This window comes from Microcaecilia unicolor, chromosome 1 (assembly GCF_901765095.1).
Source record: "Microcaecilia unicolor chromosome 1, aMicUni1.1, whole genome shotgun sequence".
Lineage (NCBI taxonomy): Eukaryota > Metazoa > Chordata > Amphibia > Gymnophiona > Siphonopidae > Microcaecilia > Microcaecilia unicolor.
This window is the reverse complement of record NC_044031.1, coordinates 386,402,992-386,547,170: the sequence shown is the minus strand read 5'-3', so window position 1 is coordinate 386,547,170 and position 144,179 is coordinate 386,402,992. Positions and strand designations below refer to the sequence as shown.

General features: G+C 45.4%; 1 protein-coding gene across 4 annotated transcripts; it reads left to right on the top strand.

The window, feature by feature from the left end:
- Positions 1-60,433: 60,433 nt before the first annotated feature.
- KCNJ4 (potassium inwardly rectifying channel subfamily J member 4) lies at positions 60,434-123,301 on the top strand. Of its 4 annotated transcripts, none has more exons than XM_030210637.1 (4): positions 60,434-60,496; positions 91,465-91,594; positions 116,702-116,860; positions 121,602-123,301. In XM_030210637.1, the coding sequence occupies exons 3-4, from the start codon at positions 116,823-116,825 to the stop codon at positions 122,863-122,865; spliced, it is 1,302 nt and encodes a 433-aa protein (XP_030066497.1). In that variant the 5' UTR covers positions 60,434-60,496; positions 91,465-91,594; positions 116,702-116,822; the 3' UTR covers positions 122,866-123,301. The 4 variants fall into 4 exon arrangements, with proteins under 4 accessions (XP_030066497.1, XP_030066512.1, XP_030066504.1 ...); XM_030210652.1 differs by lacking the exon at positions 60,434-60,496 and adding an exon at positions 104,431-104,433 and having other exon boundaries at positions 91,077-91,594; positions 116,707-116,860; XM_030210644.1 differs by lacking the exon at positions 60,434-60,496 and having other exon boundaries at positions 91,077-91,594; positions 116,705-116,860.
- The last annotated feature ends 20,878 nt before the right edge of the window (positions 123,302-144,179 follow it).

Here is a 144,179-nt window from a genome sequence, read left to right as displayed (position 1 = left end):
CTGCTAACAATGTCACAGTTGGGAAGGTGAGCCCTTGGGCTGTGACAAGATTGGTTCTACCTGTTTGGCATAAACACTGCAGAGGCCCTTGTCGACTGCTGCTGATGGGACTGCCTGGCAGAGTCTGGAAACTACAGAAGGCAGGACCTAACTTGGACTGGCTAGAATGTAGGACTAGGCCGAGCCTAGCAGATTGGCTGGAATAACACCAGAGCGGTCTAGAGGATGGCTCTTAAAAGAGCCCTTGGGTGTGGCTCTGAAAAGAGCCCTTTGGGGCTGACCTGACAGTTGAGGCCAGGGAGCAGCTAGAACAGCAAGGTTGGAGACAGGAACAAGCAGGGCTCAAACAAACAGGACTGGAGGCGGGAACAAACAGGACTGGAAGCAGGAACTGGCCGGGCAACGAACACTTCAGCAGCACAACTCTGGAAGCCTGTTGCCGATGTACTGGAAGAGCACAGAGCACTTCCTTATATATCCCTAGGACAAGAGTGGTGACAGGGAGTCTTCCCAGAATATTCCTCACTGGATCCTGATATTAGGCATGACATACTGTCCATTTGGATATGTAGATGGAGTCTAATTTGCCACATTTTCATGGAGAGGTTAATGTACTCAATTTAGAGTCTATTTTGTACATTTCAAAGCAATTATCTAGGAGTGTGGGATGCTGTTGAAGGCTTCTTATAATCAAGTCATGCTACACTGAGATTTCTGCTTTTCTTAGCAAGAGCTGGTCTTTCAAGTTTCATATTTCAAGCTTATTTAGGGCTTGATAACTTTCTGAGTGGTTTACAATTGATAACATTCTAATATAGAAAGGTACTACAAATACTTGACAAGTGAGAGAGAGAGCCAAGTAGATAGTATTGAATTATGAAATTATAGGGATGGAGAAAGAAAAAAAAACCCACACACACTCTCCAGCAGTGGGTTGATGCCCTGGTCCTGAAGAGGGGTGAAGGTAGGAGTATTTGAAGGGGGCAGGAAAGTTATCAAAGTATATATTTGTTCCATAGGTTCCTCTCTTAATTGCTCTTCTGCTCTATTGCCATGATGTTATTAGAGTCAGCATGGCCATATGTTCTGTCAGCACCTACTGCAAATAACAACTTATAGATTATAGCTAGACAAGTTATTGGTCTTTAATTTGGGGGAAGGTTATTTGTGTCTCCCTTTGGAAACAGAAGTGTTCTTCCTGTTATTAGCCAATCTGGTGTCATATCTAGCTGCTGATCAATTTCTGCCCAATATTCAAAGTGATTTAAACTGCCCAGAGAGGTGCCTGGCCATTTAAATTGCTTGTCCATAGTTAACCACAAATATTCAGCGGCTCTTAACCGGTTAGTGCCACTGAATAATCACAGTTAGAGCCTGAGCCAAAACTGGCTAACTTGTGGGTGTTCCGGGGGCAGAGTTGGCAATTATGCAGTTAAGTGCCTATATTCAGCCCTTAACCAAATAAGATAGTTGCAGGGGTGGCCCAAGACAAGATGCCACCTGGTGCAGGGCTGAGATGCTGCCGCTCCCAGGCCGCGATGTCACCCTCCCCCCCCCGGGCCAAGTTCTGGCATCTCCCCCTTTCCTTCCTCCACCCCGTTCCTGAGTTTACCTTCTTTCTTCATGTTCCAAGAGCCAGCAGTGGCAGCAGGCATGATTCCCATATGCAGCCTCCTCTGAGGAAACAGTGTAATTCTGGTGGCCGTCCTCGTCCAGGGAGAAGAGGGGTTAGTTGGATCTGGCTCTTTTTTTTCTCTCTCTCTGGCCAAGTTAACCCCTCATTCCCTCCCCCCCACCCCCCCACCCCCGGCTCTTCCAGGGGTAAATCTCAAGGTTTAAGTCCAGACCCCAGTCCTCGCTTCCCCACCCCCCCAGGCATTCGCCTAGAGCAGTCCTGGCCTTACCCCAATACAGTGTCCTTTCACTGGGGTTTCCCCATCAGTCACCTACTAGTCCAGGCACACGTAAGGGTAGTAATGGTTCTCCAACCGTTCAAGGCCCTCTTCGGCCCTTCACCAGGTCCACAATAAATCCCAAATGGTAACAGTCTCAAGTCAGAACTGGGCCCCAGCCTCCCCTTCCCCTTCTTCACCCCAGCGGGGAAGGGTGCCTATATGCACCTGGCCAGGCCCTTTTACTCCCTTGCCGATATCAAAATCCGGTCATGCCATAAATATAGGTGGCATAGTTTTCCTGTTTTCCTTATCAAACACAGTCCATGTATACACAGAGCAGTTATTTCTTCAGCTACAAACACTTTCCTTCACCCAATATCTTCACAGAGGCTGAAGGGACCCCCATCCATTCCTTACCAGCTCTAACACCTGTCAACCTCCCACACGGTTCAGAGTTGAGCCCATTATCTGATGTTATCCTGCTGCTCTAAAAACCTCCTCCCCCCCCTTCACCTAGCTGAAGGACCAGGTAGCAGGAGCCCTTTCAATTGTTCACCTTTTACCTTAGCCAGGGCACAGATGTCCATAGGTTCCTCCTCCACTGCCTCCTCTCTCTCTAACTTCCCTTTCTTCCTCCATTTGCCAGTCCATGGGTTCCACCTCAGGCCCTCTTCCAGCTGTTTCATATCCTCATGATCAGGCTTTCCCAGCCCATTCCCCTCTTTTCCCTCGGGATTCTGGGGATTGTAGTGTGGGAAACGCCTCCTGGCCCTATCAGGTGATCTCCCCAAGGGCTGCTGAGAATCGTAGTTTTTTGACCTCTCAGGAGAAGAAGAAAAACTGAGAGGTGCGAACCTTTTGTGCTTGGGCCTTCTGCTTCTGGTGAGGTTTCAGGGTAAAAATCTGCCACCCTTCTCTCCCACAGGTTCTGCCCTTTCTCCTGGACCCTTCACAACAGGAAGTTATATCAGAGAGGCAGCTGCAGTAAAGAGAAAAGGTGGGCGCCACTGGCAGGGCAGCGTATGGGAATCATGCCTGCTGCCGCTGGCTTTTGGAGCATGAAGAAAGAAGGTAAACTCAGGGAACTGGGTGGAGGAAGGAAGGGGGAGATGCTGCTCCCAGAAGAGTGCCGCCTGAGGCCCCTGCCTCATATGGCCTAATGGTCGGGCCTTCCCTGGATAACTGCATACATTAGGCTGCATACAAAGCAGTCCTATTGAAGATATTCAAACAGAGTTTGCCATCAGTTGAAAAACTGGTAGAACAATGATTCCAAATTTGTGAAAGTCTTTTCTGTAACTGACCAGCATGATGATGAAAAAGATGAAGATGCAAGTGATGAATTAGCACCACTTCTAATGCCGATGATAATGACAACAATGATGATAAAATACTCTGCTATATAGAAGCCAAGTGTTGCAGAGATTCCTTTGATCATAACCTGCAGACCCAGTCAGAAGAAATCAGTTATACTGCAACCTGTCCTGAATTGAAGGAACTTTTTATCAGATTGAACATTCCACTTCTTGCCAGTGCAGTTGTTGAACCTTTTTAGCTGTGTTGGATTAATGACTCACAAGTGCACTGAATTACAGATTAGTAAAATTATTGAGATAAAAACATTAGCAATCATTGCATTCATTGTAGTTGCGTTACTTTTACTCAAAAAGTATTAGGCAATAACTTTTTTTTACTTTCACTTAATTTTTTAAATATGTTCTTCATTGTACTTTTTACTTTTACTTAAGTATTAAAATATAGAATTATTGTTACTTTTTCTTAAGTACTTTGATATAGTATTTGAGCAACACTGCTGCCTGGGCACATTCCCCTGGAGACAATCCTCAGGGCATGAGATTATTGTATCACCTAGAGGGTAGATCCTGCCATACCAAAGTGATGTTCTTCATTCTAGGGACCTTTTTCTTCCATAGTAGCCCAGAAGGTGCCTCATATATTGGGCATGAAATTTTATAGCAGTCTTCTTCCATGTGTAAAGCAATGCTTTCTTTATAGAAATCCTTTTCAATGTTATCCTCCCTGTGCACATATATTCTATAGCAAATGCTATTCATTGCATAAAATTACCATATTTTTATGTATATAACCCATGGGATATATAAGATTGCGGGGTATACACATACTTTCATACAAACAGGCCAATTTAAGGCAGCCTATACTTGGGTGTGGGTTAAGAGCGTGAAAATATGGCAGTCTGTCCTAATAATGAACCTTTCATTGGGATCTTTTATCACTTCATTTTCAAAGGGACCCTTTTACTAAACCATGCTAAAAAATGGTCTGCTCTCTTTTTAGCGCATGGGTTTCCCACGCACTGAGGCCACTTTAGCATGGCAGTAAAAAGACCACAATTTCTATTTTCCGCTTAATGGCCACACGCTAATTTCCCAATTAGCACATGGCCATTACCGCTTGGGCCCTGCTGCCACCTATTTACTAGAAAGTAGGGCTTCCACACTAACCCCATGCTAATCAGGCAGTGTGTGGTTATTTACTTGTGCTACCTGATTAGCTCAGAGCATGCCTATTGTCCACTTCCAAATGCCCCTGTGCTAGAAAATATTTTATATTTTTAGCGCAGGTGCATACTGATCCCAGAACTGCGGGGTGCCTGAGCGCATCCCATGGTAGTGCATTTTTAGCGTGTGGTCAGCATGTATTAGTGATTACCACCACTTTGTAAAAGAGCCCCTAAGAATGGCTAATTGTTATAGACTAAAATATCTGCTTCTCCTTTTATTCTAGAAAATCATGCAAAGTTCAATTCAATATTTATTTATTTTATTTCTTTTTGTTTGATATTGTAAACGGGCCTGTACTGCCAATCGCCAAGCCTGTGATGGAAATTTTATTAACCATTTTTTCATCTAAAACTACTTTAGTCACTTAAATTAAGCACCTTTATAAAGAGATTCACCCAAGGTGGTGTACGGCAGATACAGCTTGACATAAACCTTACAATTTTGTGAAACGCATAACAATAGTGAAATGATCAAGCGTAAGCATAAATACAATCAATGAGGTAAACTTGGACGGCAGATTGAATCTCCTTTCTGGGAGTAATGTGATTGGCTCTTATAAATTAGGTCATTCCTAAAAGTGTATGTTGGCAAATGCGTGCAAACTAGGTCAAAGTACTTAATTAAAAGTAAAAATTAAATGTATTATTTTAATACAAGTAAAAGTCAAAGGGGTCCTTTTACTAAGGTGCACTGAAAAATGGCTTACAGTAGTGTAGGCACAGGTTTTGGGCATACGCCGATCCATTTCTCAGCGCACTTGTAAAAAAAAAGGCCTTTTTAAAATTTTTGCCGAAAATGGACGTGCAGCAAAATCAAAATTGCCGCACATCCATTTTGGATCTGCGACCTTAACACCAGCCATTGACCTAGCTGTAAAGACTCACCGGTAACCGGGCAGTAATGACTTATGCGCACCAAATGCCACTTGGCACGCATCCGATACGCGCATCCAAAAATGAAATTACCGCAAGAGCCACTCGGTAGCCGGGCAGTAACTCCATTTTGGTGTGCATTGGGAATGCATAGATGCTTATGCGGCTTAGTAAAAGGGTCCCAAAGTATAATGAAGAACACATTAAAAAATGTACTTAAGCAAAAGTAAAAAAGTTAGGGCCCTGTTTACTAAGGCGCGCTGCTAGCTCTCCAATGTCTCGCAGCACCACCTAAACTGCTTGAGACCGTCTACTGTCTGCTTCTCAGCCACTGCAGCCCCTTCTCCTGGGCTGTTTGCTCCAAGCGCCTTTCAGCTGCAGCTTAAAATCTGGCAGCCCTTGCCTCTGTGAGAGGGGTGTCTTTGTGATGGGCTCCATCCCTGCCAAGTTCAAGGCTCAGTAGTTGTAGTGTTTGTGAATCAAGCTCTTTGCCATTCGAGCTCTGGCAGCCCATGGATTGCAGCTGTGCTTAATCACCCTGGAAAAACCTTATCTGTCTATGCAAAAGACCCAAAACTAAGCAGAGGCTTAAGAAACCAAAACAATCGGCAAGGTTTCATCTACCAATTTTTCTGAACTCTGCTTTCCTCTGAAGCCAGGTCCTGGGGTGAAAACCCACTCTTTTCTGGTTGGGAATGAGAGTCTGCCTTCACTGTGAATACATTCCTTCTCTCTCTTTACAATATATATATATTTGCCCTTCAGCTTTGAATGATATTATTATTTCTCCGTAAATAATTGTGGTACGTGACTTCCATCCATCAGTGAAAGTCAGCAATTTGCATATTCCGCCCCCACAGTTCCCTCTAATCTGGGTACATTGGTTGTCTGGTTACTCACTAACCTCTTCTATTACAGTTTGTAACATTTCCTCTCCTGTGCTGACAATTTGTTCCAGTTTTTTTTTTTAATTTAATATTTATTGAAATTTACATCCCCTTGAATATTCAACCATGAGAAAACAAATTTCTTCAAAAAGAAGTAAGATTTATAGAAGGACTCAGAAACCACAAGATAAAAAAGGCAATTAACATACATCAGGGAAATAAAACTCTTGTACTTTCTATCAACCCTTCATTTTACACAGCAGGTAGATTACATGAAGAAGCTCCTTCTACAGACTTTTCTACTTGTTGTTCCTGACTCTTAACAAAATCTTCCAAGTGAATAGGTTCCAAGAAAATGAACTTCTCCCCATTATAATTCAGATATTTTTTTTAAAAATACCTAATTTCCAGCTTTCAATAATAGCCCTTTCCTTCATCTCCCTAAACCCTACCAGGAGGGGGGGGGGGGGGGGGGGGGGGGAAGGCGGCGTGGCTCACATACGTTTTGAAAATTTGAGTGTATGTGTAAAAATTTACCTAGAATATTTGTACATAGTAAAAAGTGTTTGTAACTATAAGCGCATAAATTAGCTGAAATAATTTTCAAAGTGGGAGCAAACCAATTGTATTTTGAACATTGGCTGAGCCCAAACAGAGAAAGGTATGTGTGGCATTATTACACGGGCATGCAGCTATAAAATTACCCCTGATTTATATATGAGTGTGGTTTCTTTTGCATCCAAATGGCAGATGAAATTTATTGTGGCCGAATGCAAAATGATGCACGTTGGGAAGAATAATCCGAAACATAGTTCCCTGATGCTAGAGTCCACTTTAGTAATCAGCACTCAAGAAAAAGATCTAGATGTCGTTGTAGACAATGCACTGAAATCTTCTGCCCAGTGTGTGGCGGTGGCCAAAAAAGCAAACAGGATGCTAGGAATTATTAGGAAAGGGATGCAAAATAAGACCAAAAATATTATAATGCCCCTGTATGACTCCATGGTGCAACCTCACCTGGAGTATTGCGTTCAGTTCTGGTCGCCGTACCTCAAAAAAGATATCACAGAATTAGAAAAGGTTCCAAGAAGAATGACCAAAATGATAAAAGGGGATGGAACTCCTCCCATATGAGCAGAGGCGTAGCCAGATTTTGACTTCAGGGGGAGCAGACTTTTTAAAATTAGGTGCTGGTCAGTGTCCAATAGGCAGCAGGGCCGGTATTGTTGCTCAGGTGCAGTGACTGTGGCCAGCAATGATTAATACAGGCTGCCTCTGCTGCATCCCACCTACAAGGAAACTGGAAGTTACGTCAGGAGGCGGGAGGTAGCAGAGGTCTCCGGACCGGTCAGAGAAGGCAGCCTGTCTTAATTGCAAGTAAAATTATTCAAATTGTGATTATCACCTCAGGAATACTCCTTTCACTGGTACAAACTTTGTTTAAATCAGATGGGCTTTTATAGCAGTCCTAATCCACTTATGAAAAGCTAGTACTATAAAATTACACTGGGCCCTAGAGCACCTGCTACTGGGAAACTGGAACAAGCTGGACTGTTAACAGATTCTTACACAGACACCACACACTAGCAGAATCCTTCACCTCAGCTGCACGTGTAGAATATGGACAGACCCTCACCTGATACAAAATAGGGGACCACAAGAAACATGCAGACAAAAGCTGAAATGGAGACCCCCCCTCAAAAAATCCAGACTATAAGCAGGTCAATATTGGTAAAAGAGAAACAGAAATGTATTGTCCCTGTACTTTGCAAAATAAAAATAGGAAAAAAATGTACATTTTGCAAAGCAGGTACATCTCAGTCCTTAAAGTATTACTTTAAATGTATCTTCTACCTTTGTTGTCTGGGAATTTCATCTTTCTAATTAGGCTCCACTTCTCTCACCCTCTGGTCTCCTTTTCACTTCTCATCTACCTATTGTATTTTCCTATCTTCTTCTCCTTCTCGTTCCAAAATTCCCCCTTTTTGTGCCTTGTTAATTGGCATAAATCGTGTCCCCTGATTTCGCAGACGCGTTTTTTTCCGTCCATGTCATCGAGGACTCCCAGTGGCTTCAAATGTTGTACTCGGTGCAACCGGCCCATCTTGGGTACCGACCCCCACGCCTGGTATCTCAGTTGCCCTTGGGCCGATCATCTACCAGCTGCTTGTAAGCTGTGTCCTTTGATCAAAAAATGGACCCCAGTGTCTTGGGAGGCTCAACGGGAAAAAACTTTTTGCTGTCATTGATCTCATTCCTGCGCTCGTACTGAGAGCTCCGGGGAGCCGAGGGATTCAGCACCCGAGAAGCGTCGGCACCGGGAGGACCGCTCACCCTCTATACAGGAGGAGCCGATGCATCGGTCTTCTGGCAGCCTGGTACCGGCTCTCAAGCCCCCTCAGATTCTGCCACCGGCTCCTGCACCGGGCCCGCAGCCTTTTTCCGATGGAGGCTCTCGACGAGCGCATCTGGGCTCTTCTTCCAGACTTCTGGAGGGATGCTGCACCAGTCTACTTTGGTGCCAGGGGTGCTTGCGCCTTCTGCACTGTCTGTTGAGGCGGCATCTGGTCCTTCGCCTGTGGTGAGGTCCCCGACCTCGGTACCGCTTGCGGCATTGGCGTCGGCTACCGCCCGGGTCGACTCTCCGACGTCGGTGGAGGAAGCTTCGCTGCAGTCCAGGCAGGGGTCGACTTCTCAACATCCCCCTCGAGGTCGTCGTTCCTCAACATCAAGACAGGCTCGGTTTCAGGCTGCTCTTAGAGAGCTTTTGTCCGATACTGATGATGACTGCTCGTGGGAGGAAGATCCCAAATACTTTTCTGAAGAAGAGTCCTATGGGGTCCCCTCTGATCCTACTCCGCCCATTGAAAGAAGGATTTCTCCGCCTGAGAGTCTTTCTTTTCCTCCTTTGTTCGGGAAATGTCTAAGAATATTCCCTTCCCTATGGAGGTTGTGGATGAGCCCAGGGCCGAGATGCTCGAGGTCTTGGATTATCCTTCTCCACCTACAGAGGTTGCAACGGCTCCCTTGCATAACACACTCAGGGAAGTTCTTATGCGAAACTGGTCGTTCCCTCTCTCCCCAAAAAAGCTGAGTCCCAGTACAGAGTCCACGGAGAGCCGGTAATGGTGAAGTCTCAGCTACCTCATGATTCTATGATGGTGGATTCTGCTCTCAAGAGAGCCAAGAGAACTAGGGACTATGCCTTGGCGCCCCCAGGCAGAGAGTCTAGGACCTTGGATTCTTTTGGGAGGAAGACGTATCAGGCCGCTATGCTCGCAGCCAAGATTCAGACATACCAGCTCTACACGAACATCCACTTGCGGAACTCGGTGAGGTAACTGTTCAGTTTGGTCGAAGCGCTTCCTCCGGAGCTCACCGAACCTTTTCACCAGGTGGTCAGGCAGCAGAAGGCGTGTTGAAAATTCCTGGCCAGGGGTACTTACGACACTTTTGATGTGACATCCAGAATAGCTGCTCAAGGTATAGTGATGCGCAGACTCTAATGGCTGCGTGTCTCTGACCTGGATCATAAGATCTAGCAGTGAATGGCGGATGTTCCTTGCCGGGGGAATAACCTTTTTGGCGAAAAAGTAGAGGATGTGGTCGATCAGATCAAAAAGTATCATGATGCTATGGACTCTCTCTCCCGCCAGGCCTCTTCTGCTACCACCTCCTCATCTAGGAGGTTTTTTGGAGGGAGGAGGAGTGCTCCCTATTTCTATAATAGGCGTAGGTACACTCCTGCTTCTCGGCAGCCTACCCAGGCTCAGTTCCAGCGCGCTCGTTCTCGTCAACAGCGTGCGCCTAAGGCCCATGCGGCTCCCCAGCAAAAGCAAGGGACGGGCTTTTGACTGGCTCCAGTGCAGCATAGCCACAGTGTAAGTGCCCGTTCTGGACGACTTACCAGTTGGAGGGAGGTTAATATTTTTTTCACCAAAGGTGGTCTCTTATAACCTCCGACCGGTGAGTTCTTCAAATAGTCCGGTTAGGATACACCCTCAATCTGGAATCCAAACCTCCAAATTGCCCACCAGGAGCTCATTCTTACAGCTCCCAGCACAGGCAGGTACTTGCAGAGGAACTGTCCGCCCTTCTAAAGGCCAATGTGGTCGAACCTGTTCCACCAGGGGAAGAAGGGCTGGGATTCTATTCCAGGTACTTCCTTGTGCAAAAGAAAACAGGGAGGATGGGTCCCAACCTAGACTTAAGGGCCCTGAACAAATTCCTAGTCTGAGAAAAGTTCAGGATGGTTTCCCTTGGCACCCTTCTTCCCATGATTCAGAACAACGATTGGCTATGCTCTCTGGACTTAAAGGATGCCTATACCCACATCTCGATACAGGAAGTATCTTCGATTTCGGTTGGGAACTCGACACTTTCAGTAGTGTGTACTGCCCTTTGGCCTCGTGTCTGCGCCCAGGGTTTTTACAAAGTGCCTGGCTGTTGTCGCTACGCAGACTGGGAGTGCATGTGTTCCCTTATCTCGACGATTGGCTGGTGAAGAGCAGGCGCTCTACAGTCCATGCGGATGACTATTTGAGTGCTAGAGCTACTGGGGTTCGTGATCAATTATCCCAAGTCCCATCTCGTTCCGGTTCAAACTTTGGAGTTCATTGGAGCTCTGTTGGACACACGGACGTCTCAAGCTTATCTTCCCCAGGCAAGGGCAGACAATCTCCTGGCCCTCGTGTCCATGGCTCGAGCGTCTCAACAGATCACAGCTCGGCAGATGGTGAGATTCTTAGGACACATGGCCTCCACAGTTCATGTAATTCCCATGGCACGTCTACATATGAGATCAGCTCAATGGACCCTAGCTTCCCAGTGGTGCCAGGCTACAGGGGATGTAGAGGATGTGATCCATTTCTCCACCAATTTTTGCAGTTCCCTTCAGTGGTGGACTATTCGATCCAATTTGACATTGGGACATCCATTCCAAATTTCTCAGCCACAAAAAGTGCTGACGACGGATGCATCCCTCCTGGGGTGGGGAGCTCATGTAGACGGACTTCACACTCAAGGAGCTTGGTCCTTTCAGGAAAAGGGTCTTCAGATCAACCTCCTGGAATTACGAATGATCTGGAACGTTCTCAAGGCTTTCAGAGATCGGCTGTCCAACCAAATCATTCTGATTCAGACAGACAATCAGGTTGCTATCTATTACACCAACAAGCAGGGGGGCACCGAATCTTGCCCTCTGTGTCAGGAAGCCATCCGGATATGACTTTGGACGCGCCGTCACGGCATGTTTCTCCAAGCCACGTATCTTGCAGGCGTAAACAACAGTCTGGTCAACAGGTTGAGCAGGATCATGCAACCTCACGAGTGGTCGCTAAACATGGGCATTGTCCACAAGATCTTCCGAGCATGGGGCACCCCCTCGGTGGATCTTTTAGCCACTCAGATCAATCACAAAGTCCCTGAATTCTGTTCCAGACTTCAGGCCTACGACAGACTAGCATCAGATGCCTTTCTCCTGCATTGGGGGACAGGCTTTCTGTATGCATTTCCTCCCATACTTCTAGTAGGGAAGACTTTGCTGAAACTCAAGCAAGACCGGGGAACAATGATCCTGGTTGCTCCCTTCTGTCCTCATCAGATTTGGTTTCCTCTTCTTCCTGAGTTGTCCTCCAAAGGACCGTGGAGATTGGAGTGTTTTCCGACCCTCATCACCCAGAACAAGGGGTCGCTTCTGCATCTCAACCTCCAGTCTCTGGCTCTCACGGCCTGGATGTTGAGAGCTTAGAAGTTGCTTCCTTGGGTCTTTCAGAGGGTGTCTCCCGAGTCTTGCTTGCTTCCAGGAAAGATTCCACGAAAAAGTGTTATTCTTTCAAATGGAGGAGGGTTGCCGCCTGGTGTGACAGTAAGGCCCTAGATCCTTTTTCTTGTCCTACACGGACCCTGCTTGAATACCTTCTACACTTGTCAGAGTCTGGTCTCAAGACCAACTCCGTAAGAGTTCTTCTTAGTGCAATTAGTGCTTATCATCAACAACGTGAAGAGGGTAAGCCTATCTCGGGACAGCCTTTAGTTGTTCGCTTCATGAGAGGTTTGCTTTTGTCAAAGCCCCCTGTCAAACCTCCTACGGTGTCATGGGATCTCAACGTCGTTCTCACCCAGCTGATGAAAGCTCCTTTTGAGCCACTGAATTCCTGCCATCTGAAGTACTTGACCTGGAAGGTCATTTTCTTGGTGGCTGTTACTTCAGCTCGTAGAGTCAGTGAGCTCCAAGCCCTGGTAGTGCATGCACCTTATATCAAGTTTCATCATAACAGAGTAGTCCTCCGCACTCACCCTAAGTTCTTGCCGAAGGTGGTGTCGGAGTTCCATCTGAACCAGTCAATTGTCTTGCCAACATTCTTTCCCCGTCCTCATACCCACCCTGGTGAAGACAAGTTGCACACCTTGGACTGTAAGAGAGCATTGGCCTTTTATGTGGAGCGGACAAAGCCCTACAGACAGTCCGCCCAGTTGTTTGTTTCTTTTGATCCCAACAGGAGGGGAGTCGCCATCCGAAAATGCACAATCTCTAATTGGCTAGGGGATTCCATGTCCTTTACTTATCCCCAAGCTGGGCTGACTCTAGAGGACCAGTCATGGCTCATAATGTCAGAGCCATGGCTGCGTCAGTGGCTCACTTGAAGTCAGCTTCTATTGAAGAGATTTGCAAGGCTGCAACGTGGTCATCAGTTCACACATTCACATCTCACTACTGCCTTCAGCAGGATACCTGATGCGACAGTCAGTTTGGGCAGGTGGTGCCGCAGAATCTGTTCGGTGTTTATTTTTTATTTATTTATTTTTTTTGTTACATTTGTACCCTGCGCTTTCCCACTCTTGGCAGGCTCAATGCGGCGGGCAATGGAGGGTTAAGTGACTTGCTCAGAGTCACAAGGAGGTGTCTGTGCCGGGAATCAAACTCAGTTCCTCAGTTCCCCAGGACCAAAGTCCACCACCCTAACCACTAGGCCAACTCCACCCTCCTAGACCCATTTCTATTCTGTTCCAGACTGCACTCTCACTTAGTTGTGTTTCTTTTCAGGTCAGTCTTTGCGATGTCTTCGCCGTTGCGAGGCCCAATTGACGAATGTTCATTGTTTTGAGTGAGCCTGGGTGCTAGGGATACCCCAATCGTGAGAATAAGCAGCCTGCTTGTCCTCGGAGAAAGTGAAGATACATACCTGTATCTCACAAACCCGCCCTCCTCCCCTTTTGAAGTTGTTCACTGTTCTCCTCTTGCTTTTGGACTACACTGAAGGACTTACGCGACGGGCAGGAAACTGGTCCGCGCATGCGCAGAGTGCGCCATTCACACGCCAGAAGGTTCTGGATGATTTTTTTAGTTTTTGCTAGCAAAACTTCCAATCCTGGGCCAACGTGGACGTCGACCCAATCGTGAGAACAATCAGCTTCTGTCCTCAGAGAATACCTGCTACAGGTATGTATCTTCACTTTTTCAAGCATATTAGTCCCAGCTTCTTCTTTTGTTTTCCTGTCTGTCTTCTGCTCTCTTTCCAGTGGGTGCGGTCCATTTGTCCTTCCTCCACTTTTCTCTTCCCTTCTATTCCCTCACTTTATGTGTCTCTGACACATCTCCTCTTTCTCTGTTTTCTCTCTCCCCCTCAGATTTCATCTTCTCACTCTTCAGTTCTCCACCTATATTTCACTTACCAGTACCTGTCAACTTTCCATCTTCTCCTCTCACCCTTACTCTCTCCTGTCTCACTCCTTCCCTGGCCTCATATTCCCTTCTCTTTCACCCACTCCCCGTTATACAATTCTACCCTCTGTACTTACCATCCTCCTCTCACTCATCTCTCCTTGAGAACTGCCATGGTCTCTCCCCACATTGTTCCACCATGCCAATATCTCCCCTCCCTCTCCCTTACACCCTTGTAGCCCAGCATCTCGATGTCCTCTCAACCCCTCTCCTGGGTCAGCATTTCCCTGTCCCCTCTCTCCCCCTTTCTTCCTTATTGTGCCAGGAGAAATGGCTACACAAATCCCTAATGCCGTGATCCTTCCAGTTGGTATAAGCAGGAAACTGCACACAGAAGTGAAAGCCTGCTGTGTGGTTTACTGCTATTACAATCTGGGAAGGAGCAAGCCATCAGGATTTGTGTAGCTGAACTGTGGGTCCAGCATGTCTCCCTTCTCTTACTCACTTTCCCTCCTCCTCCTCCTCCTATGATCCACCATCTTCCTTCTCTCTTCCTGCTTTCCATCTTTATAAACACCAAGCTTCCCAAGGCAGATTACAACAGTTAACATGAACCCATCAAGAAACAGGATATCCTCACTGAAATTTGGCCATCTGTATTATATAGGACAGTGTAGAACAATGAGCACAAAATACAGTGTTTATTAGTGCTGTTCCTACCAGCTACAATAATTTTTAAGCTATTTTAGTGATATTCAGTTGTTTTTTTCATTATATTTATATCTACATATGGGAAGCTTTCAAATAAATTGAAAAGCTATAAAAAAATATATATTTTATCATCCACCTTTTAAGGCACTGCCTAACCAACTAGAACAGCTTTAGACTTTTTACAGGTGGACAACACGTTGGCAGTCCTTTATTTCTAATGATCTTTTGGCTATTGTTTTCAATAGCGTTTACTATTGTTTTGAGTTAAAAGTCTAGATAGCCTCCCCCGTTTCCTGCTTTATCTAACTTCGTTCCCTTCAACCCCCCTCCCTGAGTCCAGCACGCTTTCTGATTCCCCTTGCTCCCCCTCCCCCTCCAGCACCGCTGTTTCTCCTCTCTCCCCCCATTCCCCCCCCCCCCGAGTTCAGCGCCACTTTGTCCCCCCCCCCGAGTCCAGTGCCGCTTTGTGTGTCCCCCCCCCAAATCCAGCACCGCTTTCTGTGTTCTGCCCCCCCCCCCCCAGGGACCGTCAAACCTGCTTCGGTTAACAGCCCCTGTAGCAACAGCACGCTCCCAGAGCCGGTGTCAGATCATTCCTTCTCTCTACCACGTCTCGCTCCTCTAGCTCAGACACTTCCTGTTTGTGCGAGGGTGGGACTCGTGATGCAAGCAGAGGGAAAGATCCGACGCCGGGCCCAGGCTTAATCAGGCAGTTTGTTGTTGCTGCTGCTGCAGCGACTGTTAAACAAAGTAGGCTTGATATCCGGGGAGGTGGGGGGGGGGGGGAGAGGGAGAGTGGTGTTGGGCTTGGAGAGGGAAGTGTGTTGTGGAACGGTGGGATGGGAAGGGAGGGGAAAAAGTGCAAATTAAAAAAAAAAAAGTGCCGGCCCCATAAGTACATAAGTAGTGCCATACTGGGAAAGACCAAAGGTCCATCTAGCCCAGCATCCTGTCACCGACAGTGGCCAATCCAGGTCAAGGGCACCTGGCACGCTCCCCTAACGTAAAAACATTCCAGACAAGTTATACCTAAAAATGCGGAATTTTTCCAAGTCCATTTAATAGCGGTCTATGGACTTGTCCTTTAGGAATCTATCTAACCCCTTTTTAAACTCCGTCAAGCTAACCGCCCGTACCACGTTCTCCGGCAACGAATTCCAGAGTCTAATTACACGTTGGGTGAAGAAAAATTTTCTCCGATTCGTTTTAAATTTACCACACTGTAGCTTCAACTCATGCCCTCTAGTCCTAGTATTTTTGGATAGCGTGAACAGTCGCTTCACATCCACCCGATCCATTCCACTCATTATTTTATACACTTCTATCATATCTCCCCTCAGCCGTCTCTTCTCCAAGCTGAAAAGCCCTAGCCTTCTCAGCCTCTCTTCATAGGAAAGTCGTCCCATCCCCACTATCATTTTCGTCGCCCTTCGCTGTACCTTTTCCAATTCTACTATATCTTTTTTGAGATACGGAGACCAGTACTGAACACAATACTCCAGGTGCGGTCGCACCATGGAGCGATACAACGGCATTATAACATCCGCACACCTGGACTCCATACCCTTCCTAATAACACCCAACATTCTATTCGCTTTCCTAGCCGCAGCAGCACACTGAGCAGAAGGTTTCAGCGTATCATCGACGACGACACCCAGATCCCTTTCTTGATCCGTAACTCCTAACGCGGAACCTTGCAAGACGTAGCTATAATTCGGGTTCCTCTTACCCACATGCATCACTTTGCACTTGTCAACATTGAACTTCATCTGCCACTTGCACGCCCATTCTCCCAGTCTCGCAAGGTCCTCCTGTAATCGTTCACATTCCTCCTGCGACTTGACGACCCTGAATAATTTTGTGTCATCGGCGAATTTAATTACCTCACTAGTTATTCCCATCTCTAGGTCATTTATAAATACATTAAAAAGCAACGGACCCAGCACAGACCCCTGCGGGACCCCACTAACTACCCTCCTCCACTGAGAATACTGGCCACGCAATCCTACTCTCTGCTTCCTATCTTTCAACCAGTTCTTAATCCATAATAATACCCTACCTCCGATTCCATGACTCTGCAATTTCTTCAGGAGTCTTTCGTGCGGCACTTTGTCAAACGCCTTCTGAAAATCCAGATATACAATATCAACCGGCTCCCCATTGTCCACATGTTTGCTTACCCCCTCAAAAAAATGCATTAGATTGTTGAGGCAAGACTTCCCTTCACTAAATCCGTGCTGACTTTGTCTCATCAGTCCATGTTTTTGTATATGCCCCACCAGTTCAAAATTACATAGGTGCCATTTTTTTAAAAATCAGTTTGGGGGAGCAACCGCGCCCACCTAGCTACGCCACTGCATATGAGAAAAGGCTAAAGAGGTTAGGGCTCTTCAGCATGGAAAAGAGATGGCTGAGGGGGGATATGATTGAGGTCTACAAAATCTTGAGTGGTATAGAATGGGTAAAAGTGAATCAGTTTTTTATTCTTTCAAAAAGTATAAAGACTTGGGGCACACAATAAAGATACATAGAAATGCTTTTAAAATGAATAGAAGGAAATAATTTTTCACTCAGGGGGTCTTTTACTAAATGACGGTAAGTCCAGTGCATGCTTACTGCTTGCTAAACCAGAAGTACTGCTGGGCTACTGCAGCAGCCTGGCAGTAGTTCCCACCCCCTGCATGCGCCATTTCTGGGGCTACAAAAATATTTTTGTAGCACCGGTGTTTACCTGCTGGTAATCGGGCAGTGCCACACAATGCCTGGTTACTGCCGGGTTAGTGCAGGAACCATTACCACCACCACAATGAGTGGTGGTAGGTGTGTTCCCCCCCCCCCCCCCCCCCCAAATGGCTGCATGGCAAATGGTTCACTTGCTGCATGGTCATTTCTTTTTTTTTTAAATGCCTTTTACCCAATGCAGTAAAAGGGGGCCTCAGTGCGCATTGAAAACATGCACTGATGCCAGCATGGGCCCCCTTTTGCCACAGCTTAGTAAAAGGACCTCTCAATGAATAGTTAAGCTGTGGAATTTGTTGCCAGAGGATGTGGTATCAGCAGTTAGCATATCTGGGTTTAAAAAATGGTTTGTACAAGTTCCTGGAGGAATAGTCCATAGTTTGCTGTAGAGATAGATTTGGGGGTTTTCCTAGACCTTTGAATATATCTCCAGTAGAACTTTTAAAGAAATATTTCTAGGAAGTCCTTAGAATCCCCAAGTATATTATCTGCCAGAGAAAAAAAATGCCTAAACATCAAGCAGGAAGAATTTTCTATGGATAGTTTGAATGTAACCCAAATCTTGGAAACCTTTTTAGAGGAGGAAGTAGTTACCCTCCTGGTAACTTTTATTTCGGTTCCTGATAAAGATTGGATCCTGAAGTTATACTTCTGGAACTGAGAGAACATGCTTTTGGGAGGAAAACTCTTTTTCCAAATATATCTCCTGAGACACAAGATAAAGGGATAAAATTTCTACTGACGCGCTCAGACGTGTTGGCTCTGGACACGCAATATTTTTAAAGATTACCTTGTAAATGTTTGATTCGCTTAGATGGTAATCGATACTTGTTTTAAGATCTGAAGCAGGTTAGAGCTTTCCTTGATAATAGTCAACCTGTTCTGCCTCCCTCTGGCCAGGAGAGATGAAAATGGAAGTAGAGAAATGTTAAGAGTGTGAATCCAAGTCTTTTTTAAATTTAGGAGTCCCTTTACAAAGGCACACTAGTGTTTCTAGTGCACGCTAAAAATATGCACGCATTAAATGTTAGAGATGCCCATATATTTCTGTGGGCATCTCTAGCGCTTTGCATGCACTAATCATTAGTGCACACTAAAAATGCTAGCATGCCTTTGTAAAAGGAGCCCTTAGTTATTTTAGAGAAGTATTTTTTCCTGTGTTATTATCATTAAAGAAAATCAGTCTTAAGGGTCCTTCTACTAAGCTGTGGTAAAAAGTGGCCTGAGCTAGTTTTGACGTGTGAAATTGGCACGTGCTGGGCCACTTTTTGCCTTGGCGGAAAAAAAACCTTTTTCAAATGAGGCAGTAAATGGCCGTGCGCTAATATTAAGATTAGCGTGTGGTTATTTACTGCCAGAGCCCTTACTGTCACCTATTTAGTAGGTGGTAAGGGCTCACGTGCTACTTGTGTGGTAATCGGGTAGCACACAGCAATGCAGCCCCCGCAGTAGGAAATAGAAAACTATTTTCTACCATGGGAAACTGCATGCTCCAACTTCAGAACTACTGCAGGGCTCCTGCACTACCCCAGGTCAGTAGGCCGATTTGGCACGTGCTACCCACTCAGTAGTCCTACCGCACCTTTGTAAAAAGGCCCCTTAATTTCTTAGAGATCATTCCCCCCCCCCCCCCATTATAGTGGACTTATAGAGAGTAGAAGTAAAAGTATGTATTGCCATTTTTCTCTCTGATTTGTATACATTTGTTTCTGAATATGGATCTCTGTTCCTCATGCATGATGAATGTTTGTAAAATTAGAAATGCAAATAAAATTAAAAAAAAGAGATATGGAGGAAGCCACTGCTTGCCCTGGGATTGGTAGCATGGAATGTTGCTACTATTTGGGTTTCTGCCAGATACTTGTGACCTGGATTAGCCATTGTTGGAAACGGAGTATTGGGCTAAATGGTCCATCGGTCTGACCCAGTATGGCTATTCTGATGTTCTTTCTAACAATAATAGCCAAGTTCACACTTTTTACAAGCTCTCATGTCTTTATTAGTGTGGTCAATGATGCTTTCAGGTACCATTCTCTGCATCAGTGGTTCTCAACCCAGTCCTCGGGACACACCCAGGCAGTCAGGTTTTCAGGATACCCACAATGAATAGTCATGAGATAGATGTGTATACAATGGAAGTAGTTCATGCAAATTTATCTCATGCATATTCATTGTGGATATCCTGAAAAACCTGACTGGCTGGGTGTATCCTGAGGACTGGGTTGAGAATTTCTGATCTACATGATAAAGTCGAAAAACAGAACAAAACACAAATTTTGCAACTAAAGAACCGAATTGCTGGGTATTGGAGAGTGTGCTTATCCAGAAGGATAAGATTATACATCTTTTTCTCACACCAACATAAGTATTCTAGAATAAATTCAGCTGATGGTGGTGAGCATCTTTTTAGCCATCACCAACATTATTCCTGGATATTCAGTGCCAGGATGTTTTTCTTGTACACTGCCAATTCCCACTTCTCAGTAGCTCAAAGTGGTTAACAAAAATTAAACTAAAACTAGAAGAAAAAAACACAGATTACGACATAAATCGTTTAAACAAAAAATACTTTAAATTCTTATGAAAAATAAAAAAGAACTTCAGAGTTCGACAGGAAGTGAAAGCCAGAAATTAAGGCCCTGAAAACAAAAAGACTTTTCCAAGATTTATATCTTAAACCTGAAAATGAGGGTAATAACAGGCGAAAAGGATGTCTAACTCTAGAGACTCCATGAGGAAGTGGAAAGGAAACTAAATTAAGAATATAATCAGGAGATGACCCATCAAACATCTTAAAAACTAAACAAGCCAACTTAAGCAAATCCCTAAAATGAATTGGAAGCCAGTGTAAAGATACAAGTGCTGCAGTTGAACTTTCAGATTTTTTAAGACCCAAAATAAGTTTAGCAACTGTGCTCCGTCACAGTTGTAATTTGAGACTTAATTTCAGAGTTAGAGATGAATAAAGAGCATTACAAAAGTCTAAGAGGTCCTTTTACTAAGCTGCAGTAAAAGGGTATCTGCGCTAGCATCAGCACGTGTTTTTGATGTGCACTGAGGCCCCCTTTTACCGCAGTAACCGGACAGTGCGCAGCGCTACCCGATTACCACCGAGTAAGCACCAGCACTAGAAAAATAGAAAATATTTTTTGTAGCACCTGAAATGGCACGCGCTGGGGGTGGGAACTACTGCCAAGCTCCTGTGGGAGTTCCAGATTGGTGCGCAGTAAGCCTGTTGCTGTGAACTGACCCTTTAGTAAAAGGGCCCCCAAATGAGTTAAGATACATGATCATACAAGAATGGCAAAATGAGATCTATCAAAATATCGCCTAATATGGCTCCGCTGACATAGCTTGAAAAGTATGACTTGCGATAAATGATTTACCTGTAGCTCCAAAGAAAGAGAGGAGTCTAATATAATACCAAGAATTTTAGAAGATAAATTGACTTTGAGAGATAGATCATTAAACACTGGAATGGAATCAAGAATAAAAGTCCCCTTGTAGGCTAAGCAGAGTAACTTACTCAGTATTTAATTTAAAACTGTGAATAGAGCTATAATATTTAATTATGACAATACAATTAGTCACTTGAAGAATAAAATCAGACCAGATTTCATTAACTGGGACAAGAAGCAACACATCGTCCGCATATGAATAAAATCTATATTCCAAATGAAGAAAAGCATGCTCCATGTTAAGCATGTAGGCATAAACAAAGTCAGCAACAATGGTGGCACCCAATGAGCAAAAAGCTCACCTTTCATTTAACAGAATAATGTCTATTAATAAGAAATTCTTTAAACCATGAAAGAATCTTGCCAGAAATTTCTAATGAGTTCAATTTAAATAAAAGAATCTTGTGATCTACTATGTCAAACGTAATAGTCAAGTTGAACTGTAATAAAACTAATGTTTCTCTTTTGCCATTAAGTATTTAGCGTTGTAATATCTGTTTTTTTTTTTTAATGTGGCCAGCTATCTCTTATGTGGAAAAAGTGCAATATTCAGCACCTAACTGCCTAAGTGACACCACATAAAGATAGGGGTCCTTTTACTTAGCGGAGGTAAAAAGGGGCCTACGTTGGTGTCAGCGTATGTTTTGATGCATACTGAGGCCCCCTTTTACCACAGCAGGTAAAGGGCTGGCCATTTCGGTGGGGAGCCCTTACCATCACCCATTGAGATGGCGGTAAGGGCTCTCACGCCAACTGATGGAAACCAGGCAACACCATGCTTGTTTAGTTCCAGCACTACAAAAATCAGAAAATTACTGTAGCACTGGAAATGGTTGTGCACTGGGGTGGGAGCTAACGCTGGGCTCCGGTGGTAGTTCTAGATTGGCGCACGGCAAACCTGTTGCCGTGCGCCAACCCTTTAGTAAAAGGGCCCCTTAGGCAGTAAAGTCTCTGAATATTGGCACTGAACTGCATCAAGTGCTGACTCTTGCCCCTGGACTACCACAAAATAGCTGGTTTCAGTTTAGTGATTAGTGCTGATGGTCAGTGGCACTAACCGGTTTAGTGCCATCCGAATATCAATGGATAGCCTTACACAAGCAATTTAACCAGCCAGGAGCCATTCTGACCAAATGCTTACTGCAGGTTACCTCACTACGAGCTATTCACCTCTCCTCAGTACCTGCTAAGATTTTCAGCGTAGCAGGCCCTACACTTTGGAACACCCTCCTCTATCACTCCATACTGAACCCCTTTTATCAACTTTTAAGGACCAACTCAAAGCACACTTGTTTGCTGTATCTTTCACTTTTAGCCACGCACCAACGGCTGCTGAGATGACTGCGGCCCAATGATAGCATCTCCCTCTGTTCCTTTTCTGCACTTAGTAGCCTTCCCTCTTCCTCTTCTTGACTTTCTATCCAAGTCAAGACATAGTTCCCTTCTGCTGTCCATTATTGATTGTGTTTGTAAAAATACACCTGCAAAATTAGTTTCTGCTCCATTTTCAGGTCATGCCCCAGTGAAGATAGGCCTTGAAATAAGGGAGCAGCACTGCCACCTAAATAAGTACCTCTCACCGGGGCCAGCCATGGATTTTCAATGGTATTATACTGCTGAAAATGACCACTAACCACTCCAGCATTATCTAGATAGCAGCAGGTTGGTCCAGGGACAGAACTAAGGTGGAATCAGGAGTTAACCCAATTAGTGGCAATATTTGACTATGCTCATGTAAGTGCCAGTGGCCATTTGTACCAATATATTCAGCACTGATATCAAGTACAGCCTGGTGCTGAGCATCTGGGCATAAAAAACTCACAGCACCTTGTATTTAAAAAATGCTGACCACTGGAGAAAATTTTTATTCAGTGCTGGGGATTTTTGTTCCTTTTTAAGTAGTACAGCAGGGATTATATTCACATAGATTAATTACAGAGATCATATTTACTCTTCAGTGTACTAGGAAATTGCAAAAGAATTACTCAAAAGGGATATAATATCATCTGGGAAAAGAAATAAGGAAGGAAATGGGTAGAGCAGCTTTCTGTGTTTAAGTAGTGGCACTAGATATGTAAATGGCCATTTTGCTATTTACACTTGTAAATGGTCAATTTAGCAAGACTGCACATCCAAGGGAAGCCAATCAAGGAGCCAACCTCCAAAACTCAGGGTTTGGCAAATTGACCCCTACTGGTAGTACCATGACACTACAACTAGGGGTCATAGCCACCATTTTAGACCCCGGTGCTGGAAAGGTCAGGAATGACTAGGGAATGTTCCTTTAGAACCTATACACCAAGGAACACCTCCCCCTATTAGGTAGTAGGGTTCTTTGGAGGATGGGGGACAGAGACCAGGATATTGTTGTACATTTGGAGAATGGAGGTCTGGGGGCATGTTGCTAGGGAGATCAGAGAGATTTATTGTTGCACCTAAGAGGCTGTGGTACCAGCAGCTCTGAAAATGAACCTGCAATAAAGTCTCATGTGCTAGCAGTCAGGGTTAGCCATGCCCCATCTCCACCCATGACCTCCTAGCTCCCACCCATGGGCGTAGTTTTGACTGTTTCATTTGGAGGGGCAAAATGGGGTGGAGCATATTGGCATATTCATTTGCATATATATATATATATATATATTCAAATGAATATGCTAATATGGAGGAAGGAAGGAGGAAGGGAAAAAGAGCTGCCCATCCTGTTTCTTTCCATCCCCTTCTCTTCCCCTCCCCACTCTATCCAGCGTCTCCCTCCCCCTTTAAAGCATCTCCCAAACGACAACGTGGATGCAACAGCAGCAGCTCACACAGGTTTGCTTGCTGTGCTTGTGAACGGCGACGGCTGCGTGGGGGAGTGGAAATGGCTTCCTTACTTCTGTTACAGTGGACGCCTATCTCCTGGCTCACTCCACTCCCGAAGCTGCAGAGGCGAACGGGTGGGTGGGAAAGCAGCAAGCAAGCAGCCACGCTGAACTCCGTCCTTCGCTTCCTGAATCCTGCCCTCTCTCTGCGTCCTGCTTCCTCTGATGTCATTTCCTTTGGGGCGGGCGGGATGCTGAGAGGGCAGGATTCAGGAAGCGAAGGACGGAGTTCAGTGTGGCTGCTTGCTTGCTGCTTTCCCACCCCGCCAGTTCGCCGCTGCGGGAAAGAACTCATCTTGTCGTCTTGGTCATTTGGGGGGGCACTGCCCCCCTCGCCCCCCCCCCCCCAGTCTATGGACCCATGCTCCCAACCCTAGTTGTGCTAAGCAGTTAGTGCAGCATTTTGTACTGCTCGTCTGGTTTTAGTGTACAGGTAGCCGTTAGCACAAGTCTGCACTAATTACTATGCTAACTGCTTAGCACAGTTCAGTAAATACCCCCCTATATCTTGAGCAAATGAATAAAGAAGGGAAGAAGCTTAAGGATACTTAGGAAAGTATGGCGGTTTCTAAGGAATGTTAGAAGGGATTATGGCATAACTTTATCAAGCATTGTTGTGCAAGTGATGCATGGTTTATGTGTTTACTCTTCTGAAACTGCACAGGGCCTGCTTTTATGTGTTTTGCAGGTACACATTCCCAAGGGTATATTTTGGGCAGAGGAGGGGCAGGGTTACAGTGTACATATATACCCTGGGATTCTTTATATCTCGTCGAGATTTCCACTTGGAAATCGATGCGTATTCAGTAAAAATGTGCATAAGCTAATTGGTTAACAAGCTAATAAGCGCAGATGTTGACAACCAATTGCCAGCACTAATTGGCATTAATTAGAATTTACACACTGTAAAGGGGGGTCCGCTTCCTCCTCTTGGGTGGAGCCAGCAAGCCTGCGGGGCTCCCAGGATTCCAGGACAGAATGCTGCTGATACTGGGACTCAGGGCCAAAGTATTTTATTATCAAGGCAATTTCATACCAAAAATCATAATATATTCTTCAAAACAAAAGGTACAGCCCTCTTAATATAGTCTTCAAAAGAAAAAGGTACAGTCCTCATAAGATAATCTTAAAAAGAAAAAAGGTACAGTCCAAGTCCCCAAATCCCTCAGCAAACACTCAGCTCCTCAAGACCTCAGGTCTTCTATTAGGGCATTAGCTTTCCCTTCCCCCTTCTTCAGAAGGGTTTAGTAAGAGTTCAGCACACTTCCAAAATAGCACAACAGTTCAGAACAAATCTTCATGGACAGTCTTTGCACATCAAACCCATACCCAGTACTTTTTTTGTAGAAAAAAAGGTGCCGGTACTCATTATGGGCAGGGTCACCATATATGACTCCACCCCTATTATAGCCACACCCACATTAGCCACACCCCTTATAGCAGCCATGGCGCATATAAACAGACATCATTGAAAATATTATACTAGTATAGGAGAAAAAAATAATGTGATCTTTTTCATTATAAATAATTTCTGTAAGCTGTTACAGCTCCAGTATACCCAGTGCAAAATAAGACAGCAGATGTAAATTCTCAAATAGGACATATTCCAAACACTAAAATGAAAATAAAATGATTTTTTCTACCTTTGTTGTCTGGTGACTTTGTTTTTCTATCCATATTGGTCCCAGTCTCTGATTCTGCTGCTCTATATCTGTTCTCTTAATTCCATTTCCAGGGCTTCCTTTCCATATATTTCTTTACTTTCCTCCTTTCTTCTTCATTTCTTGCCCTACATCCATAAGTAAAAGCTGGGTCCTCCTCCATGGAATTGACTGGAGGAGGTATAATGTGGATCCAGCTTTTGCCTATTTTCTCCATCCATGTGCAGTTTTTCTCTTCTCTTCCCTTTCCCTCATCTCCATCCATGTGCTTCTTCTTCTTTTTTCTTTCCTCCCGTTCATCCATGTCCAGCACTTCTCCTCTCTCCTGCCCTCCATCCATGTCCAGCGATTCTCCTCTGCCTCCTGTCCTCACCTGCCATCCATGTCCAGCGATTCTCTCTTCCCTGCCCTCCCCTCCATGTCCAGCATGTCTCCTCTCTCCTATCCCCTCCCCTGCCCTCCCCTCCTATACATGTCCAGCAATTCTCTCTTCCCTGCCTTCCCCTCAAATCCATGTCCAGCGATTCTCCTTGCTCCCCTCCCCTCCATGTCCTGCAATTCTCTCTCCCCTGCCCTCTGTCCCCTCCATGTCCAGCGATTCGTTCAAACCCCCCCCCCCCCCCCCCCCCCCTCAGCTCCCGGACTTTCCTTGAAATCTTTAATTTATCCGAAGTTTCGGTGAACTGGCAGTAAAAACAACTGGCAGGCAGGCCTCCTCGTCGCTTCCCTTCCCTCTCAGTGTGTCCTGCCCTCACAGAAAGGAAATTGCATCAGAGGAAGGCTTCCGGCCTACACAGGCTTGGCTCAGAGTTTACAAAGTTTTGAAGCACCAAAGTCAGACAACATTGAAGCAAATTGTTTTGAAATTCCTTCCACATCTAATTCAGTGCTCATACAGTAAGTCTCATCCCTATAAAGGGTAAGGATCTCACACTGGCCAGGTCTTACAGTTGTCCCCATCCCCACCCTGTCTCCATGGTTCTGTCTCCATCCCCACCCCATCCCCGCAGGTTCTGTCTTCGTCCCCGCCCTGTGCCCACATGTCTGTCCCGCCCCATCCCCATGAGTTCTGTCTTCATCTGCAGAAGCCTCGAACAATTATGATTTTATATTTAATTCATTTTATTAAAGAATAAAAAGGAACAATATGCTGTACAACTACTGTGTGTAAATTACAAATAGAAAACAATAATAACATCGAGCAACTATAATAACCTTCCTCACCACCATCCTATACCTTCCAACCCCAACAATAGCTGATTTCTACCACCCCAAGGAATCCTAATCCACACTGTTAAAATGTCCAGGAGTACAAAATACAACGCGTTCTGTATGCCCTAGAGGGGAGATATATGCCCTGTGAAGCACTTTTATGATTTTTTAATCTGTGGATGAATAAGAAGTCATCAACAATCTCAGGATTCAGTCTAGCTCTCCTGTCTTCCACAGTCCCTCCTGCAATAGAAGATGTCTTCTTAGAAGTTGTGCTGGTAGAAGGATATACAGGATCCCCCATGCAAATTTTGGTAGCTGTGGCCAGCATGTTTGCTTGTTTTTCCAAAAAATCAAAATACCGTCTGCATCACTCAAACATAAATAACAGTCTAGTTCATTAACAGGCTTCACAGTAGAAAATGACATGGGGTCAAAGTTTGTTCCCTGTCTTTGTGAGCTCTGTCCCCATCCCTGCCCCATCCCCATGGGATTTGTCCCTATCCCCACCCTGTCCCTGTGGGATCTGTCTCCACCCCATCTCTGCAAGCTCTGTCCCTGTCCCCATCCCCTTGATTACTGTGGGTCCCCTTCTCTAGTCATAGGGGTCAATATTCATAACAATGTGATCACACTGAGCAGGTCAGGAGGGGATATTCAGTGGCATGTTCCCCTGCAACACTGGAAGAACAGTAAGGGGCCCTTTACTAAGCTGTGTAGGCACCTATGAGTGGCCAATGCATGTCAATTTTGAGTTACCGCTCAGCTACTGCGTGGCCCTTGTGGTAATTTAATTTTTGACGCACATCCACTTCACGCGCCGAAAAATATTTTTATTTTCCAGCACTCGGGCGGTAATCATTATTTTACAAACATAGACCATTACAGCCCGATTACCACGTGAGACCTTACTGCTAGGTCAATGGCTGGCGGTAAGATCTCAGACCCAAAATGGATGCTCGGCAATTTTCATTTTGCTGCAAGTCCATTTTCAGCAAAAATGTAAAAAATACATTTTTTACAGGTGCGCTGAAAATGATTCTGCACGCACCCAAAACATGCATCTACACTACCCGCAGGCAATTTTTCAGTGTGCCTTAATAAAAGGGCCCCTGGGTTACTGTTTGTAGGCAGTGATAGTCAGTGCCGATGCCCATCAGGCATGTTGGACTGCATAAATGAGAGTCCTACTTTTGCCCCATTAAACAAAATGGTATGGCACTGAATAGTTATTTATATTTTGCTGAGTAGTAGATCAAGGTGAGTTACATTCAGGCATACTGGGTATTTCTCTGTCCCTAGAGGGCTCACAATCTAATTTGTACCCAAGGTAATGGAGGATTAAGTGACTTGCCCAAGATCACAAGGAACAACACTGGGAGTTGAACTGGCCACCTCTAGATAGCAAGACTGATGCTCTAACCACTAGGCCACTCCTCCACTGTACTCAGTTGGTTCCAGGTGTCACTAAACACCAGATGGATATTCAATGTGCTAGTTCTCAGATCTAGCACTGAATATCTGAATCTAATGTATCTGGCAGCGGCCAGCTGAATACTGACCCTCTAGTTCATTAATTAACCTAGACCTGACATTTTTGGCAAAACCTTTAGCAGCTAGATTGAAGGAAACAGTGACACATCTAGTAGAATAAGAAATGGTTTGTGCCAAACATGCATGCAGTTACTAATATTAGAAGACTGTTGGCAGCCTTACAATAAGCAGATAAATCAGAAAAGAGAGCTCTTTGTATTAGCCTGGATGCTGAAAAGGCATTTGATAATGTCTCCTGGAATTACATGTTTTGGATTTTGTATCAGTTTCGCATAAAAGAAAAGACTATGAACTGGACCATGTTACTGTGCCATTACCCCAGGGCGATGGGCCTGGTTAACACAGAAGCTTCTGCATCCTTCAAGACTGGAAATAGGTCTCTACGACAGGGATACCCCTATCACTTTTGTTTTTCATATACTAGAGCTACCAGCTATTAAAGCGGCTGAACAATTTTCAGCAAGTCAAATAAGGATCATCACAATTGAAAGTGAGTGTGTTTGCAGATGATCTGTCATTTACTTGTAACTAATCCTCAGGAGCTTGTGCAGGAGATGTAATGGAAATATTCAGTATGTTTAGCTGTTTAAAACCTTGTCTTCTCTTCAAGGTGTTCAAGGGCATTAGGCCATTTTATCTTCTTCCACAATTGTATGTGTCAGGAAAGCCCATCAAACTTCTTGAAAGTGACCATGACTAAGTTTAGACTAGAGAATGACACAGGGACAAAGGTTGTGTCCGTCCCCACAGGTTCTGTCTTAGTCCCCATCCTGTCCCCGCAGGTTTTGTCCTTATCCCCGCCCTGTCCCCGTGGGCTCTGTCCTCATCTACAGAAGCCTTGAACACTTATGATTTTATATTTAAATCTTTTTATTAACGTATAAAAAGGAACAATATGCTGTGCAACTGTTGTTTATAAATCACAAATAGAAAACAATAATAAAAATGAGCAACTTGTCTTCTTAGAAGATGTGCTGGTAGCAGGAATGTACTGGATCCCCCATGCAAATTTTGCTAGCTGTGGCCAGCATGTTTGATTGTTTTTCCAAAAAATCAGAATATCGTCTGCATCACTCAAACATAAATAACAGTCCAGTTCATTAGCAGGGTTCAAAGTAGAAAATGACATAGGGAAAGGGAAATGGGACTTGATATACTGCCTTTCTGAGGTTTTTGCAACTACATTCAAAGTGGTTTACATATATTCAGGTACTTATTTTGTACCAGGGGCACTGGAGGGTTAGGTGGCTTGCCCAGAGTCACAAGGAGCTATAGTGGGAATTGAACTCAGTTCCTCAGGATCAAAGTCCACTGCACTAACCACTAGGCTACTCCTCCACTCCATAGGGCCAAAGTTTGTCCCCATCCCCCATGGGCTTCGTCCACATCCCTACCCTGTCACAGAGGGATCTGTCCCCGCCCTGTCCCCACCCCATCCCTGCAGGCTCTGTCCCTGTCCCCATCCCCGTGGTTACCGCAGGTCCCCATCCCTGTGTCATTCTCTAGACCAAGGGTAGGCAAACATTTTGGCCTGGGAAGTCACAATGGGAGCTATGACTGGTTGAGGGACTAATGCAGCCTCTGATTTGAGAAGTGGAGATCTAGAACTAAGCATTGGGTATGACATTTCATGTGAGTTGTGCAGGATACTTGGAGCTAAGTATATCATTGTTGTCGTGTAGCTAAGATTTACATTTAAACAGGACCATGTGCTCATTTCTCTTAGAAATAAGATATTTCAAATGTTGCTGTTTCAAGGGACACAGAGGAAGAGAGGGAATGATAGGCCAGAGGTCAGCTGAGTCTAATTGCACATTGCAAAATTAAGCGTTAACTAGATTGTCCACCATTTTTATTCACTCTCATTCTTACATAAGCTTTTTTCCCCAAATTTTATTGAGAATTTGAAATTGTATTAACAGAACAAATATTCAAACAATAAACATTAACAGAGAGCATGCCACCAGGAAAATGAAAATTATTAACAAGCTGCAAACATAAAGTGTGAAATAAACAATAATCAGTAAAACAAAAAGTGCAGATGACAATAGTGGTCTAATATTAATAATAATATATTAGCAAATTATTCAGTTCACATTTCCAACTTTTTTCCAGGGTTTGTTATCTTATATCCCATGACTGGGAACTGCATTGCATATACTCACTTTCACATTGGAAGAGATTTGAATTAAGAACATAAGATTTCCCATGCTGGGTCAAAGCAAAGGACCATCTAGCCCAGCATCCTGCTTCCAACACTAACCAATCCAGGTCACAAATATCTGTGAGAATTCTGAAAAGTATCATGTTTCCAATCCCTAGGGATAAGTAGTGGCTTTCTCTGGGTCTACCTTCATAACAGTTTATGGAATTTATCTCCAGAAATTTATCCGAAACCTTTTTTAAACCCAGCTACGCTAACTGCTTTACCACATCCTATGGCCATGAGTTCCAGAGCTTAACTATGCATTGAGGTCCTTTTACAAAGGAGCACTAGCGTTTTCAGCACGATCTATTGATTAGCACATGCTAAATGCTAGAGACGCCCATTGGAATATATGGTGTCTCTAGCATTTAGAGCACACATATTTAACACATGAGCTAAAAAAGCTAGTGCACTTTTGTAAAAGGACCCTGAGTGAAAAAATGTTTTCTCCTGTTTGTTTCAAAGTATTACTATGTAGCTTCATAGTGTGTCCCCCTACTGTTTATACTTTTTGAAAAACAATCAATTCACGAATTATAGCTACGTCATGCAAGGTTCCACGTTAGAAGCTACGGACCAAGAAAGGGATCTGGGTGTCGTCGTCAATATACACTGAAACCTTCTGCTCAGTGTGCTGCTGCGGCTAGGAAAGCGAATAGAATGTTGGGTATTATTAGGAAAGGTATGGAGAACAGGTGTGAGGATGTTATAATGCCGTTGTATTGCTCCTTGGTGCGACCGCACCTTGAGTATTGTGTTCAATTCTGGTCACTGCATCTCAAGAAAGATATAGTAGAATTGGAAAAGGTGCAGCGAAGGGCGACTAAAATGATAGTGGAGATGGGACGACTTCCGTATGAAGAAAGACTAAAGAGGCTAGGGCTTTTCAGCTTGGAGAAGAGACGGCTGAGGGGAGACATGATAGAGGTATATAAAATAATGAGTGGAGTGGAACAGGTGGATGTGAAGCGTCTGTTCACGCTTTCCAAAAATACTAGGACTAGGGGGCATGCAATGAAACTACAGTGTAGTAAATTTAAAAGAAATCGGAGAAAATGTTTCTTCACCCAACGCATAATTAAACTCTGGAATTCGTTGCTGGAGAACTGGTGAAGGCGGTTAGCTTAGCAGAGTTTAAAAAGGGGTTAGACGGTTTCCTAAAGGACAAGTCCATAAACCACTACTAAATGGACTTGGGAAAAATCCACAATTCCAGGAATAACATGTATAGAATGTTTGTACGTTTGGGAAGCTTGCCAGGTGCCCTTGGCCTGGATTGGCTGCTGTCATGGACAGGATGCTGGGCTCGATGGACCCTTGGACTTTTCCCAGTGTGGCATTATTTACGTACTTATGTACCTGTTCAACTCCATTCAAGATTTTATAGACTTCTATCATATTCCCCTCACCTATCTCATCTCCAGGCTGAAGAACCCTAACCTCTTTAGCCTTTTCTAATATGGCAGATGACATTTAATGTGGACAAATGTACATTGGAAAGAATAATATGAATCATAGTTATCTGATGCTAGGGTCCAGTTGTCAGCACTCAAGAAAAAGATCTAGGTGTTATTGTAGACAATACGCTGAAATCTTCTGCCCAGTGTGCGACGGCGGTCAAAAAGCTCAGTGGTGAGACCTCACCTTGAGTATTGCGTTCCATTCTGGTCATTGTACCTCAAAAAAGATATTGCAGAATTAGAAAACGTTCAAAGAAGAGAACCAGAATGACAAAGGGGATGGAACTCCTCTCATATAAGGAAAGGCTAAAGAGGTTAGTTCTCTTCAGATTGGAAAAGAGATGGATGAAGGGGGATATGATTGTGACCTACAAAATCCTGAGTGGTATAGAACGAGTAGAAGTGAATAGATTTTTCACTCTTTCAAAAAATACAAAGACCAGCAGGGAACACTCAATGAAATTACAAGGAAATACTTTTAAAACAATAGGAGGAAAAAAAATGTTCACTCAAAGAATAGTTAAGCTCTGGAACTCACTGCCAGAGGATATGGTATAGCAGTTAGCGTATATGGGTTTTAAAAAATTTGGAGAACTTCTTGGAGGAAAAGTCCATAGTCTGTTATTGAGATGGATATGGGGGAAGCTACTGCTTGCCCTGGGACTGGTAGCATGGAATGGTGCTACTAATTGGGATTCTGCCAGATACCTGTGACCAGGATTGGCCACTGTTAGAAGCAGGATACTGGGCTAGATGTACTATTGGTCTGACCCAGTATAGCTATTCTTATGTTCTTATATTAGGAAATAGAATTCATTAAAAAGCAGTAACATGTACTACAATAACAAAGGCACCTCGATGCATGTGATCCTTCCTATGTATGGTGCTTCCATGTGAGTACTACTGTGATTCTGGGGGGGGGTAATTCTGCACACTTACCTTCCCAGGGTGCCTCTGATGAATGTTGTGCCATCATGGACAAATTTCCCTGGATTCTGTATATCATGCCTAGTGTTCTGCACTGAAATCCAAGCATATTCTATAACAATGTGTTTAACTTAATTGGCTTAACAAGCTAATCAGTGTTGATAACAGATCTTTACGAGCAATAATGAGCACTAATTGGCAATAATGAGAATTTATGCATACAACTCACTAAGCGTATTCTGTAACACACCACCTAAATTCTAATGCACACAGCCAAAAAGGGGCATGGTTATGGGTGGGGAAATGGGCATTTCATGAGCGTTCCAAAATTTACGTGCACTATTATAGAATATGCAGGTGGTGGTTAAATTTAAAGATATGTCTCCTGTGCCTCTGGTACAGGAGAACTAGCAGTTCAGTCTCAGGGACTGAATAATTAGGTTTCCTTCTAACAGAACTAACCGGCCAGGTGTAGCGCACAAATTGCTGTCTTATCTTTATGCGCAAGCCCATGGCTGCTTAAGTCTGAATATTGACTTAATCAGGCACACACTAGCCAGCTTTAAAAAAATAAAAATAAAAAACAGAAATTCAGTGCTGAAGCCCTCACAGGGCCCTGCATTGAATTTCCGGTTTTAGCGCCGGCAGTGAACAATAAAATGCTGTCCACCACCAACTGAATATCAGGGGGTTTCTGATCCTTGCAGGGAATGGTAAAAGATAGGGACCTCATACCTGTTCTCTCTTGAAGCAGTCCAGCAGCTTTCTTGGCTCCAGGGCTGGCTCAAGGGGTTGTGGTGCCCTGAACCAACTTTGAGAGAGCAATGGAGCACACGGTGAAGAAGTGAGTCAGGCTTTTGGTGTCCTCAGCCAGTGCCTCACTTGTCTCAGGTCTTAAGCTGGCCATGCTTGACTGTGAGGCTGGTTCCCAATCCTTCCACCTCAGGGTCAGAGACTGTGTTAATCAAAGGCCTTTTCTTTAGTAGGCAAAAATATGCTGCAGCTTGGAGGTTAAAAGCTATATTTTGTCCCCTTGCATTCATGGTAAAGAATTGGCCAGGGACCTCTTACGTTAAGGTGCAGTAGCTGAGGATCTGAACAAAAGACAAGAGACCTACCTCTGGGCTGGGTATTTATACAAGCCCTGGTTTTTCCTCTCACCATGTCAGTCAGGAAGGAAGGCACAGTCTCTGATCTGGAAACAATGGGGTGAGAGAGAGGTCAGAACTCCTTTATTCTGGTAGAGCAACTGAAGGTTCCAGCACTACTCAACAGGCCAAACCTACACTCTTTTCTCAGAATTCCCTCTAAAAAGAATTAATAGCTGCACTCACTTGTTGCTGGTGCTGTCACTGCAAAAACTGAGGCAGGAGCATCCTACTTGTTCTGCCATTGTCATTACTCTGAGCCTTGAATGTCTGCCTTTTCGTGATGTGCTGATGCTCACATCGTTCAAGGTGGCCATTCAGGGTGATCATCAATTAGTTGTCCACAGGCTACATTCAGTGTAAAAAGTGAAGATGCGGGACAGCTACAATTTTGGAACCAGTTGGCTGGGTTTGGCACGTGAGTCATAGAGTTACCCATGTCTGCTTTAAATCTAGAAAGTGCATGTCTGCCAGTCTGGTGTGGTGCTCACGGGGTTTTTAGATGCTGTGTAACAGACTGGGGACACCCTTCAGTGAGATAACATGGACTTGCAGGGTTATTCTTACTGGACACTTCAGGTTGGGATCAGTGTAATTGAGGGGCTGTTGACAAATTAATCCACACTCTCCATCTTTCACCAGCATTCAATGAACAGAACTGGAGGTCTGAACCAAGCAGTTTACAAAAAAAAAGAGTATGCAAGGTAAAAAAAAAAAAAAAGACAATAACAGTAAGGAAAGAACAAAAATAACATCAAACACTACATTTATTAAATTCTCCCAGGACTACCCTTTCTCTCTTTTCTCTTCAATACCTCTCAAAGCTGGATTGAATAGGGATGTAGTCACAGATTGCAGTTCCTTCTGGCTGCCTGGCCCTTCTTGCTTACATCTAATGGTTAACTACTGTAGCCTCTCCTTTCCAGGCCCAGGACAGCTCTCTGCTGTTGTCCTGTACTCCAAAGCTGCTTAACTTCTTCTTCAAGGAACTGCAGAAGCCTAAGCAACTCCTTTCGCTTCTCACTACCTCTCTGCTCTTTCTGGTACAATGGCTCAGCTATCCAAAGACCTTGCTTTCTTTACAAAGTGGCCAGAGAACCAGAAACCAAAGCCATAGGATTCAAGGCTGAAGTTTTATACCAGTCCTAGTTTCCCTCCAAAAGAGGTCTCTTCCTACCATTATCTCACTGGTCAGGAGAACCCTTCCCTTGTGCTGAAAACTGCATGGGTACAAACAGATTGAAGTACAATACTTTAGTACAGCCATTAGAGGTCTCTGCCATCCTCCTAAAGCAGACCCTTAGGGGTCTCTACATGTCAATGGGGTCTTCCTTAACATAAGAACAGACATACTGGGTCAGACTAATGGTCCATCTATTCCAGTATCCTGTTTCCAACAGTGGCCAATCCAGGTCACAAGTACCTGGCACAAACCCAAATAGTAGCAACATTCGATGCTACAAATCCTGGGACAAGCAGTGGCTTCCCCATGCCCTTCTCAATAACAGACTATGGACTTTTCCTCCAGGAACTTGTCCAAACCTTTTTTAAACTCAGATATGCTAACCACTGTTACCACATCCTATTTGTTAAGTGAAAAAAATATGTCCTCCTATTTGTTTTAAAAGTATTTCCATATAATTTCCTTGAATGGCCTCTAGTCTTTGTATTTTTTGAAAGAGTGAAAAATTGATTCACTTTACCCATTCTTCACCACTCAGGATTTTATAGACCTCAATCATATCTCCCCTCAGCCATCTCTTTTCCAAGCTAAAGAGGCCTAATTTCTTTAGCCTTTTCTCATATGGGAGGTGTACCATCCCCTTTATCATTTTGTTCGCTCTTCTTTGAACCTTTTCTAATTCTGCTATATCTTTTTCAAGATTGACCAGAACTGAACATAATAAGGTGAGGTCACACCATGGAGCGATTCAGAGGCATTATGGTATTCCTGGTTTTATTCACCATCCCTTTTCTAATAATTCCTTAAGGAACAACATGTCAAAGGATCTTCTTCTTGAGATAGATTGCATATCTTTCCAGTGCCAGGCTAAAAACATGCCACTCTCTCCCACCACCTCGCTCACTCCCACTCCTCAATATTTAGCCTGCAGTGGTCAGTGGTTTTTAAGTTACTAAATTTGTGGACTGAGTTAGACCTCTATAGTCACTGCCGGGCTATGTCTGGGCACCAGCTTTGAATGCCTAGGTCAGTCGCGGACCAGAAGTTATGTAGGTATCGGCCAAAATTCAGTGCTTTTTGTGTGGTCCTATCTGTCTGCTTAGCTATGTGGGCATCAGACTGACTATGACCAGTGCCTGTATAAGTGCCAGCTTCTTTCTGAGTCTGCCCCAGATTACCCTGCCACTAACTGGACAGTGCTGTGGTGGTCAGAAGAGACATTTGGCAGCTCTAAGTGGTTAAGTGCCACTGAATATTCTCTCCCAGCTCACTGATCAGGGCTTAAGCAGACAGGAGCTTCTGCCCTGTGGAGGTTTGAGTCATTATTCAATTCAAAAATTTTTACATGTAATTTGAGTAGGATTTTCTGGGGGAAGAAAGGGATGGAGGAGGTAGCATTTGGTAAGGAGGAGTTTCGAGGGCGGGCGGGGTGTCAGGATATTATGTGTTTATGAGACTTTTTGTAAATGAGATTTTTGTATTTGAAGTTTAATGCTTTCACTTGTTTTTGTCTGGTATATTGAAAACCCAATTTAAAAAAGATTTAAACATAACATTTTTACTGTTATATTTTGACATTTTAGCATGTATATACAACAAATGGCTACAAATTGATGAAGTAGTAAAAACAAGGAGGAGACCGTCAACCTGAAGAAGAATGCGGTTTATTAAAACAGACACCCAGCATGGCCAGGTTTTGCCCAAAGGCTGCATCAGGATTAAAGCTAAAGGGGAATATATAACAGAATAGAGGCTGGTTTGTATTTAGTGGCATTCATGGAGACATGGTTCATAGAGACCCATGACTGGAATATAGTTATACTGGGCTATAATCTGTTCAGGAAAGACAGGGTAGGAGGAAAGGGAGGGGGAGTGGCATTATATGTTAAAGATAATATTAAAGCCACACAGTTGCAGGACCTACAGAGAAAGGAAGAGGCACTGTGAATCAATATGGAAAGAGGGAATGGCAAATGTATTTACATTGATGTGATATACAGGCCTCCTTCACAGAGAGAAGAAGTGGACAGAGATTTAATTGAAAACATTCAAAATATAGGTGTGAAAGGGGAAGTACTAATAGGTGATTTTAATATGCCAGATGTTGATTGGGGGTATCCCTAATGCAGGGTCTTCTAGAAGTAGGGAGATCCAGGGTTCTCTACAAGGAGAACTATTCCAGCAGTTGGTAATGGAACCTATGTGGGATGGGGTCATACTGGATTTAGTGTTTACTAATGGGAAGAGTATTTCTGATGTTATAGTAGGTGATCATCTATCATCCAGTGATCATCGGATGGTGTGGTTTAATATTAAGATAGGTGTGGAGAGGATTCATTCAAAAGTGAAGGTTCTAGACTTCAAATAAACTAACTTTGTTCAGATGGGTGATTACCTCAAGGAGTTGTCTGGATGGGAACATCTGGAAGAAATAGGAAAGCAATGGGCAAAACTGAAAGGAGCTATTGTAAGGGCAACAAACCTTTTGTAAGGAAAGGAAATAAAAGTAAGAGGAAAAGGAGGCTGCTTTGGTCTCAAAAATAGTAGTTGAAAAGGTAAAGAAAAAGAGGTTAGCCTTCATAAACTACAAGAGGTCGCAGAAAGAGGAAGGCAGGCAAAAATATCTAGAAAAACTGTGAGAAGCTGGTGGAAAGCAAAGGTGCAAATGGAAGAAAAAATAGCCAATATGGTAAACTGTGCGTGGGGGGAGGGGGGCACAAGACACTTTTTAGATATGTTAGTGATAGGAAGAAGTGCAAAAGTGGCATTGTGAAACTCAAAGGTGAAGTGTAGGAATATGTAGAAGCTGATAAACATAAGGTGGAATTGCTTAACAAATATTTCCTGTGCTGTGTTTACAGCTGAAGGTCCAGGGCCAGGACTGCAGAAAACAAACACAAATAGGAATGGAGGGGTGGTAGTCCCTGAACTATTTTTAGAAGACTGTGTTTGTGAGGAGCTGGCTAAACTAAAGGTGGACAAAGTGATGGGGCCAGATGGCATAGATCCGAGTGGCTTTAGGGAAGTTCTGGTGGCTCCGCTGTCTGACCTTTTCAATGCTTCTCTAGAGTTAGGAGTAGTCCTGGAGGACTGGAGAAGGGCAAATGTGGTCCCTCTTCACAAAAGCAGAAGTAAGGAAGAGATCGGGAACTACAGGACAGTAAGACTGACTTCTGTGAGAGGTGGTGTACCTAGTAGATGTCGGAGAAACTGGCAGACTTTCCCCTCTGTGGTTTCCATCTTGGAGAGGGTGTGTATCCCTCAGTTGGAGTGTTAGTGTCAAATCCATCAGCACCAGAAAAGACACCTGCTGATGTCATCAGGGGCTTTATTCCATCCATAAGGAGGCCAGTGCCTTTGTGGCAACTTGAACGTGGTGTATGAAGTAGGCATTGGTGAAGATGGCAGACTTCCTTCCACCTCTGTGGTTTCCATCTTGCAGAGGGCATGTAAATCTCCAATTGGGAGTATCGGTGTCAAGTTCATCAGGCACTGGATAGGATGCCTGCTGACATCACCAGGGATTTATTCCATCCATAAGAGGCCAGTGCCTTTGTGGCGCTTGGCCACAAAGGATTGGCTACAGGAGCATGCCCTGTGCCAAGGTGTGCCTTCTTTATAATTGATTACATTTTTTCTTGTTGCTGATGGGGAAGTGCAAATTGAACCTAAGATCTCTACTCCAAATGTTTTGGGATCTATGGATAAGCACTTGGTGCCATCTAGATCATCTGTAATCAGGTACTTTCTCCCTATGGAGCGTCTTTAAGTTCACCAGAACGTACTCCTCCTCTCTCTCCTTCATCCTACAAAGACAGGGAGTCCCAAGTGATCACCCCTACTTCAACTGAGTCTCAGTATAATGGTCCAGCTGTGCAGGGTATATAATTTACTAAGTTGTCAACATCTATGGAAGCTGTCACTTCCATTCAGTTGCCTCAACAATGGAGTGTAAGCAGGAAATTACATAGAGAGATTTATGGGAGTGTAATCAACGTGTGGAGGGAATGCTCAAAGCAGTTGTTCTCAGACTTTAAATTTTTCTCAAGAAGTAGTTGAAAAACTAACTAATATTGACTCCAAGATTATGGTTTTAAATTATCAGCAGTTGAGCAGTAGGCTTCTTTTCCACAAGCTATCTCAGCTTCAATAATTTATGATGCTTATTCTATCCATATGAAGTTGGAAATTATATGAGAATGCAAACAGGGCTCTTTCGCTTCCATAATTTTCCATGTATATATTTACTATCACCTGAGATTCTTCTTAGAGAGTATCTTAAGGAGATTTTGGAATTAGTTGCTGATGATACTGTTTCGGTTCTTAATTGTTATCTGCCTGGAAAGAAGAAGATTCAAAGTGACCAGTTGGTCTCATCTGAAATTGATTTAACAGCTTTTTTAGAGGATATTCAAGATGTGATAAATACTAAATCTGCTCTGTGGCTTCTGATTTAGATAAAAATATGATTTGGAAAAGATATTTTTAGAAAAAAGATATTACAGTAAAAGTACAAACATCTGTATCACGGAAATCCGGATCACCTGAGAATCTGGACCTCCAAAAATTGGAATTTTCGGACTGCCCAGGATTCCAGTCTCCCCCTCACCCTGTGGCTAACTTCCCCCCTTCCTTCTTTCTCTTGCTTTCTCCATACACAGTCTGGCTCTTACTCCCCACATTCGGCCCTTCCTGTGGCTCTGTCACACTCTCACCTTTCCTGAAGTCTTTGGTGCTACGGTGCAGCAGCCTTACTCATAGGTTGCCTCCACATGCACCATGCCTTTCCCCTCTGACCTGTCACACCCTTCTGACAACAGAAAGTTGCTTCAGAAAGGGCAGGACAGGTCAGAGTGGAAAGGCACAGTGCATGCAGAGGCAGCCTATGAGTAAGTCTGCCGCTGCAACACCACAAACTTCAGGAAAGGTAAGAGAGACAGATTTGTGGGCAGGACTGGGTTTGAGGAGAAAGACACCAGATCATACACAGAGGGAAGGAGGGGGAGACGTAACCACAGGGGGGGTCTTGGGAGCCTAAGCCCCTCCTTTGAAAACAGAAGACACTGGAAGGGGAAGGAGATCTGAATGGGGAGCAGAGAGGCTGGAAAGGGAAGACAGACTCTGGAAAGGTAAGAGAGATGCTGTATGGAGGAGGGGAGAAGCTGGAATGGAGAGCAGCTGGAAGGAGAGGGGAGAGGTTGCATGGGGAGAGGAGCCACTGGAGGTGGAAGAGAGACGCTGCATGGGGAGCGGAGAGGCAGGAAAGGGAAGAGAGATGCTGCACATGGACCTGCATGCGCTGTCATGGACCTGAGTTAAACATTTGAGGCTGGCACAACATATTTTGAAATATGTTTTTTGAGGGTGGGAGGGGGTTAGTGACCACTGGGGGAGTAAAGGGAGGTCATCCCCAATTCTCTCCGGTGGTCATCTGGTCATTTCGGGCACCTTTTTGTGCCTTATTCATAAGAAAAATAGGTCCAGGTGAAAACATCCAAGTGTTTGTCAGGGATGTCCTTGTTTTTTTCGATTATGGGTCAAAGACATCCAAGTGTTAGGCACGCCCAAGTCCCGCCTCCGCTATGCCTCCCACACGCCCCCTTGAACTTTGGACGTCCTAGCAACGAACTGCAGTTGAAGACATCCTAAATCAAGCTTGGATTATACTGATTTGGACGTCCTTGGGAGAAGGATGCCCTTCTCTTTCGAAAATGAGCCCAATAGTTATCTTGTCAACCACTGTAAAACAGAGCATCATACAGCCTTGTAAATGTAACTGAATCAATGTATTCTCTAACTGTTAAATGTAAGCCACATTGAACCAAAACTCATTTTTAGATAATTGTGGGATACAAGTACGAATAAATAAATAAAAATAAACACAATTTCATAAAGTAACCATTGCTCAATCAATAGAGAAAGGTACAGCTTGTGTGATGTATTTGAAATAGTTCTTCCAAAACTCATCTGTCTCCTGCAAATGCTGTCTCCTCCCAGAGATGATATAGGAGGAACATTGTCTGGGTAGAAGATTCATGGCACTATTTACCTCAATTAATTGGAGAGACATAAAGCAGGAGAGACATAAAGGTGAGAATTAGTTATTTTTAAAAAAAGGCTCACAGCATAAAGCTAGAGGAGATGGATTTGCCAGGCTTAAGATTCAGGTCATTCAACAGATTGGATAGCAGGTCTTCATAACTTCAATGTCCATAGAAATAATTTTTCAAATTTAATTTCTTATATACTGCCTGCAAGCCTGAAAGCTATCAAAGCAGTGGACGTTCATAGATACTAGGTATTTCCCTGTCCCCAGAGGGTTCAGAATCTGAATTTGTACCTGAGGCAGTGGAGGATTAAGTGACTTGCCCAAGATCATAAAGAGCTTGTATGTTTTCAGTGGTAGTTCTACAGAAGTCTTGTGAGGCCGCCACTTGAACTCTCGATAGCCATTTTGAAGCGGCGCTGGGAGCAAGACAAGTCAGCAGCCATGCTGTGCAGGAGAGGGGGAACTTTCTTGCCCTGAAGAGGCCACTAGACCACCAGGCCATGATAATAAGGTAAAGGAGGGGAGGGGAAGGATAGGACACCCTGAGGCTCACCTGCCCGTCCGCCCACCAGCCTGCCTGTTCATCCGCAAACCCGGACAAATGGGCAGGCTGGCAAAACCCACCTGGATGCCCCAGAGTGTCCTCAAAAAGAGGACATGTCCAGGTAAAACCGGACATATGGTAACCCTATTCAATGCTGGGCTGTTTCTGGTGACCTGTATTGAATACCCAGGCATATATTGGTGGTTTCAACTTAATCAGCCTAGCCGATATTCAGCGCTGGCCAGTTAAGTTTAAACTGGCCAAAGATAGGCCTGCTGTTTCGGCGCCCTAATATGGCCACCAAACTTAGCCAGCAATGCACTGAATATCAGCAGATATCCTGTTATATTGCGTGATATGACCAGCTAACCGCTTGAATATCACCAGATAGCTGGCAAAGTGCCATTTAACCAGCCAGGAGTCGTTCCTGGCTAGTTAAAGGGTTTTAAATATTGGGGTTATATCTTTAACACCAACCCAGATTGGCAGTGTCCAAATAACTTCCAGGTCCACCCTGACTCCCTCCCAGACCGCCCTTGGACCACCCTATCACCAGCTGGATAGTGGTGTGGCAATCATCCCAGATTTTAGTGGCACTATCCAGTTATATGCCACTGAAAATGCCAGGATGAGCCAGTCTGTGTGATTTAACCAGGCAGGAGCCTCTTCTGCCCAGTTAAATTGTTTTAAATATTGAACATCAAGTTTGTACCTGAAACAGTGAAGGGTGAAGTGACTTGCCTAAGGTCACAAGAGTTGAAATTCCACTTCTCCCATTGTGTTTCTTCTGATCTGGGTGGGTCATTCTGTTGCCTAAAGTCTAGTTAGCAATGGAAATAACTACAATACTTGCACTATAACACACCTTGAGCTCAGATTTGGAAAAGGCAAATAATTAATTCTAAATTCAAACCTATGTTCCTCTGGGGTCTATACTGATTAATTTCTGATTCATTCACTCTGTGTCTCTATGCCCCAGTGGCCTTACACTCTGTTTTTTTTAGGACTACAACTCCCAGCAGCCTTCTGTTCCCTAGTTCTTTCTTAAAGCAGCACTACCTCTGAGGTTGTCTTCACAGCAACCTCTGGGTCTCTGGCTGGTTACTTTATTTATATATTGGGATTTATTAACTGACTTTATACAGAGATTCACTCAAAGTGGTGTTCAGCAGATAAAGCATGACATAAAACTTACAATTTTGCTAAGAGCATGGCAATAGTGAAATAATTAAACATAAGCATAAATACAATCAATGAAATAAACATTGAGACAGCAAACTGAATCCTAAAAATAGGAGTAAAATGTTATAATATCAGAAATATAGACATTTAATAGCACTGTAAATCAATCATATGATATATCGTAGCAGAGTACGAATGATATGTCATGATAGGCAGTATGGAAAGCACATTCATATAACATAAATATGATACTGACGATGTCAACACAATACAAATGACACACATCATAATAGGTACGCGTTATTAACATGGGCGGCTAAATGAAGCCAAATTATACGTACAGTTAAATAAGGTATGTGGAACTGATCTTAGTTACAGGATGTGCAGCAAGGTAGTCCAGGTGCAGAGTTAAATGAAATGAAATAATCAGTCACCACATGTATTCTTCCCATCTTTAGACTGCTCCTAACTGGTTCCTCTTCTAAACAGTTTAATGTATATATTTATTTTAAATTATTTCTAGCTCACCTATCCACAGTTCCAGGCAATTGAACATATAAAATAATCCATCAATAATAACATATGTAATTAGAGACAATTAGACTATTGTAATGTACTGCTTCAAGTTCTAGACTAGCCATTTCCAACCCAGTCCTTGGGGCACACCTAGTCCCATCCGGTTTTCAGGATATCTACAATTGAGGCAGTGCATGCAAATCTATCTCATGCATATTGATTGTGGATATCTTGAAAACCCAATGGGACTAGGTGTTCTCTGAGAATTGGGATGGGAATGGCTATCTTAGACTACTGGACATCCAGCATTTACAATTATTCCAAAATATAGTTATTAAACTTCTCTGTGGGACAAGAAAATATGATCATGGGAGGCAGAGAGAAATGTGAGCTTGGTAAGCACTATAGGAGGCACGTGAAAGACCTATTTGCATGGGCTGTGGCTGATTGCTGATCCATCTCATCGGTGACATCATCTGCGTGGGCCAGCATTACTCATAAAATCCAGCAAACCCCTGCAGTACAGCAAAGGGGCAGGTCCTTTGTAAGCCCCTTTGGAGCCCTAGTGGGGCTCCGGTGGACCAGGACATTTGGTCTGGACTCTTATCTCTTCTCCAGGTATATTATTTTGTAGTTTTTTCTTTTTCCAATAGGGAAATGCAAAGGTATGTTGCAACCTTGTTGCTGCAGCTTGGTGGTGAGCCCTTGTGCTGCCTCTAGTGTGAGCGGTTAGAGTCAACATGCCTGAGGGAGCTTTACCTGGACCAACTGTTCCCTGAAGGTTGAACCCTCAGGTTCAGGTGGCCAGCAGGACCTAGGTAGAGACCTGGAAGAGACAAGGGCCAGCATTAGATTGAATCCAAGCAAGGGTCAAGGCAGGCAGAAGGCAAGCAGCATCAGAATCCAGGCAAGGGTCGAGGCAGGCAGATGGTGGGCAGCTTCATAATCCAAGCAAAGGTCAAGGTAGGCAGATGGCAGGCAGCATCAGAATCCAGGCAAGGGTTGAGGCAGACAGGAGGCAGGCAGCATCAGAATCCAGGCAAGGGTTGAGGCAGGCAGTGAAGGGGAAGAGTCAGACTCCATGAAACATCAGCGTGAGTGACCTAGCTGAGGCCCAGAGGGGCGTGAGGGACACGAAGATCAAGGGAGCGCATCTGACATCAGTCCTGCGCCCCAAATCACCCACTGACTGACGTCCACCTCAGACCTGCAGTACCATCGTGAATTGGAAAAATGTAAACGTGGCTTGGGGAAGTACATGACCTGGCGATCCGTGCAGTCATGGTAGGACGCCATGACAGAACACACACATACCCACCCCACTAATCCCTTCCGCCACCTCCGAGGTCCTGGCTTAGCGGGGTAGCAGGAGTGGAATTCACGAATTATGCAGGAGCATGAACATGCACTGCAGGCTCACAGGAATTATCTTCTGGTCCAAAGCCTTTCCATGATAGTAAGTAATATAGGCATCCTGCTTGACATCTAGAGTCCAATATTTCCTCTACTTCATACTGGATCAAGTATGGGAATGCATGCTTTAACCTGCTCTGGGTGCCATCTGGAGGAGATGAAGGATTTAAGGAGAGAGATGTGAAAGGCATTGTATATCTTCATGGTAGATGGAGATGTAAGTCATCATTCCAAGACACTCCCGCACATGGAAAGGTCCAATAAATCATGGGGCAAATTTTTGGGACGGCAGCCAGAGTCGCAGATACGTGGTACTGAGCCAAACTTTCTGTCCAGGATGAAAGATAGGTGCTCTGCTTCTGAGACGATCAGAGTGATGCTTGTAGGCAATAGAGGCTTGCTGGAGTTGTTGTCGCACCTGTCCCCAGACCTCCCAGATGTTGTTGGCTGCCTGTTGAGCTGCCGTAGTGTCAGCGGCCTCTGGAACAGGTAATGCTAAGCATGGATGACAGCCATACACAGCATAGAAAGGAGACATCTGGGAAGAGTCTTGGGTGTTGTTGTATGCAAATTCAGCCCAAGGAAGCAAAGAGGGCCAGTTGTCCTGTCGAGAGTTGACTTACATATGAAGAAATGTTTCCAGTGTCTCATTAACTCGCTCTGTCTGTCCAATGGTTTGCGGATGATAGGCTGAGGAGAATTGTAGTCGAACTCCTAAAGAGGCACATAGTCGCCTCAAAAATAGAGATGTGAATCAAGTTCCTCGTCGCTAAGTACCTGGGAAGGAAGTCCATGTAGTCAAAAGATGTTCTGGAAGAAGGTGTGAGTCAGGGTGATAGCTGACAGAAAGCTAGACATGGGAGTGAAATGAGCCATTTTCGTGAAACGTTTTACCACAACCCAAATAACAGTATGCCCATTGAAGGAAGGAAGATCTCAGATAAAGTCCATGTATCTGGTCCCAAGGTTCCTTAGGAATGTGCAAAGGTTGTAACAAGACCCAAGGGCAAGTATGCAGAACCTTGTTCTGGGCACACTTGGGACAGGTCAGGACAAAGTGTGGAATATCCTGAGCCATCCAGGGCCAACCGTAGCAACAAGAGATCAGACTCTTAGTTTTTCAGATCCCGGGATGTCCTGCTAACTGAGAAGAATGAACCCAATGTGGGACCTTTCTGCATTTTTGGAGGGGAACAGGTGTTCATCCCGAAGGGGAGGTAAGGTCCGTGAGAGCCAAGATCTTAGCGGGATCCAGAATAAACTGTGATTGATCTTGTTGTTCAGCCTGTTCAATATTCTTTTCGGTGGGATAGAACATCAGGCAGAAATCAAATCGGGCAAAAAACAATGACCATCTGGCCTGTCGAGGGTTCAAACATTTTGCCTCTTTCAGAAAAAGGAGATTTTTATGATCCGTAATAACTGAATGGGTGAAGTGCCCCTTCCAGGAGATGTCTCCATTCTTCTAGTGCTAATTTCAAGGCCAGGAGTTCCTGGTGCCCAATCGTATAATTGTGTTCTGTGGGTGTAAACTTCTTAGAGTAGAAAAGCATGGGCACAATCATCCCCCTGAGGAAGTTTGAGAGAGTATGGCTCCTGCTCCCACCGGCAAAGCATCTACCTCGAGGACGTACGGACGTGTAGGGTCAGGTCGTTGCAGAAGAGGAGCAGTGAGAAAGGCCTCTTTTAGTTGCTTGAAGGCTCAGCAGGCCTCAGGGAGCTATGCCTTGGGATTGGTCCCTTTTTCAGTGAGGGCCATAAGGGGCGTTTCAAGTACTAAGTAATGGTCAATAAACTGCAATAGTTTGCGAATCCAAGAAAATACTGCAGAGCTCACAGTCTGGAGGGTTGTGGCCATTCCTTGATAGCCTGGAGCTTATTAGAGTCCATTTGTAAACATGATGCTGATATAAGGTACCCTAAAAAGGGTACGGACTTCTGATGAAAAACACTTTTCTAATTTAGTGTACAAATTGTTGTTCCTTAGTCATTAGAGAATGATTCTGACATGTTTTCGGTGTTCAGATCTCGAAGATGAGTTAATGAGAATATCGTCCAAGAACACAATAACCATAGAATATAGCAGGTCTTGGAACATGTCATTCACAAAATGCTGAAATACAGCAGGGGAATTACATAGTCCAAAAGGCATGACCAAATATTCATAATATCCATCACGGGTATTAAACGCCATCTTCCACTCGTCCCCCTCCTTAATCCAAATTAGATTATATGCCCCTCGGAGATTATCCTACTCACTCCCATACCCAAAGATACAAAGAAAAATACTAATGAACTAACGAACTACAGACCAGTAGCATCCATCCCTCTATTCACCAAATTAACAGAAGGCATGGTGACCAAACAACTCACAGAGTACCTAAACAGGTTCTCGATACTACACGATTCCCAGTCAGGATTCCGCTCTAATCACAGCACGGAAACCGTACTAGTCACGCTTCTGACCAAACTCAAACAACTGATAGCAAACGGCAACAACATTCTACTGCTACAATTTGACATGTCAAGCGCTTTCGATATGGTTGACCATGGAATCTTACTACACATCCTCGAATACTTCGGAATTGGAGGCAACGTTCTCAAATGGTTCAAGGGTTTCCTAACCATCCACTCATTTCAAGTGACATCAAATTCGACTACATCAGCCACATGGATACCTGAATGCGGAGTTCCACAGGGATCCCCCCTCTCACCGACCATATTCAACTTAACGATGACGCCCTTGGCTAAGCTACTATTGAATCAGAATCTAAACCCATATATATATGCTGATGATGTGACAATCTTTATCTCTTTCAAACGCAATCTAAGAGAAATCAACCAAAGCCTACACGTAATGAACTCCTGGGCAGATGCATTCCGACTGAAACTAAATGCTGAAAAAACCCAATGCTTAGTTCTCACCTCGCAATACAACAAAAAGGATTTCACCACCATCAACACACCCAACCTAAGCCTACCAGTCTCAGACACCCTGAAAATCCTTGGAGTCACCATTGATCGACATCTAACACTTGAGAACCACGCAAAAAACATAACTAAAAAGATGTTCCATTCAATGTGGAAACTAAAAAGAGTCAGACCATTTTCCCCAAGGAGTGTCTTCCGCTACTACCTGGTACAATCATTGGTACTTAGTCATCTGGACTATTGCAACTCACTCTACGCCGGCTGCAAAGAGCAAATACTCAAAAAACTCCAGACAGCCCAAAACACGGCAGCCAGACTTATATTCGGCAAACCAAAATATGAAAGCGCAACACCCCTTCGCAAAAAACTACACTGGCTCCCACTCAAAGAATGTATCACGTTCAAACTCTGTACCTTGGTCCATAAAATCATCCATGGCGACGCCCCAGCCTACATGTCAGACCTAATAGAACTACCACCCAGAAATGCAAAAAAGTCCTCCCGCACATTCCTCAACCTTCACCCTCCCAATTGTAAAGGTGTGAAATACAAATCAATGCATGCATCAACCTTCTCTTATACAAGCACACAGCTCTGGAACACACTGCCACAAAATCTAAAAACGGTCTACGAAATGACCAATTTCCGCAAACTCCTGAAAACTTATCTCTTCGACAAAATATATCACAATGGACAACACGCATAACTCTACATTCTTTAAGAGATCCAGGAACGTTCTCTAATGCCTTTTGCTCTCACTATCATGTACCTAATGCCCATAACTTTAACACTATCAAGTATCTCACCATCATACACACAAAACCTCTGCTAACACAAATGTCTATTCTTTTCTACTTCTATTACCATGTATCTCTCCACCATGCACCAATACCTGCTGTAAAACCAAATGTATATTCTTTTCTATGTTCAGCATCCACGATGAATTGTAAGCCACATTGAGCCTGCAAAAAGATGGGATAATGTGGGATACAAATGCTATAAATAAATAAATAAATAAATAAATAAATAAAGATGACGATCCCTTGCAGTCAATCGAAAAGTTCTGGAATTATGAGCAGTGGATAGCGATTCTTTATTATGATACTATTTAGGTCCCTGTAATATATGCAGGGGCAAAGGCCTCCCTCCTTCTTATTGACGAAGAAAAAAAACGGCCCTGGCCGGAGATGTGGAAGGTTGGATGAACCTTCTATGTAGGTTTTCTTCGATGTGTTCTGTCATAACTTAGGTCTCAGGATGGGACAGCTTATAAACCTGACCAAGAGGAGGCATCTTCCCTGGTAACAAATCGATTGCACAGTCGAAGTCTCTGTGTGGCGGGAGCACCTCCACCTGTTTTTTACTGAACACATCATCAAAATCCTGATATATAGCTGGACGTCCGGGAAGGTCAGGACCTTGGCTAGATGACAGGCTATGAGTTGTTGTTCCTATTGGGCTAACCTGGGTGGAAGCAGCCTGGACTCCAGGAAGCTATATCATTGGTACCCCAGTCAATCCAAAGAGAGTGGTGGTGTAACCAACGAAGTCCTAGGACTACTAGATGAATGGATCTAGAGAGGGCACCGAATTTTAGGTCCTCATGATGCAAGACCCCCACACGTAGAGAGAGAAGGGTGGAGGTGAAGTTGATTAAACCTGGCAATAAGTCTCCGTGAATAGAGGAGACGCATAGGGCTGTAGTCAAAGGTTGGATTGTTATTCGGTACTGCTGGATTAATTTTTCATCAATGAAGTTCCCGGTTGCCCCTGAGTTAATCAGAGCTAGAACTTCCATCTGGCTGGAATTCCATTGCGGGTTCACTGGAAAGGTACAAAGAGGGAGTGGGGAAATAGGAAGTAGGCCTAGTGTCATTTTCCCTGAGGACACCAGGCCTGGTTGTTTCCTGACTTATGGGGGCATTTATTGGTGAAGTGCCCTGATTCTCCACAATACAAGCAAAGTTGGTTACATCTTTGATGAGTGTTTTCCTTCTCGTAGAGTCGATATCGACCCACAATCATGGGTTTCTTGGCCCTTTCACTGACAGAAGTCAGAGACTCGGAGGGAATCAGGGGTCATTGGAAGCGGAGCAGCAGGCAGGGAGGTTTATAGGCTGATGCCCGTTCTTGAGCTCACTCCTGAAATCGGATGTCAATCCGGACAGAGTGCAATGAGCTTATCCAAGGTGGTCGACACCTCCCGTCCCGCAAGTTCATCCTTGATTCTCTGTGCTAGCCCTTGCCAAAACATAGCCAACAGAGCCTCTTGGTTCACCAAAGCTCTGATGCCAAGGTACAGAACTGGATAGCATATGCTCTGACAGTGAGAGAACCTTGCTGCAGACAGAAGTTCATTAGCTGCTGAAGACTGCCACCCAGGCTCGTCAGAAACCAGATAAAAATGCCTTAGGAAGGCTTGTAAATCTGAGAGGATTGGGTCCTGCTGTTCCCAAAGCAGCGAGGCTTGTGCCAGGGCTTGTTCAGACAGAAAAGATATAATGTACTTGACCTTGATTCTGTCGGAAAGGAAGCTGGCTGGTTGCAATTCAAAGTGCATGAGAAACTGATTCAGGAATCCTCGACAGGCCTGAGGCTTTCCATCAAAGCGGGGCGGTTCAGGAACCTGGAATGAAATGGCTGCAGGCAAAGGGAGAGTGGGCCGTGCAGGAGCAGGGCCTGGTCATGGGCTGGAACATAGGGTGGAGAGTTGAGAGCAGACGTCCTGGAGGACCCCCAAGAGATGCTGTAGTTGACTGTGCTGCTGTTGAAGGGCCTGAATCAGATCTTAGATTGAGGGCTTGTCCGACGAGCTCATGGCCTCAGCTATCTTGTCGTGACCTCATTGCTGGATGGTGATGAGCCCTTGTGCCACCTCTAGTGTGGGAGGTTGGCGGTCGACAAGCCTGAGGTTGCTTCACCTGGACTGACCACTGTTCCCTGAGGGTTGAGCCCTCAGGTTCAGGCAGCCAACAGAACTTAGGTGGAGGCCCAGGAGAAACAAGGGCCAGCAGTAGAGTGAATCCAGACAAGGGTCAAGGCAGGCAGAAGACAGGCAGCATCAGAATCCAGGCAAGGGTCGAGGAAGGCAGAAGGCAGACATTGTCAGAATCCAGGCAAGGGTTGAGGCAGGCAGGATCAGAATCCAGGCAAGGATTGAGGCATGCAGAAGGCAGGCAGCATTAAAATCCAGGTAAGGGTCAAGGCAGATAGTGAAGGGGAAGAGTCAGACTCTAAGAACCAGCGCGACTTACCTAGCTGAAGCCTCAATGAGTGCGCTGGACACGAAGATCAAGAGAGAGCAACTGACGTCAGTCCTGCACCCCACATCACTCGACTAATGTCCGCCTCAGTCCAGCATTACCATGGTGAACAGGAAGAACGTACACTGCGGTGCAGAGAGGTATGCACTGTGACAAGTTAATCTAAGCATCCTGTTGTGAGTGTGCCGGTTGCTTTGGGCTCAATAGAGAAACATTTGGTTGTGGTGAATAAAGACACTTCTCCTACTCTACCGGTGGGGTTGGATTCAGGATTCAGGAGCCTTATGAGTTCAGGGGAAAGGCTAACCCTGCAATGCCTATTTCTTCCTATCTATCTCCCCAAGGGGATTTGTCCCAAGAAGATTTTTCCCTGTAGGAGGAGGTGTTAGCTTTTCAGCAGCCTTTTACATCTTTACCATCATCTTTTAGAGAGTTGCAACCAGGTATATTTCCTAAAGAAATTCCTATGGGTGAAGTTGAGGCTTCTCAAATTTCTATATTAGTCATTTTGAAGGTGGTGAAAAGGACTGAGGCATTGCTACAGGGTCCAGTACAGCATCTCTGTCATTTTTCTCAACAGGTGGTCTCTAAAATGGATGTAATTGACCAGAAAGCTCAGCAATTAGATAACTCTATTAAGAAATTTGAGTCTCAAATAGGTTCTTTACAGCAGGTTGGAACATTAGGGATTAAAGTTTATTATTGCATCGACAAATTGAGTTGTTGGAAAATCAATGTAGGTCTTAATTTGAGACTCTTACATTTTCCTGTATGTCCTTTATTGTCTGCTGAGATTCTATTGAGAAAATATTTCAAAGAAGTTTTAGCTTTGTCTAATGCGGATACTATTGTTATCATAAGATGTTATCATTTGCCTAAGAAGGTTCTGAAGGCAGGCCAAGATGAGATGGCGCCAGAGGTATTATCTGTTAAAGGAAATGAGATATCTGATTCGACAGCTTTTATGGAAACAACTCAAAATAATTTCTCGCAGCATTCTGCTCTCCTGGTCTCTTTTGCTTTAGAACTTGAAACAGTTTTGGTTTTGAAAAATTACTTCAAGATGAAGGATTATTTATTTTGTGTTGGGAAACTGTAGATATTTCCAGATATTTCTAGGGCTACGCAGGCTAGACATAGACAATTTATTCAAATTAAGAATAGAGTTTTTCTTGAAATTTCTTTCAAAATGCGTTATTACTTTTCCTGATGCTAATTATGTCTTTTTGGAACCAGATCAGCTAGAAAGGTAGATAAGGAAATTAAGTAATGCAATCATAGGTGGACAAATGGTAAATCGTCTTATGTATGTTCCAGGTAGAATGTAATTTTCTTGATTTCTTTGTTAGTTTATTTCCTTGTTAGATCTTCTCTTTCTCCCTTGATGTGGACTATATGGTTTCCTAATAGTACTTATTCTGCTGAATAGCGAAGATACTTACCTGTAGCAGGTATTCTCCGTGGACAGCAGGCTGATTGTTCTCACATGTGGGTCGATGTCCGCATCGGCCCAGGAAATGGCAAATTTTCACCAGCAAAATTTTAAAGTTTGGCAGAGCCTTCTGGCGCGCGAAGCGGACAACTTCCCACCCATCGCGTTGAGCGTGCCACCTCAGTTTAATCAAAAAGAATATAAACAAACAAACAACAACAACTCCAAAGGGGAGGCGGGCGGGTTTGTGAGAACAATCAGCCTGCTGTCCTTGGAGAATACCTGCTACAGGTAAGTATCTTTGCTTTCTCCGAGGACAAGCAGGCTGCTTGTTCTCAGATGTGGGGTATCCCTAGCATCCAGGCTCACTCAAAACAATAAACATTGGTCAATTGGGCCTTGCAATGGCGAGGACATAACCTAGATTGACCTGAAACCATAAACATCTAATTGAGAGTGCAGCCTGGAACAGAACAAAAATGGGTCTAGAGGGGTAGAGTTGGATTCTAAACCCCAAACAGATTCTGCAGCACCGACTGCCCAAACCGACTGTCACTTCGGGCAGTAGCGTACCAAGGGGGGAGCGGGAGGCGGTTTGCCCCGGGTGCACGCCGCTGGGGGGGTGCTGCGCGCCTGTTGGCCGAGCCCGCTCATTCCCTCCCTGTCACTTCCTGTTCCAGGGCAGAGGGAGCAGCAGGGAGGGAACAAGTGGACTCAGCCAACAGGCGCGCGGCACCCCCCCAGCAGGTAAAAATGCACCCGGTGGGGGGGAGGGTGTAATTTTGACGGTGGGGGGGGGGGGGGTAATTTCGCCTGCTTGTCCTCAGAGAATCAATACATCACGCCTTAATTTCAGCGTGGATATTGAAGTGTATTCTATAACAATGCGTGTAACTTCATTGTTTAATGACCTAATCAGCGCTGTCAATTGGATATTAACAAGCAATTATCAGCACTAATTGGCATTAAGACTTATGTGCACAACTCGCTAGGCGTATTCTGTAATGTGGTGTGCGTAAATTCTAAGTCGCATAGTTGAAAAGGGGGCATGGCCATGGATGGGATGTTAGATTTCTAAAATCTATGGGGTCTTTTACTATTATGCGGCAAAAAGTAACCTGCAGTAGTGTGGGTGCGTGTTTTTGGTGCGAACCGGACCAGTTTTTACGCATCTGGGAAAAAGGGTTTTTTTTCAATGGGCTCGGAAAAAGGCCTGTGGTAAAATTGAAACCAGCGTGTGCCTATTTATGGCCTGAGCCCTTAATGCCACCCATTGATCTGGTGGTAAGGGCTCATGCGCTATATGCATAGTGACCTGTCGGCGCACGCTAGCTGCTGATTAATGCCAGAAACATTGCGTGCCGTAGGAAATAAAAAAAAAATAATTTGTCCCGCATTATGGGTGTGCATGAAATCCAAAATTTCCACAAGGGGCGTACTAGCCTGGCGGTAGTCTTGTTTTGGCGCACGCTGCATTCACATAGAGCCTATCATGCCTTTATAAAAGGGCCCCTATGTGCATTGTTATAGAATACACCCATTTTGCAATTAATTTAGGCATCGGGATTTACACCAAGTAAAACATGGCATAAATGGCCACAGCTAAATTTGGTCACATGGACAGGCACTCAGTATATTCTATATACCACGTGGAAATTTAAGCCTATTCTATAAAATTTAGGGGTACTTTAGAGAATACACCTAGGCGTATTTTTTTCCACGTGGAATTTTCAGGCGCCATATATAGAATCTAGCCCATTGTGCTTGTTACCCATTATATTATAAACTGCCTAGGCCCTAGACAGTCTCCAATGGGCAGGATATCTAGTTATAAATACATTTGAAACAATATTAATAAAATAAAACACGTATGAGTCCAGTGAAATCACCTAGAAACAAACTAACATACAGTCATAGTAATCAATAAATTACACAGCAAACCAGCTCTCAGACCAGCTAGAGTAATATAGAAGGAAATTCTATAGCTTGGTGTGTCCTGTTAGGTGCATTGATGCTCTACGCTTAGTCCAATTCTATAATGGTACCTAAGTGCTCTACACAAACCCTTACTAAAGTTGCACATGCAAATCAGGGCATGTAGCCGATTTGTGCATGCAATTTAATTGCTGAACAAGCTCATCTGTGTGGCTAATTGGCCGCAAACGAGCAATTATCTGCACTAATTGGCCCTAATTAGAATTTACATGCGCAACTTTCTAAGCATATTCTGTAAAGTGGTGCATGTAAATTCTAACTCGTGGCTCACAAAAGGGGACATGGCCATAGGAGGGGCATGGGCAGGTTGTGGGCATTACTGAAAATTATGTGAACTGTTATAGAATATGCCCGATCTGCATCTTAAATTAGGCGTGGGCATTTACACTGGGTTTTTAGTTAACATAAATGCTGCACCTAAATTTCAGTGATGGGGAAGGGCACTACACATATTCTATAAACTGCGTCTAACTTTAAATGAGGTTTATAGAATAGCGCTAAGTGTGCATTTCTTCAGCACTGATTTTTCAGGCAAAATTTATAGAATCTAGTCCAAAGCACATGACTTACAGTGAGGTCCTTTTACAAAGCTGCAGCAAAAGAGGGCCTGTGCTGGCATCGGCATGTGCTTTTGATGCGCACTGAGGCCGCCTTTTACCGCAGCGGGTAAAAGGCAGGTCTTTGTCTTTTTCAAGAAATGGCCATGTGGCAAGTGAAGCATTGCTGCGTGGCCATTTTGGGGGGAGCACTTACTGCCAGTGCCGGTGTTAGCATTTGCGGGTCCCTGTGCAGACCAGTTCCCCAAACCACCTGCCCACCTGCACCTGCGCATACCACCATAAGCCATAATTTATCAGAGTTTAAAAGGAGGTTTAGAGCTCTCGGAACCTCACCTCATCCCATACCTTGATATGCATCCACCACGTTTCAGTACAGAGTGGCAGACAGTGGCAGCAATTTTCATATACCGTCAGCTGCCGAGCCCAGAGCCTCCTCGCTGCGCGTCTCACCCTTGCAGAAGCAGAAGAGACATCAAAAGGGGACGGGACGCAGCAGTGAGGATTCTCTGGGCTCTGCAGCTGATGGGATATGAAAATTGCTGCCTCTGCCTGATGATCTCTACTGAAATGCGAATGCACATTAAGGTACGGAGCAGGGAGGTGTTCCAAGACATGAGGACAGACGTGCCAGAGATGTGGGGCCCCTAGGAGCGCGGGGCCCTGTGCGACTGCCCCTGTCGCCCATGCCTAAGCCCGGCCCTGCTTACTCCCACCCATTGAGGTGGCGGTAAGGGCTCATGCGCTAACCCAGCGGTAACCAAGCAGTGATTACTGCTGGTTACACACCAGTGCTACAAAAATGTAAATATTTTTGCAGCACCAGAAATGACACGCACTGGGGGAGGGAACTACCGTTGGGCTGCTGCAGTAGCCCGGCTGTACTTCCCTTTTAGCGAGTGATAAGCTCACGTTGGGCTTACCACCACTTTGTAAAAGGGCCCCTGTATTCTATAAGATTTGTGTGAATGTTGGCGAGACCCCCACACTCCTTCCATGCCTACCCACATGTACCCTTTGCAATGGAGGCAATGCATGCAAATCTCTCTCATGAATATTCATTGTGGATATCCTGAAAACCTAACTGGCTGGGGTGCTCCCAGGACCAGGTTTGGGAACCACTGCTTTATACAATTAATAGATAGGAATAAGATGATTTTCTGCGTACAGTGGCAAACAATCCTTGAGAGCAGTTTGTTGCAGAGAAACCTTTGTTATCTAAAGCTGTGACTGACAGGTTCAAACTAAACATTGCTACTAAGAAGTAGCTGCTTATTCCTCCTCCAAAGTGGGGAAGAGACTTTCAGAATTACCTGATTGCAGCTCGACAGCTGGATCTAGTTCTGAAGTAACTCTTCCTATAAAGTGGGATAATTTTAGACCTGTTACTGAAGCTGAGCTTATGAGAATCACCTCTCGGATGAGCGGTTCCACACGCTCTCTCAATCATTTTCCCACTTGTCCAGAGAGACAGAGGCTGCCTGTGGGTGATGCAGAGGGATTCAGGGCTAGATGCAGAGATTCACTGTGAGGCCACATTTGCATACATCATCCCCAGATTCTATAAAGGTCACCAAAAATTGTACGTGCAATTTGTCCATCCCTGTGGGGGGGAGGGGGGCAATTGAGGACGTCCAAAATGTTTGAAAGAAGGACGTCCATGCCCTCGTTATGCCGCTGACAAACACATACCTCCCCCCCCCCCCCCCCACACACAGGAATGGCCAAATTTCAAGGGCATGAAGTGGAGTGGCCTAGTGGTTAGAGCACTGGTCTTACAATCCAGAGGTGGCTGGTTCAAATCCCACTGCTGCCACTTGTGATCCAAAATCCAAATAAATAAAGGGGGTGTCAGAGGCATAGCAGGCATGGACATCCTTCTCACAGAAATATCCATGCATGGACATCCTTCTCACAAACATCTTCTCACAGAAACATCCAGGCATGGATGTCCTTCTTGCAAACATCCACATTTTGGACGTCCTCAACCATAGCAAAGGACGTCTTCAACTGCCATCGCAGGGATAGAGGCATATCGAAGGACATCCTCAACTGCCGTTGCAGGGACGGAGGCATAGAAATATCCAGTGTACTTGAATGTAACTCACCTTGAGCTACTACTGAAAACGGTGTGAGCAAAATCTAAATAAATAAATAGCAAAGGATGTCCTCAACTGCCGTTGCAGGGATGGAGGCATAGCGAAGGAGGTCCTCACCCATACTCTAAAAAAAAGACAAAAGTTTTTTAAGTTGTGTTTTTCAGGGTGGGAGTGGTTAGTGACCACTGGGGGAGTCAGGGGAGGTCATTCCCAATTCCCTCCGGTGGTCATCTGGTCATTAGGGCACATTTTTGTGGCTTGGTCATAAAAAAAAAGGACCAAGTAAAGTCGGCCAAGTGTTCATCAGGGACGCCCGTCTTTTTTCCATTATTGCTTGAGGACGCCCCTCTGTTAGGCACGCCCCAGTCCCCGCCTTCGCTACACCTCCGACACACCCTCGGGAACTTTGGTCGTCCCCACGACAGGAAGCAGTTGGGGACATCCAAAATCGGCTTTCTATTATGATGATTTGGGCGACCCTGAGAGAAGGACGTCCATCTCCAATGTTGTTGGAAGATGGACGTCCTCCATTTTGAAATAAGCTAGATAGTAACATAGTAGATGACGGCAGAAAAAGACCTGCATGGTCCATCCAGTCTGCCCAACAAGATAACTCAAATGTGCTACTTTATGTGGATACCTGATCTTGATTTGTATCTGCCATTTTCAGGGCACAGATCGTAGAAGTCCTTGCAAACACTCGGACAGGAGGGATTTTGATTTTGAACTTTTTGTGGGAAAGGAGTTTCTAAATTTGCTGTCTTGGGGAGGAGAGCAAATTTCCCCCATTTTGTGCCTCTAGCTAGGTGATAGTTTTCTAATGAAGGTTGGGGCTAATGTGCTAAAACACTGAATTCAAGTATTGACCTAGATGCTGAGATGAGAGACGTTTTTGTGAGTATCTTACAGAACCTATAAAAAGATATCTATGTTAAGTGGGGAAAAAAGGGAGACAAGATAGAGGAGAGGAGTTTATCTAAGATAATTCCACTTCTTATCTAAGGACATTCTTTTTAGGCATTTCTTAATTATCTTTGATTAAAATTGTGGATGGCACCGAAACTATTCAAAGTTGTCAAACACATGCAGATTGTGAAAATTGCAGGAAGACCTTAGGAAACTGGAAGGCTGGGCATCCCGGGCATCCCCAAATGGCAAATTAAATTTAATGTGGACAAATGCAAAGTGATGCACATTGGGAAGAATAATCCAGATCATAGGAGTCAGCACACAAGAAAAAGATCTAGGTGTCATTGTAGACAATACGCTGAATAATCTGCCCAGTGTGCAACGGGGACCAAAAAAGCAAACAGGATGCTAGGAATTATTAGGAAAGGGATGCAAATAAGGCCAAAGACTATTATAATGCCTCTGTATTGCTCCATGGTGTGACCTCACCTTGAGTATTGCATTCAATTCTGGTTGCCATATCTCAAAAAAGATATAGCAAAATTAAGAAAAGGTTCAAAGAGCAACCAAAATGATAGAGGGGATGGAACTGCTCCCATAAGAAGAAAGGCTGAAGAGGTTAGGGCTCTTCAGCTTGGAAAGAGATGGCTAAGAGGGGATATGATGAGGCCTACAAATCCTTAGTGGTGTGGAGATTGATTTTTTCACTCATTCAAAAAGTACAAAGACTAGGGGGTGCTCAATGAAAGTACATGAAAATACTTTTAAAACAAATAGGAAGAAGTATTTTTTTCACTCAAAGAATAGTTACGTTCTGGAACTCACTGCCAGAGGATGTGGTAACGGGTTAGTGTATCTAGGTTAAAAAAAAAAGGATTGGACAAGTTCCTGGAGGAAAAGTCCATAGTCTGTTATTGAGAGGGACATGGGGGAAGCCATTGGTTGCCCTGGGATTGGTAGCATGGAATGGTGCTATTATGTGGGGTTCTGCCAGGTACTTGTGACCTGGATTGGCCACTGCTGGAAGCAGGATACTGGGCTAGATGGACCATTGGTCTGACCCAGTATGGCTATTCTTACGATCTTATGACTCTTTATGTCCTTTCCTGATCCTTGATCCTTTACTTTTGATGCACAGGTCAGTTTTGCTGGGGGGGGGGGGTCTCCCTATTTTCTAAGTGCCAGTTAGCTGCATGAGAACGGGGTTTGCGGGAATCCCGCGGAACCCGCAGGATTCCCGCAGGTACAGAAGCAGTTCTGTGGGTTTCCCGTGGGGACGGAAGCAGTTCTGCAGGGTTCCCACGGGGACGGAAGCAGTTCCTGTGGGGTTCCCGCGGGGATGGAAGCAGTTCTGCGGGGTTCCTGTGGAAGTGTAAGCTACACCTGCACCAGCCTCTCATCTACCGAGTACCAAGTTCTTTGAGTGCTGTCTTCTCCTCTTCCTCGTTGCTTTAACAGCACAAATGTGGAAAATTTTCCATTAAGGAGGTGATGATGGAATTCAAAAAGGCGTGGGATGAACACAGAGGATCTCTAATTAGAAAATGGAAGTTATATAAAACCTAACCTTAAATGGCTGCATGTGTGTGGATATGTGAAGTAATGCTTGGATGGCGACTCTGGCTGTGATTAACTAGGGCCAACACCCGGCAGACTTGTATGGTCTGTGTCTAATATATGGAAGTCTGGTTTAGGATGGGCTGGAAAGGGCTTAGACAGCAACTTCAGTGGCTGGAACATAAGGACAGTTCTGGACAGATTTTTATGATCTTTGTCCCACAAATGAGAAGAGGAATAGACTGGAGTCGGCTTCAACGACAACTCCAGCAGTTGGAACATAAGGATAGGGCCAGATAGACTTCTATGGTCTATGTTCCAGAAACACAAAAGAAAGACCATAATCAAGTATGTAATATCACACTCATTGATTTAATCATGAATTGATAATGAGTGTGACTATTGGGCAGACTGGATGGACCATTCAGGTCTTTATTTGCTGTCACTTACTATGTTACAATTAATCCTCTTTGCTCCCAGGCTGATGAGCAGACCTCAGCTCTGACACAGGCATGAGCATCGGATGTCAGCTGACCTACTGGCGCGTGCATGTGGTGACCTCTGAGCACACAGTGCCAGTAAATCAGAGACAAATCTTACATGTGCACACCAGAGTGTTCCAAGTTTCAGCTTCCATTCCTTCCTTGCCTACAGTGCTGTGGCTCAAATCCAGAGAGAGACTGAGGGAGCTGACAGGAATTTCTTTATGTACCATTAAATTCTACAGTGATGGGTGGGGATGGGTTAAATTCTTGCGGGGACGGGTGGGGATGGGTTAAATTCTTGCGGGGATGGGTGGGGACGGGTTGGGATGGGTTACATTTTTGTGGGGATGGATGGGGATGGGTAAGATTTCAGTGGGGACGGGTAAGATTCCAGCAGGGACGGGCGGGGATGGGTAAGATTTCTGTCCCCGTGCAACTCTGCAGTGCCAGTGCATTCTTTTTCTTTGATGCAGCTCCTGTGGGGACACCTTCATCCCGTTACTGAGAGATGCAGATGAATTCTCCACTATCCTAACTGCAGGAATCTGAGATACAAATTACTCTTCGCCTCCTCCTTCTGCTTTGTGAGTCCTCGTTGCTGGAATGCTCTACCATCTACACTTAAGGAGACTACCGACCACATTCTGTTCAAAAAATCCCTTAAGACTTATCTATGTGGTAAAACATTCACCTCTGTCACTTAACTTCCTGCCGTCCCTCGTTTGTCTCTCCTGTTGTTTGCTCCCCACCCAAGATGTTCCTTCTTTCTGTTCCAACCCTGACTTACTATGTTTTTTTGTTTTTAATCATAAAAGTTGTTAGCCACATAGAGCCCGCCTTGGTGGGAATTTGTGGGATACAAATGTTGTAAATAAATAAATAATAGATGGCCAGTGTTATAGGTTAATGCTAAATGTTGACAAAACTGAGGTTTTAGCAGTTAGTTGACAAACCATTAGTTCTGTATGAATGTGTGAAGTCAAGTAAATGTGTAATTTGTGCTTGAGTACAGGAGAATCCGCCTGAGGCAGAGAACTCTCCAGTCTTTGGTATCCGTGGTCAACCTCCCACTCTTTCTCTTCACACTCTAATTTGTGCATGATACATGATTCACAATTGTCAAAAAAAAACTGACATAATACCTGTTCCTTAAACGTAGGTTTCTCCGTTGTCTCCTGAACATTACCTGTTGCTGATTTCTGTTATTCCCTTTCGCTTCCTGCTTTTGCAGTGAAAGGTCTCCAACTTACCCAGAATGCAGCAGCAAGGGTATTAGAACATATTACACAGAGATTATGCTTATTACCTTAGAATTAAATTAAAATAGTAGTCATGGGTTTTTTCTTATTTTAAGGGAGTCCTTTCCTTGATATTTTAAGTCTTCCATCAGGGGTCATTTTATAAACATTTTTAAATAAACAGATAATCTTGATTTTGACCTACCTGAACTGGAGTTGAGGTTCTGATGGTTATTTGTTAAGTTGCTTTGTATGTCGTATTGTATATTGTTTGGGGGGTAATATTAAGCTTATGATGGTCGGCATTTCTTTAAAATGCTGGCTGCCATGGGTTTTTCTACGCCTGGCTATTCAGTGCTGGTACCTGAAAAGTTATTCGGGCAAGCAAGGACAGATATTTTCTGTGACTGAAGTTGGCCAGATAATTATCCGGATAACTCAGCTCCGCCTTAGCTCCACTCCTGGACCACCTCGACATCACATGGATAGTGCCGAGCCTGTTGACATATTCAATGGCATTGCTCAAATAATACCACTGAATATCACTGCTTGGGCCCGATGAGGTCCAGTTATCCGAGTACAAGGTGCTACTACACTGGGCTTGATGGACCTTCGCTCTGTCCCAGTATGGCAACACCTATGTTCTTACACTGATAACTAACTTTGAATATTGACCTCTTTGGTTTTGTACCAGGAGGGTGATTTATTAAATAAAAAGAATTTAAATAAATGAAATAAGTATTTTTTCCGTGTGTAAGCCATATTTTGCACATAGAAACTGGGTCCTTTAAAACTGCATGGTCGTAGCTGTGTGAGATAAAGCCTGTGCAATCTATGCAGAGGTGTTTCCTGGGATATCGTTTGGGTGGCGTTGCAATATATACACATATTCTGTAAAATCTGTGTGCACATAAATCTCCTGCACGCACATATTTACATCTTTGAGCAGGTGTAAATTCATGTGAGAGCAGTTATGCATTACTGGCAGTCATTGTGCAAGCCTATTTTTCACATAAGTACCCTGTTATAAAACAGCCCCCTTAGTGCACATTCATCTTTGCACACACTTTGAACTGCAGATAAGATGCTAGCAGTTCAATCTGTTAAGCAGTTGGTTTTTTCCTGAGATGCTGGCTTGTGTGTTTTATGCTGCAGCTCCACTCATTCAGAAGTCCCTCCCACTTGATGTTCATTTGGAAGAGAACGTCCTTGGCTTTTGAAAGTATTTGCCTCGGTAATTTAGTTTGGGAACTGTTATGCCCCCTGTTTTAGTTTAGTGTTTTTGTTTTAGTGCTTAATACATATTTTAATATAACGTATGTTTCATTTGCAATCTGCTTAGCATGATCAGGATTGGTGGATATTGGGGTTGATATTCAATGTGGACTCCTGCCAACTTAAACCAGGCTGAAATTCAGGGGCACTTAGCTAGGCAGTGCCACTAAATATCAACTTGGTCATGGCACCACCTCTGTGTTGTTCCACAGTGTGACCTCACCTTGAGTATTGCGTTCAATTCTATTCACCGTATCTCAAAAAAGATATAGTGGAATTAGAAAAGGTTCAAAGACGAGCAAACAAAATGGTAAAGGGGATGGAACTCCTCTTGTATGAGGAAAGGCTAAAGAGGTTAGGGCTCTTCAGTGTGGAAAAGAGACGGCTGAGGGGGGGTTATGATTGAGGTCTATAAAATCTTGAGTGGTAAAGAACGGGTAAAAGTGAATCAAATTTTCACTCCTTCAAAAAGTACAAAGACTAGAGGACATTCAAGGAGGTTACATGAAAATATTTTTAAAACAAATAGAAGGAAATATTTTTTCACTCAAAAAATAGTTAAGCTCTGGAACTTGCTGTCGGAGAACGTGGTAACAGCGATTAGCGTATCTGGATTTCAAAAAGGTTTGGACAAGTTCCTGGAGGAAATGTTGCTTCTATTGGGTTTCTGCCAGGTATTTGTGACCTGGGATGGCCAGTGTTGGAAACAGGATACTGGCTAGATGGACCATTGGTCTGACCCTGTACAGCTATTCTTATGTTCTTATTCCTTAGGCAATTTTTGATACCCTATACCCTGACTCGACTTTTCAGTCCACTCAACAATCATTATTAACTGTTCCATCCTTTTGTCAGATTTCTTTGTGTTCAATGTGCAGCACTGTGTTTAGTGTGGTGGATCCCATGCTCTAAAACCAGCTGCCCACATATTTACGGGCGAGAATCTTCTCAGTTGCATAAGCGTTTATTGAAGGCTTATTTCTTTTAATGAGGCCTTCAAACAGATATCAAGGGTGTGTTTGGTGTCTTTTTGGGGGGGGCAGTGAAGAAGGGGGCCTGTTTGTCAGGTCTTCGGGGATATAGCATGTGCAGTAGTTTTCTTTTCCTATTGTTTATTAGCATTCTTCTTGTATTTCCTTTTTTGATTTTATGTATTTTACTCTGCTTCGGTAGATTTGCCTTTTAAGTGGTTAATCAAATAAACAGAGCTTGAGTTTGAAGGAGTGGCCTAGTGGTTAGGGTGGTGGACTTTGGTCCTGAGGACTGAGTTCAATTCCCACTTCAGGTACGGGCAGCTCCATGTGACTCTGGGCAAGTCACTAACCCTCCATTGCCCCATGTAAGCCACATTGAGCCTGCCATGAGTGGGAAAGTGTGGGGTACAAATGTAACAAAAAAAAAAATGTATGTTCTTATGGGTAATGCTGGGGCGGTTCTAGGGCAGAGTTGGGAAGGTGCCGGCAATTATGTGGGTATCATCCATATTCAGTCCTGTCTTTGCCAGTGTAGCTGTGTGGGTGCCAGTGCTGAATATTGACCAGCACCTGCAAAACTTCTGGATCGCCGCATAACCCCAGATTTTCAATGCCGGTCCCTGCATATGGCATAGCATTGAATATCTGGGCTTAATTTCACCTGCAGCTGTCATTGGCTTAAAAACTGCTGACCCCATGGGCTGTATATTGACTGGTTAATGTTTTAACATACATTTAAAAAAATTAAAACATAAAAATATATTTATTAAGAAAAACGTGTCATTAGTAGCAATGGCATACCGAGGGCAGGGCGGTGGGAGCAGTTCGCCCTGGGTGCACGCTGCAGGGGAGGGTGCAGGGAGCAGCCGTGCAGCTGTTGGCTCCACCAGTTTCCTGCTCCCTGTGATGTTACTTCCTGTTCCAGAGCAGAGGGAGCAGGGAACTGGTAGAGCTGACAACCGCGCGGCTGCTCCCAGCACCCCAGGAGGTAAGAGCAGTGCACCGGAGGGGGGGGGGGGTGTTTGGAGGTGATGCACCGGGGGGGGGGGGACAATGCTGCATTGGGGGGGGGTGCAGTGGCAATCCGCCCCGGGTGGCAGCCGACCAAGAAACACCACTGATTAGTAGAAAAGCAAACTCTTAGGGATCCATTTACTAAGTTGCACTAAAAAGTGGCTGGCGCTGCTGTCAGCATGTGGTTTTCTCATGCGCTGCGGCCACTTTTAGTGCAGCAGTAATATGGCCAGTTTTGGGGGGTTTTGTAATGGCTATGCCCTAATTTCAGTATTAGCACATGGCCATTACCGCTGGGAGTCCTTACTGCCACCTATTTAGGAGGTGGTATGGGCTCCCACGCTACTTCCACGCTAATCAGGTAGCGTGCGGTAATGAGCCCGTGCTACGCAATTAGTGCAGGGCTGCCTACTCTCCACCCCTAGATATGCCCCTAGATATTTTTAATGTGGAAGCCGCGCATGCTAATGGCGAAACTACCGCGGGATGCCTCAGAGTGTTGCACGATAGTGCCCGTTTACCACGCAGTAGGCCTGCGTTAGGCCTATCACACCTTAGTAAAAGGGCCCCTTAGTTCTCTAACTAGGAAAATAAGGTAGAAATAAATAAAGCAAAGAAACATTGGGAGCTAGTAGAAAATTTTATTGCGATGGTGTGTAAATGAAAATCCCTCTGTTGAAGATGTTTGTCTGCTTCTTTAACCAGGCTCATTGCAGGCCAATGGAAGCAAGAACTAAAAAAATGCAAATAAAACAAATATTTATTTATTTATTTATTTTCAATTAACATTTTTATACTGAAGATCCACAGATCTTGTACAGCTGTTGCATAGATCAAATATAAAAGGATTTATAATGGGTCTTCATAGAAGCAAAGAAAAAACTTAAAAGGGCAATTATATACAGGGCACATAAATCTAGGTCCCAATTCCACACAGTAATGTACAGAGTAAGCTGCACTTACGCATGTGAATGAAGTCACAAATTGGCATTCATGCCTGTAGGTGCTGGGTGCTATTCTATTAAATTGGCATGCAGTCACATTGAGCTGGATTCAGTAAATGGTGCTCAAAATTCAGGCCCCCCCAAAAATCGGCACTGAATGGTATTCTATAACAGGCATTTCAGGATCCTTTATACAATAATACATAGCACCGGAATCAACACTCAACTTTGGGCGTAAGGAGTTACACCATCTGAAACCAAGTATAAGTCGCAGTACGCAAGTTGGACACGGAGCTGCACTATTCCATAACATTGTGTGCATTTTAAGGGAATGCCCCTGACCCACCCATGCCCCTCCCCATCTCCACACACCTTTGCAGATCCATGTGGAAACACTTAGGGGCCCTTTTACTAAGCTGTGCTAAAAGGTGGCCTGCGCTGGGCCATTTTTTACCAGGGTGCGTAAAAAGACCATTTAAAAAATGGGGCAGTAAGTGGCTGTGTGCTAAAATTGAAAGTAGCGCATGGCTTTTTACTGCCTGAGCCCTTACCGCCACCTATTTACTTGGCAGTAAGGGCTCACGTGCTACTCATATGGTAATCAGGCAGCACGTGGCAATGTGGTCTTGTTGCTGATTACCGCCGGGAACGCCCCCCCCCCCCCCCCCCCCCCCCCCCCCCCCACCCCCATGGTAGAAAATAGAAAATTATTTTCTACTGCAGGAAACAGTGTGTGTCAAATTTGTAATTACTGCCAGGCGTCCGTGCTAACCCGGTGGTAGTGCCAATTTGAGAGGCATAATCGAATGGGGCGCCCAAGTTTTCCTGAGGGCGTTCCCGCAGGATGGCCCCATGAAGGGGCAGGGAAACCGCTATTATCAAAACAAGATGGGCATCCATCTTTCGTTTCAATAATACGGTCGGGGACTCCCAAATCTCAACATTTAGGTCGACCTGTAGAGATGGTTGTCCCCGGTTTTCGGTGATAATAGAAACCGAGGATGCCCATCTCAAAAACGACCAAGTCCAAGGCATTTGGTTGTGGGAAGAGCCAGCATTCGTAGTGCACTGGTCCCCCTGACATGCCAGGACACCAACCGGGCACCCTAGGGGGCACTGCAGTGGACTTCACAAATTGCTCCCAGGTGCATAGCTCCCTTACCTTCGGTGCTGAGCCCCCCCCCCCCCCCCGCAACCCACTCCCCACAACTGTACACCACTACCATAGCCCTAAGGGGTGAAGGGGGGCACCTACATGTGGATACAGTGGGTTTCTGGTGGGTTTTGAAGGGCTCACATTTACCAGCATGTGTAACAGGTAGGGGGGAGATGGGCCTGTGTCCTCCTGCCTGAAGTGCACTGCACCCACTAAAACTGCTCCAGGGACCTGCATACTTCTGTCATGGAGCTGGGTATGACATTTGAGGCTGGCAAAGCGGCTGGCAAAAAAAAATTTAATTTTTTTTAAGGGTGGGACGGGGTTGGTCACCACTTGGGGAGTAAGGTGAGGTCATCCCTGATTCCCTCCGGTGGTCATCTGGTCAGTTTGGGCACCTTTTTGAGGCTTGATCGTGAAAAAAAATGGACCAAGTAAAGTCGACCAAATGCTCGTCAGGGACACCCTTCTTTTTTCCATTATCGGCCGAGGATGCCCCATCTCTTAAGCACGCCCCAGTCCCGCCTTTGCTATGCCTCAGACACGCCCCCATGAACTTTGGTCATCCCCGCGACGGACTGTAGTTGAGGGCGCCCAAAATCGTCTTTCGATTATGCTGATTTGGGCGACTCTGAGAGAAGGACGCCCATCTCCCGATTTGTGTCGGAAGATGGGCCCTTCTCTTTCGAAAATGCCCCTGTTTGTAACCTAACATAGTAAATGACGGCAGATAAAGACCTGTACGGTCCATCCAGTCTGCCCAAGATAAACTCATTTTACATGGCATGTGATACTTTATACCCGATTTGATTTGTCCTTGCCTTTCTCCGAGGACAAGCAGACTGCTTGTTCTCACATGTGGATCGACGTCTGCATCGGCCCAGGAATCGGCAAATTTTTGCAAGCAAAAAAGTAAGTTTTGCTACAGTCTTCTGGCGCGCATGCGTGGACTGATTTCCCGCCCGTTTCATAAGCACTTCTCAGTTTTTCTTTCTCCGCGTTGAGGTGCGGCAGTGTTCGTTTTCTGCTCTTCTCAGGCTCGGGAAGAGTCTTCTTCGTTTGCGATTTTCTTCGCTTCTGTTTTTTTGTTTTTTCTTCACAAGATTTAAAAAAAATAAGGTTCCTTTAGTTTTTCCCTTTGGTTTTTTCCCTATTTCAAGTTTTTTTTCTTTTTCGTCGCAGCCGGCCTTAGGCCACACGGTCGGTTCTCCCCTTTTCTCTTTTTTTGCCTTTTCTGATTTTAGGCAGAATCACGTCTTTTTTCTTTTAATAGGCAAAATCGTGTCTTTTGATTTCACCAAAGCCAATTTTCCTTCCATGTCATCGAAGACTCTCAGCGGCTTCAAGCATTGTACGCGGTGCAACCGGACTACATCAGGTACCGATACCCACGCCTGGTGTATTCAGTGCCTTGGGCCCGACCATAGCCCAGCCGCTTGTAGTTTGTGTCTTCGTATGAAGAAACGGACCCAAGCGTCTCGAGAGGCCCAACGTGAAAATCTTTTTGGGGCTCAGTCCGGTCCTTCGACATCAACATCAGTACCGAGGTCGGCGGTGGCGGCGCCAACATCGAAGGGAGCATTGACGTCAGGGAGAGAGGTAATGGCTGCTATGAGACCAACTCGTGCTGGGAGCAGTGAGGCGTCGAGTGGGTCTCCACCTGCCTCGAGGCCTCCTGTTATGCAGGCCCCCCAGGACCGGCCTTTGTCGGACCCGGCCCCGAGGAAACGTGAGGATTCCATGTCCTCCTCAGTACCGAGGAGTCTCGATAACGGGCGTTGAGTGAAGGCTAAGAAGCACCGTCATCGCTCTCCTTCGACGAAGAGTACCAAGAGCTCCGGGACGTCAGGAGAGTCTGCACCCGAGAAGCGTCGGCGCCGAGAGGATCACTCACCCTCGATACAGGAGGTGCCGATGCGTCGGTCTCCTAGCAGCCCGATGCCTGCTGCAGAGCCTTCACGGATTCTAACACCGCCTGTCCCACCGACCCCGCAGCCTTCTCCAATGGCAGCTCTCGACAAGTGCATCCGGGCCTTCTTTCTAGAACTTCTGGAGGGACTGCTACGTCGTTTAGCTTCGGTGTCAGGGGTGCTTGCGCCTTCTGTACCATCTGCTGCAGCGGTGTCTGGCCCTTTACCTGTGGTGAGGTTTCCGACTGTGATGCCGCCTGCGTCATCGGCGTCAGCTGCCACCTAGGTTGACTCCCTTTCAACATCAGTGGAGGGAGCTTCATCACAGTCGGACAGGGCATCGACCTCTCGACATCGCCATAGAGGACATCATTCCTCAGCGTCAAGGCAGGTCCAGTGAGAAGCACCTTAACTCAGGTTTTAACCGACACTGAGCAAGAGCGTTCGTGGGAGTCAGATGAGGATCCCAGGTACTTCTCTTCTGATGAGTCCTTTGGGATTCCCTCTGATCCTTTCCCTCTACTAGAAAGGAGACTATCCACCTTATAATTGAAAGAGAAAAACGCCTAGATTTCGACCCAAATCGGGAGATAGACGTTTATCTCACAAAAACGAATAAATTGGTATAATGGAAAGCCGATTTTGGACGTTTTCAACTGCACTCCATCGTGGAAGCGTACAAAGTTGACGTGGGCGTGTCGGAGGTGTGGCAAAGGTGGAACTGGGGTGTGGTTATCGGCCGAGGAGAGATGGGTGCCTTTCGCCGATAATGGAAAAAAAGTATGCGTTTGTAGCTGGAATTTAGGGCACTTTTCCTGGACCCTGTTTTTTCACGAATAAGGCCTCAAAAAGTGCCCTAAATGACCTGATTACCACCAGAGGGAATCGGGAATGACCTCCCCTGACTCCCCCAGTGGTCACTAAGCCCCTCCCACCACAAAACATGATGTTTCACAACTTTTTATTTTCACCCTCAAATGTCATACCCACCTCCCTGGCAGCAGTATGCAGGTCCCTGGAGCAGTTGTTAGGGGGTGCAGTGGACTTCAGGCAGGTGGACCCAGGCCCATCCCCCCTCCCCCACCTGTTACAATTGTGCTGCTTAATGCTTATTAGTCGTCCAACCCCCCAAACCCACTGTACCCACATGTAGGTGCCCCCCTTCACCCCTTAGGGCTATAGTAATGGTGTAGACTTGTGGGCAGTGGGTTTTGAGGGGCTCAACACACAAGGGAAGGGTGCTATGCACCTGGGAGCTCTTTTACCTTTTTTTTTGTTTTTTGTAAAAGTGCCCCCTAGGGTGCCCGGTTGGTGTCCTGGCATGTGAGGGGGACCTGTGAACTACGAATCCTGGCCCCTCCCACGAACAAATGCCTTGGATTTATTCGTTTTTGAGCTGGGCGCTTTCATTTTCCATTATCGCTGAAAAACAAAAACGCCCAGCTCACAAATTGTCGAATAAAACATGGACGTCTATTTTTTGAGAAAATACGGTTCGGTCCGCCCCTTCACGGACCCGTTCTCGGAGATAAACGCCCATGGAGATAGACATTTTCATTCAATTATGCCCCTCCACCTCCACCGGAGAGTCTATCCTTTTCCTCTTTTGTCCGGGAAATGGCTACAGCTATTCCCTTCCCTGTGGAGGTTGAGGATGAGCCCAGGACTGAGATGCTCGAGGTCTTGGATTATTCTTCTCCACCTAAAGAGGCTGTGACAGTTCCTCTGCATAAGGTACTGAAGGAAGTCCTTATGCAAAACTGGTCAGCCTCTCTGTCTGGCCCTGTGATCCCGAAAAAAGCTGAATCCCAGTATCGGATCCACGGTGAACCTGGATTGATGAGGTCTCAGTTACCCCACAATTCCATGGTGGTGGACTCCGCCCTCAAGAGAGCCACGAGTACTAGAGACTATGCTTCGGCGCCCCCAGGCAGAGAAGCTAGGACTCTTAATTCTTTTGGGAGGAAGACGTATCAGGCCGCTATGCTCGTTTCCAAGAACCAGTCATACCAGCTCTTTACGAGCGTACACTTGCGGGACTTGATACGTCAACTGTCCAGCTTGGTTGACACATTCCATACAGAGCTGGCCGAGCCTTTTCGCCAGGTGGTCAGGCAGCAGAAGGTGTGTCGCAAGTTCCTGGCCTGGGGTACTTTTGACACTTTTGATGTGACATCCAGAATCGCTGCTCAAGGTACAGTGATTGTTCAGACTCTCATAGCTGCATGTCTCTAACCTGGATCATTCTGTCCAGCAGCGGATGGCGGATGTTCCTTGCCGGGGGGGGACAATCTTTTTGGAGACAAAGTAGAGGATTTAGTTGATCAAATCAAGAAGCATAATAATGCTATGAATTCTCTCTCCCACCGGGCACCTTCTGCTACTGCCTCCTCATCTAGGAGGGTTTTTGGAGTGAGGAGGAGTGCCCCCTATACCTACTCTACGCGTAGGTACACTTCTGCTTCTCGGCAACCTGCCCAGGCTCTACCCCAGCACACTCGTTCTCATCAACAGTGTGTGACTAAGGCCCATTCTGCTCCCCAGCAAAAGCAAGGGACGGGCTTTTGACTGGCTCCAGTTCAGCATAGCCTCATTAAAGTGTCTATTCCGGATGACTCACCAGTAGGGGGGAGGTTGATGTTTTTTCACCGAAGGTGGCCTCTCATAACCTCCGACCGGTGGGTTCTTCAAATAGTCCAGTTAGGATACACTCTCAATCTGGAATCCGAACCTCCAAATTACCCACCGGGAGCTCAATTTTACAGTTCCCAGTACAAGCAGGTATTTGCAGAGGAACTCTCCGCCCTTCTAGAGGCCCAAGCAGTCGAACCTGTTCCACCAGGGGAAGAAGGGCTGGGATTCTATTCCAGGTATTTCCTTGTGCAAAAGGTTATCAATAGAAATCAAACATAATAAAACATGGAAAACAAAATAAGATGATACCTTTTTTATTGGACATAACTTAATACATTTCTTGATTAGCTTTCGAAGGTTGTCCTTCTTCGTCAGATCTGACAAAGAAGGGCAACCTTCGAAAGCTAATCAAGAAATGTATTAAGTTAGCTTTCGAAGGTTGCCCTTCTTCGTCAAATCTGACGAAGAAGGGCAACCTTCGAAAGCTAATCAAGAAATGTATTAAGTTATATCCAATAAAAAAGGTATCATCTTATTTTCTTTTCCATGTTTTATTTTGTTTGATTTCTATTGATAACCTTTAAGAGTGGACTAACACGGCTACCACACCTCTCTGTGCAAAAGAAAACAGGGGGGATGCGTACCATTCTAGACCTAAGGGCCCTGAACAAATTTCTAGTCCGAGTAAAGTTCAGGATGGTTTCCCTGGGCACCCTTCTTCCCATGATTCAAGAAAATGATTGGCTATGCTCAAAGGATGCTTACACACACATCTCGATACTTCCAGCTCACAGGAAGTATCTTCGATTTCAGCTGGGAACTCAGCACTTTCAGTACTGTGTGCTGTCTTTTGGTCTGGCGCCTGCACCCAGAGTATTCACAAAGTGTCTAGCGGTAGTCGCAGCGTCACTACGCAGACTGGCAGTACATGTGTTCCCTTATCTCGATGATTGGCTGGTGAACAGCACCTTGAAGGCAAGCACTCAGCAGTCCATGCGAATGATTATTCAGGTGCTAGAACTACTGGGGTTTGTAATCAATTACCCCACTCCGGTCCAAATTTGGAATTCATTGGAGCCCTGTTGAACGCAAAGACAGTTTGAGCTTATCTTCCTGAGGCAACTGCAGACAACCTCCTGTCCCTGGTGTCAATAGCTCGAGTGTCTCAACAGGTCACGGCTCAACAGATGTTGAGGCTTCTGGGCCACATGGCCTCCACAGTTCCTGTGACTCCCATGGCACGCCTACACATGAGATTGGCTCAGTGGACCCTAGCTTCCCAGTGGTACCAAGCTACGGGGAGTCTAGAGGATGTAATCCAACTGTCCACCGATTTTCGCAATTCTCTTCAGTGGTGGACGATTCGATCCAATTTGACCTTGGGACGTCCATTCCAAATTCCTCAGCCACAAAAAGTGCTGACAACGGATGCATCCCTCCTGGGGTGGGTAGCTCATATAGATGGGCTTCACACTCAAGTAGCCTGGTCCTTTCAGGAAAAAGGTCTTCAGATCAATCTCCTGGAATTGAGGGCGAACTGGAACACTCTAAAGGCTTTCAGAGATCGGCTGGCCAACAAAATTATATTGATTCAGACAGACAATTGGGTTGCCATATACTACACCAACAAGCAGGGGGGCACCGGATCTCGCCCTCTGTGTCAGGAAGCCATCCAGATGTGGCTTTGGGCTCGCCGTCACGGCATGTTTCTCCAAGCCACTTATCTGGCAGGCGTAAACAACAGTCTGGCCGACAGGTTGAGCAGGATAATGCAACCTCACGAGTGATCACTGAACATGAGCATAGTCCGCAAGATCTTCCAAGTGTGGGGCACCCCCTTGGTGGATCTTTTTGCCACTCAGATCAATCACAAGGTCCCTCAATTCTGTTCCAGGCTTCAGGCCCATGACAGACTAGCGTCAGATGTTTTCTCCTGCTTTGGGAGACAGGCCTTCTGTAATTGTATCCTCCCATACCTCTGGTGGGGAGGACTTTGCTGAAACTCAAGCAAGACTGTGGAACCATGATCCTGATTGCACCCTTCTGGCCGTGACAGATTTGGTTCCATATCATCAAGCTGATCAATCCATAGACTGGTGGGTTGTGTCCATCTACCAGCAGGTGGAGATAGAGAGCAAACGTTTGCCTCCCTATATGTGGTCATGTGCTGCCGGAAACTCCTCAGTATGTTCTCTATCTCAGCAGGTGGTGGTCACACACAGCAGCAGCTCTGGCTAGGCCTCCAAGCCTAATTTTTAGGTTTTGTTGAGTGCCTGGGGTGAGGGCTCTTTTGAGCAAGTGCAAACCTGGTGGTGCCAGGTCCCTCCTTTTCTCCCCCCCTCCCGCTGGCTCCGTTTAAAAAAAAAAAAAAAAAAAAAAAGAATTTTTAAACGTCCTTAAAGGCGTTTATTTCGACGTTTATTTAAACGTTCATTGCAGCTACTCACTGGGACACCAGTTCGTTACAGCTTGGAGCGGACAGCAGGTAATTTTTACCTTTTTATAGCGGGCAGGGGGTTCCCCGATTCTTCTCCTCGTGGCATATGGCGTCGGAGGGCGAGGGCGCAAAGGGTCGCTCCCCGGATCGCTTGAGCGCTTCTAGAGGGGATGCGGGGGTCTTACAGCCTGATTCGCCCTTGTTGGGTGACAGTTTCGTGACCGATGAATGTCCCGGTCCTTCCTCCGGCGTGGCGGTTTTTCCCGCCATAAACGCCCATCCCCCGCTCCTCGCCTCCGCCATCTTGGCCGGCCACGCGGCTCAGACGGCTTCTTCGTGGGCCGCCCTTGAGGTTGGAGACATTAATGTCATGAACGCCCTTAATTTGGGCGACGGCACAAAAGCGGCTAAAGTTAAGCGCCGTTCTTCCCGCGCGGCTCCTTCGCGGAGTGTCGCGCCGGACGCCATTTTGGATGCGCAGCATGTCTCTCCCCCGCTCTTGCGAGCGCCGGTTGAGGGTGCGTCTAGGGCTGTTGCCCAGGCTGCGGAAGTGCACAGTCTGGGGGGTTTTTCCCCCGTGTTTGTTTTGCTGCTGCATCAGGCTTCCTCATGCAAAACGCTGCCCCTGCTCCCTCGTCTGGTAAAGAGGTTGAGGTTCCCAGAGGTAAACGCCCTCGGGTTGATTCCCAGGCCTTGGAGGACTTTGTCTCCTCCGATGTAGATGAGGGCAGCGTGTCTGAGGTCTCCCAACGGTCCTTTGCGGATTCCTTGGAGGAGACGGATCCCCGCTCGCATGGAGCGGATGACCCCTCTGCAGCGGCTCTTTAGCTCAGAGGTTTTGCCCAACCTGTTAGTGCAGGCCATGGGCATTTTGAAGATTTCCTCTCCGGAGGACGTCTCTCCCTCAGCCCCTGTTGGCTCTGCCATTATGCTGGGGACGAAGCGCCCGCCTAGAACCTTCCACATGCATGATGCCATGCACTCCTTAATTTCGGCTCAATGGGATGTCCCGGAAGCGAGCCTTAAAGTGGCTAGGGCTATGTCCCGCCGCTATCCTTTGCCTGAAGGTGAACGTGAGGCCTTTCTGTGGCCTACCGTGGATTCTTTAATCACTGCGGTGACTAAGAAAACGGCGTTACCAGTGGAAGGTGGCACGGCCCTAAAGGACGCCCAAGACAGAGGATTGGAGGCGGCCTTAAGGTCGTCCTTTGAGGCGGCTGCTTTAAGTTTGCAGGCCTCAGTTTGCGGCTCCTATGTGGCCAGGGCGTGCCTGACTATGGTGCAGCGGGCTTCCCCCTCGGATCATTCCTTGAGGGCTGTTTGGCCGGCCCTGGAATCGGGCTTAGCCTATTTGGCAGACTTGCTGTATGATGTCTTGAGAGCCTCAGCTAAAGGCATGGCTCAGACAATCTCTGCGCGGCGGTGGCTTTGGCTGAAACATTGGTCCTGCTGACCATGCCTCTAAATCCCGCCTGGCTAGATTGCCTTTTAAAGGCAAGCTGCTCTTTGGGGTCGAGCTGGACAAAATCGTGACCGATCTCGGCACGTCTAAGGGCAAGAAGTTACCAGAGGTCAGGGCTCGGGCTAGTACTCGCCCTGGTACCTCCAGAGGACGGGCTCAGGAAGCCCGTCGGTACCGCCCGGGCAGGTCGGGCTCCTCTGCCCTCTCTTCCTTCAAGAGGAACTTCTCCCCCAAGCAGCATTCCTTTCGCAGAGACCGCCGTCCCGGAGGTGCTCCCTCCGGTCCTCCCCCAGGGTCTCGTACCCAATGACGGGGCCTTGGTCCACGCCTCAGTGCAGATTGGAGGACGGCTGTCCTCGTTTATGGGCGAGTGGACCACAATAACTTCAGACGCTTGAGTGCTGGAAGTCATCAGAGACGGCTACAAGCTAGAGTTCTGCCGACCCTTAAAAGACGGGTTTGTACTCTCTCCCTGCAAGTCTCCGGTCAAGCTGTGGCAGTGCAGCAGACCTTGGACAATCTGTTCCGCCTGGGGGCGGTTGTTCCGGTGCCAGAGAATCAGCCTGGCAAGGGACGTTACTCCTTTTTCTTTGTGATTCCAAAGAAAGGAGGTTCGGTACGGCCTATCCTCGACCTCAAGGGGTCCATTGGGCCTTGAAAGTTCGGCACTTTCGCATGGAGACCCTCCGCTCTGTTATAGCGGCAGTGAAGGCAGGAGAGTTCCTGGCATCCTTGGACTTCAAGGACGCGTACTTGCATATTCCCATCTGGCCTCCTCATCAACGCTTTTTGCGTTTTGCAGTACTGGTCGACACTTCCAGTTCAGAGCCCTCCCGTTCGGGTTGGCTACTGCTCCGCGGACCTTCTCCAAAGTAATGGTGGTCATCGCGGCCTTCCTGTGGAAGGAAGGAGTTCAAGTCCATTTTTATCTGGACGACTGGTTGATCCAAGCCCCTCTTATGCAGAGTGCGGCAAAGCTGTGAACCGGGTGGTTGCTCTTTCGAGCTCCCTGAGGTGGATCATCAACTGGGAGAAAAGCCAGCTGCACCCGACTCAGTCCCTGGAGCATCTGGGAGTTCGATTCGACACCCAAGTGGGCAGAGTGTTCCTGCCAGACAATTGGATTGTCAAGCTTCAGGCTCAGGTGGACTAGTTCCTAGTAGCCTCTCCTATTCGGACTTGGGACTATGTGCAGCTGTTGGGCTCTGTGTCGGCCACGATGGATGTAGTGCCCTGGGCCAGGGCTCATATGAGACCACTTCGACAATCTCTGCTGCTGCGCTGGACTCCGATGTCGGAGGATTATGCTGTGCGCCTTCCCTTGGACCCAGCAGTGCGCAAGGCGCTGAGCTGGTGGACGCAGACAGACAAGTGTCTGCAGGAATGCCTCTGGTGACCCCGGAGTGGATTGTCGTCACGACGGACGCCTCTTTGTCGGGCTGGGGAGCCCTCTTCTTGGGAAGGACAGCGCAGGGGCTCTGGTCTCCTGCAGAGGCAAAGTGGTCTATCAACCTCCTGGAACTCAGAGCCATTCGGTTGGCGTTTTTGGAGTTCATCCCGGTACTGGCGTTGAAGCCAGTACGGGTCCTGTTGGACATTGCCACGGCTGTGGTCTATGTCAACCGCCAGGGAGGTACCAAGAGCGCCCCTCTAGCCAAGGCAGCCGTGAATCTATGCCAGTGGGCGGTAGCGAGCCTGGAGCAGCTGTCAGCAGCCCACATTGCCGGAGTCATGAATGTCAAGGCGGACTTTCTCAGTCGCCATACCTTGGATCCCGGAGAGTGGCAGTTATCGGCTCAGGCGTTCTTGGATATCACGAAGCGCTGGGGCCAGCCGAGCCTAGATCTATTGGCGTCATCGGCCAGTTGCCAAGTGCCGCGTTTTTTCAGCAGAGGACGGGACCCTCGATCTCTGGGAGTCGATGCTCTCCTCTAACAGTGGCCAACACAAGAGCTTCTCTATGTGTTCCCGCCCTGGCCCATGTTGGGCAGGGTGCTAGACCGATTTGCAAAGCATCCGGGCTGGATAATCCTGGTGGGGCTGCCAGTGGAGCAGGGTCTGTTACATCAGGGTCCCGTGGTGATGGAGGATCCCTCCCCCTTTGGGCTTACGGCCTGGCTATTGAGCGGCAGCGTCTGAGGAAGAAGGACTTCTCAGACAAGGTCATCGCCACTATGCTGAGAGCGAGGAAGCGCTCTACTTTTACTGCTTACGCCAGGGTTTGGCGTACCTTTGCAGCGTGGCGAAGCAGGCTCATTTTCTTCATTCACTGCTCCAATTTCTTCAGTGTTGGCATTCCTGCAAGAAGGTCTGGAGAAAGGCCTGTCGCTCAGTTCCCTTTAAGTCCAGGTAGCGGCCCTGGCTTGCTTCAGGGACCGCCTGAAGGGTGCTTCCCTGGCTTCGTAGCCAGATGTGGTGCGTTTTCTCAAGGGAGTTAAGCACCTGCGCCCTCCTCTGCACTCAATGGTGCCTGCGTGGAATTTTAACCTGGTGCTCAGAGCATTACAGAAGCCGCCTTTTGAACCCTTGTTGAGGGCATCTCTGAAAGACCTGACGTTGAAAGCAGTCTTTTTGGTGGCTATCCTTCAGCCAGAAGAGTTTCCGAGCTCCAGGCACTCTCATGTCGAGAGTCTTTTCTGCAGTTCACTGAGGCAGGAGTGACTATTCGCACAGTGCCTTCCTTCCTGCCCAAGATTGTTTCTCGCTTCCATGTGAATCAGCAGCTCGGTCTCCCTTCCTTTCGTAGGGAGGACTACCCAGAGGAGTACTCTGCTCTTAAATATCTGGATGTGAGACGAGTCATCATCAGATACTTGGAAGTGACCAATGATTTCCGGAAATCGGATCATCTGTTTGTCCTGTTGGCAGGTCCTCGTAAGGGTCTGCAGGCTGCTAAGCCTCCAGTGGCAAGATGGGTCAAGGAAGTCATTGCCGCGGCTTATGTGGCCGCGGGGAAGGTGCCGCCTATCCAGCTGAAGGCTCACTCCACTAGAGCTCAGGCGGCCTCGATGGCAGAGGCCGGGTCCGTCTCCTTGGAAGAGATATGCAAGGCGGCAACTTGGGCATCGGCCCATACATTCTCCAAGCATTACCGCTTGACTGTGGCGGCATGGGCGGAGGCCCGGTGTGGAGCTTCAGTGTTGAGTTCAGGGATTTCTATGTCCCGCCCTGGGTGAGTACTGCTTCGGTACATCCCACCAGTCTATGGATTGATCAGCTTGATGATATGGAAGGTAAAATTATGTATAATCATACCTGATAATTTTCTTTCCATTAATCATAGCTGATCAATCCATAGCCCCGCCCAGATATTTGTATGGTTTCTATTCTGGTGCATTTCAGGTTCAAGTTTAGTCTTCAGTTGCTTCAGGAAGACTTCGGGTTCAAGTTTTTTCACTTGGATTCTTCAGAGTTGAGACGAGTTTGTGTTACAGTGAGCTGCTGCATTCCTCTCCCCTCCGTTTTACGGGGCTGGATTGAGACATAAATTCTGCCGGCACTCCCTCCCGCTTCGTGCGGTTGTAGGGCAGTTTTGTACCCCTCCCGCTTCGGCGGGGTACTAGGGTCAGTCAGCTCCTCCCGCGGTTGCGGTTGCAGGATAAGCCAGATCCCCCCGCATCGGCGGGTGTGGTGTCCCTCACCCGCTCCACGGGGATGAGCTGGACGGATTCCCCTCCCCCACTTGTGTGGGGATGAGCTGGGTTAATTCCCCTCCCCCGTTTCGGCGGTGGTGAGCTGGGCAGAGTGTCCCTTTGTGGGTGTAATTCTCTAAGTGCTGAGTCCTGCAGATGGAGCTTTGATATCGACATACTGAGGAGTTTCCGGCAGCACATGACCACATATAGGGAGGCAAACGTTTGCTCTCTATCTCCACCTGCTGGTAGATGGACACAACCCACCAGTCTATGGATTGATCAGCTATGATTAATGGAAAGAAAATTATCAGGTATGATTATACATAATTTTACCTTCCCTCTTCTTCTGGAGTTGTCCTCCAAAGAACCATGGAGATTGGAGTGTTTTCCAACCCTCATCACCCAGAATGAAGGGTCGCTTCTGCATCCCAATCTCCAGTCTCTGCCTCTCACAGCCTGGATGTTGAGAGCTTAGAATTCGCCTCCTTGGGTCTTTCAGAGGGTGTCTCCGTGTCTTGCTTGCTTCCAGGAAAGATTCCACGAAGAGGTCTTACTCTTTTAAATGGAGGAGGTTTGCCGTCTGGTGTGAGAGCAAGGCCCTAGATCCTCTTTCTTGTCCTACACAGACCCTGCTTGAATACCTTCTGCACTTATCAGAGTCTAGTCTGAAGACCAACTCCGTAAGAGTTCACCTTAGTGCAATTAGTGCTTATGATCGCCGTGTAGAAGGTAAGCCTATCTCTGGACAGCCTTTAGTTCGCTTCATGAGAGGTTTGCATTTCTCAAAGCCCCCGGTCAAACCTCCACCAATGTCATGGGATCTCAAGGTCTCACCCAGCTGATGAAAGCTCCTTTTGAGCCACTGAATTCCTGCCATCTGAAGTATTTGACCTGGAAGGTCATTTCTTGGTGGCTGTTACTTCAGCTCATAGGGTTAGTGAGCTTCAGGCCTTGATAGTGTATGCACCTTGTATCAAGTTTCATCATAACAGAGTAGTCCTCCACACTCACACTAAGTTCCTGCTGAAGGCGGTGTCGAAGTTCCATCTGAACCAGTCAATTGTCTTGCCAACATTTTTCCTCGTCCTCATACCAGGCCTGGCGAAAGCAGTTTGTATACCTTGGACTGGAAGAGAGCATTGGCCTTTTACGTGGAGCGGACAAAGCCCTTCAGACAGTCCGCCCAGTTGTTTGTTTCTTTCGATCCCAACAGGAGGGGAGTCGCCATCGGAAAACACACAATCTCCATTTGGCTAGCAGATTGCATTTCCTTCACTTATGCCCAAGCTGGGCTGACTCTAGAGGGCCATGTCACGGCTCATAATATTAGAGTCATGTCTGCGTCAGTGGCTTACTTAAAGTCAGCCTCCATTGAGGAGATTTGCAAGGCTGCAACGTGGTCATCAGTCCACACATTCACATCTCACTACTGCCTTCAGCAGGATACCCGACGTGACAGTCGGTTTGGGCAGTCAGTGCTGCAGAATCTGTTCGGGGTTTAGGATCCAACTCCACCCTCCTAGACCCATTTTTGTTTGGTTCCAGGCTGCACTCTCAGTTAGTTGTTTATAGTTTCAGGTCAATCTATGTTATGTCCTCGCCGTTGCGAGGCCCAATTGACCAATGTTTATTGTTTTGAGTGAGCCTGAATGCTAGGGATACCCCACATGTGAGAACAAGCAGCCTGCTTGTCCTCGGAGAAAGCGAAGATACTTACCTGTAGCAAGTATTCTCCGAGGACAGCAGGCTGATTGTTCTCACAAACCCAGCCACCTCCCCTTTGGAGTTGTTATTTATTTCTCTATATGCTTTTGGATTTAACTGAGGAGAAGTGCTCACGCGACGGGTGGGAAATCAGTCCATGCATGCATGGTACGCGTGGCAGAAGACTGGCAAGACTTTACTTTTTTGCTTGCAAACATTTGCCAATTCCTGGGCTGACGCGGATGTCGACCCACATGTGAGAACAATCAGCCTGCTGTCCTCGGGTAATACCTGCTACAGGTAAGTATCTTCACTTTCTCAGGGCACAGACCGTAGAAGTCTGCCCAGTACTGTTCTTGTACTAAGTTCTGAAGCTAATATCAAAGCCCCTTAAAATTTACACTCCAGCCCATCCATATCTATTCAGTCACGATCAGGGCATAGACCGTAGAAGTCTTACCAGCTCCCGTTTTGTTTCCCAATTTCCAGCGTTGCCACCCAATCTCCGCTAAGATTCCGCGGAACCATTCCTTCTAAATAGGATTCCTTTGTGATTATCTCACCCATGTTTGAATTCCATTACCGTTTTCATCTCCACCGCGTGTTAGCCCTGCTGCTCCTTAGTAAAAGAGCGCTGTAGGCATTATTCTATACATGTGTGCATAAGTGTGCTTTTGCATAGATCTGCCATTTCTGCCTCCATTTCAGCGCCTTTCATCCTTAGAACGCTTTTCCATGCCGAAAATTAAGCGCAGAAGTAGTGCCTAACATTTGGCACCATATATAGTGGGCAGAGAATGGGCCTGTGAAGAACATTCTGCCCAGCAATGCGCACGCCTTATAGAATCGTATCGGATGTGCGCCTTGCAAAGTGCGCAAAATGCAACAGCTTGGGCCTGCCATTCACCTGGTGTAAGCCATTGCACCTAAGTTTCAGCACACCAAAGCGGCTTTGCACTACTATTCTATAATGGGTTAGGTGCACCTTAATGCCGTTATATAATTGTCACTAAGCATGCTTCTTCGTTGCACAAACGTTTAGGCACCACTGTATAGAATTTCCCACTTAGGGTCCTGTTTACTGATCTGCCATAGGGGGCCCTGCTAAGCGGCAGTAAGCCCACCATTGGCTTACCATGTGCCAAACCAGAACTACCGCCGGGCTATACTTGTAGCATCAGTGCTTACCCAGCAGTAATTGTGCACCTCTGTGCACTGCCCAGTTCCCGCTGGGTTAGCGTGGGAGCCCTTATCTCCACCTCAGTGGGTGGCGGTAAGTGCTTCCCTCCCCAAAAAATGGCCGTGTGATAAGTGGTTCACTTATCACATGGCCATTTCTTTTCCAGAAAATAAGACAGCCTTTTACCCACTGCAGTAAAAGGGGACCTCAGCGCGTGTCAAAAACACACGTTGATGCTAGCACAGGCTCCCTTTTATGGCAGCTTAGTAAAAGGGCCCCTTAGCTATTATCACATCAGTTGCAGTATGGCAACAGTTAATATGGCACTTTATAAGCTAATATTATTTTCCAGGTTAATCTCTCAGAGAGTAATTCTAGAACTGGGTACCTGGTGGGAACCTGTTCTATAAACACTGGTGCCGACTTTCCTTTATACAGCACTAGTGTCAAAGGTCAAACACATGCATATAACTTAGGTGTAAGATGGACTTGGGAAAATTCACTGTTTATTCCTGGCATGCTCAGCATAAAATCTGTTTTACCCTTTTGGTATATCACCAGGTATTTGTGACCTGCATTGGCCACTGTTGGAAATGAGATACTGGGATTGGTTAGTGCAGCAGGTTTTGATTCAGACAACTTGGGTTCAATTCCCACTGCAGCTCATTGTGACCTTGGGCAAGTCACTTAACCCTCCATACCTTAAGATTGTGAGCCCTCTAAGGACAGAGAAAATACCTGCATATAATGTGTACAGCACTGCATATGTCTAGTAGCACTATAGAAATTATTATTAATAGTAGAGAATTAGAAAAGGATGTGAATCGCTTGTTTACTCTTTCCAAAAATGTTAGGACTAGGGGGCACCCAATGAAGCTGTTAAGTAGCAAATTTAAAACATAAGAGTAGCCATACTGGATCAGACCAATGGTCTATCTAGCCCAGTACCCTGTTTCCAACAGTGGCCAAGCCAGGTCACAAGTACCTAGCAGAAACCCAAATCGTGGCAACATTCCATGCTACCAATTCCAGGGCAAGCAGTTGTTTCCCCATGTCTGTCTCAATAGCAGACTATGCACTTTTCCTCCAGGAATTTGTCCAAACCCTTTTTAAACCCAGATACGCTAACCACTGTTACTACATCCTCTGGCAAATCAGAGAAAATAGTTCTTCACTCAATGTGTAATTAAACTTTGGAATTCATTGCCAGAGAATGTGGTAAGAGCAGTTAGCTTAGCAGGGTTTAAAAAAATGATTGGATAATTCCCTAAAGGAAGAGTCCATAAGCCATTATTATGTTGAAATTGGGAAAATCCACTGCTTATTTCTAGAATAAGCAGCATATAATCTATTTTACTGTTTTAGGATCTTGCCAGGCACTTGGAACCTGGATTGGCCACTATTGGAAACAGGATACTGGGCTTGATGGACCTTCAGCCTGTCCCAGTATGGCAACACTTATGTTTTTTTATCTGTCCCAGTCGAGCAATGCTTATATTCTTATGTGTCTGTGCCTATGTTCTGCTAATATACACATAACTTACATAAAATACGTGCATAATCTTGTGCCGTGCTCATGCCCCATCCAGATTCCATATGCAGGCCCACCCTCAAACTATGCGCTATTGAAGATACACTTGTATTTATAGCATGGTACATAGGCACAAATTTGGCACATACACATGCCTATTCCAGTACTCTAATGGTTTGCTCACACATTTGGGGCTGGATTCAGTAAATGGCACCAAAACGTAGGCGCCAGGAGAAAATTGCGCTCAGCTCGATTCTCTAAAGGACACTGCAGGCTGAGTGCTCTGTACAAAATAGTGCTCAGCACGTATTCCGGCACCCAACTGAAATCTGGTGTAAATCTTGGCACAACTTGAGCGTACCCAAATTCTGTTAACACTGCGCATAATTCCTTGGAATATCTCTGACCCACCCATGCCTCTCCCATAACCACGCCCCCTTTTGGGTTGCACACAAGAGGATTTGGGCATGGATATTTATAGAATTACGTGCAGCCAGATCCACATGGAAATCCAAATTAGAGGCAATTAACCTCATTAATTGATTGTTAATGGCTCATTCATTTATTTGTACATGGACCTCAGGATCATGTACAAATTTGGTGCCACTTATAGAATCTGGGCATTGGCGCCCAAGTGTAGGTGCCTTTTTAATAGAATAACTCCTTAGGGCCAGATCTATATATTGTGCCAAAACAAATTGGCGATGAACCCCCCCCCCCCCCCCCCCCCCCACACACACACACACAGAGTTAGTGCTATTCTATAAACCTTGCCTAACATCAAGCATGATTCATAGAGTATATGTAGCGGCCGTCCCACAACTAAAATTTAGGCGCAGCCATTTACACCAAATAAAACCTGGTGTAAATACCCACGTCTTATTTAGGTGTGGATCAGGCATATTCTGTAACAGTGCGTATAGTTTTCAGGAACGCCTGTGACCCACCCTTGCCCATCCCACAGCCACTCTCCATTTTGTGATCCGTGCATTAGGATTTATGTGCACCACTTTACAGGCTACGCTTAGAAAGTTGCACGCGTAAATCCTAATTAGTGCCAATAATTGCTTGTTAGCAGTCAATTATTGGAGCTGATTAACTTGTTAAACAATGAAGTTGCACACACAAATTGGCTTCGCTGTTTATAGAATCTGTGGATTAATGGGGAATGGGCGAAGAATGAGCCTTATAACTAATGTGTAGGTACATTTACAAGGCAGATAACGTGATGCAGTTAACACCACTTGGAAAGGTATAATTAACTGCATTATGTTATCAGCCATTCAGTAATATACTGTAAAGAACTCTCCTGTGTTTTAACTGAGTGGCAAACTATTGGGAATATTCTCAACAATTAATGCAGAGGCTTTCCAGTTAAATCGTGTTCTTTTTTGCTATAACCCATTGTAACTGCAAAATCTCACAACGCATTAGTAAATAGAGCCCACGATGAGGTGTTTAGGAAAATTGGATTAAACATTCTTAGCATGAGACTGATCTAGGAAGTACGTATTAGATGGTTCTGTAAGTTTGTAGTATGTATGAGTGGAGTGCAGTTGACTGGATGGAGAAAGTTGTTTTATACAGAGTATGTAACTATTTGTAAAGGATGCCAGGTGCTGTGTCATGTTGTTCCCCCCCCCCCCCCCCCCCCCCCCTGAGGATGTATGCGTGCTGCCAAAGAGTAATGTATGGATAGAACCATTTGCTAAGATTTTCTTCAAAGTGGTACAGTCCAGCCCTGTGACCTAAGGTCATAATACTCCAGGACAATGTTTAGAGAGGGAGGAAGTCAGTAGTGGTCCTATTGGCAATTCTGTAACTGTTTATTTTTTTTTTCTTGTGGTGTGATCTGGAGTGAACAGTCCCCAGATTAGCTTTTAAGGGAAGAAATCCCTGGGCCAAAAGTTCCAGTCTGAAGGGCAGTCTTAGACAACAAGAAGTTAGCTAAGAATGTGAGTAATCTGGGAAGATTAAGGAAAGGAAAGGAACATAGCAAGTTAGCTAATATATCAACGTGTCAGCCTTGTGCCAAATTGTTGGAAAGGAGAAAGGAGAGCATCCAGAAAGAGACAGCACTGTATAAAAGGTACAACTGGCTGTGTCAGTAGGATGGGAACCCACAGCCCCCCCCCCCCCCCCCCCAATGGAACCTTAATTCAATAATGGAGGAGATCCCAGGTGGGGCAAAAATAAAGATCAGAAGTTACATTACCTGCTGTAACTGATTTATGGATGCCACAAGGAGGAAATGTACCAAATGATTTATGTTGAAGTTTTGCAGTAAAGGCTGTTATTCTTGGAACATCATAACTGCATAGAGTCTGCTGGGAATCAAGTTAGTGCCTGGGTCCCTAAATGAAATATCCTTCCGTGTCAGAGGATTCAGCAATTGCTGAGAACTGTGAGTCAGGACTCAGCCATTGTATCTAGTAAATCCTCTTTGCCCAAAGCAGTACCTGAGAGGTGGGGCTTATATATTTTTTTATTATTATTGTTAATTACTTTCACCTATAATTATATTTATTTAGTTAGTTTGTTTGTTTTCATTGTGTCACTAAAGTATTTCTCACTACTCAATATTGGGAAGAGATGGAGTCCTCAGTATACATCAGAGATATAAACACAGTATTTCTGAGAAGTTGACCATAAATATTAAAATGCAGGAGGACAAAGCCTCAGTTAACTCAGACCTGCTAACAAGCTGTTGGTTTGTATGGGTTTAATGTCTCTAACATTGGCATAAATAACCTCTGGCTATTTATTGTCAATAAGTGTGGAAACTCCTAAGTCCAAAAGAAACAAATCAGTACTTAGCTTAATATCTTTCACCATCATCCTAGTATTTCTGACAAAAAAAAAAATTGAAACACCAAGTTCAGTGAAGTAGAACCAGGATTTGTTCAGCCTGTCCCTTATGACATGGAAGGAATCTGTTGGCTGGCCAGCAGTATGTGAGCTGCATGCGAGCTACATACGTGGATTTCTGTAAGATTTTGTGTATACTGACATGCCGCCTCCCCTCACCCCACCCCCTTACTTTCCACCTGTTGTCTAATCTCCAATCTTGAAAAACATTTTTCCCATTCCAGTCTGATGTCCTCCTCCACCCCCACAGTTTACTGTTTCCTGAACCAATGAGTCCCAGTTGATGAATCTCCTATCAACGTCCCTCTCTTTTCAGCCTACAGTGTTCCCACAGCCTCAGAATCCTGCGTTCACCTCATCCTCCACATATCTGCAGTGATGTTTTCAGTGTTACTTTAAAAATGAGAGCGTCCGTGTCCCCTGTAAATGTCTGTGGAAATACCAAGGGAATAGAAATGGTTTTTTGGCAGCCAGAACATCTTCAGCAGTTTTTGGTAGTAAAAAGGTGCGACTTTTGTGTGTGTATGCGGGGAGGGGGCCTTTAGAATATTTGGGGCCCTTTTAATAAAGCGTGGGAGGGCCAAATCGGCACTACTGCCCGGCTAGCGAGTGCGCCCAGCGGTAATTCCGAGTTTGACGCGTGCCAAATCCCACTGTAGAAAATAATTTTCTATTTTCTACTGTGGGGGGGGGGGGGGGGGTATTCCCGGTGGTAATCAGCAGTTGACATGTGCTGCCCGGTTACCGCATGGGTAGCACAGGAGCCCTTACCACTAGGTCAATGGGTGGCGGTAAGGGCTCAGGCCATAAATAGGTGTGCTCTAGTTTTCATTTTCACCAAACAAGTAAATTAGCTGTTGCGTGACTAGCTATACACTGCACTTGAAGTATGAGGGAAAAAGTCTCATAATGTCACTGTGCTTATGTCTTGTATTGTCGCTCATCATCCGGACATACTTTAGCATTTGTGACTTGTCTAATCACTGACAAAAAAACCCCAACCTCCTGTATTTTACATATAAAAGTCCACTCCATCCGTCTATTTGCTCCTCTGCCTCTCCAAGTAGCAGTCATTTATCGACCCCCTGATAAGTCCCTTTCTTCCTTTCTCACTGACTTTGATGCCTGGCTTTCCTTCTTTCTTGAACCTTCATTCGTGGGGATTTTAACATTCATGCTAATGATCCCTCTGACTCTTATGCTTCTCAGTTTCTTGCTTTAACATCCTCTTTCAATCTTCAACTGTGCTCCACTGCCCCCACTCACCAGAATGGTCACTGTCTTGATCTTATCCTCTCCTCAAACTGCTCACTCACCAGTTTCTGTGTCTCAGCTCTTCCCCTCTCTGACCATCATCTGATAACTTTCACACTTAAACACCCTCCTCCCCAGTCCCGTCCAATCTTAACCAATACATTTTAGGAATCTTCAGGCTATTAACCCTTCTACTCTGTCCTCCAATGTTTCTAATCTCTTCTCTACCACTATGTTATCCAAGTCTGTCAATGAGGCTGTCTCTTCCTAGAATACTATTCTCTCCTCTGCTCTGGATACTCTTGCTCCTCCCATTCCCCGTTCTGTAAAAGGTACCAAACCCCAGCCTTGGCTGACCTCTAGAATCCGCTACCTACGTTCCTGTGCCCGCTCTGCCGAATGCCTTTGGCTGAAATCCCGTGCCCATGCTGACTTCATACATTTCAAATTCTTGCTGACCTCCTTCCAGTCTGATCTTTTACTTGCCAAACAGGACTATTACATCCAGTTGACAAATTCTCTTGGTTCAAACCCTCGACGTCTCTTTGCCACACTGAACTCTCTCCTCAAAGTGCCTTCACCTCCAACCCCCCCTTCACTTTCCCCCCAGACTCTGGCTGAGTTCTTTCATGATAAGGTTCACAAGATTAAACTTGAATTCTCAACCAGGTCACCGCCACCTCTCCTTCCCTTAGTCCATTCTCTCAACCCTCCAACCCCTGCCTCCTTTTCTTCCTTTTCCAAAATCACTGAAGAGGAAACTACACATCTTATTTCCTCCTCGAAACCAACTACCTGTTCCTCTGATCCTATTCCCACCCATCTGCTTAACACTATCTCTCCTACTGTCATCCCTTTTATCTGTCATATTCTCAATCTTTCACTGTCCACTACGACTGTTCCTGATGCCTTCAAACATGCCGTAGCCACACCACTCCTTAAAAAACCTTCATTGGACCCTACCTGTTCTTCCAACTATCGCCCCATCTCCCTCCTCCCTTTCCTATCCAAGATACTTGAACGTGCTGTTCACCGCCGTTGCCTTGCTTTTGCCCCCTTCATTCAACTGAAATAGCGCTTGCTAAAGTCTCCAATGATCTGTTCCTGGCCAGATCCAAAGGGCTCTATTCTATCCTCATCCTTCTCGATCTATCTGCTGCTTTTGACACTGTTGATCACAGCCTACTCCTTGATACGCTGTCCTCACTTGGATTTCAGGGCTATGTTCTTTCCTGGTTTTCTTCTTATCTCTCCCAGCGTACCTTTAGTGTATACTGTAGTGGATCCTCTTATACTTCTATCCCACTGTCAGTTGGTGTACCTCAGGGATCTGTCCTGGGACCTCTTCTTTTCTCCATCTATACTTCTTCCCTTGGTACTCTGATCTCATCCCATGGTTTTCAGTATCATCTTTACACTGATGACTCCCAGATCTACCTCTCCACACCAGAAATCTCAGCCGAAATCCAGGCCAAAGTATCAGCCTGTCTGACATTGCTGCCTGGATATCTCAGGGCCATCTGAAACTAAACATGACCAAGACTGAGCTTCTTATCTTTCCCCCTAAACCAACCTCTCCTCCTCCCCCATTCTCTATTTCTGTGGATAACACTCTCATCCTTCCTGTCTCATCAGCTCGTAACCTTGGGGTCATCTTCGACTCCTCCCTCTCCTTCTCTGCACATATTCAGCAGACTGCTAAAACCTGTCGTTTCTTTCTCTATAATATCAGCAAAATTCGCCCTTTCCTTTCTGAGCACACTACCAGAACCCTCATCCACACTCTTATCACCTCTCGCTTAGACTATTGCAACTTGCTTCTTACAGGTCTCCCACTTAGCCATCTCTCTCCTCTTCAATCTGTTCAAAATTCTGCTGCACGACTAATATTCCACCAGTGTCGTTATGCTCACATTAGCCCTCTCCTCAAGTCACTTCACTGGCTTCCTATCCGTTTCCACATACAGTTCAAACTTCTCTTATTGACCTATAAGTGCATTCACTCTGCAGCTCCTCAGTACCTCTCCACTCTCATCTCTCCCTACATTCCTCCCCTGGAACTCCATTCACTGGGTAAATCTCTCTTATCTGCACCCTTCTCCTCCACTGCTAACTCCAGACTCCGTTCCTTTTATCTTGCTGCACCATATGCCTGGAATAGACGTCAAGCTCCATCTCTGGCCGTCTTCAAATCTAAGCTAAAAGCCCACCTTTTTGATGCTGCTTTTAACTCCTGACCCTTATTCACTTTGTTCAGAACCCTTATTTTATCATCCTCACTTTAATATTCCATTATCTCTTGTTTGTTCTGTCTGTCTGTCCTAATTAGATTGTAAGCTCTGTCGAGCAGGGACTGTCTCTTCATGTTCAAGTGTACAGCGCTGCGTACGTCTAGTAGCGCTTTAGAAATGATAAGTAGTAGTAGTAGTAGTAGTAATATTTTGAAACTAATTTTTTAACTTTTTTTTTGTTTTTTCAGTTACTTTAAACTCTCATTCACAGTATTGCATCCATAGTTATACTGTTTGTGGTGTCCACTGAAGGGCAATCACTTATCTGCAAACTGTGTGCATTCTCCGGACCCCGACAGGTTTCTGTTTCGCCTGGGCTATGTTGAGGGATCTGGATTGGTTGCTAATTTACTTGTTTGGTGAAGTTGATTTCTTATAACTAGTTTTCATTTTAGCACACATCCATTTCCTGGTCCATTAAAAAAAGCCCTTTTTCCTAACCATGGTAAAAAATGGCCTATCACATGCCCAAAACACGCGCCCACACTACCACAGGCCATTTTTTACCACAGCTTAGTAAAATGACCCTTTGTTCCTTCTATTTTCTGTATCTTGGCCTATCCAATAGAGTACTATAAGGGCCTTCTCCAGGAATAATTTGTTTATTCATATTTTGCTCTTAGTTGGCGTCTTATTCTGGGGGAGACATTTCTTGATTACATTTCTAATTGTTTATAATTATGTTGACAGACATTAAAAAAAAATTAAGAGCATCCATGTGGAAAAACAGCAGCTAGCTGCCAAAAGCTGTGACCAACTATTGGCTGCTATGGCAATTTCACAGGACAGGCCTTTAATTTGCAGTGGTAGCACTGTGTTTGTGCATGCCTTCATGTTTTTTACTGGTATGATTTCCTGATTCCTTACTAAGACCACAACAAATGGTGATACCTGAGGGAATTCTGCACAAATTAAAATTCTGTGAAATCACCAGTCAGGAAGCCTTTCCGTGATACTCGCAGACACAGGGTTAGAGTGATCGGTGGAACTCACTCTGCCAGTTTTTATACTATTAGCCCAGGTATTATTTATGTATAAAAATATATATGATGACAGAAAGGCATACGCTTTTGTGCAACTGACATATAGGCATGATCAGGGGTGGAGTCTGGTGGAAGTCACGATTTACATTCAGTGTTTAGAAAATATTTGTGTACACACAGGGGAAAATTCTATATGTGGCACCTTAAAAATTGATGCTTTAAAACCACGCAGTTAGCGTGGTTCTAAAAACTACCCCTAAATTTAGGCGGAGTTTATAGAATACACTCACATGCCATTCTTACAACTAAAATTTAGGCACACCCATTTAGGCCACCTAAAACCAGGCCTTAATACTTGTGCCTAAGTTAGGCGCAGATCGGGTATATTCTATAGCAGTGCGCGTAGTATTTTGAAATGCCCACAACCTACGCATTCCATGGCCATGCCCCCTTTTTGACTGCACGCATTAGAATTTACACACACTGCATATAGAATACGCCTTGAAAGTTGTGTGCATAAATTCTAATTAAAACCAATTAGTGCCACTAATTGGTTGTTAAGTACCAATTATCAGTGCTTATTGGCTTGTTAATTAAGTTGTGTGCGTAATTTGGCCATGCAGCCAAATTAGTACGCACAACTTAAGATGCCATATATAGAATTTGAAGGACAATGTCTGCTGCTTCAGTCTAGATGTGATTTCTGCTGCCATGCCTCTAGTAGTTAATAAAGGCACATAGGCGTATAAATGTGTCTTTATAAAATGGATTGGAAATAGGCATCTATGTGACCTTTATACATAGGTGAACTTTTACAAAATTACCCTCCGCATACATCTAGTTCAGGCACACAACACCAAGAACTGAAGAACAAAGCTCCAGATACAGTCACAGGTGCCCTAATTCTGCCCTAATTACAAATATATAAAACAGAGATATTGCATAGGTTTGCACTGAGCAGCTGGCATATAAAATTGAGCAGTAGTCGAAATCAAATATTTGTTTCACTGCAACTGTGCATGAGAAATCTATGAAATGTTGTTGGTTTGTTTTCCTGGATAGATGGAAAGGACTCGAGGATGACCAAAAAGAATGAGATGCACTTCAGTCAGTACCATCCAAGCAGATCCAAAGAGGGACACCTGCCCACCTTGCTGTCATCTCTGATATGCCAGGGATTAGGACACCAGAGGTATGAATAAGCATGCTGCCAACAAAAGAGAGGCCAAGTTCCTTTCCTTACTTTCAAAGGGAAATTCTCATACTCAGGATTCAAGATGGACAATTGTGTCTTAAATGCTGAATTATTCACTTTAGACCAGGGGTTCTCAACTCAGTCTTCAGGATATCCCCAATGAATATGTATTCAATACCTAATGAGTTACAAAAGTCTCTCAACTGGTTACACTATTAAAATCTATTACCTCTAGTAACAGTTCACTCTCACTATTTAAAGGTATTATCCAGTCTTTATTATGCTTTTCTCTTAACAATGCTGTAGTGATTTACAATGATAGTGCTTCCTACCTCAGTTCCTAATCACCATGTCATTCATACACTCACTCATCCTTACTTGACTGAGCCCTTCTTCACCAATAATTTTAACCACCCTTCACATTACAGAATTACTTGTTCATCTTAATACATACATATACTTATAGACAAGTGAATATCCGCGGATACTGGTGTGTCCCAAGTACTGGGTTGAGAACCCCTGATTTAGACCCAAACCAATTGTTAAGTGTAACCCCTCCCTCCTTCTAATATGTTGGTGGACAGAGGGGAAGCTGTTGGGTATATCATACAGCCCATGGGGCTCCCTGGGCTTGCTGCAGCCAAGAGGACACTTTCAGGCTTATTTTCGAAAGAGAAGGGCGCCCATCTTCCGACACAAATTAGGAGACGGGCGTCCTTCTCTCAGGGTCACCCAAATCGGCATAATTGAAAGCCGATTTTGGGCGCCCTCAACTGCTTTCTGTCGCAGGGACGACCAAAGTTCACGGGGGCGTGTTGGCAGCGTAGCGAAGGCGGGATTGGGGCGTGCTTAAGAGATGGGCATCCTCGGCCGGTAATGGAAAAAAGAAGGGCGTCCCTGACGAGCACTTGGGTGACTTTACTTGGTCCATTTTTTCTTGCAACCAAGCCTCAAAAAGGTGCCCGAACTGACTAGATGATCACCGGAGGGAATCGGGGATGACCTCCCCTTACTCTCCCAGTGGTCACCAACTCCCTCCCATCCTAAAAAAAACAAACTTAAAAAAAATGTTTTGCCAGCCTCAAATGTCATATCCAGCTCCATGACAGCAGCATGCAGGTCCCTGAAGCAGTTTTAGTGGGTGCAGTGCACTTCAGGCAGGCGGACCCAGGCCCATCCCCCCCTACTTGTTACACTTGTGGTGGTAAATGTGAGCCCTTCAAAACCCACCAGAAACCCACTGTACCCACATGTAGGTGCCCCCCTTCACCCCTTAGGGCTATGGTAGTGGTGTACAGTTGTGGGGAGTGGGTTTTGGGGGGGTTTGGGGGGCTCAGCACACAAGGTAAGGGAGTTATGCACCTGGGAGCAATTTATGAAGTCCACTGCAGTGCCCCCTAGGGTGCCCGGTTGGTGTCCTAGCATGTCAGGGGGACCAATGCATTACGAATGCTGGCTCCTCCCACGACCAAATGGCTTGGATTTGGTTGTTTCTGAGATGGGCGTCCTCGGTTTCCATTATTGCCGAAAACCGGAGACGACCATCTCTAAGGTCGACCTAAATGTTGAGATTTGGGCGTCCCCGACCGTATTATTGAAACTAAAGATGGACGCCCATCTTCTTTCGATAATACAGGTTTCCCTGCCCCTTCACGGAGCCGTCCTGTGAGGACGGCCCCAGGAAAACGTGGGTGCCCCATTCGATTATGCCCTTCCACAGCACTCATTTTCAAAGGAGAAAAACATCTCAAAAGCAGCACAAAGCAGCAGATGGATGTTTGTCTCGCAAAAATGTCTAAGTCGCAATTATCGAAACTCAAGAATTGGGGCATTTTACTCCACAGTTCATGTAAATTGCAAGGGGGCATGTTGGAGATGTGTTGTGGGAGGGACTTGGGCAGGCTTACAATCTGGACATATTTCAGCAATAATGGAACAGAAAAATGGTCCAGGGCAAAAAAATATATATCTTTTTATCAGAACCTATTTCCAACATTTACAAATGTAATGAAGTAACCACTGAGCTAAAGCCAACCCTTATCAGAACCTATTTCAATCACAACTAAGTCAGAAAAAAAGTGCCCTAACTGACCAGTTCACCACTAGAGGGATTAAAGCATGACCCCCCCTTAATCTCCCAGTGGCCATTAATCCACTCCCACCCCCCAAAGATGTGACAGTGACAGTAGATACCAGGCTCTATAACAGCTCCAGATATTATAGCCATTCCGAAGAAAGTTGCAAGCAAGTGGATGGAATAGCCTAGTGGTCAGTGGAATGAACAATGGGATCCAGGTTCAAATCCCTCTTTAACTCTTTAAGTTCAGTACAAATATGTGAGTTCTCCTGGAACATATAAATACCTCCCATACCTAAATATATAAGTGACCTGCAAGCCCGAGGGCTATTGTAGTGATGGACTTTTAGGTACAGTAGGTTTTCTCTGTCCCTACAATATGAAGGGGATTAGGTGGGATTTGTACCTGGGTCCCTTTATACAAGGTCCACTGCACTGACCACTAGGCTGCCCCTCTGCACTGCTGGGATGTCTGTGTGGCCAATTTACTAGGAATGCTTCCAGACAGACGACCCTTTGGCTTGTTTTTCTACATCCATAAATGGTACTTACAGATGGACGTGTTGAGCATGAAAATGTCTAGCTCCAAGCCAAACTTGAACCAGAAATGTAGACGTTTTTCTGGTTCGATTATGGCTGTGAGCTACATGGGTTTTAAAACTTTTTTTTGCAACAGTTTGGACATAGACATCATATTGAAAATGCCGATCTTTGCTTCAGACCCTTAGGATTATGGGAATACTCCTGTGGTACTTAGATAATGAGAATGTCACACCAGAATGTGCAGTTTAAACATTAACAGGATTTACTAACTTGCTGAATAGTGATAAGTTGACAAAAAATATATTTTCAGGTGATGGCCTTAAAATAAATTTAACCAGTCACTTAAAACAATTCAAAGACATGTAGGGGTCTCCCTTGATTCTAAGGACTCTCTCAGACTATTCAAGGGACATATCCTTGATTCTTTTTGGACTGCTGTTAGTACCTGAATTCTCCTTGCCTCCCACACCATTGACCTTTTCGCTTGAAATGTTACAAAATGCTCTTATCTCTTTTTTTTTGATGGTGTGAATAAACATGTGGATAAAGGAGAGCCAGATGATGTAGTGTCTCTAGATTTTCAGAAAGCTTTTGACGAAGTCCCTTCTAAGAGGTACCTGAGGAAATGAAAAAATCCTAGGACAGGGATAATGTCCTGTTGTGGACTGGGGACTGGTTAAACGATAGAAAATAGAGGGTAGGGTTAAATGGGCAATTCCCCCAATAGAGGAGGGTGAACAGGAGTATCAGAGGGTTCTGCACTGGGACCAGTGATTTTCAACAAATTTATAGATGATCTGAAAATGGGAACAACAAGTGAGGAGATCAAATTTGCAGAAGACACAAAAGGCTCAATATTCAGCTGACGGCAATCAGCATTTTGCTGATCACCACCAGTGTTATATCCAGAAATTCAATGGTGGGCCATGTCCGAGTTCTGACATTGAATTTCTGGGTATATGGAACAAGCAAAAACATGGTCGGTTAAGTGTGATATTCAGCTCTTAATCATCTATGAAGAACTGCATATAGATAGGACTGGGTTGTGAGGTCACTGGTGGTCTGAAGAGTGGGATGGTGTCCCAGTGAATCCTGTGGAGGTCAGCTAGAGGTAGATTTACCAACAAATGTTAATGTGCATTAAGATGTATTAAACCTACTAATGCACATTAGTAAATCTAGCCCTTAGTGTCAGTAGGTCAGTTTTGGTTATGAGAGGGGGACCAGAAAAAATGTATAAACAAACAGAAGATGGACTTTTCTCAATGAAAAGGAAATTGTGGAACAAGGGATCATGGGATGAGGGTGAAAGGGAGTAGACTCTGGAGCAGGGGTTCTCAACCCAGTCCTCAGGACATAACAAGCCAATCAGGTTTTCAGGATATCTACAATGAATATGCATGAGAGAGATTTGCATACAATAAAGCCATTGCATACAAATCTCTCTCAAGTATATTCATTGTGGACATCCTGAAAACCTGACTGGCTTGGTGTGTCCTTAAGACTGGGTTGAGAACCCCTGCTCTGGAATAATCTAAGGAAATATTTCTCTACGTTGGTGGTGAATTCAAGAACAAAAAAGGAAGGCAGGGAAGTCCTTCCACAGAAGTCAGACAAACAACTAACAAAGTGGAAGAATGTTCCAAAAAACGAGCAGAAATCAATACACTTCCAAAGGGTTTATTAAAGAGTCACATATGTCGGCTGGACCCAACTGACAGTTGCTGCAGTCATTAGGTGTAATACAACGCTGCCGAGGATTTCATTTTTTTTTCCTTTGACCCTGATGAGGCGTGTCCACAAGTTTTTAAGGTCACATATTACGAGACATTTGTAACATAACTGTGACCCCTGGAGAAGGCTTATCGCCAAAACATTGACCATGTTGGGTTCATACAACGTATGTGACTCTTTGAGGAGAATAAACCCTTTGGAAGATTATTTATCTATGCTTGTTTTTTGGAACATTCTTCCACCTGGTGAATTCAAGAAAATATGGGACAAGCACAGAAGATCTCTGGTGTTGAAAATCTTCATGAGATCTGAAGTTATGCCGTTCTGGTGCAGCAGAAGCCTTTAGGGAGCCAGTGTGTGACAATAAGCGAGTGCTGAGTTTTGTCACAGTTACTGTCAAGATTTTAATTGCTTTGCCATTTTGAACAGATATTAGGTTTCTGAGAAAACATTGAAAGGATTCTTCTATTACTGCTTAATATGCCTGTGACCACTGACTACCGTTTAGATAGTACAATACATTTTAAGTGCTACTATTTATAAATATGACTCCCAAGAGTTTTAATTATTACTAAAAGATTTATTTTACACTATGCCTCTCCTTGATACTTAGATTAGATGAATCATTTAATATCATTTAATGTGCCTAGAACATGCAGCAGAGAAGTTATAAAGAGACCAAATCATTACTGACATTTGTACTCTCTTAGATGTTGCTATGTATTTATTTATTCTGTTTTGGTTCCCTTATGTTGTGGTTAGGTGGTTTAAAAACAAGATGCATGCTTATTTTTTAAATCTATTTTCTCCTCTAGTTGTGGTACCACAATATTGCACGAAGTTTGATAGAGGATTTAACTGGTTAAATCAAGGAAGAAAATAATATTTTCATTATTATCTTACCAGGCTGCTAAATTGGGAAAAGACATCTCTCTTTTAATAATACAGGCCTTAAGCTATGGCCATTTCAGACAATTGTGTCAGAATTTTAGTAGGAAGTGATTGTTAGTTTTTTTTAATAATTATGTTACTTTGTGTTACGTGAAGGGGCATAATCGAACGGGGCGCCCAAGTTTTCCTGAGGACGTCCTCACAGGACGTCCCGTCGAAGGGGCGGAGAAACCTGTATTATCGAAACAGTCAGGGATACCCAAATCTCAACATTTAGGTCAACCTTAGAGATGGTCGTCCCCGGTTTTTGGCGATAATGGAAACCAAGACGCCCATCTCAGAAACGACCAAATGCAATCCCTTTGGTTATGGGAGGAGCCAGAATTCGTAGTGCACTGGTCCCCCTCACATGCCAGGACACCAACCGGGCACCCTAGGGGGCACAGCAGTGGACTTCATAAATTGCTCCCAGGTGCATAGCTCCCTTACCTTGTGTGCTGAGCCCCCCAACCCCCCCCCAAAACCCACTCCCCACAACTGTACAACACTACCATAACCCTAAGGGGTGAAGGGGGGCACCTACATGTGGGTACAGTGGATTTCTGGTGGGCTTTGAAAGGCTCACATTTACCACCACAAGTGTAACAGATAGGGGTGGGAATGGGCCTGGGTCCGCTTGCCTGAAGTACACTGCACCCACTAAAACTGCTCCAGGGACCTGCATACTGCTGTCAGGGAGCTGGGTATGACATTTGAGGCTGGCATAGAGGCTGGCAAAAAATATTTTTAAAGTATTTTTTTAGGGTGGGAGGGGGTTAGTGACCACTGGGGGAGTAAGGGGAGGTCATCTCCGATTCCCTCCGGTGGTCATCTGGTCAGTTCGGGCACCTTTTTGAGGCTTGGTCTTAAGAAAAAATGGACCAAGTAAAGTCGCCCAAGTGCTTGTCAGGGACGCCCTTCTTTTTTCCATTATCGGCCGAGGACGCCCATGTGTTAAGCACACCCCAGTCCCGCCTTCACTAATCTTCCGACACGCGCCCAGGAACTTTGGTCATCCCCGTGACGGAAAGCAGTTGGGGACGCCCAGAATCGGCTTTCGATTATGCTGATTTGGGCGACCCTGGGAGAAGGACGCCCATTTCCTGATTTGTGTCGAAAGATGGGCGCCCTTCTCTTTTGAAATAAGCCTGATTGTAATCCTGAATTGTTCAGTTTTCTTTTGTAACCCGCATCGAAATGCGAGGCATTGCGGGCTATAAAAATAGAAATGTTATGTTATGTTAACTTTGGGAGTTACGCAGATAAACCATGCTTTTTAAAAAAAATTTCCAAACTGATGAATGCTTAGCTTTTAGCCAGAGAAATCATCTGGTTAAACCAGTTGGGTAAAGGGGCGAGCCAGGATCACAGCTTGAAGTTAACTGGACAGCACCAATATTCACTGTTGTCTGGTTGAGTTTAACTGGAAAAGTCTGATCATGAAATACCTTTCCTAAAGTTACCCATTAATCAGGTAATTTCAGAACACCATACTTAACTGGATATCTTTAATTGGATACCTAGTCACTGATGGTGTGATGGGGGCGTGTTTTAGGTGGACCTGGGCGAGACATGGATAGCCACAAAAGATAGACATTTTTCTGCAATAATGGAACAAAATGAAAACATTTAGGGCCAAAATTAAGACATTTTTGACTAGACCTGTTTCAATCATGACAATGTGACCAAAGGTGCACTAAATGACTAAATGACCACTGGAGGGATTAAGGCATAACCCCCCCCCCCCCCCCCCCACACACACACACACACACACACACACACACACTTTACTTCCCCAGTCATCACTGATTCCCTCCCAGCCCCCTAAGATGTGACAGTGACAGTACATACCAGGCTCTATACAACAGAATAGAGGTTGCAATCTGCATGTGGAAAATCCAAACAAAACAGGGAAGACTACTATATTGAAGAAACTGATGTTATTAACCACAATGCCCCACATGATCACGTTTCACCTTCCTAGAGGCTGCATCAGGGGCTTACACTATTAGGGTCCCACAGAGCACTTACATCTAATACAAAATTGTTTGTTCAGAACAGACAGCAGCAGTTTTTCAGCAGTGCAAACAGCAGTAATAAACATTCTTTAATGCTGGCTGAGGAGGATGAACTCTGCTAGCCAGAGTGTTTTGCTGTTTGCATTGCTGAAAAACTGCTCCTCATGCCAGTAGAACTCACATGAAATTGCTGGACTCATTCTGCTCCCACCAGCACTGACAAGGTTAACTTCCACATTCTGTTAGAACTCTGGAATGCCTCTTATGCAGATAGTGAGAGTAACTAAGCAAGTAAAGTTGAGGGAGCTGAAGCAGAGACTGGAAGTGTGGACAAGCTGGGCTTCAGCAACCCGCAGCAGGAACCTCTGATTTCCATGGGTTCAAACCAGCAGGAGGATTCCACAATGGAAAGAGAAGTTGAAGAGCCACTGAGCTTGAAAAGAAAGGAGAAGTATCTGCCTGCATTTGCAGGCAAAGGCTTCTCTGGGTCTGGAGTAGAGACTTGTACAAGAACGGGGTTTGCGGGAATCCTGCGGAACCCGCGGGGTTCCCGATGGGATGGAAGCAGTTCTGAGGGGTTCCCTTGGGGACAGAAGCTGTTCCTGCGGGGTTCCCGTGGAAGTGTACGCTACACTTGAGCCAGCCTCTCTCTTCGAGTACCTAGTTCTTTGAGTGCTGTCTCCTCCTCCTCCTCCTCCTTGCTTTAACAGCACAGATGCAGATGAACACAGAGGATCTCTAATTAGAAAATGGAAGTTATAAAAAACCTAAACTTAAATGGCTTCATGTGTGTGGATGTGTCGAGTGACGCTTAGATGGTGACTCCGGCTGTGATGAACTAGGGCCGCTACCGGGCAGACTTCTATGATCTGTGTCTCATATATGGCAGTCTTGTTTAGGATGGGCTGGAAAGGACTTAGGCAGCAACTTTAGTGTCTGGAACATGAGGACAGTGCTGGACAGACTTTTACGATCTGTTTCCTGCAAATGAGAAGACAAATAGGCTGGAGTGGGCTTTGATGATAACTCCAGCAGTTGGAACATAAAGATAGGGCCAGGCGAACTTCTATGGTCTATGTCCCAGAAACACTAAAGAAAGACCATAATCAAGTATATAATATCACGTTCATTGTTTATTTAATTTTGAATTGATAATGAGCATGACTATTGGGCAGACTGAACCGTTCAGGCTTTTATCTGCTGTCACTTACTATGTTACTATTAATCCTCTCTTCTCTCAGGCTGATGTGCAGACCTCAGCTCTGACACAGGCACAAGCATCAGATGTCATCTGACCTACTTTCACATGCATGTGGCGACCTTTTAGAACAGTGCGCACCAGTGTGTTCCAAGTTCCAACTTCTGTTCCTTCCTTGCCTGCAGTGCTGCGGCTCGAACCCAGAAAGAGACAGAGATCCAACCAGAATTTTTTTAATTTACCAAAAATTCTTGCAGGGATGGGTGGGATGGGTAAGATTCCAGAGGGGACGGGCAGGGATGGGTAAGATTTCTGTTCCTGTGCAACTCTCTAGTCTGGAGCTGAACCAAGATCCTTTTGCAATACTAAATGTCTATTTTCTTATATATTTCCACTATTCATGATGTAATGTAAGCCACATTGAGCCTGCAAAGAGGTGGGAAAATGTGGGATACAAATGCAATAAATAAATAAATAAATAAACCACACCCTGCCTGAAAGCCAGAACAGACACAGAGGTACTTCCATGTCAAATTTCACTCTGTGACTGGGAGTGGGAAGTAACTGAGTTAGGGACCTGTCAGCCCAGGGAAAAAGTGCAAAAGAGACAAGTAGGATCCACACTCTGTAGCAATAGAAAAAGAAAGTGGATCACTAGAAGTTGAACTCCGAAGTGGTTTATTAAAATAGCTCAATGCAGGGGCGGACTGACCTTTCGGACAACCGGGCAGTGCCCGAGGGCCCAGAGTCTCTGTCCGGATGCCCGCCGTTCTCCCCATTCCCACACACCTGGGTTTAAATCTTTTATTTACCTCTGTCGCAGCGGCCGCATCATTGAAAGCCCTGCCCGTCTCTAGCCTTCCCTTCATGAGTTCGCTCCCTCAGAGTCCCGCCTTCTGACGTCATTTCCTCTTTCCGCGAGGGCGGGACTCTGGGAACGAACTCACGAAGGAAAGGCTAGAGACGGGCAGGGCTTTCAATGACGCAGCCGCTTCGACAGAGGTAATAAAAAAGATTTAAACCACGCAGGGTAGCACTGTGGCAGGAAGAAAAAGGGGGATGTTGGGGGGAGAAGAGGACAGGCAGGTGGATATGAGTGGGAGGGGAGGATGGAGCGAAGGAGAATTGCTGGACATGGATGGGAGTGGGAGGGGAGAATGGGGTGAAGGAGAATCGCTGGACATGGATGGGAGTGAGAGGGGAGGGCACGGGAGAGAGGAGAATCGCTGCGTATGGATGGATGGAGGGGGGAAGGGGAGAGAAGAGAATTGCTGGGTATGGATGGAGGGGGGCAGGGGGGAGAAGAGAATTGGTGGGTATGGATGGATGGAGGGGGCAGGGGGGAGAAGAGAATTGCTGGGTATGGATGATTGGAGGGAGCAGGGGAGAGAAGAGAATTGCTGGATATGGATGGGTGGATGGAGGGCATGGGAGAGGAGAGTTGCTGGACATAGGTGGATGGAGGGGAGGGGAGAGGAGGGTTGCTGGACATGGGTGGATGGAGGGGAGGGCAGGGGAGTGAGGAGGGTTGCTGGACATAAGTGGATGGAGGGGAGGACAGGGGAGAGAAGAGGGTTGCTGGACATGGATGGATGGAGGGGAGGGCAGGGAGAGAGGAGAATTGTTGGACATGGATGGAGGGGAGGGAAGGGAAGACAGGAAGGAGATGCACATGGATGGAGGGGAGAGAGAAGAAATTCTAGACATGGATGGAGGGGAAGGAAGACAGAGGAAGGAGATGCACAGGGATGGAGGGGAAGGGAGAGAGAAGAAATGCTGGACATGGATGGAGGGGAGGGAAGAGAGAGGAAGGAGATGAAATGAGGGAAAAGGAAGAGAGGAGAAAAACTGCACATGGATGGAGAAAATAAGCAGAAGCTGGATCCACTGGACAGTCAAGTCTGCGGAGGACCCAGCTTTTACTTATGGATGTAGGGCAAGAAATGAAGAAGAAAGGAGGAAAGTAAAAAAATAAATGGAAAGGAAGCCCTGGAAACAGAGTTAAGAGGACAGATAGCAGCAGAATCAGATACTGGGCCAGCATGATCAGAAAAACAAAGTCAACAGACAACAAAGGTAGAAAAAATCATTTTATTTTCATTATAGTGTTTGGAATATGTCCACTTTGAGAATCATGTGCTCAATGTTAAAAGTTTATATTTATTTACTTATTTATGGCATTTTATCCCACATTAAACATGAAATAGATTGGAACCTGGGATCATTTAATTTTTTTTCCTGGAGAGAGTAATGCATTGCCCCCCACCCCCAGGCTCTCTCCACGGCTATAGCCAGCTGTGCAGTTTTTTTTTTTGGGGGGGGGGGGACACAGAGGTGGACCGGGGAGAGAGCCTGTTGTTAAACATTTACCAGCACACTACCTTCCTGCCACGGCCACCGCTGCTGCTGCTGCTGCTGCTGTTACAGCAGTGGCGGCAAAAACAAAAATAAAGATTGCGACGTGGCTGCCGGTCCCGCCTTCCTCTAACAATTTCCTGTTCCAGGGCAGAGCTGGTCAGCTGTGAATGGGAAGGAAACAACGGTGCATCCCCGCGATATTTTTTTCTATTTTTGCTGCCACTGCTGAAACAGCAGCAGTGGTGGCCGCGGCAGGGGGTATTGAGTGGGAGTGGGGATAGCCTGGTCCTGGTGTGCCAGTGGTAGTGGGGGTGTCTGGTGGGGGGGGGGAGAGAAGGTTTGGGTGTTAGGTGGGGCTGGAAAAAGACTGTAACACTGGATGGAAGGGGGAGGGTGTGATTGTAAGTGTGAGGGTAGGGTGGAAGAGTGGGGATATGGGGATTAGGTGGAGTGATAGTGGGGACATATAAATTGAGCAGGAATAAAGAGGACCCCAGGTACAGGGTGACTGGGTGATGGGGAAGGACAGACGATGGATAGAGTGGGAAGGGGGAACAGATGCCGGATGGAAGGGAGAAGAGATGGGACAGATGCTGGATGGAGGGAGAAGGGAGGACAGATGCTGGATGAGAAGGAGAGAGGGGACGGATGTCAGATGGAAAGAGGGAGAGGAGGGACAGACACTGGATGAGGGAGAGAGAAGGGACATATGCCAGATGGAAATGGGAAGAGGAGGGACAGACACTGGATGAAGGGGAGAGAGGGGATAGAAGCTGGATGGAAGGGGGAGAGAGGATGCAGATGTTGGATGGAACTGGGTAGAGAGAAGGACCTGAGTGGATGGAAGTGAAGAGAGAGAGGGGCCAGATGCTGGATGGAGGAGGGAGAAAAAGAGGAGAGACTGGATGGAAGTGAAGAAAGAGAAGGGTCAGATGCTGGATGGAAAGGGAGAAGAGAGGAGGCAGATGCTGGATAGAAAGGGGGGAGAAAGGGGGCAGTTGCTGGATGGAAAGGGGGGAGGAGAGGGGGCAGATGCTGGACGGAAAGGGGAAAGAGAGAGAGGGAGCAGATGCTGGATGGAAAAGGGGGGGGGAGAGAGATGGATAGACTCTGGCGAGAGTTAAGAAGAGATCGAGGAAAAAAGAAACAAGAGACTGGGACCAACACAATTAGAAAAAAGTAAACAGCCAGACAACAAAGGTAGGAAAAATGAATTTTATTTTTAGTTTAGTATAAAGTAGTGTGGTAGCTGTGTTAATAAAGAAAATGGAAATAAGATGATATTTTTATTGGACTAATTTTAATTCATTTTTGCTAATGTTTGGAGACCTAACCCTCCTTTCTCATGTCAGAACAGAATACCTTAATAGCAGTATACTGTCCTGACCTGAGGAAAGAGGTTTTGGCCTCTGAAAGCTAACTGGAAAATATATTTGATCCAATAAATTGGTATCATCATATTTTCCATTTTTTTATGTGTATTTGTTAACCTATACTATAGTGATTGAAATATGTCAGTTTTTGAAATTTGCATCTGCAGGTGGGGGAGTATCAGCAGCGCAGCGGGTAGGAAAGTACTGGGATGGGGGCATTGGCTACAGCGGTAGGGGGGCATCGGGCAGTGGCCAGGCAGGGGGCCCAGACCACTCACAGTGCCAGGGGGCCCAGACCACTCTCAGTCCGCCCCTGGCTCAACGTGACCGCGTTTTGCACACTCCAGGGACTACATCAGGGGATAAAACTTATAAAACACAATTGCAATTTGTAAAAGCTTATAAAAGAATCACATATACATAATTCAAAAATATGAAGGACTTTAAAAATAATAATAAACATTTATAAAATCAAAATGTTAATTATGAATAATAAAACAAAAAGGAAATAAAAACTCACCAATGAAGTGCTGTTCAGCATTTGGAATCATTAACTTGATAAAAAAACATGCTGAGAGCAGGAAGTAATGCCTTTACTTAAGCACGTCCTGTATCTAAAACTTGCATGAATTAATTATAGCTTATTTATTTTAGTTTTCTTTTAACAAGGCTAAGCTTTTTCGTAACAATATTTTATTCTATTTAATACCTGACCATTTAAGGAAGGGACTTGTGTTTGTTGGTCCCTTGACAGGAATGTATGCTTGCAAACTTTTATCTTTAACACTATCACTTTATGCTATTACACAACTGATTGAATCCTTATATGTATGACTCTTTGTCACAATAAGCTTGTTTGTTCACATTTTGAAAAGTGGCTCTCAAACACTATTCTCTTTGCTTCATGTACAATTTCTCGTTCATAATAGATTTTCTAAATGTTAAACATCGATAGCAATTCCAGTACGTTTATGATACTGTACTGTAAAATTGGATTCTTACAACAAATTACTTTCTTATGCATTATTCATTGCTTTATATCCTATACTATCTATTGTAAACCACACTGAACTCAAACTTGTTTGGGATAATGTGGGATATAAATGTCACAAATAAATAAATATTCTTGTTTTATGATTCAGTCATTCAGATACATTTGTGTTATTATTTATAATTAAAATTTAGATTTTATAAATGTTTACTATTTTTAAAGTCCTTCATATTTTTTAATTATGTGTATGTGATTCTTTTATAAGCTTTTACAGATTGTAATTGTGTTTTGTACCAGGGGCGTAGCCAGACAGCAGATTTTGGGTGGGCCTAGGCAAGAAGTGGGTGGGCACCAAATGTTCTCTCCCCCACCCCCACATCAAAAAAATATCTCAGCTGGTGGGAAAATGCTTCTCTCCAGTCTCCAACTTGGTAGTCTGCAGCAGACATGCGCTGAAAACTGAGCATGCGAAGGTGCCAGTATTGTGGAGAGCAGCATTTTCATTACCATGTGCTACTGTTGGATGGGCCTGAGCCCTAAGTGGGTGGGCCCCGGCCCACCCAGGCCCACCTGTGGCTACGCCACTGTTTTGTACTATGTTCCAGTTTTATCCCCTGACGTGGCCACGTTGAACTATTTTAATAAAACACTTTTGAGTTCAGTTTCTAGTAATCCACTTTCTTTTTCTGCAGTCCAGGGAAGGATACAGTCCCTACAGGACTCTGCATGAGTTATTTTCTGCACAGCTTACAGAGACCTCATGGTTAAGAGGTTTCTTGCCTCAAGTAAAGGTTTATCCAGTCTTAGAGCCACAGCTGTGCTGAATAGCATACTATTTGGCCAAATACAAATAATGAAAAATATTATTTGGCCGAGTACAAATACCAAATACGAATAATGGACATTGAACTTTAACATAATAATAAAAGAACCAACATGAAATCAGAGCTCAAATGTTTACTAGCGCTACCAGGCCGGGGTTTTCTTGTGTTTGAAACCACTCTGAATGCTTTATGTTAATATCTGCTTAATGTTTAACCTATTTATATTGTAAATACCATTATTTTTATTTATTTATTTATTACATTTGTATCCCACATTTCCCCACCTGCTAAAAGTTAGGAACTGTCAATAAGTTTATAAATTTATTGTTGATGAATACTGTTTGTATACACAAAGTGTAGAAACAAGGTAAGAGAGATAAGAGAAACAGGAAAATGTGAATCAACAGGTCCCGACCCAATATCTCCAAATACTGGATAAAATAGACCGTTACAAGTCCAAGAACCCTGAGTTCAGACACTGGAGGGCTCAGCCCTAAAAGAAATTCCAGATGCCTGAAAGCGTAGGGGGCTTGTGTCTTACATGGCTACAAGCAGCTCCATGGCAAATAGATCAGTCCCTAGGTTATACATCTTATTTATGATATGTTTCTGCCTCTTATAAGATGTGCCTTTTATAAGAAAAAAAAATCATTTTTTATCATTCCAGTGATTCAGTGGTTGTTCTACCTGCTGCCATAAAGGAGATCTGGGTTCACTCCTCCCCCCACCTGGCTTCTGCTCCTCCAGCTGGTTGGGCTGCTGCTGCTGCTCAGGGAAAGCCTTCACAGCCCTCTTGGGGGGGGGGGGGGGGGGGGGGGAGTCCCAGACACCATAAAACAATGATGTTTATGTTTATTGGTGTTTGATATACTGCTCCATTTGGCCCACAGCTTACAGAAATGATTTATAATGGAAGAAAATCATGTTATTTTTTTCTCCTATACTAGTATAATATTTTCAATGATGTCTGTTTATATGCGCCATGGCTGGTGTAAGGGGTGTGGCTATCATAGGGGTGGAGTCATATGTGGTGACCCCGCCCATAATGAGTACCGGCACTTTGCGATAAATAATTCGATTTTGGGTTGCTGTTTAGGCACTCGGTCTCTGAAAGGTTCGCCATCACTGGCATAGGATGAAGTTAAGAGGAAATAGGCTTAGGAGGAATCTAAGAAAATACTTTTTCACTGAAAAAGTGGAGGATGTGTGGAATGGCCCGGAGGAAGTCGTGGAGACAAGGGCTGTGTCAGAATTTAAGAAAGCGTGGGACAGGTAGGTGGGATCTCTTAGGAAAAGGAGGAGTTAGTGTTACTGAGGATGGGCAAACTGGATGGGCCATTTGGCTTTTATCTGCCATCATGTTTCTACGTTTTTAGGTAGAGGCATTTCCAAATGAGCTTGGAAGCCCAACAGGAACAGAAGGAATCATCCGGGCCTATAGAGCAGTATTCCAGCAGCTTTTGAAATTAACTGATGTTCCTATATCAGGGCATAAGACTCTGGTAGCTCACCTGTAGTATGTGGGATGTATATAATTAGAGAGAGAGAAACAGATGTGCATGAACGCAGTGCATAGACAGCGACTGCTGGTTTGTTACTCTGATAGATACCTATGAATTTTTCCCCGCTGTTCCCATGGCTCCTCTGGCACTGTAGAAGTTGAATTTGTGGGTTATCTACAGCTTCAGCAGCGTTCCTTTGCGCTTCAATCACGATTCTGCCGTAATAGAGGCAGCCTTCTCTCCCCTTCTGTTACTCTCTGCTTCACTCCACTCTCAGCTATCATTTTGCACAGTTGTAAAGAATCAGAAGGGGTTCAGTTTTGCCTGCAGTTCTCTTTCCTAAATGCACAGAGGACTTTCGGTTTACAGTATGGGGCACTTCTCACAGGACATATAAACAGACCTTCATCAGCCCGAAAAATGCAAAAACGAAGGTGTCATAGTTTTAATTTCTCTATGAAAAGCAGAACTACAAATAGATAGATGCAGAAGGGGAAACCAGCACTGGCTCAACCTGTCCCTGAACCCTTAATTCCACCTGGATACCTCATACTTCTGTGGTGTCACTTACATGACTAACATACCAAGAGAGCTCAGCATTGCGTTTAATAAATCTCACCCTAAGAATGGGATTTCCGAATACTGGCATATGAATTTGCCCAGACGGTTAAGGACAGAATCAGCGGGTTACTGGTCACAAGCAGCCATCTGGCAGCTCAGGAATAGTATGACTGAGGGACACATATTCATCCTACTTCATGCAGTTCAGTGCTAGGAGAAACCTAATTAAAAAAAAAATTATGCAACTTGAAAGACTATGGAACAGCAGTTATAAATAACAGCAAATCAGCCTTTTTAAAATTCATCCAGATGGTTTCGGGGGAGCTTTGGCTTGATCTGTATGTTCTCACTCTTTTTTTAATGAAACATAAGTTCTACCTATTAATTTTTTTTTTTCAGCAGATAAAGGGAAAGGATACAGTTTCATGAACATTATTACTAGGTCATGCTTCAGGTCTTTGGACTAGTGCAATCTTTTTATTTTTAACTGATCAGGCCTCTGCAAGGAAGGCTCTGTGCGCATGCTTTCTCCTGTAGTACAGCCTCATGGGCTCTCAGCTTACCCTCACTAATGCAGAGCCCTCTTCAGTAATGCATGCTCATTTTACAAATCAAGGACCTCAGGAGCTGAACTTACAGTCCTCAGACACCAAAAATCAGAGACATTAACAGCAGATAAATATCTCTAGAACAGTGGTTCCCAAATCCCTGGTGGTAACGCAGCCAATCAGGTTTTCAGGATATCCACAATGAATATTTATGAGAGTGATTTGCATGCACTGCCTCCACCTCATGCAAATCAATCTCATAAATATTCATTGTGGATATCCTGAAAACCTGACTGGCTGGGGGGCCTCCAGGACCAGGTTTGGGAGTCACTGTTCTAGACCCACATAGGGGCATAGTTATCAACATGGGCTACTGTTAAGATGTGTTTTTTTTAACCACTAACTCATTACGGGTCCCATTTTATGCAGTGAGACCTAGTTACTGATAACCAAGTTTAACAGTATAATTAACTTTCCCCCTTAGTCTAACATATCTTTTTTGCTATTGCTATAAAGCAGATCTTACCCTAATCCCTCTCCCCCAGCCAGAATGGCTGCTAGCCAGTTAAATAGTGCTTAACCAGCTATCCATGAATATTCGGCAGGGGATAACTGGCTATCCTTTGCTGAATATCCCCGGTGAACAGATAGAAGATAGCCAGTTTTCTCCGAGGACAAGCAGGCTGCTTGTTCTCACATGTGGGTCGACGTCCACGTCAGCCCAGGAATCAGACGGCGTTTTGCAAGCAAAATATTCAAAAAGTTTTGCCAGTCTTCTGGCGCACGTGCAGCACGTACCGTGCATTCATGGACTGATTTCCCACCCGTCGCATGAGCGCTTTCCCTCAGTTTTCTTTTCTCCGCGTTAATGTGCAGTAGTTTTTTTCTGCGATCCTCTCAGGCCCAGGAAAGAGTCTTTGAGTTTTCGCTTTTTTCTTCTAATTTTTTCTTTATTATTGTTATTGAAAACGAAAAAAAAAAAAGTTCACCGTAGTGTACTTTTAGTTTTGTCTCCTTTCAAGTTTCCTTTGTTTTTCATCATGATCAGCTTTTAGACCGCGCAGTCGGGTTATTCCTTTATTTTTGTTCCCTTTTCTTTTATCAGTCACAATCGTGTCTTTTGATTTTTCCGAAGCCGTTTTTCCTTCCATGTCATCGAAGACACCCAGCGGCTTCGAACGTTGTACTTGGTGCAACTGGACCATCTCAGGTACCGATACCGATGCCTGATGTATCCAGTGCCTTGGGCCCGACCATAGCCCAGCCACTTGCAGTCTGTGTCTTCGTATGAAGAAACGGACCCAAGCGTCTCGAGAAGTCCAACAAGAAAAGCTTTTTAGGGCTCGGTCTGGTCCTACGACATCGACATCGATTTTGGTACTGAGGTCGACGGCGTTGACATTGGCATCGAGGGAAGCACCGATGTTGGGAGCGGAGTTAATGTCTGCTGAAAGAACAATTCAGGCTGGGAGCAGTGAGGCATCAAGTGGGTCTCCACCTGCCTCGAGGCCTCCTGTTATGCAGGACCCCCGGAACCGACCTCCATCGGACCTGGCCCCGAGGAGGCGTGAGGATTCCACGTCCTCGGTACTGAGAAGTCTCGATGACGGGTGTCGGGCGAAGGCAATGAAGCACTGTCATCGTTCTCCTTCAAAACACGGTACCGGGAGCTCTGGGGCGTCGAGAGAGTCGGCATCCGCGAAGCGTCGGCGCCGAGAGGATCGCCCCCCCTCTATTTAGGAGGTGCCGATGCGTCGGTCTTCTGGCAGCTCAATACCTGCTCCCAAGCCTCGACAGATTCTGCCACCGGCTCCTTTACCGACCCTGCAGCCTTATCTGATGGCGGCTCTCGACGAGCGCATCAGGGCTGTGCTTCCAGAGCTTCTGGTAGGATTGCTGCACCAGTCTGCTTTGGTGTCGGGGGTGCTTGCGCCTTACGTACTGTCTGCTGCAGCGGCATCTGGCCCTTCGTCTGTGGTGAGGTCCGATACTGAAGATGAGCGTTCATGGGAGGAAGAGGAAGATCCCAGGTACTTTTCTTCTGACGAGTCCTATGGGATTCCCTCTGAACCTTCCCCTCCACCACAAAGGAGACTTACTCCTCCGGAGAGTCTATCCTTTACCTCCTTTGTTCAGGAAATGGCTGCGGCTATTCCCTTCCCTATGGAGGTTGAGGATGAGCCCAGGGCTGAGATGCTCGAGGTCTTGGATTATCCTTCTCCGCCTAGAGAGGCTGCAACGGCTCCTTTGCATAATGTACTGAAGGAAGTCCTTATGCAAAGCTGGTTGTTCCCTCTGTCTAATCCCGTGATCCCGAAAAAAGCTGAATCCCAATATCGGATCCACGGTGAACCTGGTTTGATGAGGTCTCAGCTACCTCACAATTCCATGGTGTTGGACTCTGCCCTCAAAAGAGCCAAGAGTACTAGGGACTATGCCTCGGTGCCCCCAGGCAGAGAATCTAGAACCTTGGACTCTTTTGGGAGGAAGATGTATCAGGCTGCTATGCTCGCTGCCAAGCTCCAGACTTACCAGCTCTTCACGAGCGTCTATTTGCGGAACTCGGTGAGGCAACTGTCCAGCTTGGTTGATGCACTCCCTCTGGAGCAGGCCGAGACTTTTCACCAGGTGGTCAGACAGCAGAAGTGTCAGAAATTCCTGGCCAGGGGTATATTCGACACTTTTGATGTACCATTCAGGATTGCAGCCCAAGGTATAGTGATGCGCAGACGGTCATGGCTGCGTGTCTCTGACCTGGATCATTCAGTCCAGCAGTGGATAGCGGATGTTCCTTGCCAGGGGGACAACCTTTTTAGTGAGAAAGTAGAGGATCTAGTTGACCAGATCAAGAAGCATAATGATGCTATGGATTCTCTCTCCCACTGGGCGTCTTCTGCTACTACCTCCTCATCCAGGAGGTTTTTTGGAGGGAAGAGGAGTTCTCCCTATTCCTATGCTAGGCGTAGGTACACTCCTGCTTCTCAGCAGCCCGCCCAGGCTCAGTCCCAGCGCGCTCGCTCTCGTCAACAGCGTGCGCCTAAGGCCACTGGGGCTCCCCAGCAAAAGCAAGAGACGGGCTTTTGACTGGCTCCAGTTCAGCATAGCCTCAGTAAACGTGTCCATACCAGACAACTTGCTGGTTGAGGGGGAGGTTAATGTTTTTTCACCAAAGGTGGCCTCTCATAACCTGCGACCGGTGGGTTCTTCAAATGGTCCGGTTAGGATACACCCTCAATCTGGTATCCAAGTCTCCAAATTGTCCACCGGGAGCTCAGTCTTACAGCTCCCAGCACAAGCAGGTACTTGCAGAGGAACTCTCCGCCCTTCTACAGGCCCAAGCGGTCAAAATCGTTCCACCAGGGGAAAAGGGGCTGGGATTCTATTCCAGGTACTTCCTTGTACAAAAGAAAACAGGGTGGATGTGTCCCATCCTAGACCTAAGGGCCCTGAACAAATTTCTAGTCTGAGAAATGTTCAGGATGGTTTCCCTGGGCACCCTTCTTCCCATGATTCGGGAAAATGATTGGCTATGCTCTCTGGACTTAAAGGATGCTTATACTCAAATCTCGATACTTCCAGCTGACAGGAAGTATCCTCGATTTCGGCTGGGGACACAGCACTTTCAGTACTGTGTACTGCATTTTGGCCTGGCGTCTGCGCCCAGAGTGTTTACAAAATGCCTAGCTGTAGTCGCAGCATCACTACGCAGACTGGGAGTGCATGTGTTTCCTTATCTCGACGATTGGCTGGTGAAGAGCACCTCGAAGAAAGGTGCTCTGGAGTCCATGCGAATGACTATTCAGGTGCTGGAGCTACTGGGGTTCATCATAAATTATCCCAAGTCCCATCTCACCCCAGTCCAAAAATTGGAATTCATTGGAGCTCTGCTGAACACTCAGATAGCTCGAGCTTATCGTCTTCCCGAGGCGAGGGCTGAGAACCTTCTGTCCCTGATATCCATGGTTCGAGCGTCTCAGAAGGTCACGGCTCGGCAGATGTTGAGACTTCTGGGGCACATGGCCTCCACACTTCATGTAACGCCCATGGCACGTCTACATATGAGATCAGCTCAATGGATCCTAGCTTCCCAGTGGTTTCAAGCTGTGGGGGATCTAGAGGATGTAATCCAACTGTCCACCGACTTTTGGTATTCTCTTCAGTGGTGGGCGATTAGATCCAATTTGAATTTGGGGTGACCATTCCAAGTTCCTCAGCCACGAAAAGTGCTGATGACGGATAAATCTCTCCTGGGTTGGGGAGCTCATTTAGATGGGCTCCACACTCAGGTAGCCTGGTCCTTTCAGGAAAAAGATCTGCAGATCAACCTCCTGGAATTAAGAGCGATCTGGAACACTCTAAAGGCTTTCAGAGATCGGCTGTCCAACCAAATCATTTTAATTCAGACAGACAATCAGGTTGCCATGTATTACACCAACAAGCAGGGGGGCACTGGATCTCGCCCTCTGTGTCAGGAAGCCGTCCAGATGTGGCTTTGGGCTCGCCGTCACGGCATGTTTCTCCAAGCCACTTATCTGGCAGGCGTAAACAACAGTCTGGCCGACAGGTTGAGCAGGATAATGCAACCTCACGAGTGATCACTGAACATGGGCATAGTCCGCAAGATATTCTGAGCTTGGGGCACCCCATCGGTGGATCTTTTTGCCACTCAGATCAATCACAAGGTCCCTCAATTCTGTTCCAGGCTTCAGGCCCATGACAGACTAGCGTCAGATGTTTTCTTCTGCTTTGGGAGACAGGCCTTCTGTATGTGTATCCTCCCATACCTCTGGTGGGGAGGACTTTGCTGAAACCCAAGCAAAACTGTGGAACCATGATCCTGATTGCACTCTTCTGGCCGCGACAGATTTGGTTCCCTCTTCTTCTGGAGTTGTCCTCCAAAGAACCGTGGAGATTGGAATGTTTTCCAACCCTCATCACCTAGAATGAGGGGTCACTTCTACATCCCAACCTCCAGTCTCTGGCTCTCACGGCCTGGATGTTGAGAGCTTAGAATTTGCTTCCTTGGGTTTTTCAGAGGGTGTCTCCCTAGTCTTGCTTCCTTCCAGAAAAGATTCCACGAAGAGGTGTTACTCTTTCAAATGGAGAAGGTTTGCCGTCTAGTGTGACAGCAAGGCCCTAGATCCTCTTTCTTGTCGTACACGGACCCTGCTTGAATACCTTCTACACTTATCAGAGTCTGGCCTCAAAACCAACTCAGTAAGGGTTCATCTTAGTGCGATTAGTGCCTATCATCGCCGTGTAGAGGGTAAGCCTATCTCTGGACAGCCTTTAGTTGTTCACTTCATGAGAAGCTTGCTTTTGTCAAAGCCCCCAGTCAAACCTTCACCAGTGTCATGGGATCTCAACGTCATGCGCACCCAGCTGATGAAAGCTCCTTTTGAGTCACTGAATTCCTGCCATCTGAAGTACTTGACCTGGAAGGTCATTTTCTTTGTGGCTGTTACTTCATCTCATAGAGTCAGTGAGCTTCAGGCCTTGGTAGTACATGCACCTTATATCAAATTTCATCACAACAGAATAGTCCAACGCACGCGCACCCTAAGTTCCTGCCAAAGGTGGTGTCGGAGTTCCATCTGATCCAGTCAATTGTCTTGCCAACATTTATCCCCATCCTCATACCCACCCTGGCGAAAGTAGTTTGCATACCTTGGACTGCAAGAGAGCATTGGCCTTTTACGTGGAGCAGACAAAGCCCTTCAGACAGTCCGCCCAGTTGTTTGTTTCTTTCGATCCCAACAGGAGGGGAGTCGCCATTGGAAAACGCACAATCTCCAATTGGCTAGCAGATTGCATTTCCTTCACTTATGCCCAAGCTGGGCTGACTCTGGAGGGCTGTCACAGCTCATAATGTTAGAGCCATGGCTGCGTCAGTGGCTCACTTAAAGTCTTCCTCCATTGAAGAGATTTGCAAGGCTGCAACATGGTCTTCAGTCCACACATTCACATCTCACTACTGCCTTCATCACGATTCCCGACGCGACAGTCGGTTTGGGAAGTCAGTGCTGCAGAATCTGTTCAGGGTTTAGAATCTAACTCCACCTCCCAGACCCATTTTTGTTCTGTTTCAGGCTGCACTCTCAGTTAGTTGTTTATGGTTTCAGGTAAATCTAAGTTATGTCCTTGCTGTTGCGAGGCCCAATTGACCAATGTTCATTGTTTTGAGTGAGCCTGGGTGCTAGGGATACCGCACATGTGAGAACAAGCAGCCTGCTTGTCCTTGGAGAAAGCGAAGATACTTACCTGTAGCAGGTATTCTCCGAGGACAGCAGGCTGATTGTTCTCACAAACCCACCCACCTCCCCTTTGGAGTTGTTATTTGCTTCTCTTTATGCTTTTTGATTTAAATGATGGAACGCTCTCACGCGACGGGCGGGAAATCAGTCCGAGCGGTGCGCGCTGCACATGCGCCAGAAGACTCTGGCAAAACATTTTTTAAATATTTTGCTTGCAAAATGCTGTCCGATTCCTGGGCTGATGCAGATGTCAACCCACATGTTTGTTATGTTTGTTTTGTGCATTTGTACTCTGCGCTTTCCCACTCATGGCAGGCTCAATGTGGCTTACATGGGGCAATGGAGGGTTAAGTGACTTGCCCAGAGTCACAAGGAGCTGCCCGTGCCTGAAGTGGGAATTGAACTCAGTTTCTCAGTTCCAAAGTCTACCACCCTAACCACTAGGCCACTCCTCCACTCCATTTAGATGGGCTCCAAATGTGAGAACAATCAGCCTGCAGTCCTCAGAGAATACCTGCTGCAGGTAAGTATCTTCACTATATTGCCCGATATAACCGTTTATCCACCAATTTTTAAAGCTGGTTTTGTGGCCATATTTGACCGCATGAAAATGTAGGATATCTTTGGCCAGTTACTTTTAAACTGGCCAAATATAAGCTGGATATTCAATACCAGTCACTGGAAATGACCTGGCATTGAATATCCGGGCTCAGTGCCGACCGCTGGAGTTAGTTGGTGTCACTCCCGTAGTCTGAATATCGGCCCCTCTATGTCCATCTTATGCCTTCTTGAATTCTGAAATCCAGAATCAGATCAGATCTGTAACAGAGTGGACACCCGGGAGGGAGTGGAAAACATGAAAAAGGATTTGAGGAAGCTAGAAGAATGGTCTAAGGTTTGGCAATTAAAATTCAATGCGAAGAAATGCAAAGTGATGCACTTAGGGAATAGAAATCCACGGGAGACGTATGTGTTAGGCGGGGAGAGTCTGATAGGTACGGGTGGAGAGAGGGATCTTGGGGTGATAGTATCTGAGGATTTGAAGGCGACGAAACAGTGTGACAAGGCGGTGGCCGTAGCTGGAAGGTTGTTAGGCTGTATAGAGAGAGGTGTGACCAGCAGAAGAAAGGGGGTGTTGATGCCCCTGTATAAGTCGTTGGTGAGGCCCCACCTGGAGTATTGTGTTCAGTTTTGGAGGCCGTATCTTGTTAAGGATGTAAAAAGAATTGAAGCGGTGCAAAGAAAAGCTACGAGAATGGTATGGGATTTGCGTTACAAGACGTAAGAGGAGAGACTTGCTGAACTAAACATGTATACTCTGGAGGAAAGGAGAAACAGGGGTGATATGATACAAATATTTGAAAGGTATTAATCCGCAAACGAACCTTTTCCGGAGATGGGAAGATGGTAGAACAAGAGGACATGAAATGAGATTGAAGGGGGGCAGACGCAAGAAAAATGTCAGGAAGTATTTTTTCACGGAGAGAGTAGTGGATGCTTGGAATGCCCTCCCGCGGGAGCTGGTGGAAATGAAAACGGTAACGGAATTCAAACATGCGTGGGATCAGCATAAAGGAATCCTGTGCCGAAGGAATGGATCCTCAGGAGCTTAGTCAAGATCGGGAGGCGGGGATAGTGCTGGGAAGACTTATACGGTCTGTGCCAGAGCCGGTGGTTGGGAGGCGGGGCTGGTGGTTGGGAGGCGAGGATAGAGCTGGGCAGACTTTTACGGTCTGTGCCAGAGCCAGTGGTTGGGAGGCGGGGCTGGTGGTTGGGAGGTGGGGATAGTGCTGGGCAGACTTCTATGGTCTGTGCCCTGAAGAGCACAGGTACAAATCAAAGTAGGGTATACACAAAAAGTAGCACATATGAGTTATCTTGTTGGGCAGACTGGATGGACCGTCCAGGTCTTTTTCTGCCGTCATCTACTATGTTACTATGTAGACAAAAGAAATCTTGTAGTGAGATAAAGTGACTGACATAGTTGTAGACGCCGGTCAGTGTTACTTTTTTACTCCATCCTTCAACATGACCTCTGGTCTCCTACTGACAATGAAGAAGTTACATCACGTTCACTGAACTTCACCCTATTTGCAGTGTCACGGTCAAGACCCAAATATTACTGCCGCTAGCTTGTCACTTAGCGGTGTGCATATGTTTTGCTAATTGGAATTTTCTTCTTTTTTTATCCAGCAGAGAGGATCTTAGCCAATATCAATATGGCTGTGTTTAATGAACGAGTCTGAACCTTCTGGCTGTTGGACTTGTCAACCTTGTCGCAGAAAGAAGGCATCTGTCAGCTCCTGGGAGGCCGATGATCAGAACTGCAATGGGCACTGCCCGAGCTAACAGGTGAGCACGTTTCCTCATTGCTATGGCCTCCTGGCTCTAGGTACAGGTGAAGTCAATCATTCTTTGTTTTTTTTTTCCATCAATAACATTTCAGTTTAAACTTGCTTAAAATAAGCATGAATCATTGAGCTTGCCACCCGACAGTACATTCCATTTCAGGGAGGAACTATGATGTTGACGTCAGAGTATTGACTGTAGCATGAGAGGAACTCTTGGGATAATAATTCAAATCTTCGCTGCCACTGTCTCTCTGTAATTATAATGTCCACCTCCATGATCATCTATTTACCCAAATACAATTGAGTAAAGATAAGAGCTCTATTTTGTCTCCTGGAAGTGTTTTTATATAGTCCCAAATGCCACGAATGTGGCTTAACTATGTTTCTGAAAGTCAGCCAAGCAAGTACTTGAGCTTACAAATAGCTATGGGTCACTGAAATCTCTTGAGTCAATTCCCCCAATATTCAGCGCTATTTAACTGGCCAGGAACGACTCCTGGCCAGTTAAATAGCACTTAACTGGCTATCCTTGAATATTCAGCGCATCACTGGCTAAATTTGGTGGTCAAATCAGGCTGCCAAAATAGCAGATCTGTCTTTGGCTGGTTTAAACTTAACTGGTCAGCGCTGAATATTGGCTTGAAATGTGTCGCAGTAAAAGCAGAAAGTAAACAGACAATGAATGCCTCAGGGTTGATATTCAAAACTGCTTTTGAGGTCAACAGCAGGCGCCAACAACATAGATAGTTTTCTCTCAGTTCTGCAGCCTATAAAAGGTGTCTATGTGAGAAGTCCAAAAAGATACCTATTTTAACTCTATTTGATAAACGTAAGACTTGTGCCTAAGCGTCTTTGTAAAACAGGCTCCCAGTTCCAGCCCCAAGAGCATGCAAATGGTGATGCACACACCCACCCCTGCTCTGAAGGAATAAATGAGTGCACTTCCACTGTTCCCGAAATACAGCCCCCAAAATGACTATGTGCCGATCTCGTAAAAGTGAGTGCACACTTTCCTTGCATGTACTTTTCGGGTGCTTATGCAGTCAGACAAATGTAGAAAAGCCCTTTTCTCCATGTTCAACAGACTAACATTCAGAAAAGGCACATAATTCACTATCCAGTTGGGAGAATTTGGCATAGGCTGGAGGGTGGAGTGAAAACTTGCAAAAGACAGTGGGGATATTCAGACACCCTCTGATTGCTTCCAGAATGGGGAAGAGGGTGACATTGACCTCTCCAGTGCCAATCCGGCCCTGGGAGAGAAAATGGGCAGTTGGGTATAGAAGTTCAAGGTGTTGCAGCCCAAGTAGGAAGCCAGTTCTAATTGAGCTGGAAGCCCAGAGGAGCAGGAAGAATCTGCCAGGCAAAAAAAAAGATACCATGCGATGATCTGAGAGTAGTAACTCTTAGCCTGCAGAGATGAAGGCCTACAAAGGTATATATTAGGTAAATTTGGCATCCAGCAGCATAAGTAAAAAATGAAATTAAAAGGTTATAGAAAGCATAAGAACAGTGGAGATGAGAAACAGAAATTAAAGTTATGAAAAAACATCACAGGGAAAGCTTCTTAAGGGTGCTGGGTTATAGAGCAAATCAGTCATAAAGAAAACTTACACACAATTGTTCTTGCAAAGACAGGGCAAGACAAAAGAATCCTGTGTTTAAGTTTTCATTGAAAATTAAAAAGGAGCCCCCCAATATTTAGCAGACGATGGTCAGTGTTTTTTAAACACTGATCGTCGCCAGCTGGGCACCGACACTGAATATCGTGGAATTTTTTGGACGGGCTGGGCCTCGGCACACCGGGCCGATGTTCAGCCAGGGCCACATAAAAATTATACGGCTCTGGCTGAATATCAGGCCGGCCAGCCCACATAACTTTTTAAAATAAACATTTTTTTTCTTTACTAAAGCCCCCGAGGCCCCTTAAGCCCCACCCCACCAATATCCCCTTCTATTCCTTCACCCTCTCAGCCCTTAACAAGTCCCCCACCCCTGGAAGAATCCCCGTCACCCAGCCATGAAGGCAGGCCCTCCCTCTGGGCCTACCTGTATCCCTGATGGTCCAGTGTGGTTGTTGGGGGCAGGAGCGCAGCCCCTTTGCTCCTGCCCCTTGTGGTGTCAGTCTAAAATGGCTGATGCGACCTCTCACATGAATTATATATGAAATAAATAATAACAAAAAAATTAAAAAATTTTGAATTTGTGTAAGTGAATTGCACACGAAGATAGTAATGCGAAGGAAGCAATGTTGAATAATTTTTGGACTTTGAAGGAGCTTTTTTAACCAGTGAATGATATTGTGAACTGTGTATATGAAGGAACTGGTATTCCCGTATGGGACCGGTGTTGATTTCGTCTGATGGCGATCACAACCAGCTGAGGTTTTTTTCCTCTGTTTTTTTTTTTAATTGTGAATCCGTTAAGCTTGTGTTTGCTTTTCACATTTACATTTTCAGTTTTTCCTTGAAGAAAAAAGGCATTATGGTTTCCACTTCTTTTGATTTGTTATTTTGCTTATTCAAGTAGTTTTTTTTCTCTTTTTGATGTGTTCATAGTAGTATAATAGCCCCCATGAGAATTGATGTAGACTCTAACATCCACCTTCATGAACATTCATATGGATACAGTGGAAGAAGAATTGGTACTACCAATATTTATTGCAAGACATTAACAAATTCAGGCCTTCTCTGTGTTGTATTATTGTCCTAAAGAAAAGAAACTAAAAACTGTTTGTAACTTTGAATTTCCAAACTTTTGTGTATTTACATTATAATCATAATGCCACTAAGGAGAGAGTTTTGCATAACAAACCTATGACTTCACTGTTCATGAGTTACAGAAATATAACCCTTCTCTCATAAAGTTAGAATAAACATACTCTGAACTCTGCTCAATATTCAGCCTGTAGTGGTCATCAGGTTTTAAGCCACTGACAGCCGTGGGCAGAATTAAGTCCAGATATTCAATGCTGGGATTGAATATCTGGGGTCAGGTAGCAACCTGGAAGTTAGGTGGGTGCGGACGGATATTCATTGTCAGCATCTACATAGCTAAACTGGCAAAGATAGTACTGCTTTTTGTGTGGTCTTATCAATCCACTTAGCTATGCAAGCACTGTCACTGGATACTGTGAGGCCCCATAATTGCTGATTCCTCTCTGACTATTGACCCCAATGTACCTAGTAGATAACCATTATGAACCCCATTTTACATAGAATGGAAAGATCATAACTAAGATATCCAGGTCAGGATATGCTCATTTCCAGTGGTATTTTAGAGCCTGTTTCTAAAATACCTGCAGAAGTGCACATGTACTGGCTGGCACATGAAGCAGGAGCAGCCATTTTACAAATATACACATTGGCACTTACACATGAATGTCAGCCATTTTGCAAACCTGAATGTGTGAATGATGCTTAATCTGTCCTGCATAGGCCTGGCCAAATCGAGCATTTTTTTTCTTAAAAAAGGGAAAGGGAATGGGACTTGATATACCACCTTTCTAAGGTTTTTTGCAACTACATTCAAAGCGGTTTACATATATTTAGGTACTTATTTTGTACCAGTGGCAATGGAGGGTTAAGTGACTTGCCCAGAGTCACAAGGAGCTGTAGTGGGAATTGAACTTAGTTCCCCAGGATCAAAGTCTACTGCACTAACCACTAGGCTACTCCTCCACTCCGCTCCAAACCTGTACATGCCAGGAATCAGCTCTAAATCCTCACATGGAAATATTAGGTCAACACATGCATTACCTTTATGAAATGGGGAATTCACAAGTAGATTTTGACGCACCCAGGCCACACTCCAACATGCCCCTTTACAATTTCTATATATTATGGACATGCATGTATAAGCTGAGCCCTTCTAAAATCGTTATTTCTACATGAATGTTGTTTCCATATGTTAATAACCTATTGATAACCTTTAAGAGTGGACTAACACGGCTACCATACCTCTCTACTCACATGTTAATGGAAATTGTGACTAAGGCTTCTAAAATAACTCTCTATGTATTTAGTATATGTATGAGTATATATGTATGTATCATGTATCTACATCTATTGTCTATATTTATATATATATACACACACATACATACTCATCTGATAGTTACAGAAGCCGAGGATGCCATCAGCGATCTGTGACATCACAGAGAATCCAAAATGACATCAACATAAAGGGATATAAAGAGACCTTCAGCTGAGTAGAGACGGGAGATATGTGTGCTTTCTACCACCCTAAGGAGCGCTTTATGGGGAGACTGCCAGGCTCATTGCTTGTTGTTGATGTATAAATTACAGACTTGGGCTCGTTTTAGATGCCATGACTCCCGCACGTTGCTGTGGCAACCAACTTGTCCTGAACTGGGAGAATATAAACGCTACCACAGATGGTAATTTGAAGACCCTGACAAGTGAAACAAGAGAGAGAGAAAAATAGTTTCTTCTTGTTATATAATCCTGTACAAATGTTTCTATTGCTGGCTTCTAGGCATTGTACTTGATTCTTATTTCTGTTACTTGCTTTTGCTGTTTTTCTGTGACATTTGGTAAGGAGTTTCAATCAACAAAGCCCTGAACTCCAACAGCATATTAAATTCAGCATTTTCCTCAACTGATCTTTATAATATTCCCCTCATCCCTACTCCTGAGTATATAATGGGAGATTTCTTGTGTTAAACAGGTATGTGACAAACCCTCTCTTAACCCATTCTCTCTTTAATTTTTGGTGGGCAGATACAGCATCGTCTCCACAGATGAGGAGGGACTGCGGATCTCCACCCTAGGCGTGAATGGTCTCTGGAACGGGCAGACTCACAGCCGTCGCAAACACCGGAACCGCTTTGTAAAAAAGAATGGCCAGTGCAATGTCTATTTTGCCAACCTCAGCAACAAATCACAGCGGTACATGGCAGACATTTTTACCACCTGCGTGGATACCCGTTGGCGATACATGCTTCTGATCTTCTCTGCTGCCTTTCTGGTTTCTTGGCTGTTCTTTGGCTTTCTCTTCTGGTCCATTGCCTTTTTTCATGGTGACCTGAATCCTCTTGGTCCAGGGTCCAACAAGCCATGTATTATGCATGTGAATAGCTTTGTGGAGGCATTCCTTTTCTCAGTGGAGACCCAAACCACCATTGGCTATGGTTTCCGATGTGTCACTGAGGAATGTCCACTGGCTATAATAGCTGTGGTCATTCAGTCCATCTTGGGTTGTGTCATAGACTCCTTCATGATAGGAACAATCATGGCTAAGATGGCACGACCCAAAAAGAGAGCCCAGACTCTGCTGTTTAGCCATCATGCGGTCATTGCCATGCGAGATGGAAAGCTTTGCCTCATGTGGCGTGTGGGTAACTTACGCAAGAGTCACATTGTAGAGGCCCATGTGCGGGCACAGCTAATCCGTCCATATATGACAGAGGAAGGAGAGTATCTTCCAGTGGATCAGAAAGACCTCAATGTGGGATATGATATTGGCTTGGACCGCATCTTCCTGGTATCACCCATCATCATTGTCCATGAAATTGATGAAGAAAGCCCACTCTATGGCATTGGCAAAGAGGAACTAGAAGTTCAGGATTTTGAGATTGTGGTCATTCTGGAGGGTATGGTGGAAGCTACTGCCATGACCACTCAGGCACGAAGCTCCTATCTGGCCAGTGAGATTCGCTGGGGCCATCGTTTTGAGCCAGTGGTCTTTGAGGAGAAGAACCACTACAAGGTTGACTACTCTCGCTTTCATAAGACATACGAGGTGCCAAGCACCCCACTTTGCAGTGCCCGGCAGCTGCAGGAAAATAAAATAGTTGTTTTGCCATCGCCAAGCGCCTTTTGTTATGAAAATGAGCTGGCATTAATGAGCCAAGAGGAAGAGGAGGCAGCCCAGGAAGAAGAAGTCATGAGAGTCATGGATATTGGAAGCCACTTAGAGCTGGATCACCTGCAAGCAGGGATCCCCTTGGATGCCATTTCTTATCGACGAGAATCTGCTATCTAACTCCTTCAATTAACTGTCTATCTTTCCATGTAGGATTTTATCACTGGGGCTAAGGCCTTGGACAGTGGTTAAATTTGAACACTAGAGTATGACTTAAGTCTGGCATAAGACTAAGCTGATGCCAACTATTAACCATAGCACCTTAGGAGGTACCTGAATCCAGCCTGTCCTACAGCTCCACTGGCAAGATGCTATAAAGAATGGCTTATGCTGTGTGACACTGTACCCCATTCTGGTTGGACCTCAATGGCTTCCACTACATTTTAGGTTCTGACTCAGCAACTGAGCACCAACTCTTCACCCTTCTCACCTCCGTTCCCATTGGGGTTATAAATGACCAAAACCAAACAAACAAAAGAATTGAAACTTTATATGGGAGGATTGCTTTCATTTTATCGTTCTTTTTTCTGCATGTTGGTTGTTTGATGCATAATGATATTTTTGTCTATGAAAGAAAGAAAAAAATAATAAAAGAAAAAAACCCCAAGAATCCATAGAATTCTGTGAAAGGTTAGAGTGAAGAAGGACACACACTGGCATATTTAGGGATTTAGGGGGCCTTTTATTAAGCTGCGGTAATAAGTGGCCTTAGCGCATCCTTATGTGGGTTTCTCAGACGCGCTAAGACCATTTTTACCACAGCTGTAAAAAGGCCAATTTTCTGTTTTTTTGTATTAATGGCATGTGCTAATGTTGCCATTAGCATGTGACCATTATAACCAATTACCACTTGAGCATTTACTGGCAGCCATTTTGTAGGCAGTAAGTGCTCATACGGTATTCCTGTACTAATCAGTGAGCGTGTGCTAATGTAGATCCACTGTTTAGCACAGGAATGCCCACTCTCCGTTCCCTGACATTACCACATGGTTGCCACATGCGCATTTGGAAGTTACCACAGGACACTCACCCCCTGATATTCAAAACCATTTAACTGGCCAGGTAAATGGCTATCCACTGATATTCAGCAGGAGATAGCTGGTTATCTCCCACTGAACATCCCTGGTCAGTGGATAGCACCTACCCAGTTATATTCAGTGCTGGTTGAATGGCCAAATGTGACCGCGTGAATAGCTGGTATGTGTTTGGCCAGTTTAAACTTAACCAGCCAGCACTGAATATTGGCTTGGCTAGTTAAGTTGGAACCGGACGGTCACCAGAAATGGCCCAGCATTGAATATTCAGGCTCAGCGCCAGATGGAACGTCCTAAGTGTGGAAAAGGTTTACATATAATAAACTCAAGTTCAACTTTATTTTTTATATACCACAAAGTCATATTATTTCACTTTGGTATACTGCATCCCTCAAAGTTCTTCCTATTTTGAAGGTTGCGAGATATAAGGATCTAGATTCTATAAATGGCACCTAAAATATTGGCACTGAATAAAACCACTTAAGCGGTATTCTATAAGGCAAGTCTAAAGTTCAGCATGGTTTATAGAATAGCACTTCAGCATTATGGTTGCACGTAAATTTAGGCACGCCCATTTGCACCCTCGAAAACGTGGTGCAAATGCCTACGCCTAAATTTACATTCAGAGCACCCTTGTTCTGTAATTACATTCTGTAACCACATCCCCATACCACCCCAAAATGCCTATGACCGTACCCTTTCCGCACCCCCTTTTTTGGGCCGTGCGTAAATGTGTTCAATTAAATTGCATGCACAAATCAGAACCATGCCTAAATTTGCATGTGCAATTTTTGGCTACCTTTATAGAATCAGGGGGAAGATGTGTTGATGTCATATGATGCCCTTGCATGAAGTAGTAGATGGTATGAAAAGACATAATGTCACACCAGCATCCTGTGTGGTGCTAGACATGGAATCAAAATTCCAGAGACAGGTGGGCTTAGTCATGTCACAATTTTCTTTTTTTTTTCTTTTGGTTAGGTGAAGGAGGTTTGTGTCAAGTTCCTTTTATTACTTTACATTTCTAATACCATCAAAAAAGTACTTATGCTACAATAATCCTATGTTCACATTTACCTGTGGTTTTAAATTTCATTTTATAGCCTTTGTCAGTCCAGCCCAAGGCCTCTAGAAGCTGGAACATGTGCTCCCTGAACACTGGGTATGCTGTTGCCTGATGGATGCCCCCTTTTCTCCCTCTTCTGCTATGGTGTGCAGCATCCTCAGCTCCAGCAGACCTAAGCAACTGATGCCAGACTCAGAATATGAACCCAGATCTGTGTGGTAGTAAGCAGGGTAGCCCAGCCTGTCAGGTTTTTAAACTTATTGTTCTCTGCATCATGGCACTTCTTTCCTGGAGGAAAAGAAGCAGTTTGGTATTTCTAGCAAGACATTCAGACTGGGGGCCTTGTTTACACTCCAGATTTCTAATCACTGCTCTGCCACAATTCTTTGTTTGACTTTGGGGCTCATTTTCAAAGCACTTAGGGGTCCTTTTAGTAAGCTGCAGGAAAAAGGGCCCTGCTGTAGCAGCGGGGGCTGTTTTTCCCACACGCCAGGGCCCTTTATACCGCAGCTGGTAAAATGCCCCCCCCCCCCCAAAAAAAATGGCCACACGGTAAGAAAACTCTTACCACGTGGTCATGCGTCAGGAAGCACTTACCGCCACCCAGTGAGGTGGTGATTAGAGCTCCTGTGGTAATGTGGCAGTAACTGGGCAGCGCACTGTGATGCCTGATAACCGCCGGGTTAACGCCATGCTAGGGCAAACAAAATCCCGGAGCACCAGAAATGGTATGTGCTCCAGCCAGAACTACCGACGGCGGCTGCATTGGGCCGGCAGTAGTTCCATTTTAGCGTGCAAGCCATTAATTAAGAGACCAAGGGCCCTGTTTACTAAGCCACGCTGTAGACTCGCTTGCATCTTTAGTGTGTGCAAAGAATTAGCACACGCTAATGCTAGAGACACCCATATGGGTGTCTCTAGCGTTAGCATGTGATAAATTGTAGCATGCCCTAAAAACGCTAGCGCACCTTAGTAAACAGGGCCCCAAGTTATGAAATAGTGCAGCTTGCATGTGGATACCAAAATGAAATAGTTTGTAATTCCCAGAGAGGTGCTTGTTTAATTAAGGAGAGGTGCAGTTTTAATTTTCAAATGTCATACACGTGCCAGCTGATTATGCTACTCAGTTGTAAGGAAGCCTTTCTTGGAGAAAAAAAGGACACATTGATATAATGCTTAGTGAGGATGACCTAGGAGAGTTTTCACAGGCTGAAAATTTTAAAACAATGCTACCAAAGAACTTCTCAAAAAGAGCACTAGGAATCTGGCAGAAAATGAAAAAAATTTATTCAGATATCAAATCAGATGTATTGGTGAAGAAACTTATCAGGCAGGAAAAGGTCCTTTTTAGTCCTGTTTCTGCCAAAGTTATGACAGCCCAAAGCATAAAGCTATGGGAAGAAATTCTGGCTGTTTCATGCTGTGTACAGGGTGGCACAGGGATCTATTACTTGTCTGAAAAATAAAGATGGTATTATCTCAAAAGGAGAAACCAGCCAAACCTGGAACTAAGAGTGGCTCAACCAGACAGATCATGAAAGAACTAGCAATCAAAAGGAGCTGAAGTTCTACAAAGGACCTAAGATGGTCATTGGAATTAGTAGAATGAACAGTCTAGAAGTGGAATATCTGGGTAAGGCTGAGGACACAGACAATGTGAATTAAAAAAATCATTTCATGGTTTTTTGTTTATAACTGATGTTTAAATGGACTGTGAAGGTACACCATCTAAACATCTTAGATTAAGTCCTTCATTTCACTTAAAACCTGATTAAGCAAATGCATATATATCAAATACTGTTGTGAAAAAATATCTATTTACCATTAAATATGGGAAACAAGCAAAAAATCATCACAACCTGAATAATTTTCCTTAACATATTCAAGGTGAAGAAAAATGGAAGAGATAGTACAAGAAAGAACTGAAGGGATTCAGTGCAAGAGCTGGAATGTGACACACAAGATACAAATTGATATGATGACTAGGGAGACTCAGCTAAAAACAGTTCAATGAAGAGAAAAGAGAGTCATAGAATGGACATGATAGAAATGAAAGAAGATGTAGGCCATCAGTAACAACAAGGGAGACAGAGGCGAACTATGGGAAGCACAACAACAGCAGGTGTTTAATATGGGCAAGGGGTTCAAATACAAAATGTTACTGGTAGATGTATGGGTAGAGGAACACTGAGATCCCACAAGAAGAAAGCAGAGAGACGAAAGGAGTTGGAAATAGACCAGGCTGACCAGGGTGTGCAGGACCTACCTCCACCCCACACACTGGTGCTCCTACATTAAACTGGGTATTTTTAAGAACATAAGAATAGCCATACTGGGTCAGACCAATGGTCCATCTAGCCCAGTATCCTGCTTCCAACAGTGGCCAATCCAGGTCACAAGTACCTGACAGAATCCCAAATAGCAGCAACATTCCATGCTACCAAATCCAGGGCAAGCAGTGGCTTCCCCCCATGTCCGTCTCAATAACAGGCTATGGACTTTTCCTCCAGGAACTTGTCCAAACCTTTATTTAAACCCACATCGTCCGGAAGTGAATTCCAGAGCTTAACTATTCTTTGAGTGAAAAAATATTTCCTCCGATTTGTTTTAAAAGTATTTCCATGTAATTTCATTGAGTGTCCCCTGGTCTTTGTACTTTTTGAAAGACTGAAAAATCAATTCACTTTTACCCGTTCTATACTACTCAGGATTTTGTAGTCCTCAATCATATCTTCCCTCAGCCGTCTCTTTTCCAAGCTGAAGAAGCCTCTCCTCTTTAGCCTTTCCTCATATGGGAGGAGTTCCACCCCCTTTATCATTTTGGTTGCTCTTTTTTGAACCTTTTCTAATTCCGATATTTGTTTTTTTGAGATACATTGACCAGAACTGAACATACCAGTAGTACTTTAGGTTAGGTTGCACCATGGAGCAATACAAAGGCATTATAATATTCTTGGTCTTATTTTGCAACTCTTTCCTAATAATTCCTAGGATCTTGTTTGATTTTTTTTGGCCACTGCCACACACTGGGCAAAAGATTTCAGTGCATTGTTTGCAATGACACCTAACATAGTAGCATAGTAAGTGATGGCAGATAAAGACCTACTGTAAATGGTCCATCCAGTCTGTCCAACACCTAGATCCTTTTCTTGAGTGCTGACTCCTAAGGTGGATCCTAGTATCAGTTAACTGTGATTTGGATTATTCTTCCCAATGTGCACCACTTTGCATTTGTCCACATTAAATTTTATCTGCCATGTGGGTGCCCAGTCTTCCAATTTCCTAAGATCTCCCTGCAATTTTTTCACAATCTGCAAGTGTTTTGACAACTTTGAATAGTTTTGTGTTGTCTACAAATTAATCACCTCACTCGTCATTCCGATTTCCAGATTATTTATAAATGTAGCACCAGTCCCAGTACAGAACCCTGTGGCACTCCACTCTCCTCCATTGAGAAAAATGGCCATTTAACCCTACCCTCTGTTTTCTGTCCAATAACCAGTTCCTAGTCCACAGAAGGACATTACCTCCTATCCCATGACTTTTTAATTTTCTCAAGAGTCTCTCATGAGGAACTTTGTCAAAAGCTTTCTGAAAATCTAGATACACTACATCAACCGGCTCACCTTTATCCACACGTTTATTCACACCTTCAGTTCAAAGAAATGAAGCAAATTGGTGAGGTAAGACTTCCTTTGGCTGAACCCATGCTGACTCAGTCCCATTAAACCATGTATGTCTATGTGTTCCGTAATTTTATTCTTTATAATAGTTTCCACTATTTTGCCTGGCACTGAAGTCAGGCTTACCAATCTGTAATTTCCCGGATCACCCTGGATCCCTTTTTAAAAATCGGCGTTAAGTTGGCCACACTCCAATCTTCAGGTACTGCAGATGATTTTAACGACAGGTTACAAATCACTAACATCAATTATATTTTGGTTAATGTGCATTCCTTAAATCCCCAGTCTATTAGTTCAGATTAATCTGCATAACAATTTCTTTGAGTAACATTGATAATTATATGGTGCTGACACTTAAGAGAAAAAATAATTCTACATAAGATGTCTTTTCCTATAATAATTATGATAGCAATACTTGAAACCCTGTAATATCCCTGATAATATTACAGTACTTAGTAGACTTTCCTCCTTAAACAACTCTTCATGCTGTTCTGATTTCTTAAGATGCTTATGCATACTCTGTAATCGATATCCCAGCTGATCATATAATTTTAGTTAAACCTATGTGCTTACCTTTAAAAACCTAAGTTACCTTAGAAGTTATTCAACCAACCCAAAACCTATGAATAAATGTTCCACATAAATTGTCCACCAGCTTCCAGCCTCATTGCCTTTCTTCCAATTCAGACATTCACTGTATATATTTTTGCTCCCTGGATTGCATTTACTTTAAAAGAAAGCTGGGACACTTTTTTTCCTTCATATATATTATGAGAAATATTTTGTGTCTCATTGCAAGATCATCTTCCGCCTATTTTCACTTAGAGGGATAATATATTCGTCACCCGATGCATGTATTTGATAACTCAGCTCCTTGAGTCGCTTGCAGTCTCCCTGCTTGGGTTCTTGGTTGTGCTGCATGTTTGGTTCCAGTTTAGGAATGGATTGCATTCCTCTTAGGCTGTTGCTATCCTAACCAGCTGCTCTACTGTGTTCTCTTACCCTCTGGTATTCTAGGCCAGGGGTAGGCAACATCGATCTTCGAGGGTGGCAACCCAGTCAGGTTTTCAGGATTTCCCCAATGACTATGCAGTTTACCTTTAATGAAACCACCTATTACTCATTACCAACAAATACTACATTATTTATTACAAGTGAGAAGTCTTGACGATCCTTTCATACATATTTATTTATTTATTAGGATTTATTTACCGCCTTTTTGAAGAAATTCACTCAAGGCGGTGTACAGTAAGAACAGATCAAACATGAGCAATAGGCAATTACAGCAGTAAAAATATTCAAATAACAATACAAGTATGGTATAGTATACAACTTACAATGTCAACACAATGCGTAATAGAACATTTTAATTGATAGTGAAGGGTAAAGCAGAGATGGAACATATAGACAGGTAAGAGAGTAAGAAGAGTTAGAAAGTAAGGTGACTGATTTACAGAAAGTTGTACATGAGGTCAGAGAGATGGTTAAATATTGTCTCCTGGTATTAGTAAAATCCCTATTCACCTAAACATAGAATTGACAGGTCACAAATTGTCATCATTGTCCACACAAACAAGTATCATGCAAATGGGCAGATGAGTGCTGATGAGTTCCTGGCTTCAAAAAGTATTTCTCTGTTCACAAAAGGTAATTACACCCTTTTAAATGTTTGTATCAGTACCAGTTCTCACCACACTTTTCCAACTGTGCAGCAACTTCACTACAAACCAAGCATTCCTTATCCTCATGTGCAGAACTATTCCATGTTATAAGCCTCGTGTATTCCATAATAGTGTGCATCGTTTTTTGAAACACTCACAACCCACCCATTCCATGTCCGTGGTCATACCCCCTTTTGAGCTGCACACATTAGAATTTACATGCAGAACGCTATAGAATATGCCTAGAAAGTTCTGCATGCAAATTCTAATTAAAGCCAATTAGTGCTGCTAATTGGTTGTTAAGTACCAATTATCAGCACTGATAGGCATTTTAATCAATTAAGTTGTGAACTGTCTTAAATTTGGATTTAAGACCCCTTAATTTAAGACAGAACGCAATTTGGCCATGTGGCCAAATTACAGTGGCGTAGCTAGGGGGGGCGGTGAAGGGGTAGCAGTCACTCCCCCAAACAGATTTTTAGAAAAAATGGTGCCTATGCGCCACATGCCAATACATTTCTCTGCCTCCTCCCCCCTCCCGCGCCAGTCTTGCATCTTCTCCTGTCTCTTCTGCCTGCTCTCTCCCATCTACCACATGGTCATTTTTACAGCCCTGAAGTCTTTTTCCTCCAGCACCAGCGATTGACATAGTCAGCCTTCTACCAGCGTTGGGGCCTCTCAGGCGCATCCCACCTCTGCAGAAAACAGGAAGTTCCATTAGAGTAGGCAGAACGCACCTAAGGAGAGGCTCTGATGCTGTCAGAAGGCTGACTATTGGGCTCATTTTCGAAAGAGAAGGACGTCCATCTTTCGAAATAAATCAGAAGATGGACGTCCTTCTCCCAGGGTCGTCCAAAACGGCATAATTGAAAGCCGATTTTGGACGTCCCCAACTGCTTTCCGTCGCAGGGACAGCCAAAGTTCAAAGGGGCGTGTCGGAGGCATAGCAAAGGCGGGACTTGTGCGTGTCTAACACTTGGACATCCTTGACCCATAATTGAAAGAAACAAGGATGTCCCTGACGAACACTTGGATGACTTTACCTGGTTGTGTTTTTCTTACGATCAAGGCACAAAAAGGTGCCCGAAATGACCAGATGACCACCGGAGAGAATCGGGGATGACCTCCCCTTACTCCCCAAGTGGTCACTAACCCCCTCCCACCCTCAAAAAATAGCTTTCAAAATATTGATTGCCAGCCTCTATGCTAGCCTCAGGTCCATGACAGCAGTATGCAGGTCCCTGGAGCAGTTTTAGTGGGTGCAGTGCACTTCAGGCAGGCGGACCCAGGCCCATACCCCCCCCCCCCCACCTGTTACGTTTGTGGAGGAAACAGCAAGCCCTCCAAAACCCACCAGAAACCCACTGTACCCACATCTAGGTGCCCCCCTTCACCCATAAGGGCTATGGTAGTGGTGTACAGTTCTGGGTAGTGGATTTTGGGGGAGGGTTGGGGGGCTCAGCACACAAGGTAAGGGAGCTATATACCTGGGAGCAATTTATGAAGTCCACTGCAGTGCCCCCTAGGATGCCCGGTTGGTGTCCTGGCATGTCAGGGGGACCAGTGCACTAGAAATGCTGGCTCCTCCCACAACCAAATGGCTTGCATTTGGTCATTTCTGAAATGGACGTCCTTGGTTTTGAAATTCGCTGAAAATCGGAAACGTCCATGTCTAGGGACGACCATTTCTAAGGACGACCAAATTTCAGGATTTGGACAACCCTGACCGTATTATTGAAACGAAAGATGGACGTCCATCTTGTTTCAAAAATACGGGTTTCCCCGCCCCTGGATGGGGACATTTTGCGAGGATGTCCAAATCACTACTACTACTACTACTATTTAGCATTTCTATAGCGCTACAAGGCATACGCAGCGCTGTACAAATCAAAACATGGACGTTCCTTTCGAAAAAGCCCCGCCACGTCAATCGCTGGTGCCGGAGGGAGAACACTTCAAGGCAGTGAAAATGACCATACGGATGGGAGATAGCAGGCAAAACGCGAAAGATGTAAGACTCAGGGGGGTGGAAAAGGGATAAACAGCTGCCCAATGAGGTTTAATAGACAGGAGTGGAAGTGAGCCTATCTAGTCCATTATAAGCAAGGAAGCCAGTTTGGTCAATCTGTTTCCACTCCCCTGCGCAACCGTCATTACTGTCCACTCGAAATAATACAAGCAAACTTATGAGCTGCTGCATCCACCTTGTCATTTTTTATTGCTGGTCCATCTGTAACAAGTCTAAAGCTGTTTCAGTTAGATAGGCATTGCCTTAAAAACTGGAGCAGAAAAGAAATAACAATTGAATATCTCTAAAACAGCTTCAAAATTATTGTAGCAGGTAGAAACCGCAATTATAAACTCTATAGGTTGAGCTCTTTTTTCTTCACTGTTCTATACAATACAGATGTCCAGATTTCAGTGAGGATATCCTGTTTCCTGATGGGCTCATCTTAACTGTTGTTGTAATCTACCTTGGGAAGCCTGGTGTTATAAAGGTGATAGAATATATTGAAATTAAGTGGAAATAGAATTAAACTGTTCTTTCATTGGGGCACATGGAATCACATCTTCATCTGTTTTGTAGAAGTTTCTTTTAGATACACATATCTGTTATTCTGTTTTGAACATGTTTCAGGGGCAAGTGGTTTTATAAGTCAAAATAAAAATAAATATTTTGTTTCATGCAGATCTCTTTTGTTTAAACATAAATGGGCTATAAGCCCCTAATGCAGTCCATTGGTTTTCTTATATTTTGTGCTTGTAATGACTTATACTGTGCCAAAACTGAAAACTCTTATCTCTGGTCGATAATAAAAGGAACACTGTCTACCCTAAAAAGTTGTTTTGTGGCTGGGAATTGTGATATTGAATAAATAAATGTATGTTTACGTCCCTAGACATGCATCCTACGTTTATATAATCCTTTCAAGAAATCTAATTAATCATTTAACATTAGTGGAACATAGCCACAGAGTCATGGTATGGTCGTGTTTTTTAATATGGTAATACTAGGGCCCACCTAAGGAACAGGTTATTTTGAGTTAGTCTTCAGTGGACTGAACTTGCTTTCTTTGTGCCATCACTATCCAGCACCATAGGCAGTGACTTAAAAGGTGGAGGATAAAGGATTTTTTTTTTTAAACATTTATATCACACATTCTCCGAGGACAAGCAGGCTGCTTGTTCTCACATGTGGGTCGATGTCTGCGTTAGCCCAGGAATCGGCATTTTGCCAGCAAAGTATAAAAAAAGTTTTGCCAGAGTCTTCTGGCACACGTCCAGCGTGCACGGCGCATGTGTAGACCGATTTCCCACCTGTCACATGATCACGTTCCCTCAGTTGTTTTTTCTCCGCTTTGAGGTGCAGTGTTGTTTTTCGCTGTTCCTCACAGGCCCAGGAGAGAGTCTTCGGTTTTTGTTTTTGATTTTTTCTTTTATTCTCGTTTCTAAAGATTTTTTTTTAAGTAGAGAGTTTTTTTACATTTCTTAGTTTTTCTCCCTTTTGAAGTTTCCTTTCTTGCGGTCGGGTTTTTTTTCCCTTATTTTTGTGCCTTTTTCTTTTAACGGGCACAATTGCGTCTTTTGATTTCGCCGAAGCCATTTTTCCTTCCATGTCATCAAAGACTCCCAGCGGCTTCAAACGTACTCAATGCAACCAAATGAAGGAGTGGCCTGGTGGTTAGAGCACTGGTCTTGAAATCCAGAGGTGGCCAGTTCAAATCCCACTGCTGCTCCTTGTGATCTTGGGCAAGTCACTTAACCCTCCATTGCCTCAGGTACAAACTTAGATTGTGAGCCCTCCTGGTACAGAGAAATATCCAGTGTACCTGAATGTAACTCACCTTGAGCTACTACTGAAAAAGGTGTGAGCAAAATCCAAATAAAAAAAATAAATAAACCAGACCATCTCCGGTACCAATACCTATGCCTGGTGTATCCAGTGCCTTGGGCTCAACCATAGCCCAGTTGCTTGTAGACTATATCTTCGTATGAAAAAACAGACCCAAGCATCTCAAGAAGCCCAACAAGAAAAGCTTTTTGGGGCTCGATCCAATCCTTCGACGTCGACATCGGTACCAAGGTCGGCGGTGTCGACATCGAGGGAAGCACGTGAGGATTCCACATCCTCCTCGGTACCAAGGAGTCTTGATGACGGGCGTCGAGTGAAGGCGAGGAAGCACTGTCATCGTTCTCCTTCGACACACGGTGCCAGGAGCTTCGAGGGAATCGGCATTCGAGAAGCGTCGGCTCCGAGAGGATTGTTCCTCCTCTATTCAGGAGGTGCCGATGCGTCTGTCTTTTGGCAGCCTGGTACCTGCTCCCGAGCCTCAACAGATTCTGCCACTGGCTCCGTTACCGACCCCGCAGCCCTGTCCGACGGCGGCTCTCAACAAGCGCATCAGGGCCATGCTTCCAGAGCTTCTGGTAGGATTGCTGCGCCAGTCTGCTTCGGTGTCGGGGGTGATTGCGCCTTCCATACCGTCTGCTGCAGTGGCAACTGGCCCTTCGCCTGTGGTGAGGTCTCCAACCTCGGTGCCGCCTGCGGCATCTGTGTCGGCTGCCACCTAGGTCGACTCCCCTTCGACATCGGTGGAGGAAGTTTCACCAGAGTCCAGGCAGGCGTCAACTTCTCGGCACTGCAGTCGGGGACGTCGTTCCTCGGCGTTGAGGCAGGCTCAGTTTCGGACTGCTCTGAGGGATGTTTTGTCCAATATTGAAGATGAGCGTTCGTGGGAGGAAGAGGAAGATCCCAAGTACTTTTCTTCTGACGAGTCCTATGGGATTCCCTCTGAACCTTCCCCTCCACCAGAAAGAAGACTTTCTCCTCCGGAGAGTCTATCCTTTACATCCTTTGTGCGGGAAATGGCTGCGGCTATTCCCTTCCCTATGAAGGTTGAGGATGAACCCAGGGCTGAGATGCTTGAGGTCGTGATTATCCTTCTCCACCTAGAGAGGCTGCAACGGTTCCTTTGCATAATGTACTGAAGGAAGTCCTTATGCAAAACTGGACGTTCCCTCTGTCTAATCCCGTGATCCCGAAAAAAGCTGAGTCCCAATATCGGATCCACGGTGAGCCTGGATTGATGAGGTCTCAGCTACCTCACAATTCCATGGTGGTGGACTCCACCCTCAAAAGAGCCAAGAGTACTAGGGACTATGCCTCGGTGCCCCCAGGCAGAGAATCTAGGACCTTGGACTCTTTTGGGAGGAAGACGTATCAGGCCGCTATGCTCGCTGCCAAGATCCAGACATACTAGCTCTTCACGAGCGTCCACTTGTGGAACTCGGTGAGGCAACTGTCGAGCTTGGTTGATGCACTCCCTCCGGAGCAGGCCGAGCCTTTTCACCAGATGGTCAGACAGCAGAAGGCATGTCGAAAATTCCTGGCCATTGGTACGTTCGACTCTTTTGATGTAGCATCCAGGATCGCTGCTCAGCGTATAGTGATGCGCAGACTCTCATGGCTGCGTGTCTGTGACCAGGATCATTTGGTCCAGCAGTGGATGGCGGATGTTCCTTGCCGGGGGGGATAACCTTTCTGGTGAGAAAGTAGAGGATCTAGTTGACCAGATCAAGAAGCACAATGATGCTATGGATTCTCTCTCCCGCCGGGCATCTTCTGCTACTACCTCCTCATCTAGGAGGTTTTTTCGAGGGAAGAGGAGTGCTCCCTATTCCTATGCTAGGCGTAGGTACACTCCTGCTTCTTGGCAGCCTGCCCAGGCTCAGTCCCAGCGCACTCGTTCTTGTCAACAGCGTGCACTCAAGGCCACTGCGGCTCTCCAACAAAAGCAAGGGACAGGCTTTTGACTGGCTCCAGTTCAGCATAGCCTCAGTAAACGTGTCCGTACCGGACGACTTGCCGGTTGGGGGGAGGTTAATGTTTTTTTCACCAAAGGTGGCCTCTTATAACCTGCGACCGGTGGGTTCTTCAAATGGTCCGGTTAGGATACACCCTGAATCTGGAATCCAAGCCTCCAAATTGCCCACCGAGAGCTCAGTCCTACAGCTCCCAGCACAAGCAGGTACTTGCAGAGAAACTCTCCGCTCTTCTACAGGCCCAAGCAGTCAAACCCGTTCCACCAGGGGAAGAAGGGCTAGGATTCTATTACAGGTACTTTCTCGTGCAAAAGAAAACAGGGGGGATGCATCGCATCCTAGACCTAAGGGCCCTGAACAAATTTCTAGTTTGAGAAAAGTTCAGGATGGTTTCCCTGGGCACCCTTCTTCCCATGATTCAGGAAAACGATTGGCTAAGCTTTCTGGACTTAAAGGATGCTTAAACACACATCTCAATACTTTCAGCTCACAGGAAGTATCTTTGATTTCGGCTGGGAAAACAGCACTTTCAGTACAGTATACTGCCTTTTGGCCTGGCATCTGCGCCCAGAGTGTTTACAAAATGCCTAGCTGTAGTCACAACATCGCTACGCAGACTGGGAGTACATGTGTTTCCTTATCTCGATGATTGGCTGGTGAAGAGCACCTCGAAGGAAGGTGCTCTGGAGTACATGCGAATGACTATTCAGGTGCTGGAGCTACTGGGGTTCGTCATAAATTATCCCAAGTCCCATCTCATCCCAGTCCAAAAATTGGAATTCATTGGAGCTCTGCTGAACACTCAGACAGCTCAAGCTTATCTCCCCAAGACAAGGGCAGACAACCTTCTGTCCCTGGTGTCCATGGTTCGAGCATCTCAGCAGGTCATGGCTCGGCAGATGTTGAGACTTCTGGGGCACATGGCCTCCACAGTTCATATAATGCCCATGGCACATCTACATATGAGATCAGCTCAATGTACCCTAGCTTCCCAGTGGTTTCAAGCTGTGGGGGATCTAGAGGATGTAATTCAACTGTCCACCGACTTTCGGAATTCTCTTCAGTGGTGGACAATTCGATCCAATTTGACTTTGGGGCGACCATTCCAAGTTTCTCAGCCACGAAAGGTGCTGACAACAGATGCATCTCTCCTAGGGTGGGGAGCTCATGTAGATGGGCTCCACACTCAGGGAGCCTGGTCCTTTCAGAAAAAAGGTCTGCAGATCAACCTCCTGGAATTAAGAGCGATCTGGAACGCTCTAAAGGTTTACAGAGATCAGCTATCCAACCAAGTAATCTTAGTTCAGACAGACAATCAGGTTGTCATGTTTTACACCAACAAGTAGGGGGATATCGGATCTCGCCCTCTGTGTCAGGCAGGAAGCCATCCAGATGTGGCTTTGGGTTCGCCGTCACGGCATGTTTCTCCAAGCCACTTATCTGGCAGGCGTAAACAACAGTCTGGCCAACAGGCTGAGCAGGATAATGGAACCTCACGAGTGGTCACTGCACATAGGCGTAGTCCGCAAGATCTTCTGAGCATGGGTCACCCCCTCGGTGGATCTTTTTGCCACTCAGATCAATCACAAGGTCCCTCAGTTCTGTTCCAGGCTTCAGGCCCACGACAGACTAGCATCAGATGCCTTTCTCCTACATTGGGGGACAGACCTTCTGTATGTGTATCCTTCCATACCTCTGGTAGGGAAGACTTTACTGAAACTCAAGCAAGACCGCAGAACAATGATGCTAATTGCACCCTTCTGGCCATGTCAGATTTGGTTCCCTCTTCTTCTGGAGTTGTCCTCCGAAAAACCGTGGCGATTGGAGTGTTTTCCAACCCTTATCTCTCAGAATGAGGGGTTGCTTCTACATCCCAACCTCCAGTCTCTTGCTCTCACTGCCTGGATGTTGAGAGCTTAGAATTCGCCTCCTTGGATCTTTCAGAGGGTGTCTCCCAAGTCTTACTTGCTTCCAGAAAAGATTCCACAAAGAGGTGTTACTCTTTCAAATGGAGGAAGTTTGCCGTCTGGTGTGATAGCAAGGCCCCAGATCCTCTTTCTTGTCCTACACAGACCTTGCTTGAATACCTTCTACACTTATCAGAGTCTGGTCTCAAGACCAACTCCGTAAGAGTTCACCTTAGTGCGATTAGTGCTTATCATTGCCGTGTAGAGGGTAAGCCTGTCTCTGGACAGCCTTTGGTTGTTCGCTTCATGAGAGGTTTGCTTTTGTCAAAGCCTCCAGTCAAACCTCCACCAGTGTAATCGGATCTCAACGTCATTCTAACTCAGCTGATGAAAGCTCCTTTTGAGTGTACCTGCCATCTGACCTGGAAGGTCATTTTCTTGGTGGCTGTTACTTCAGCTTGTAGGGTCAGTGAGCTTCAGGCCTTGGTAGTACATGCACCTTATATCAAATTTCATCACAAAAGAGTAGTCCTCCACATGCATCCTAAGTTCCTGCCAAAGGTGGTGTCGGAGTTCCATCTGAACCAGTCAATTGTCTTGCCAACATTCTTTCCCCCTCCTCATACCCACCCTGGCGAAAGCAGTTTGCATACCTTGGACTGCAAGAGAGCATTGGCCTTTTACGTGGAGCGGACAAAGCCCTTTAGACAGTCCGCCCAGTTGTTTGTTTCTTTCGATCCCAACAGGAGGAGATCGCCATTGGAAAATGCACAATCTCCAATTGGCTAGCAGATTGCATTTCCTTCACTTATGCCCAAGCTGGGCTGACTCTAGAGGGCCATGTCTTGGCTCATAATGTTAGAGCCATGGCTGCGTCAGTGGCTCACTTAAAGTCAGCCTCCATTGAGGAGATTTGCAAGGCTGCAACGTGGTCATCAGTCCACACATTCACATCTCACTACTGCCTTCAGCAGGATACCCGACGCGACAGTCGGTTTGGGCAGTCGGTGCTGCAGAATCTGTTTGGGGTTTAGAATCCAACTCCACCCCCCTAGACCCATTTTTGTTCTGTTCCAGGCTGCATTCTCAATTAGTTGTTTATGGTTTTAGGTCAATCTATATTTTGTCCTCACCATTGCGAGGCCCAATTGACCAATGTTCATTGTTTTGAGTGAGCCTGGTTGCTAGGGATACCCCACATGTGAGAACAAGCAGCCTGCTTGTCCTTGGAGAAAGTGAAGATACTTACCTGTAGCAGGTATTCTCCGAGGACAGCTGGCTGATTGTTCTCACAATCCCGCCCACCTCCCCTTTGGAGTTATTTGCTTCTTTTTATGCTTTTTTATTTAACTGAGGGAACGTACTCACGTGACGGGCGGGAAATTGGTCCGCGGATGCGCGGTGCGCGCTGCATGTGCGCCAAAAGACTCTTGCAAAACTTTTTTTATTGTGCTTGCAAAATGCCGTTTCTTTTGCCAATGCAGACGTCGACCCACATGTGAGAACAATCAGCCTGCTGCCTTCGGAGAATACCTGCTACAGGTAAGTATCTTCGCTTTATCCCAATAAAAAGTCAGATTCAATGTGGCTTACATTTGAAAATACGGTAAGACAGAAATATAGACTTCATTTATATCATAGGAACAAAATAGATGGATATGTCTAAAAAATTTAACAAAGTTGAGATTAGCATATATACCCAACTGAGCATTTAAAGTATGTCCATTAATGATACCACATGTTCAGAAATCATAGCCACAAGTATAGACAGTTATTCAAAGATTATCACATGCACACACCAGAACAGGTATCCATCACATTGCAAAATTAAACAACAACTTCTACAGAGTACATCCAAAATTTAATTTTTATTTCCTTATTTCCATCTTCCAAAATTCCAGACAGCAGATGTGCAGATCAGCAGGACCCAAAGTAGTCCAAAGTAAAGTCAGAAACAACACAGTTTATACCTAATTGTTCGACCATCCTTAGGATTCACCTTTGGGTTTAAAAAGCAAACCATGTGTATGTAAGGTCTGGATAAACAAATTAAAACAATCAGTTTTTACAGCAAATGCCCATATGTAATACGTGGTAGCAATAATGAAACAATGATGGAATATTCACATAGCAGGCAGACTGAGCCAACAGATTTATTTTCCACTGAACATAATAAACTTTGTATGAATGTGATGGCTAATAGTGTGCTGAACTGGACAATGTTGGCACATTTAGACTGACTGTGGACTTATACATGAAGGCAGCTCTGCCCTCATTATTCAATATCTGTCTTTAAAATAATAGTAATAAAAATATCAAGTGCATTTTTATAATACAAATCTGCAATCCACAAAACAAAAGAAGCAAGTTCCCACAGCCATCTTTTTCTTTTGATGTAAGCACAGGAAAAAAATCCCAGGTTTCAACCTAATTCATGTTTAATGTGGTATATAAATGTAATGAATAAATAAATAAATAAATAGATAGAAACTCTGAATGTTGAGCACCTGATTTTCATAACATGATGTCTGTTTTAGTGGTTTTTACCAGGAGAAAAAAAATCTCTGCACAAATATAACATGTGCTAGAGTGTCCCTTTAACCAGCCCCTCCAAATGACACGCTGATTACGATTTATAATAAACTAGTAAATAAGGCCCGTTTCTGACAGAAATGAAATGGGCGCTAGCAAGGTTTTCTTCGGAGTGTGTATGTTTGAAAGAGTGTGTGTGAGAGTGACTTTGTGAGAGAGAGAGAGAGAGAGAGAGTGAATGTGCGAGTGTGCAAGTGTGTGTGTGTGACAGAGAGAGAGTGAGTCTGGGTGCAAGTGTGTGTGTGTATGAGAATGAGTGTGTGCGACTGCATATGTGAGACACAGTGGCTGTGAGAGAGAGTGTGTTTCACACAGATACACTGTGTGAGAGAGAGAGTGTGTGGCACAGAGTGTGAGAGACTATGTGTGCAATTCACAGACTGTCTGTGAGACCGAGAGTGTGTGAGAGTGACTGTGTGACACATAGAGAGTGAATGTGATACAGTGTGAGACGTGTGTGAGAGACTGTATGAGAGTGAGAGAAAGACAGTGACTGTGAGAGAGTGTGTGTGTGTGACAGAGATACCTCCCCTCTCCCTCTGTGCTCTCAGCACCCCCTCCTCCCCCCCGGTCTCAGGATCCCCTCCCCCCTCTCAGGTCTTAGGACCCTCTCCCCTCTCTGCATTCCCCTCCCCTGTTTTGTGAGGACCCCCTGCCTTTATTCCCCCCCCCCCCCCCCGCGTGTTTGGCAGCACCGTGCGAATGTGTGTGTGTGACACAGAGAGAGACTGGGTGCGAGTGTGTCTGTGAGAGAGAGAGAGTGTGTGTGATTGTCCTGTGTCCCCTGCCCCCTCCAGCCACCCAGCGTTCCTCCTTTCTCCCCTGGCCCCCCTCCAGCCACCCAGCGATTGTGCTCTCTGCGCTGCCCCCCCTCCAGCCACCCAGCTATTCTGCTCTCCCCTGGCAGCCCTCCAGCCACCCAGCGATTGTCCTGTATCCCCTGCCCCCCTTCGAGCCATGCAGTGATTCTGCTCTCTCCTGTGCCCCCCCAGCCACCCAGCGATTATGCTGTATCCCCTGCCCCCCCTTCAGCCACCCAGCGATTGTGCTCTGTGCCCTGCCCCCCTTCAAGCAACGCAGCTATTTTCCTGTCTCCCCTGCCCCCCTCCAGCCACCCAGCAATTGTCCTGTATCCCCTGCCCCCCTTCGAGACATGCAGTGATTCTGCTCTCTCCTGTGCCCCCCAGCCACCCAGCGATTATGCTGCATCCCCTGCCCCCCCTTCAGCCACCCAGCGATTGTGCTCTGTGCCCTGCCCCCCTTCCAGCCACCCAGCTATTTTCCTGTCTCCCTTGCCCCCCTCCAGCCACCCTGCGATTGTCGTGTGTCCCCTGCCCCCCCCCCCCCGGAGCCATGCAGCGATTGTCCTCTCTCCCCTGCCCCACCTCCAGCCACCCAGCGATTATGCTCTCTCCCTTGCCACCCCTCCAGCCACCCAGCGATTATGGTCTCTCCCCTGCCCCCCCTTCAGTCACCCAGCGATTGTGTTCTCTGCGTTGCCCCCCTCCAGCCACCCAGCTATTCTCCTCTCCCCTGCCAGCCCTCCAGCCACCCAGCAATTGTCCTGTATCCCCTCCCCCCTTGAGCCATGCAGTGATTCTGCTCTCTCCCCTGCCCCCCTCCAGCCACCCAGCGATTATGCTGTGTCCCCTGCCCCCCTTCAGCCACCCAGCGATTGTGCTTTGTGCCCTGCCCCCCTTCCAGCCATCCAGCTATTTTCCTGTCTCCCTTGCCCCCCCTCCAGCCACCCTGTGATTGTCATGTGTCCTGTGCCCCCTCTGCAGGCATCCCGCAATTCTCCTCTGTCCCTCGCCCTCCCCCCCCCCTCCAGCCACCCAGTCGAAGCAGCGGCGTTCTTGAAAGCCCTGGCCACCCACGGAGTTAGCTTGCCTTGAGAATGGAGCGTCAGCCAGTCCTGCGTTCTTCTTATCCACCCTCGACGTCATAATGTTTTGACGCAAGGGCGGGGCATAGAGAGATGTGACACAATAACAGACTTACGAACCTGAAGCCACGGAGTCATCTTCAGAATGTTGGAGGTGCGTTTTATTGTAGTAGATTACTACTCTACCTATGAAAAGTTATTCCGTTATTATACTACTACTGTGTATATCCGTATACTGCATAAATCAGCATGTTTGAAAATATGTGAGATTAAATACAAATGCTACCAACAATAAAGAGTGACAATGTGGGTGCAGCAGCTCACAGATTTGCGATGACAGCTGCGCAGGGAAGGGGAAACTGAGACTGACCTAACTGGTTTCAACATTTTGACGTCACTTGGTCTCCTGTCTATTAAATCTCCTTGGAGCTGCCAGAGCATGGAATGTGGGAGCAATGGGAGGATGTGGCCCCAAGGAGGATGGGGAGTGCTGAAAGAGACGGGGAAGAAGGTTAACATGGGGAGAGAGAAGGATATAGTAAATGCTGGACGGGGGGGGGGGGGGGGGAAGGACACAGTCGATACTGGACAGGGAGAGGGTAGGGACATTGGAATGCAAAGAGGCAGTGCTGGAAAAGAAGAAATGGGGACACAGGGGCACTATTGAAAAGGAGGGGGATAGGGACACAGGGACACTACTGGAAAGGGGAGGAGGAGATAGGGACACAGAGGGGCACCACTGGAAGGGGGAATGGGGAATATGGGGAGAATGGTGAAAAGGGAATGAGATGGGGAGAAAGAGGTAATGCTGGAAAAAGGGGGAAGATGGGGGCACAGGGCAATGTTAGAAAAGAGAGAGATGGGGACACCAGGAGGGCAGATACTAGAAAAGGGGGAGATGAGGAGACCAGATAGGCTTGTGCTGAAAAGGGGGGATGGGGACACAGGGCAGATGCTGAACTTGGGGGTAGGCTAGGGACAAAGGACATAGGGAGATACTGGACAGGACAAATAGTGGTGCAGAGGAAAGAAGGATGGTGCACTTGGAGGCAGCAGAAATGTCAGATGGACAAGAGACCCTGTAAAGGCAGAAGAAACAGAGAAAAACAGAAAAGAGACAGTGGGACCAAGGCAAATGAGAAAATAAATTGTTCAAGCAACAGTAGAAAAAGGTATTTTATTTTGAATATGATATTAGAAATATGACAGTATTTAAACAAATTAGCAACCCTGCAGGGGTCCAAGTGCATTCTCTTAAGTCACTTTGGATGTACTGCAGCACAGATTTTGATGAATAGAATCAGGAGCTGCAAATCCCACATGAATTTGGGGTGTGAGTTCACACTAGGACTGAAGAATCTCCCTTCTGTAACTGGATCACGTGGCAGCTCTATACACAGCTATTTGATAGTGGTGACATAAAATGAAAGACCAGTACCAACAGACATAGAGAAGAAAGGGAAGAAGACAAGAGGCGAGAGATGAAATGGAAAGGCCAACCTGGAAAATAATCTGTAAGGCTGACTCATGGAACATGGAAAAAAACACTGGGACCAGCCAAATTCCCAGACAACAAAGGTAGAAAAAATTATTTTTATTTAATACTTTGTAAGGACTTAGATAGTAAACATAGTAGATGACGGCAGAAAAAGACCTGCACGGTCCATCCAGTCTGCCCAAGAAGATAAATTCATATGTGCTACTTTTTTATTTGTTCTGTCCTCTTCAGGGCACAGACCGTATAAGTCTGGCCAGCCCTATCCCTGCCTCCCAACCACCAACC

Excerpts from the sequence above, each read along its gene's own strand:
- KCNJ4 (XM_030210637.1), top strand. The coding sequence starts at position 116,823 with ATGATCAGAACTGCAATGGGCACTGCCCGAGCTAACAG. Across the intron at positions 116,861-121,601 it reads GGCACTGCCCGAGCTAACAG|ATACAGCATCGTCTCCACAG; the intron begins GTGAGCACGTTT and ends TTTGGTGGGCAG.